The sequence below is a fragment of the Pezoporus occidentalis genome, unplaced genomic scaffold, assembly GCF_034315485.1.
Source record: "Pezoporus occidentalis ecotype Australia unplaced genomic scaffold, CSIRO_AGI_Poc_V1 ctg223, whole genome shotgun sequence".
NCBI classification, from domain to species: Eukaryota; Metazoa; Chordata; class Aves; order Psittaciformes; family Psittacidae; genus Pezoporus; species Pezoporus occidentalis.
In genome coordinates this window covers 776,270-891,311 of record NW_026914106.1, presented here as the reverse complement: position 1 = coordinate 891,311, position 115,042 = coordinate 776,270, and the positions used below count along the sequence as shown (strand labels likewise).

The following is a 115,042-nucleotide window of genomic DNA, read 5'->3' as shown; positions in this document are numbered from 1 at the left end:
TGTGTGCTGTTTGCCGTCGGATGTGGAGTTTCGGTCAGTCCCGGGTTTAACTTCACCTGCTTTATCCACAGCTGTGGGGAAGGCTCTGCCCGCTCAGGTCCTGCCCCAGGACCCATCGGGTGTGCGGCTGGTCCTGCCCTCGGCTACAGCCCGGGGGGAGATCCAGCTCGGGTCTCAGTCTGCAAACCGTAAACGAAGTCTGAAGCTGCTTCAGATCCAAAGCAGCCGCGCTGGTGGCTTTAGGTGGGGAAAGCGAGAAGGTTTCCTGTGTGTTTGCCTGTCAAAGGCAGCCGATAAATCCAGGTACAGCAGGGATCCTGCGCTCTGCGGCTCCTGCTCGCACTGAGGAGGCTTTTCCCTCTTGTGTAGGTTTTCAGTTGGAAGAAATTCCTGGAGGATTTCACTGGGGGCTTTTCAATAAACCAGAATTGCACGTGAGTTGGCTTCCTGCATCCACGAGTTGAAACCAACAGGCAAGAAGCCATCGACCTGGCTGATCTTCTCAACCTCACCGCGCCCAGGGGAGCTGTTACCACCTTCAGTTCTTTAAATCATCTTGTTTCTTGTCTTTTCTGTGTGAGTTTCTTCCCGTGTTCAGTTCACACAGTTCAGCACACAGTGCACTGCATCATCTCGCCGGGAAGAGGGATGGAGACAACGCGTTATTTCCGATGCTTCACCTCCTTCTCTGACGCTTTGGAGTCTCCGGCCGTGTGCCCGTTCCCTGTGCTGTTCATGAATATCTTATCCAGCCCCTTGAGGGACTCCACCAGGTAGTTCTGGAAGGCCGTGAGCGCTGCGCAGATGGCAGGGCCCCCGAAGCCGTGGGTTATCAAGCTGAAATGAGTCAAACAGCTCTGGACACCGGGCTCGAGGATGAGCGAGGGGCGGCTGTTCCCCAGCGGCGAGCGGTCCTGGGCTATCAAGTCTGCAAACTCCTTACAGATTTGCCTGGAAGAGAAAGGTTTGTGGTTACTGCGAGTGCTGCAGGGGCACGGTTGTGTCTGGGGCTTCTTTTCCTGCTCCTGGCTCAAGTGTCTGCTTCCCCCTTGGGAGTTTCCAGCTCCAGCCTGGGGAGAGCCCCTGGGTGCAGAGTTGGAGCTGGTGCGTGTGGCGGTGCTGGGGTGCTCCCTGGGGTTAGGTTAACCTCTCCCAGGAGGAGCGAGCAAATGGTTCAGCTTCCTGCACATCCTTCATGTCCGTGTGCAGCGGGACCGTCTCTTCCTTGTGGAAGAGGAAGCTCTCAGGGCTGACGCTGCCCACCCGCGCTGCCGATACCCAGCACGCCGGCGGCTCGTTGCCATCGGTACTCACTTGGTGGCCAGCAGCATGTTCTTCCTGGTGTGGAGCTCCGTGGGGTCGGAGTGCTGGCGGCACAGGTACTCTGCCGCTGCCTTGGCTGGGAACTCGGTTTCGCACACGTACCCGAAATCCCGAGCCAGGTGAACGGCTTCGCCTACGAGCAGGACAAGTCAAAGCTGCGTCAGTGCCTGTGTGCAAGGGGAGCGCTTTGTGCAGCAGCTTCGGCCGTGCCACTGGTGGGGCTTGTTTCTTCTGCTGCCACCCAAGAGCTTTCCGCGCCTTTGGCTCATGGTGCAGACACCTCTAGAGGTTCTTATACCCCCCTGTAAGCCAGTCTGCCCGGTCCAGGTGGACCCGTGCCAAGCAGAAACTGGTACCTTCCTCTGCTAACTTTTATGAAGGGTGGTGCTGGAGGTAGAGCAGGATGAGGTGCGATGCTGGGCTACTGCTCCCAAAGGAAGAACAGCAGAGGTGCTTCTCACTTCCCCTGCGGCATCTCCCTCTCCCTGCGTCTCCCAAAATTCCCTGCTTGGCCTCTCTAATTGAGCAGAGGTTTAAACAGGGGCTGGACTTTAGCCCCATGGCTGCCAGACAACACAGGGATGTGAGAAAGGGGCAGAAGGAAGGGGTTTACATCCTCCTGCAGTAAGCAGGAGCCCTCGGGCTGGACGTGCAGGCAGCGTATCCATCACCCCATGGAAATGCCCACCCATTGATGGAATTGATCCATCTCCAGGCATCCCCGTGGAAATAATCAGAGCTGATGGCAATTGATCATGCCCAACACCCGAAATCCCGGTCGGGCAGGCAGAGCTAATTTGACTTGCCCTCCTGCTGCTCATATGTATTAGACCATCCATCCTAATAGCATTAACCTAGATCCCATCACATTCCCCCCAGCTTCCAGAGCTCAGCTTGGGCTCCCTGTTATGGGGAAAGTGTCTGTGCTTCCCATATCGTGATAACACTTCCCACTTTGTCCCCTCCTCCAAAGAAGGGGCAAATAAGGAAAAGCTACAGAGAATCAGAGCTGCAGTTGTTTGGATGTTGAAAAACAACCAGAAAGTAATAGCTGCTGAAAACAGCAGTTATTGTGACTGTAAAAAAGGGCTGCGTGGCCTCACGGAGCATGGAGCCAGGTTTGTTTCCTCCCTGGTGCATGTGAGTGGCTGCACAGCAGAACTGTTAAAGGCCGTTGGGATGCTGGTGCAGTGGCGCTGCGGAGGGCACAAGGGGGTGGTTAAAGACAAACCAAGCCAGAGGCCAGGAGGGGAGGCTCGTGGGGCAGGAGGCTGCAGCAAGCAGAGGGGCTGCAGGAGCCAGCCCCAGTGCTCAGCTCTGCCTGAGAGCTGAAGGGTGTTTGTGAGGCTGAAATACAGCCCTGACGCTGCCCCGTGTGTGCTGCAGCTCCTCTCATGGAGCAGGTGCCCAAGAGAGGACAAGGGCTCCCAAAGGAAGCTGTGGTTCTACCTGCAGCCCTCACCGTGCTCCCCTGGTACCCATCCTCTTCCCCATGTGAATGGCTGGGGGTCAGTGTATTGTTAGCACTCGAAACCCCCCACAGTGAATTGTTTGAATGAGCAGTGGGAAAACAGAGGGGAGAAAACGAATCAAACCAACCCAGGCAGTGTCCAAGCAAGAGGGTGCCTGGGGCACAGGGGCACAAGCCAGTTTCTGCGTGCTGAGCAATGGCAGTGCAATAGCACCATCTCCCCGTACCACTACACTTCTGTGCAGGAGGAGATCCTATCCATCAGGCACACATGGCACTACTCTTTGAGTTACCATGAGCTGGGAAGCAGGAACCAAACCATCAGCAGCCACCTGAAATCCAAATGTACGTTTCTTCCTTCCTTTCTTTCTCTCCTTCCTTTCTTTTGATGGAAATCAGCCTTTCATTCAGCACGAACCAACTGCCCTCAGTAACAGCCCCCGCCTAATGAAGCGGGTCATTTAATTTGCTGGCAACAATGGGGATGATTTTCTATTCAGAAACTGCAGGCAGCTGCCTCCAACACGCTGGGCACAAACACAATGGATTCCAAAGCTCGAAGGGAGTCAGAGCTGTCACTGCATTTGTCTGCATCCCGTGTGCTTTGCTCCCAAGATGCGGAGGCAACATCATCATCTCCATCGTGCGGAAAGTAGGAGGGGAGCAAATGAACAAGTGGCTTTAAGCAGAGGCACCTCACACCGCGTGGAGCAGGGATGGAGCCTCGGCAGAGCAGGTTGCTGTCACCCAGCACTGGCTGCACCGAGCCCCTGTGTCCAACCTGCCCCTGAGCACTGCCAGGGATGGGGCAGCCACAGCTTCTCTGGGCACCCTGTGCCAGCGCCTCAGCACCCTCACAGGGAAGAGCTTCTGCCTAAGAGCTCATCTCAGTCTCCCCTCGGGCAGGTTAAAGCCATTCCCCTTGGCCTGTCCCTACAGGCCCTTGTCCCAAGCCCCTCTCCAGGTTTCCTGCAGCCCCTTCAGGCACTGGAGCTGCTCTCAGGTCTCCCCTTCAGGAGCCTTCTCTTGTCCAGGCTGCCCCAGTCCCGCTCTCTCAGCCTGGCTCTATTTGGTTTCTGTGAGCCTGAGGAAGCGTCACTGGAGCTGAGTGCTCCGATGCTCCGACAGAAGAGTCTGAGTTTCGGGAGCCAGCCCGGCTCGGCTCGGCTCAGCTCAGCACGGGGCTCACCCGGGGCTGTTTCCAGGCTCGGTCCCTGCTGCCCGCTGCATCATTTCAGTGGTCTCGGTTTTGGCAGGCCGCAAGCGAAGGGTAGGGAGGGCTCGGCAGTGCCAGGCTCCAGGGGAGGGGATGGCGACGCTTACCTTCCACGAGGGATGTCAGCAGGGTGACGTTGGCAGCCTTGCGCCTTCCTGCAGGCAGATTCAGTCCGATTTTCTCTAACCTTTCCCTTAAACACCGACCCCCGTTTTTTGACTTTGCTCTGAAAAGAGAGAACGGGGGGGGGGGGGGAATTAGAATCTAATTAATACTAATATTAATTAATATTAATATTAACATAAGGGTTTAGGTTTGAAAGGAAAGAGGAAAAGCACCAAAGCCGCTCCTCCCCAGCACACCACACACCGGAACCTCCATCAATCTGAGAGGTGAGGGCTGGTGCTGAGCACAGCGCGTGCTTGGGCTGCCCGTCGGAGCTTACCTGCGGAGGACTCCACCGAGGAGAGAGGCGTTGAGACACTCGGGGGGCGAGAGCCTCCTCTGCACCTCCCCGACCGTCACCTTGTACTTGGAGGTGGAGCTGAGGAGGGAGAGGCGGCCGGGCACGGAGCAGAAAACCTCGTTGGGATTGGTGACCCCTCCGATCAGGCCGTCCTTGTTCATTGACAGGGTGGAAATGGTGGTGCCGTTGGCCTTCGAGGGGATGGGCACTGGGGGAAAAGGAAGGGAGAGAGAAGAGACCGTGGCTGAGAGATTCCAGAGCCAGGGAAGCTGCTCGGTGACTCTGCCGGCAGCTTTCCGGTCCCCAGCACCATCCGCAGACACCAGCGTGGCTGGCTGGGATAGCCCCCTTAGTTCCTTGCTTTCCTCAGCGAAAGAAGAGAGGTGGGATGATGAGGCTAAATGAAATAAGGAAAACAGGAATAATGGAAGCAGCCTGGACCCCGCTTTCCCACTGCACTTAAAGCCAAGGCTTTGGGCTGCTCTCCTGGAACGCTAAGGATTGTCCGCAGCATCGCTGCTGGACCTGTCACCAGCTTCCCCTCCCTGCCTCCTCGGGGTGCTCCGTGCACATGGGATGGGATGGGGAAGCGCTGGGTGCTGCTGCTGTCCTGGCTTTGGGATGGGGTCACAGCTACAGCCCAGGCTGTGTCCCACTGGATGGGGTTGAGCCACCACCTTCACACCCTGCAGCAAAGCCAGGAGGTGCTGGGGTGGCTGAGGGCTGTGCCTGTCACTGCGCACGCACAGGAGCCAAGGGAAAGCGTTTCTTTGGCTTCAGCTTTGGGATCAGCCCCGCAAGCCACGGCCCTAAACTTTCATGGCACCTGGCTTCAAGGAAGCTTGGGAAGATCAAACCAAATTAACCCAGCACAGACTTCCTTATACTTAATGGGCAGAAGTCAGTTAACGCAAGGGGTTGCGCAGGCAAGGGGGGCTGCAGCAGCGCACTGGGCAGTTTTCCCCTACGTCATTCCAGTACGAAACATTCTTAGACACAATAAAGGTTTATGGGTGAAACTTGTGCCAAATCTCCTTGGCCTTTATGTTCTGAAATTAATAACTCAGTTAATGCTGGAAAGGAAAGCAGGTTCTGAAAGAATCCAGAGAGCATTTCAGCCCTGGCGTTCCTTGTGGCTCCTCGGTAATGACTGCTCCACAGTGCACATTCAGAGGGTTTGCAGCAATGCACACGAGGGCGAGATGCAGGGTTTAGAAGGGAAATCCACGTGCCCAAAATGAAACAGAAAACCCTGACGTGAACTGGCCCTATTAAGGGGTGCTTACAATCGGCATATTGTAAAACACAGCTCGAGAACTTGTTAGCGTGGCAATAAAAAGGCAGCACATGTTACATAAAAATGGGTCACGTTTGAAGAGTGAAAGATGAATGGGAAGGAGCATTAGGGTGCATTGGGTTTCCTTTCAGAGTGGGACTTGCACAAAGTCAGGGGGCTGAAGGACGAGATGCTGGCGTTTGCCATGACTGGAGCTGGTTGAGAGATGTTCAGGGAAGAGCAAACACAGCAACATCACCAGGAGACGCAGGAAACCTGAGCTGGATTTCCAGGAAGCAGCAACTTCAAAGCTTTCTTCCACAGTCCCAGAACAGGTTATGTTTGTCTCTAGAGGACACCCTTGAAATAAAGAGTCAGAGTGCATTTCACAAGCATCCATGCAGTGCTGCCAATGAGTGTGCTGCTTCAGGTGCAGGTACCCAGCGGATGCGGGTTCTGCTGCAGCAAGAGCCACCCCAAACCAGGCACCCCCGGAGAGCAGATGTTGCTTGTAGTATCACATACGTTGTCTGTTCACACAACGGCACATTTGTGCATGCCTGAAGTCATGCAGTGGCGCGCATGCAAGCCGCATGCGTGCTGGGGACCACGGACACACAAGGGATGGGCAGACGTGCAGGAGGGAGGGGAACCGTGGCTCAGCACACATGCCCATGAAACATGGCACTGGGGAAGAGGCAAACGCAGCTGGAGCCTATGGAAAACTGGGCTGGAGATGGGTCCGATGGAGCTCCGGTGTGACACCGGCAGCGTGCGGGGCAGGCCGGTGGGAAGGCACAGATGGATGCTGATGCATGGAGACACCGCAACGCTTCTGAGACACAAGCTGGCAATTTGAGGAATGGTGCTGCTGTCGGAAACAACCCCCCTTGAAAGCTGTAACCCGGAGCAGCCAGGTCAGCCCTGAGCAGCCAGGTCAGCCCCGCTCCGTGCCACAAGCAAACCGTGAGGCACCGGGCACCCGTAACAGAACATGGATTTTGGCATCGTTCTTCTGCCTCGAGGCCAGAGCCCCACTGGATTTGGCACATGGAGGGATGGGAGGGGACCCCCCGTGTCACGGAGAGCTGGCACCCTCAGCAGCGGGCACACCGAGTGAGAAGGCAGAAACAGAGCGGGGGGCTGGCCCGGCATCATGCAGCGCTGGAAACCGAGCCGGGCTCTTGAGTCCTGTAACAGCTTCATCCATTAGACAGCGTTGCCCCAATACAACAAGAACAAACACAGCCACATTCGCCATTAATTAGGAATTATTGTTATTTGGCCTCACCTGCTGCTGCTTGCCTGGTCTGATCTGCAGCTTGTTTGCCCATAAACATGCTGCAGGAGGGAGACAAGCTACCATTAAAGCCTGACAGCTTTGTTTCCTTGGCTTTGGGGGAACCAAAATTGTCTCTTGTCATCTGAGTAAACCAAAAGTCCCCCTCGATCTTCAGTTGCTGCTTTCCTGTTCCCGCAAGCAGCAGGTGATCGGAGCACCTGAGCCAGCCTGCAGACAAGAAGGAAGCATGAGAGCGGTTGCGGGTCGGCACCGCACGCAGCCGACAGCCCAGAGCCCCGGTGCCGACCCCCTTTGCAGCTGGCAATAGAAACGTCACATCAGTGTCACCGCACCGCTCGCCCCTCCTGAGGTTTGTAGGGTCGGCCATGGGCAATACCTGTCCTGGCATGGGGGCAGGACATTGCCTTTCCATCAATGAGCCCCTGCTCATCCCCATGGCAGGGGTTGGGCAGGCTCAGCTCCCGCTCAGGACCATGAGCAGAAACACGCCACAGAGATGCTCGTTCAGTGATGCACCAACGCATTGCACAGGCTGACAAGGAAAGGGAGAGATGCTGGTGCCCAAACCACCCAGTGCCCAAGTGCTTGACCTCGGCCTGATGAGCAGAACAGGGCTCAGGTGGGTCAGCCCACCCCAGGAAGGTATAAAGGGCAGGACAGAGGGTCTGTTTCCCTCTGCAATGCTTGGTTTGGGTTGATTCAGCTGAAGAAAGGGTAAGGAAGAGGCACCAGGCTTCACAAGCTGAAGCCCCAGCGAAGTGTTCTGCCCTGGTGAACCTTTGGTCCTGGGGATGCTGCGGTGGAGCTGGATGGAGGTAAGCACTGTGGGGCTGCACGGGTCACAAGGGGCTGATTTGAAAGGGAAAACTGATTTTGGAATGAGATTGCACTGACAGACCTCAAAGAGCTTCACACGCTGCTGATCCCTGCCCAGGGCTGGTACAGGACCAGCCACTTCAGTCATTAACTGGCTCCCAGTGCCTGTGCGAACTGGTTCATTATTGCAGCTGGGGAGAACTGAGGCACAGAACAAGTTAAATGATTTACCAAAGCTCAGGTAAATGGCCATGCTCTGAATGCATGCAGCCATGGTCTGTGGGAAGGCTTTTCTAAGCAATCCAGGCTTCAGCTATTGCCCAAGAGTTGGGAATTGCTATATAGAAAACTGATGGTGTATGGCCTCTGTTTTCATAACTCCAGACTTCTTTTAATGCTGTGCAATAGAGGTGTTTGTCAGTGCATCATCTTCTCTCATGGTGCTCCTGTATTTTGAAGTGAACCACTGAGAATGGCAGCATGTCAATAATAAGCATGTGACGTCTTGCTGGATGCAGGAAGGGAAATGATGCTCATTTCTTCCTTGTAACATCACAGGAAGCATTTCCACGAGGCTCAGCCTCTCGCTGCTGCATGGCAGGTACCACTGGCAATGCTTTACACCTTTCACGTGTGCATTGAGCAGCAGTGCAGACACAGAGTCCCACACCAGTCGCCTGTCCTGGTGCTATCAGCAGGGACACACAGCCTCATCTTCCCTTTGGACCCCCAAAGCTTGTGATCTCCTCCCAGAGATGCTTTTTTGTGCTGAGTCAGACCTAGGCTCTTTCAACCACCCCTTGGGTGTAACTGTCAGATGATGAAACTCGCCCAGCTCCATTTGCTGTGGCCTGAAAAACCCTGATTCAGAGAGAGTGATTTCAAAACAGGTCCGAAGGCTTCATCCCTTGACTTCCTTGGCTGCATCCCTGCATAGCCAGGAGCCTGCTTTATGGCTCTGGGCAGGTCACCTCACCTATGTGGGCTTGAGATAGTAACATCTGTGTGGGAGAGATGCTGTGATACCTAATTGAAACTTGCCAAGTGATCCCTGATGAGAGATTTCTCCAGGTGAGAAGTCCCTGGATGATAAACGTAGCCAGAAGGAGTTGGTCCAGGGCTGAAGTGCGGGACGCAATGATGCTCATTGGAGAGGCAGGTAGGCGTAGGAAGGCAACACTCATGAGCATGAGGTCCTGACGCCTCCAGTGATGCTGCAGGTGGGATAGGATGCCACTGCCTTGTCTCTGTGAGGAGGAGATACCAAAGAGCAGGGGGAAAGAGAAGAAACCACTAGACAGTCACCATTGTGAGCCTGGTGGATGGAGCAAGGAGACTTGTGCCTTCAGGATGAAGCATAAAGTTTCTGACACTCTTGTTCTGGTTCACAGAAATGGGTCTCTCAGCTTTTAAGTTCCATGGGCAAAGAAGGAGGAGCAAAAAGAACCCATTCTTCAAAGGCCTTTACCCAGGGAACTAGAAAGCCTTGGAGAATTTCCTGCTTTGCCCTGATGAGTTTCAGCACAAATTGATCCGCATTGTCCAGGGTGACAATGCTCCATGCCTGAGCTTCTGTACTCCTTCCTCCTCCTCTGCGTGCACAAGTCTTTGTGCCTGAAATCACCACTATGCTTCCTGAAACAGCCACTTTGATGTGCAAATAACCAGTGCAAAAGGGGCACCTGCAGTCCGGGCTCAGGCTCTGCATGTGGGTGCTGCCAGCGCCCGTGCTCGGGGGGTGGCTGCACACCATCAGCTTTGGGCTTTAAGGGAAAACCTGAGCTTTGCCTGTCAAAGTACACAGAAGTAGCACTGCCGCGTTTCCATGCGAGAAACGCGCTGCCTGCTTGCAAGACAATTTGTAAGCAGGAAGATTTGTGGTCCCTGGAAGCCGACTGCTCGGCGTGGTGTTACCAGTTCCATTTCCAGCTGGAGCTCAGGGTGCTGTGAGGGGGAAAATCAAGTCCAGAGGGAACACGCAAATCGCTGCCTGCCTTACAAGTCTGTTTTCTTCTCTCCTTAGATACATTGCAGGTAAATCCTCCTCTTTTGCAACGTGGAATCCCTGGGTATCGGGGCTTTTGTTGCAACACCTTTCAGGTGGGAGCGTGCCGCAGTTCAGATTGTGTTTCAAAGAGGTATCGCCCAATCGTTTTAGGAGACTACCTGGGACAAAGCAGTGTCCCATCTCCAGGCACAGCGCTGTCTCCAGCCACCCTAAAAGCATCTCGACCCCTGGTCCCTCTCTGGGGCCATGCCCTGGTCGGCTCAGCTGTGTTGGGCATCGCTGTGGGTTCAGGGCATCCCAAAACACGGCTGTGGGAGCCTCAAGGTGCAAACCCGCAATGGTGCAAACCTATTTATGCAGCTGCTGAGTATTGGAGGTGCAGTGGTGACAGCCCTGAGCCCCCTGGGTCCTGTTCTGCAGCTCGGCTCCAGGCAGGCAGCAATGGAAAGCTCAGTCCAATGGATGTTTGATGGGAGGCGCTCCAAAAGGCGAGGGGTTGCTGCTGTCTTTGAGGAAGAGCTGTCAGTGAGCTAATCTACCCTTCGTTTGAATGTCTCTGATGTAAATTATAAGATGGAGATACATATATAAAGGAGTATCTGCATGTGGGTGTGAGCCAGAGGCAACCGCTCCTACCACCCCTTTCAAAGCCCTTTTTCACGGAGGAGGTGCTGCGGAGTTCAGCTGCTCCAATTTCCTGGTGTTTCAGCAGAGAGGTATTTATTGATGGTCCAGGGAAGGAGGTCAGTGCCATCAGCTGTATTTCAAACCTGTGGTCTGTAATTATCCTTCCTTCCCCGAGGGGATTATACAGGTATTTTCTTTATCTTGAATGCACAGCCTGAACCAGGTCCCCATGTCAAAGAGCATCTCTAGGAAACGCCGTAATTGGCTCGAAGGCCTTTTCAAATGGAAGGATGGAAAGAATCTTGTTTTATCTCTGGGCTTTCCAGATTGCTGAGTCCTGATAGGGAAATGGATCTCGGACCCTCAGAGATGGAGCAGGGATATAACTCAAACTATTCCCATGAGAAAGCTAATCAGAGGAGGTCCCATGCCTATGCAAAGCTCTGTACTTAACATTCTCTTTCCCATGCAAATCAATACATTAGAGTGCCATGTGATATTAATTGCATTTTTCTTTCTGTGCCTCTGTTTTACCCAGCAAAGTACCTGCCTTGTGTCACTGCAGGTGTCTCCTGGGGAGCTCTGGGTTGGATTGATGGAGCAGGAAGGTTCAGCCCCCTGGAGACCAGAGGATGTGGTGTCTTGGTTCAGTGGGGTACCTGCTTAGTACCTTGTGTCTTGATAGGAATGGCCAATCAATACAGTGAGCAAATTTACTCAGACCTCTGTGAAAGCACCCTGTGCTCCTCCAGGACTGGCAAGGGGATTAGTGAGTGGTCTCTAATTAAGACTTGCAGCTAATGCGTTTCCCTGCTTTACCATTGAGGAACGGCTCAGCCCCAAACGCGCTGCTTGGTCAGGACAGTTTGTGGATTTTTGGAAACTGCTCCCAGACACTTTGTTGTGAGCTCCCACCCATTTCCCTGCTGTGTTCCAGTTCATGGGCTGGGCTGTGCTGTCATCCCTGACAGCGGTAAACTCGGAAATGCTCCCCTGAAACCCAGCGAGTATTGGTGATTACAGAGTCCCCAGACTCAAAATGCTCTCCCTTTCCTGAACCTTCATAGCTCCATTACAAAAATACCCATTCAAAATTCAGTTCTATTGCCAACTGCTTTGGATGGACTTGAGAGGCTCTGCCTCTGCTCCTGTTGATTTCAGGGGTTTCCCAGCACATTACAGGTGTGGGGAGGCAAGCAACTGAACCAGGAGGCTGGCGAGCCCAGGGATTTAAGCCAGGGCAACTGGAGACCGCAATGCTCTGCGCTGACACCAAGGAAAGCTCATCCCATGCCACCGCAGCCTGGTTGAGCCGTGCCACCCGGCAGCCAGCGCTCCCCGCCGCGCACTGCCCTGCTCTGCCCTGCAGCCTTTACCATCACAGGTTTATTCGTTTAGCAGCACTAACTCCCATTACGTTTTGGCAAGGGGTCTGCGGGATCTTTGTGTTTAAACAGCATAATCCGTTTTACAGTAACGTGCTTGAGAGGTTTCCCCTGTATTCCCCATAGGAACACCTGAATTTGTGTGGCTTGCATCCACATAATCTAAAAAGGGAGAAGAAAGAGGCAGCGCCTTCTGCAAGCGGCAGCGGAACCCATGTAAGCCACGGTGATGCTGCAATCAATTTGCTGAAATGTGTTTAGGTTATCGAAAGGCAAAAGACCCTTCAGCAAAGATTAGATGAGAGTAATAATAGGAAAACACTTCTCTTCAGATGGAACTTGCTGCCAACCCGCAGAGCATGCGGGAGGGTTTCGATCCGAGTCTCAGGCCGCAGCAATGTAAATCTGTGCTGGAGTCACCAGCCTGCCTGGGGATGGCTCTGAGGAGAGGCACCGCTTGCCCACTGCCACAGAGAAAATGCTTTTCCTTTTCCTTGCTCAGGAGGGGCTCTGGGTTTCTAATGCCTGTGTATTGCCGGGTTGTCCAACAGAGCAGATGTGCTGGCAGCCCCAGGATGCATGACATGGGACCCATCGTGCTGCCAGGAAGGAGCCACAGGGAAGGAGCAACGTTGCATTTTCCTATGGGGAAACCAACTGAGACCAGCCAGCTGTGCAGGATGGGGCACATCTGCACACAGGTAACTGTGGTGCAGCTCCTGCAGCATCTACAAACCTGATGGTGTTTCCCCGGTGCCTGCCCCCATCTCTTGCCAACTTGGCTCTTGTGCCTGAAGCCACCCTGAATACCCACACTCAGACCCTCTGCTCACACCGCACCAGCCCATGGGGCTGCCAGGGAGCCCTGGGGGGACACCATCCCCACTGAGCCACCTCACTGGGGACACCGCTTGCTCCCTGGGACCTGTCTGACCAGTCCAGAGGGAGCAGGGCCTGACCCGATCCCTCACTCCCTGGCGCCTCGGCACTCGGGTGACTGATGCCAGATAAATGCCTGAGATAGAGGGTGGGGAGGCTCAGTCGGGCTGGAATGCCAAGCACGCACCGCAGATGCTGCCATGGCTTCCTAGGCAGTGGAGTTGAACCTGCTCACAGCTGCCCTTATCCTGCTCCCGGGATGCAGGTACGCTCGATTCCAGGCTGTGTAATTGCATGGGTAGATCAGGCTTATTCCTAGCAATTCCTTCCCACTTCCTTGTGCTTCTCTGCTCTTTTCCACCACATCACAGCACTTAAACTCTCCCCAAACCAAAGGTGATACCCAGCGGTAGCAAGAGCTGGGTATGGGATGGAGCATGGAGATGAGACCTGAGCATGCAGCATCTCCAAGCATTGGATCCACGTTTGCAAATTAGCTCCTGCATTAAGAATTCAAATAAACAAATGGAAGGACAGCAAGAATGAGTAATTCCCTAGGATCACACAGGAAAGGGTGGGATGCCTTAGTGGTTAGGGTGCTAGTCTAGGACTTCAGAGAACCTTGTTTAGGTTCTTCAAATAATTAAGACAGATTGCAAACTCTTTTTTCCTGAGATCATGTATCTTGGAGTATTACTAACCAGGGAGGAATCTCTTCTATGGAGCCAGGCTGAGAGAGCTGGGCTGGCTCAGCCTGGAGAAGAGAAGGCTCCTTAAGGGGAGACCTTAGAGCAGCTCCAGTGCATAAAGAGCCGATACGGGGACAAATGCCGAAATATCCACAGCCCCTGAAGTGCAGGAAGGGAAGTTTCAGAGCTCCAGAGGCAGCCCAGCATGTCTGTGGTGCCCCACTCAGTGCTGCCCATGGAGAAGCCTAGCCTAGAGTCCACCTCCAGAGGAGCCCTGTTGCTTTGGCTCTCGAGCCACATGCCAGACAGCAACCTAAACCTACCCTTTAAGACCTGCTCTTTATTTCTAACAAAGAGAAAAAATACTCATTTAAAACCATCTAATTAAACAGTAAGTCATGACAACGTACATGAAACTTGGAGATAACACATGCCCGGGAGGCACCGGCGAGGTTGAGACAAAGCCCAGCGCCTTCACCGGTACCCGCGTGTGTTATCTCACATGAACACACACCTGGGTTTATCCTGGTGCAATTAGAGGACATTAAAAGTGTAATTTTAATGGAGGAATGGTGATCTGGATGCAGTTCAGAGTAAAAACTTTCTTTTAAGTGTGGCTGTTTGATTGTAGGTGTTCCTGCCGCGCACGCATGTGTGCCTGGATCGGGAGGTGTGACTGCGGGTTGATGAACGCTCTATCTCGTGGTGTGTGCAAGGGCTTGTCTCGACTTTAAAGCCTTTGTGAGCAGTGCTAAGGCAGCAAAGCCTCCAGTCAAGACCCAGCTTGTTCCAGGTGAGCCCCTTTTCCTACTCAGGCAAACTATGGCAGCGGATGAAGCTGCAGGAAGCCAGGAGGGCTCTGCCAGCTGGGCTCAGCACCCAGCATCTGACTGGAGTCCAAGCACCTCCACCCACATCCGTGGCCAGTCTTATAAAAGACGTGTCTTCGCAGCCCCAGGTGCTTTACAGGATGACTTCATTTATTACCTTGCTCATCACAGGAAATGATGTTTATCTAATCTACCACTCTTTCAGGGCTTTTTTTCTGCCACATGTGGCTTCATGCAGTGTTTGTTACAGCTCCCTTCCTCCCTGCACCAAAACAAAGGAGGAATGGCACTGCCGCCACCAGGCCAGCGCCCTGGCCCCACCAGCAGCCCTGTACCCAGAGCCCATGGGGAGGTTTTGCTTCGAAACCTGGAGCTCGCGTGCGGTGGCGAATGGATCTGAGGATCTTGGTCTTAATCTGCTTCCTCTGCTGCATTCTTTAGTAGTGACAGCTCCTCCTTGCAATATTTCTAAATGTGGGCTCGGAGCACTCTGAGGCACAGCTTTCCATCTGTCTGTCCAGCATCCAGCCAAACAGGTCCACATTCCTGAGCAGAAACGCTAGCGCTGCCACCCTGGAGCCTCGGATGGAAACTCAAAGCAAGTCACAAACACGAGGGAGAGAGCAGCGGCCAAATCCTGCTGCCTCAGCGCCAAGCCGAGAGAGTTCAGTCCCCACCAGCTACGCAGCGCCCATGGGCTGTGCGTGCCTGGGTGCCAAGCGTGAGCCCACGCTGGTTACACCCTACTCCAGCTGTACTCCAGGTTGTAAAATGCTCCAGCCAAAACCCTTGCCCGCAAGCAGGGCGCGCAGGCCCCTGCGGCTCTCCCCGCTGCTCACAGGGCCCTGACCCGTCGCTGGCAGCACCCAGGGCTGCTCCTGCACCCAGCGTGCCCCGAGGTGCCAGGGAAAGCAATTCATATTTTCCTCTGTCGTAAAAAGCCTCTATCAGGAGCCTTCCGCTGATCCCGAAAGGATGGCAAAAAAGGATTGGCAAAGCAATAAAACCCCTCCTTATTTTACGACCGAGCCGCAGGATTTTTTGCTACTGAGTGTGCGGGTTTAATGCTTGATTTCAGAAACAGAAACTCGCCCTCTCCTCACCCAGCTGAGGGAAGGACCCACACGAGGAGCAGCGGCTGCTCAGGACTCGCTGGGGCTCCAGCCGTTCGGGGGTTTCATGTCTGGATAAGCGTTAACACCAGGGCAGCAGGTGAGCAGAGTGGAAAATGCCCATAGGTGCGGTAGCCGAAAGCAGCCAGAGCTAGACTGAACTTTTGGAGTGTTCATTTTACTGCTTTCAAGTCAAACGTCTTCCTAATAGAAATGCTTGAGAAAAATCCCGAACAAATTAAAAACATAAAAATCGTTCTGAAATATTTTGGGAACGGAGGGAGAATGAACAAATGTGTTAGAAAATTCCTGAGAGCTCTGCTGCCCTATCCAAGGTTTTATCCATTTAATTCCCAAACGAAACCCATTCCCTCTCTGTGCCGCAGCGCGAGGGAAGCTCATCCTCCCTTTCCCAGCGCGCTTCCGAGCTCTCTGAAGGGGAACCCTGACTCTACCCGGCCACCCGCAGCACTGGGCCCCGCCAGCGCCTCCAGCCCCGGGGCTCTCCACGGGAATAACGAACCGGAGCCGGTGCCGGGAGCACCGACGGAAATCGCGCTCTGAACGGCCGGGTTCAGCCCTGCTCTATCCGGGACCGGCTCCCCCCAAGCCCTCGGTGGGGCGATGCCTCCTCTTCTCCCTCGCTAAATTCGAGTCTTACCGGCAGCAAAAGGGACCGGAGCGCTGCGGGCTCGGGCGGACACCGCGGGGTGCGCCAGGGCGCTGCACCCCCCCGCTCCCCAGCAACCCCCCTGTGATGACACTGACTGCTAAACCCGGAGGAGGTTGGTTAAGAAGGAAAAGAGAGAAGCAAACACCAGAAAGAAAACCAGGGCTGCTCGAGCATCGCGCTCCGGGGCTCCGCGCCCTCCCTAAGCCCCAGCGCCCGCTGCTGGGGCCCGTTTTGAGGGGGGATACACCAGTGAGAGACACCCCCCCCCGGATGGAAACCCGGCTGCGGGCTCGGTGCAGGCGCATCCCTCCCGTCGGGCGCTTTTCGGCCCGGGGGGGCCTGCGCTTGGTATTGAAATAAAAGAAAGAAAAGCGCCTCCGAGGCGGGCAGCTAAAAGGTGGCTTCGGGGTTCGGGGCAGGCGATTAATATTCGGTTGAACCGGCACAACAGTATCTCGGCAACTAATTGAGAGATTTATCTGTTTTCACATGCACAGATTTCTATCAGGTTTCTGTCCAAGGGCCATCCCGGCAGGAATTCGAGGATTAATCATCTCCTGTGAGGGATTTTGAGATCTCGGCGCGATTTATGACAAAACTGCTCTTTTTACCGTTTACCATCGCTCCCCACGGAAAGAAGCGCAACGAGAACCCCCTTCCCCCGGCCGCCTGCCCTCGCCTCCCCTCCTGCCTGGAAACCGCTCGGGATTTGTCTGTGATATTCCCGATTTTTTTTTCCCTGGGGTGCAATTCACCCCGGGCTCAGCTCTCGCTCCCGCTGTGGCTCCAGGAGTCAGCTCGGAGCAAGCAGATACGGTGAAGGACGACCCTGTACTGTAAATTATTAATAATAAAGCAGAGTAATTCATTTTCCCGGTTCGAGAGGGGGCGGCGGCGTTTGCCGCTACCCCCGGCAGCTCCGGGACAGGGGAACTGGCTGCCCCCGGTTCCGCGGGACACGAACGGCGGTTCCAATCCCGCTGTCACCGCCCGCCGGGTCTGCGGAGGGATCCGGCTGCAGCTTCCCGAATTCCTCATCTTTTCTTTGAGCCGAACTCGCCCATTTCGGGGCATCGCTCAGGCGGGAAGCCACCGAAATACGGAGCCAACGGAGACCGGAGGCGGCCGGAGCTTAGCCCGAGCCCCGGGCAGCGCTGTGGGATTCGGCCCCATCTGCCCCGGGCGGCCCCCTGTTCTGCCGCCGTTACAAGAACCCTTCGGGATCCTTTTAGGCGAACCCTAGAGAACCGGAGCGGGAGGAGCACACAGGCTCTGCACCCCCCGCTTGCCACTCAGGGCTCGTTTATTAGTTCTTCGAAACTGAAACTAGAGGATCCCCAGGCACAAATCTGGCACCGAACAACAACAAATCCTCCCCACGGGAGATGAGAATTTCTAAGGAATGGCGCGTTTTGGAAAAAGGAAGGGAAAAGAAACCGAATAAAACAGCGCAGTAAGGAGGGGAGAAAAAACACCCCAACACCGTAACTTCGGCCGCACTTCCCCGTACACCCCGCCGAGCCCGGGGTTTGATAAAGAGCCGGGCACTGCTCCGGCTCAAGGAGGGGGCAGCGCACCCCCAGCCTGCCGCAGCCTTTCTCAGGCACGGCTCGTTAATGGAACGCCGCTCGTGTGTTCTAATTCAAGCTCAAATAACGACGGTCGTTAATGCCCCACTGAAATGTTGCGTGGAAAGAAGCTGCGTTCGTACAATAACGATTTGCGTGGAAAGGGGCTGTCACGCACCGGGAACGCTGTTCCCTCGTGAACCGGAGGGGAAGAGCCGCACCGGAGGGGTATTTTTCCCGGGGTACCGGGACTGGGCACTTACCGGGGCTTCGGCAGGGCCATGGGGACGCTCGGGGCGGGCCTGGAACGGGGGCTCGCTGCAGCCTCAGGCACAGCAGCGACCTAAAAGCTCCCGGTTTCAACTGCATTTTGCCCGGGGCCGGCCCGGCCGGATCCAACCCTCCCCCGTCCCCGCGGCGCTCGGAGTTTCACCCCGCAACCTCTCACCGGGCTGGGCTGCGGGCACCGGGCCCGTCCCCGTTAACCCTGCACCGAGCCCACCCGGGCTGCGGCGGGTTCGTTTCCCCGCCTGTGCTGGAGCCCGAACCACGGAGCGCCCGTTAGCAGCATCCTTCCCATCTACGTGTTCTGGTAGAAACCCGCAAAGAGAAGCGGGACCCGCGCCGGGATCCCCCGCGGGAGCTGCCGCCCCGAGCAGCCGCGGCCCCGGTCGTGTCCCCCCGCTGCGCCGCGGCGGAGCTTTCATCAGCAGGATATTTAACGGAGCCGAGCTGATTGAACCCCGGGGCTTTGTTGGGAAGCGGCGGGGCTGTTCAGCGGGTGCGGGAGAATCGGTGGTAAATCAGGAGAGGCAGCGGGAGGCACCGGGGGGGCGTGCGGGGCCCCTTCCCGCAGTCCCGCACCGGTACCGGCAAGGAGCGGCTGCATCCCCACCGGTCCCCGGGGGAAAACCCCGTTTTGGAGCCGCAGATGGGCAGTCACCGCAGGCCCCGGTTGTTTCCGAGGCCGGGGCCGAGGGAACGGGCAGCACCGACCCCCACGGCCGCGCCACCGCCTCGCCCCCTTAACCGCGTCCTTCCCCCGATATGGGTCCCGCCGAACGGGAAGGAGCGGCGGCCTCAGTCTCCCGCCCGAGGGATCCCGGCGAGCCGGGGCAGACGGAGGCGCTGGCCCGTCGGGACCCGCCGCTTTCGTTTCAGTCTCGCTGGGGCGAGCAGCGAGCCCTTCCCGTCGGGAGGGGAGCTGCCCGGTGGGACGGCTGATGGAGGGGAAAACCGACGCTGGGGAGCCCGGCCCGGTGCCGCGTCCCGCGGTGCCGCCGCGCTCTTACCTTTCTTGATCACGGACTGATCGAGCAGGTTCATCCCGCCGTCGTCCACGGTCTGAAAGCACCGAAGCAAGAGCCGTCAGCCGGCAGCTCCCGGTGAGGATGGGCACCGGCCGCTCAGGGAGTGGGGCCGGAGCGACGGGACCCGGTCCACCCGCTGCCCCTGGCCAGGAGGGATCGCTCGGGAACGGACGAGCCTCAGTAACTGGGCTCCCTGCCCATCGATTCTCCCTGCCCGGGGGTACGGACGCCTCGGGGCCCGACCTGTCCTGGTCGGGTCCCCTCACATCCCTTTGGCCGCACAGGCGGCTGCGGGATCGGTCCCCACCCGCCTCCCCCGGGGACCCTTCCCGTCCTCCCTCTGTCCCTCGGTACCTGGATGTCCTCGAGGCCGTGGTGTCCGAGGCCGTGGAGGCCCAGCGGGCCGTCGGTGAGACCGTGTCCGCCCTCGGGCAGCCCGTGGAGCAGGCGGGGCACGGCGGGGTACTCGCGGCGGGGGTCGAGCCCCAGGGCGCGGTGGGTCCCCGAGAGCAGCCCCGCTTCGTCCTGCCGGCCACGCTGCGGGGGCCAGGCGGGCTGCTGGTGCTGGTGGAGCGGGCTGAGCGCCGCGTAGGGGTCCCCGAGGTGCGGGTAGCCGGGCTCCTGGCCCTGCGGGTAGGGCAGCGGCGGCTGCGGGTACGGCGGGGGGAAGTAGGGCGGCTGGAAGTCTGCGGCGGGCGTGTGGCAGAGCGGCGGCGCGGAGCCGTAGGGCGCTTGGTTGAGCGCGGGCAGCTGCGGCAGGCGGGCCCCGGCCGGCGCCCCGGGCAGCCCCTCGGCGCGGTCCTGCGGCGGCGGAGACAGCAGCGGTGAGACGGGCGCGGACCCCCGGCGGCCCCGACCCCCGGCCCGGCGCGGCGCTGCCCACCCGCCCGCTCCCCGGCCCGCACTCACCATGCCCGGGTAGCTGTGCACCAGCATCTGTGCGGGCCCGCGGCGAGCCCCGGGCGGGCCGGGCCCCGGGGGTGCCCCCGTCTCCGCCCCTCTATCCCGCCGGAGCGGCGTCTCCCATCGCCCTCCCGCTCCTCTGCGCCGGCCCCGACTCCATGCGCGCCAGTTATAGCGGCGGGGGCGCGCCTGCCGCGCCGGGAGCGCGCGTCAGAGCGCGGGGACGGGGACGCGCCGCCCGCTCCCGCGGGGCCCGACGGCTCCCAACGGCGGGGGCAGCGAGACGGCGGCGGGAGGCGGCTGGGGCGGGGGGCACCTGCCTGCCCCGGGAGCGCGGCCGGTGCCGCTCCCCGCTCCCTGGGGAAGCCCCCGGTGCCGCGCTCCACAACCGCCTTCCCCCTGGTGCCACCCCCGGTGCCACCCGCCCCGGGCCGCGCCGCCTGAGAGCCCCGTCAGGGAGCGCCCCGGGCCGCAGCGGGGACCGAGCCCCGAGGGCCGGTTGAGGCCGGGGGCGCGGGAGGGCTGCGGGGCCCCGGCGATGCCCTATGGTTTGACTTTATTAGCCCGAGGAGGGAGCGGGAGCCCCGCAGGGAACACAGCGGGAGCCCCGGCGGCAGATGCAACCTCCGGCCAACGGCGGCCGGAGCGCGGCCTGGGGCTGCTGCTGCTGCCGGGAGAGCCAGGGGCTCCCCTCGGGGTTCTTCTCGCTCCTCCACGATGGGAAGCAGGGACCCTCAGCCCAGACCTGGGGAGAGAGGGAAGGGTCTGGGTCTCCCGCCCGAGGGGACGGGCGGGAGCCGGGAGATAGAGCCAGAGGAATTTGGGAAGCAACGACGGAGAGCGTGCCTGCCTCCCGCCCTCCTCCATCCCTCCTCTTCTCCATCCCTCTCTCCTCCTCTTCCTCCCTCCCTCCTCCTCTCCATCCCTCCCTCGCCCTCTGCTTAGGCCCTCCCTCCGGGGCAGGGCGAGGCGGGCCCGCAGCACCGGGGCCCCGTACGCGGCACCGGGCACCGGCGGGGCTCGGGAGGGAGCAGCGGCCGGCCAGCGGCACGGAGTGACCCCCACTGACACCCCCGACCCGCCGCACGCCGGTGCAGGGCACCGAGGCCGGGTCCCGGGCAGGGTCATGTCCCGCGGGGCCCCACGGTCTCACCGCGCCACCCGGGTGCCCGTTGCTGGAGTTTCCATGGGTGGCAGCGTGTAATTGGTGTGCGAGCACAGAACAACCCCTTTACTGCGCTGCAACGCGCGGCGGGTGAGATCGGCACCAACACGCACCATCCCACATCGCTCTTAATTTAATTCCGCTCTTCCTGCCCCGAGCTACAGCTCCCTTCATTTTCATTTCTCCTCTGAATTCCCACAACGCAGACCTCTTTGATTTCCAGGTTTAATTAACAATGCTCATTAAATGAATTTTTATTCATTTCTTTTAATATTACCCTGCCACCTGTCTTTAGGAGGCAAAGGCTGATCATTTATTCTAATTTATTTCTATTAAAGATAGCATTTAGTTTTAAAGATGGCACTTCAGTTTTAAATTGAAAGAGGGTGAATTTAGATTAGACATTAGGCAGAAGTTCTTCCCTTTGTGGGTGCTGAGGTGCTGGCACAGGGTGCCCAAGGAAGCTGTGGCTGCCCCATCCCTGGCAGTGTTCAAGGCCAGGTTGGGCACAGGGGCTTGGAGCAAGCTGCTCCAGTGGAAGGGGTCCTTGCCCGTAGGAACCAGATCCATTTCATTTGCTGGGAAAAATTGGATTTGACATGCTGTATTTTGCAGTTATTTTCCAGTTCATTCTTCACGTCCCCTGCTCCTCTGGTCCATATAATGTTGGTCTTTATTTATCTGAAAGAGGTGAAACTGCAAAATCCATGCACCAGCCCGCATGTGGGATTCCGGGGCAAGCAGGAGGATGCTCACTCTGTACAGCTTCAAGTATTTTCACCCTCTTGGTGATGAGGACAAGTTAATCCTATGGGTCTCCCATGGGCAGGAGGCAGCGTTAAGCCACAGCAGTGAGGATGAACAATTACTTGCTTTAACCTGCTGTCCCAAGGTTCCAGGCAGGGCCAAGGACGGTCACACTGGGTGCTGCACACACACTGGTTCTGTTACTGGCTCATCATGGCCAGGGCAAGTGCTGGGTGTCATCACAACACAGGGTGCTCTGTTGCAGTTCCCCACTACCTGCTCTTAGCCTCCCAGGGTAAGGACCAGCTGTGCTTGTGTTCTGCTCTGCCAAAAAGCCTTTGTGTTTGCTAACAATGACATGATCATGTCGAGGTCCTCAACATGAGAGCTGTCCCCTCGCCCCACAGCTATGGGGAGCCCTCTTTGTCACTCTGGGCCAGGTCTCCACCCCAGGGACCACTTGTTGCATTTGCACCCAAGCCAGAAGTCTCTGGAAAATTGGTTTTGTACCAAAGTTCCCAAAGCTCCTTCCCAGTGATCAGTGACCAATGACCGGTGATCAGTGCCTCTGTTGGCTCTTCCTTGGGGCAGCAACCTCTGCTTTCAGGGCTCAGCAGTGAAAATACCTGCTGAAAATACCTGCAGTAGGGACACAGAAGCAAGAGCACGTGAGCACAGGTCTCTGCCCCAGCCAAAGGTGAACTGGTTTTACTCCAGAAGCCCAGCTCCCATCACCACCTGGGAGAAATGTGGGCTGCTCCTATCATTTCCCACATCTCCTTCCTGGGAATCCAGGTGGGGAAGGAAGGTCTTTGGTATGGGGCTGGAGAGCCAGGCAGGGCTTTGGGGAGAAGGATGGGGACCCTGTCAAGGGGGCAGCCCCTTGCTGCTCCTCACTACCCCTGACACATCTCACTGCATGAGGTTTGTGGGAAGGGGCTGCACTAGCAGCCACATAACAGCCCTATGAAATACTTTTATTGCCACTGCTTTTGGGGTGATGTGAATAAACAGTGTAGGATAATGCATGCTGTGGTGGGGATTGCAATGGTGTTAGGATATTTGAGCTGTCAAAGTGAAATGGAATGCGCATCTGCTCCTCTGGGGGCTTATCCACCTCATCCAAGCCACGATGAACGATCTCCTTGTTCCTGGAGGGCTTGTCCTGGTGTTGAAAAGGCACTGGGAGATAAAGCACAGTTTCCTCTGGGTGCTGCTGGCTGCAATTCCACTCTGTGCTGGGATCTCAAAGCGGGGCAGATGACAAGGGAGGTTAGGTGGTGCCTTTCTGGCACTGGAGCATCGGTGCCACAGTGGTAAATGCTGCCAGGGGAGAACTTGCAGTTGGGTTTACAAAGCTTGGGGTGGCCAAGGAGTCACCCCACAGCCTTTGAAGCCTTGGCACCGTTTCCCTAGCGCAGGGCTGAGCCATGCTGGGCACGCCAGGGCCTGCAGACTGGCACAAGCAGAGCCAAAGGAGGCACCCACATGGCAGGGGGCCTCCACCAGGGCCTGTGCTCTCCCTTCCTGGATGTGCTGAGCTCCTGCTGTGAGAGCCAGGGGCCTTGGGGGGGGACAATGGCCTTTTAGGGGTGCTCAGTCCTAGAATGTGCTTGGAAAGTGGTGTCCCAGGACAAGAGGGTGGTGATATGAGGGTATCACCACCCTTCACTATGAGGGTGCTGAGGCACTGGCACAGAGAGAAGCTGTGGCTGCCCCATCCCTGGCAGTGCTCAAGGCCAGGTTGGACACAGGGCTTGGAGCAAGCTGCTCCAGTGGAAGGGGTCCCTGCCCATGGCAGGGGTTGGAGCTGGATCAGCTTTAAGGTCCCTTCAACCCAATCTGGAATTCTATGATAGTGTTCAAGGAGCCCCCACATCTACACAACAGCATCTCTGGGATGCTTTCACCTGATGGCAATTTCCTTGGAGGAGCATGAGAATGAGGGTCAGGTGCTTCCCAGGCACCTGCTGGGGGCCAAACCCCAGCGCCCTAGGATGTGGGGAAGGATAAAATGGAGAATTTCACTGGGCTTTGGTTTGCTCCCAGTTAGCCTGCCTGGAATTGAAGACAAGCAGCTAAAGGCCTCTGGGTTGGGGGCTGTTCTGGTCTGGGATAGGGTCCTCAGGACCAGGCTGGATCTCTGGTCAGGTGTTGGGGAAGCTCCTACCATTGCCTGCGGGGATGAAGGATGGCCAAGCCAGCACGGAGAACCACAGTGAGCCCAGTGCAGTGCTGGGAGGGAGGAGAGCAGGGCACCCTCCTGCTGATAAAGGCGCCTCTCATTAGAACTAATGAGAGTCTTTCAACAGGAATTCCACACCCTTTGACCAGAGGCAGAAGAGCACACGGGCCCAGGAAGAATGGAAGGTAAAGCATTTGAGGGCTGGGATGGTTTTTATGGCAATCTGAAATGTTTCTGACTCTTCCAATGCATTGCTGTTTCCCTGGATGCAGGGCTGGGGTGCTCCTGGCAGGACAGGGATGCTCTCCCAGCCCACACTCAGGCAGTTGTGCTCTTTTCCAAGGCCAGGAGGCTCATTTGTGTGTTTGGCTTACATCGCTGCCTTCGGGGAGCACCCACCTTTGTCCCAGCTTGCAGGAACTCTTCCGAGCTCAGCTGGAAAGATCAGAAAGATCTGCCCTGAGCAGCAGCGGCTGCCTCCGCTCCAGCTGTGTTTGCCTTCACAGAGCTAAGGATCTGGTACAAAGCAGCTCAGCTCAGCTCTGCTTTGCTCGATTTCCTCTGTGCCAAACGATTCCGCAGCCCCCCTGCAGTTCTGGGGACAGCCGGGATCAGTGCCTGCGTCTGGCAGCAGATCCAGCTCCGGCGAGGCTGCTGCTCCCAACTTGCTCCTCGACTGACACCTGGTGGAAGAGCTGCAGCCCAGGTTGAAGCCATAGCCTGGCAATAGGGGAAAATCCCTTTACATCCCAAGCCTGCAGCCAGGGAGCCCGGGGAAATACAAATCCCTGCGGCTGTGCCATGTGTGGGTGCTTAACAGGGAACACCGGGCCATTTCAAGTGTGCTGTGGAGGGTTTCTAAACATACATTTGGAATTATGATGATGATCTGGTGTCAGTCATGAACAGGGAGTTGTTGTCCCATATGGCGCAAGCACGTTTCTACAGCTTCCCATTGGAAGGGGCCAGGTCTGTGCCAAGTCACAGGGCACTGCCATCAGTAAATATTAAAGCTGTCCCTGTTCCTGCTTTTTGCAGGTTTCTGTGTGTAGTGCCAAGTTGCTTTACATGTTAACACATGCAAGCCTCCGACTTAAAGTGACACCCTTGCTGTGACAAAACTGGGAGTGTGTTAATGGCAGAAGCAGGCAAGCTCTGAGGGCCCTGGGCAGAAATAAATCCCAACACTGCAGGAGTATGAAAAACAAAGCAACAGAAAAACGTCTTTAATAATACAGGCTGCTTTTGAAAAGAAATAGAGGGTCAAGTGGGGGTATGTTGAAACGTTCTGAGGCAGCAAGAGCTCTGTGCATCAGGTTGGGCAGCTCATCTCTGCCACATCACTCCAGGTTTAGGAAGTCTGGTAGAATGTGGTTTTATCCCCATCTGGCACCAAAGGGTGTGGGGCAGATGTTGACCAGATCTTGTGCTGACTGCTCCCCACACCAGGGTGCTGCTGGCTCTTCACTGCTCAGACAGACACTGTTCCAAAGCTGCCATACCATAGAGGTTGGCCCACTCCCTGCCGTGGTGTGACAGGATCACGTCCCTGCAGGGCTTGCTGGCTCTGGCCAGCTCCACCAGCACCCCCTGGAAAGCAGCGATGAGCTCAAAGTCCACCGAGGCTGCAGCAACACGGGTCAGGAGCTCGGAGAGCCCTTCCAGCCACTGCGCCTGGAGCACGCCTTGTGGCAGCCAGGGGAAAAGTGGGATGCAGCCGGCCAAGGCCTGCATTCCCAGGAACCAGAGCTCACTGATGTCAGCCCAGGCACTCGTGTAGGCAGGCGAAACAGCCAAGGTCAAGCTGTCACTGCCAGGCTCTGCTTGGGCAGTGTGGGCCTGGGATAGGAAGGAAATGGCAGCCCCAAAGAACTCCTTGGTACGCTGTGTCCCCTGGAGAGCTGGAAGAAAAAGGAATTATTTGATACAGAGCACCCTTCAGTGTTTCTGTCTGCAGCAGGGCTTTTGGAGAGAGCAGGATACCCCCCTCCTGCCTGAGAAATCTCTTAATCCCAGTGCATCAGCCTGCTGTATTTCCTGCCTATTCCTTACTCCACCAGGCTTTTGGTTTTGCCACTTTTCCAACTACAAACTGGACCTGCTTCCCTCATATTTGCCTTCTCCAGCCCAATCAGCCAGAGTGATTTGCCAATGGGAACTCCTCCTACCTGTGGAATCTGCAAGGATCCTGGCCATCATCAGGCCCAGAGTGGCAATGTTTGCTGCTAGAGCCAGGTGATCCTTCTGGGGCAGCAGAAGTGGAAGAGACTTCATCAACGTGTTCATCAAGGAGCGAAAGGTTTTGTCTTGCCTAGAGAGAAAGCAAAACCTGAGCTGTGCTTCCTGAGCAGAGCCAGAAGCACCTGGAAATGTCAAGGTTAAATGCAGCACCAAAAAAGTAATGTAACTGCTTTTGAAAAAGGGACATCCCTTTTTAGCTTTAACAGATCCTGTAAGCTCACTTCACAACGTCATTGGGAAGAAAGAGGGTGCAATTGGAGCAAGCTCTTGTGGCTCCATTACCTGATGAAGTCTGGTGCTGTCACAACCAGGTTAAGGAAGATCCCACACATGGTCTGCAGACTCATTTCAGTGCTTGTCAGTGGAGTCAGGGACCCAGGCTTGGAGGTCAGCACCTCCCACTGATGGAGGAAGTACTCACACAGCAGTGCTGGTGCCCCTTCTGAGATGAGGATGTCCCGGGGCCTGTCCTCTGCTGTTAAATGGCAAAAACCAGGTAGCAGAAGCCTGGAAGGGGAAAGAAATTAGGAGCACGAGGTAGAATGGGTCTAAGCCCTGCATTTAATCCAGCTGTGGGGGGTAAAAAAAGAGCCATGGAACTGGCACTGCAGGGAGAATGAAAAAGAGAAGATTTGAGCAGGCTTGTGCTGAAATGCATCAATTCTGTGCTAAAAATACACACCTCAGAGCATCCTGGGGTAAGCCAGAGCCCTCGGTGCTGACCACCTCTGGCTGGGGAGGACTCTGAGCTGAGCTGCCCTCTTTGAAAAGCCTTCTAGCATAAAGAACAAGGAAGGGCAAGAGCTCGCAGATTTCCTGCTTGAGGGAGGATGTCTCTTCTGCCATCCAGGCTCCAAGGATTCGAACAGAAGCAAATATGAAAGGATCTTGTAGCTCCTCCTGTTTAACCTGCATGAAGAAGCAAGCAAACAGAAAATGATGTTCGGGCCACTGTTCTATCGAGCTGCTGTAGGTATGAAAACTGCAGTGGGCCCAGATGCAGTTTGCCTCTACACAGCCATGAGCTGCTGAGCACCCAGTAAGCATCCTGGTTAGCAGCTGTAAAAGCCTCCCCAAGAAACACACAAAAACATGCTCTTTGCTTGCAAACCCTGCATTACCTGCCTCAGGTAGAATATTACAGCTCCAAATGCCTCCTCCATGATCCTCATGAGCTGCATTTTCTGCACCTCCTCGAGCAGTGGTTTCTCTTCTCTCAGGCACTCCTGGATCCCCATCTCAATAAGGACATAGCAGGCTGTTACCACTTCTTTCTTCCCCTCCACCTCCAAGGGATCTGGCTCCTCTAGGGTCAGGCGGACCTCCACACAAGCCAAGTTCACCAACAAGGCCAGGAATTTGCTTCCAGCACTGCCTGCTGGGATCCACTCTGACCCATAGGCCTGCAGGAGGCAGGCAGCAAGCTTGAGGGCAGGGTCCCGCTGCGACTGGCTGAGTTTACTGCCCAAGATGTTAGCCAGCCCTTTGTAAAGCCTATGGAGGCACTCAGAGCCCTGTGGGTCCTGTGTGAGTGGTGGTGACAAGGGGATGAAATGAGGCAGAACCTTGCACAGCTCGAATTTGGTCATGTCTTCAGTCTTGAGGAAATCCTCGGAGAGCTTGCTCAGCACGGCCAGGAGGTGTGGAGCATCTCTCTGCCAGCACTTCTCCTCTGCTATGGCCAACAGCCCCAGGAGCAGAGCCAACACACGGTCAGAGCCATAACTGCAATTCACATATGCCTGGCACAGGGCAGACACTGTCCCTTTGGTCACCAACTCTCTGGGCCCCCTGCTCGTGGCCATGACGGCACTGAGGCACTGGTATACATCATCAACCATGGGTGCGCTGTCCGGGTTGCAGGGGGAAACCAGGATGTCATTGAAGGTTGGGATTTTGTTCAGGATCTGGGAGTGCGCCGCTAACTCGGGATCGGTGCAGAAGCATGCCAGCAGAGTAAGGCCCAGCGCCCGGAAGGTGTGATCGGGGCAGCCGGGTGGGGGCTTCCCAGACGCGAGCAGGCGAGTGGGAAACGTGAATCCAATTGCATCAAAGATCTGGCGACGGGTCTTGGCGTCTACTTCTCCAGCTCTGACCGCTTTGGTCACCTGCAAGGCAAACCAGGGGTGAGCACTGCAAGCGGTTTGCAGAATGTACAGGGTTCAACAGGCAAGTAAGAAGCCTTAAACAGCTTTTATTAGCGCAGAGAAGCACCCGCTGAGCTGGGCGCTTGCTCTAAGCGCTAACGGGAGCTTTCCCAGGGGGGTTTGGGAGCGTGGCAGCACGCATGACCCCTCAGCGCGCCCGGACAAGGCCGGGCTCCTTCTGCCTTGCTGATGGGACCATGAGGGCTCTGAAGCGCCTCGCCCCGAGGCTCCCAACGCCGCTCAGCCCCGACCTCCGCACACGCCGCCCCCCTGCGCCCCGGTTCCTTACCAGGAGCAGGGCTGCGAACTGCTCGCTGTCGTTCCTCGCGTCCCTGAGCACATCCAGGCACCGCCTCAGCGCGGAGCTGCCCGCGGCCTCGGCCATGGCCCGGCGGCCGCAGCACGGACACGGAGCGCACCCGGTAGCACGTCGGGCCCTTTACCGATGCCCCGCCCCGTTCTGCCTTCCAGCCAATCCACGCGCGGCTTCCGCGTCACAGCCCAACCGCTTGCCGCCTTGTTGGGCGGTCCCTGAAGCCACCGCCCCCGCGCGGCCTGTGGGCAAATCCCCTGTGGCTGCGCGGCCTCTTGGCCCGCTGCTGAGGGAGCGCCGGGAGCACCGGATCCGCAGCTCCGGCACCGACCGACGGGCGCCGGCGGAGGCCGTCCCGGTTCCGGGAAGCGAAGGTTCAGCTTCCGGGTGAGGGGTGAGCGGGTGCCCGCTGCTGGCGCCATGGCCGCGGGGCAGGAGGCCGCGCTGCCCCCCGGCCCGCCGCGCTGGAGGCCCGGCCCGGTGCCGCCGCCCGCCTGAGGCTGCCGAGGAGCCGCTGGGCTCGCCTCGCCATGCGCCCCTGGTACGTACCCGCTGCGCTGCTTCCTCCCGCTCCCGGCCCTGGGGCTCTGACAGCCAGCTCCGGGCTGGGGCCTCCGCTCTCGGCGTGTCCCGCCGGCCGGGCAGGAGCGGGGTAGCCCGGCTGTTCCTGCGGCCTCCTGCACCGGGCCGTGCCCTGTGAGAGCGAGGGGACGGCGGAGCGGAGCCCGGGAGGGGAAGTTCCGGTACCGACCCGTTGGCAGAGCAGCCGCGGGGTTCCATCTCCCATCGCGAAGTTTTCCTCCCGTGTGCGTCCTTCCCGCAGCTCACGCTCGTTGCTGCCGGTTGGGAGTGAAATTCCCTTGGGGGTTAACAAACAGGAGTGTTTGAACAGCGGGCTGGTGGGTCTGGCTGTCAGTGAGAACATCCCCCGTGTTCCCTGTGACTATTCCCTTTCATTCTCTAGAAATGGCAGTTTTAACTGCTTGTGCCTAAAGGCGCTTCACTACTCTTTAAAATCAGACCCTATCAATTACTTGTGAAGTAATTTGTTTTCATTTCACATCATCCAAAGCTAATTTACATTTCAGTACTATATGAGGCTATAAAAGAGCCTTTGGCATTAGGAAGGCTGAGAAGGGTTATCATTGTTTTTGTGATCTCTGCCCTGTGAAGCAAAGCCCGAGACGAAGCACGTCTTCAGCGCCCTGTTTCTCAGTGTTGCTGTATTCTTATTTCTCTTTGTTTCTGGCTGGTACCAGCCTGCACCAATGTGCAGGCGATGACATCTCCAGCAGATGTGCCGGGTTCATCAGAGCCTGTGTTTTATGCTCGTGTTGCTCTTGGGTGTCTGTTCCCTGGGGTGTATTTGGAACTGGAATTTCTCACAGGTATCTTTGCAATCCAGCAGACTGCATAGTAGATATATCGGCTGTTTTGCCACTGAAAGTGTGGGGTTTGGAGGAGGAAATCCCAAGGATGAGGGGAAGGGCTCTCGTGGTAGTCTGCTGTGGCTCAGCACTGGGAAGTTTGCTACTCCAAATTTTGCTCCCGTATCAGATGTTGGTAGTTACTGAGCAGCAGCTGGACTAAGTCACAGCAGGTGAGATGTTCCTTTACCTCTGCAAATGCTCTGTGCTCTTTAGAGCGTCGCCAGGATCAGTGCAAGAACATACCAACTACCAGTGGATGTTTTGTGTTTCACCTTATGTGTTTCTAGAACCCTGCTGCTGCCCACAGAGGCCATGGAGAAGAGACTGGAAGCCAAGTTCAGCATTAGCGCCCGATTTCTGTCACGACACTGCCTGGGAAAAGCTGCAAGGGAGCAGGGAAGTCTGCAGCTGTTCTACCTGTGCGCTTGCCTGTGTGCCTTGTGCTCCTCAGCAGGTGAGAGTCTCCTGTTCTCTCTGGGATCTTGCCTGTAGTTTTTGTGATATTGTCCCTCTCACTTGTTTAAAATACTCTGAAAGTGAAATTATTGCAGTTACTAAATGAGCCATCAAAAGGGTGGGAAAGATGTGGGGTGTGGTGGGATTCCTTCTTCTAACCCTAACTTGCTCTGATAAGGACCTGTTACTTTGAGTACCCAGGTGGTCAGCCGCAAGGATCTGTCTGTCCCACAGCTACTGTAGTGGAAAATACCTGGAAAATTATTTCATCTGAGGATTACTCAAAGCAAGTTGGGAAGGCAGGAATGGTTTTTCAGCCCTCAAATGTTTAACACTCCCCAGATGCTGTGTGTCAATAGTCTGTATTTGCCTATGGGCAGTTGTGTTTGCTTTTTTATTTCCTGTTCAACCTTGAGTTACCAACCTCTTGCTCAAGTAAATAACTGAGTGAGTGGCTTGTATGGGGCTTTCATGTAATGGATTGTGTGGGGTTTTGCTTGTTTGTTGTCTGGCTTTCTTTTAAAGTTCAGATCCTGACCTGATTCTTAAGCAGCTAATTTAGAACCTGGGAAGATGTATTTGTATTCCTGGCCTAGCAAAGGGCACTCAGCACTGTGTGTTTGGATGGTGTGTCATGTGGACTGTGGGTTTCCTTGTAGACTGGACTTCCTGTGTGACATTTCCTGCCTTTAATAATATCGTAGAAGTATAGAACTGTGCATCCAGTGTCACTCCAGGAATGTCTTCTGGAGAGTGCCGCTCTATTTGAGGGCTGGTCTGTGTGGGAGAGTTAAAGCCATGAAGTGTATGGAAAGAAATCTAATTATATGTGACATAATTATCCCAATGTGGGGACATTTTCCATTCTAGAGTTCTTGTCCTTTTGGCCTTGTGTCACTTTAGGAGCAGAGTTTGATAAGCTGAGGAGGAGTTGTGGCTGTGGAGTTGACATAATTGGTTACATGTGATGGATTTAAAAAGTCTATAGAGTCAAGTCTTTAATCATTAATCTGATATCAGGAGGGATTAAGTGCCTGAGCAAGCCCATGAACCTGAGCATATTAATAGAAACTGTTCTTGTCCGTTCTGTTTCCCTGCTGTGAGCTGCTTTGCTGGCGCAGGAACTCCTGAGGTCCTGAGAAGAGCAGCAGTTTTTCTACTGATATATTAGGGAATAAAAAAAATGACAAAGCCAATGTTAAGAAGTGACTAAGCACACTCGCTGTGCAGGCATCCTGTGATGTGAGTTGTGCAAGGCTGGCTTGGCTGCTGGGGCTTAGGAGAGAACTCGTGCTCAGGGCTGTTTGTGCTGACACGTTTCTTGTGCTTTTCTCTGAAGCTGCTGGTGTTGATGCTATCAGTGACCAGGTTTACTGGCCTGACCCAGCCTCTGAGTTCCTGTATCTGCCTGCTGTGTGTGGTTTCAGCACAAGGAACTGGAAGGAATAGACCAGACCACTCTCAGGAGGAGTTAGTAACTCTGCTGCTACTTGGAGCTGCCTCTCTTGTTTGGTGCAGGTCCGTGTCCACCTAGTGCAGGTGCTGCACCAGATTCTGTGGGCATTAGCAGAGTTCTGGAAGTGAAATCTGGCCAAAAATATAATTCAGATCTCTGCATCTTGGTTTAGCACTGGGTTAAAAGAGCAGAATGCTCTCAGCATGGTAGCGTTGTGTCATCTGGGCAAAGTCATGGCTCTGGCATGCTTAGGAGAGATGCTTATGAGGATTCAGGGTTTACATTTTAGCTGAATTAATACTTGTGTTATGTGGTGATTTTTCGCAAGGGGTAGTTTTCCCTGGGAACTTTTGGCCCATTCTGTTTGTGCCCCAGTTCTAAGCCTGTTACTTGAGAGCTGCTGCTGAATTTCACTGGGTTCTGTATCAAGCTGATAATTTGAGTGGTGTGTATGAGCCAGGGCTGACATCTCGGCACTGGGCAAGGAGGAGGAGGCGTTTTGGGGATGTAGGAAGCAGTATATTATTCTTTTCACGGGATATGTTAGGGACAGTGCTTCACCTTTAATAGAAAGTTAATTTTTTTAGACTCAACTGAGCTTGAATGGATAAGACCCTTTTGAAATTCCCAGTGATAGTGTTATTCTTTCAATAGCTACTTGTTTCTTTAAGCCTGGAGTGTGTGTGTGTACATACATACAACTTTTGTGTGTGTGCACTCTCCAATCCCATGTCCTGTCCTAATTTCAGACCCATCAGGTTAGTGCCAGGTGCTTGTCCCTGTGTCAGGGTGACTGTCAGTCCAAGCACTCTGGAGTGTAATGAGGCCGGTTGTTGCCCCGGGCAGACAGGCTGCCTGTCTGCTTGCTCTCCAAGGAAGCGCTGTGTGTTGATGAAGTGTGACAAGGATGGTGATGACTTTAAAGGTGCTGATGTCCACCTTGCTCTCTGTGGAGCATAGGCAAAGTTTCATTGACACACTCAAGCAGCTGGATGTTGCTTGAGTGAAGAGCTTCCCCATCTTCTGCACAGTTGTGGGTTCAGACACCCACAGGGAGCTCTGGTCCCCCATCAGTTGGTCATAGATCCCAAGTGCATTCTGTTGCAGCTGATACTAGCTTTCTGGAACCTTGTCTTCAAACTGCCTTTACTCAGCTGGCTTCGCAATAAGCTATAAATGTCACTTTTGTTTCCTGCTTTCTGATGTTTCAAGCCCAGACTTCTCCTTGTGGTGGTGGTAGTTCCTTTTTTTGCTTGAAATTCTTGGTGTAGCAAGAGATTCCACACAAAAGGTAGGTGAATATGGCCATTTTCCTTCATTTCAAAAAAGTGGCTAATCCATTCTGGGTGAGAAACACCATTGTGTGTTCTTTAATGACCAGGAGCACAGAAGCTGTTACACCTGTTTTGGTGTTTGGGATAACTGAATTAACAACAAAAAAATAACAACAAAAAATCTTCTCCACTTGCTTTCTTCAATCATACGATGCTAATCGGGTCACAAAAGGTTATAAAAGTACTGTAACTTTCCATGTCCCCGGAGGTATGGTGCAAGATTAAGGTCAAAGTCATAGCACTTTGATACCACTTTGATTCAGAGGATTGGAGTTCCTTGCCATCTTAGTAGTGTGAGGTTGTGTCCTTGTGGCTGGAGTCCTCAAGTCAAATGGTTCAAGTAGTGCCAGGCAGTGGAGGCCTTGTATGATGTCTTCCAAGAATCATAAAACACACCACAGTGCCATCACTGAATCACTTCTGTTTGGTTTGTGAGGCAGGGAGATCTGTGCAGTCTTTCTCCTCTGCCCCAGCATATTTCATCTTTAATTTGATTGTAACTTGGAAGTGACAGGAGAAGTGGGGTGAGACTTCCCAGGGAGACAGATGAATCAGTAGTCTCTACATCCATGCCTGTTTATTTGTTTAGTTCCAAACATAATGAATGTGGGTATAATGCAACATGAAGTCTGTATTCAGAGTTACTGGATAGTAATGTTACTGAACTTTTTTTTTATATGCTGTCAAGAAACGGGAATCAGGGTATTATAACTGAAACTCAGACTATTTTAATGGAGAAAAAGATTCCCATTTGTGTTATATTCAAGAACTCCACTCTCGACATACAGGGAGCTGGAGCATCTGCATCTGCACTACTTAGAGTCCAGCGAGTTTGTAATCTTCCAGTGACCTGTTATCCCTTGGATGATGAACACAGCACAGCATAACAGCCTCATAGCTCATTAGTCTATTTTTAGGGAGTCCTTAATCTGCAGAGCTCTGAATTTTGGAAGCCTTTAATCCATTGATCCTTGCAAGCATTCTGAATTTTTTTCATGCTAAGAAAAATGTAGAAAAAATACGTAAAGCAGTTGCTGCTTTAGTGCTCATCTGTGCTCTTAAGTGACTTGACTTTTAAAAATGTTTGACATAATTTGTGTTACCATTTTGTGCCTCAACTTGCTGTGTAGCCTCAGCCTCACTGTCCAGGCTGTGCCTCGCAGTCGTCTCTGATACAGGAGCCTTTCTGTTCTCAATTCTTTTGCTGTGGATGGCTTTACTGTCTATTACTGTCAAAAAGGGGGTTGGTCCCTTTGGTAGGAGGTGCAGATTATTGCTTAAAACTTTGTGTAAGTCCCGAGGCCAGGTATAGGTTCTGAGAAGCCTTCATTTTGTTGTCCTGTCCTCTCTCTCCACATTACTCCTGTGCCCTAGATTAATCTTGACAACAGTGATGAATATCTACTGTTACTTTAAAGGGTTGAGAACTGTCTTTGTCTTCCCTCCCCTTTCTCAGATGCAAACTGGAACCGATCTAGATGTGAGCCAGGGAAGATCCTGTTTGGTGGCCGTTTGAGACGGTGGGAAGATCACCATTTACAGCTGCTGGAAGGGTTTCACACCGTGCGCTCCTGTCAGGCTGCTTGCTGCCAGAGCCCCACCTGTGATGCCTTTTGGTTCTTGGAAAATATGTGCATCCAGGTGAACTGCACTGTCCCTGGCATGTGTCAGGCAAACAGGACTGGCTTCTCTGACTCTGTTTTGGTGTTTTTAAAGAAATCAAAAAGCACAGAGCACTTCTTAACTTTTCAAAGGGAAGGTGATGTGAAGACCTGGTTTGACAAGTGGGGCATCCCTGTCAAGAGGACAAAAAGACTGCGGAGGTCATTCCAGAAGCAGAGTGTGGCAGGTAACAGGGTAGAACTCCTGAAAAGGGATATAGCAGTGAGCCCCAGCAAGGAGGCTGCAGCCAGAGCATCAGACAGCAAATCTAGAAGCAGCCAAAATGAAGCAGAGCTCTTGAAGGATCAAGTACTGAGGCGCTTAGTGGCAGACAGGCCTCTTCCTGAAGGCCATCCAAATGAAAAGAAAGACTTGCTGAAAAATGGACAGAATCCAGGAGAGCAGAAACCCAAAAGCCTGTTCCCTCCTAAAAGCAATAATGTGAACAGATCAAGTGATGTGGATGATGCTGGCTTGGCACAGGTAAGTGATTGCTGGGGCTGAAATGGGGCTGCTTTGGACAGCTGTCACCCTTCTGCTCAATTTGCTTTATGTAGACTTTCACTTAAAAGTCCTTAAGTGATAAGATACCTTTCTGGATGCCTTTTTTCAGCCTCTTGTCAACAAGGCAAGGCCAAGGGTGGGGTTTTTGTTTGCTTTATTGGGTGGTAGGGTTTTTTCTCTCCCCCTCTTCCTAGCCAGGATAAACTATCTTTGGAAAGGTGAGCTGAGATGGAGGTCATGGTAGTGCTAATGCTGATCTCTTGTATAATCACAAGGTATATTTGCCAGGTAGAAAGAAAAGCGAGACATGATGTCAGTGGGAAGTGCTTGGGAGCTGCAAACTGTTACCTGTTAAAGTACCTTTTTAGACCCACAAAACTAAAATAAACTGTTTTCCTTTGAGCGCTGAATAGAAGCAATTAAATATGGTATTTTGTGGACTCCTGCATGGAGTTTCCAGTGTACTTTTACATCAGCTGCTTGCTTGGCTTGGCATCTTAATGCCATGTTTTTTCTTCTGTTTTTGAAGACTGCTTCAGGTTCTCAAACCCACAGAAGCTTACGTTGGCATTGGTTGGATGAAACCACTTTAGTCTATTCCAAACATGTACAATGTTAAATTAGTAAATCTAGATGGTAAAGAGAAATTGGCACGTTTACATTGTTAAATGAAGTTTGTAGAAAGAATTCTGCTTTGTGAAATTGTTCCTTAAATACCTTTTGCCATGTTTCTAGGATTTGGCACTGTTGAAGCCCAATGCCTTTATTGTGTAGTTACGTTCTTGTTGTGGAAACTTAACTGAATTTGTTTCTCTCCCTTGCATTCAAATCCTTGTTCCAGGTAGGCCTGTGACTGGTCTGAGCCACCACCCTGCGGAGCAGGATGTGGAGAGCAGCCAAGTGACACTGCTGAGAGCTCCAGGGCAGCCCGGGTGGCATGTGAAATCATGCACTAAAGCTTCACAAATGTTTGGTTTTCTAGAACCCCACAGCTTTTAGGGCTGACTCAAGATCTTTTTCTTCTCCTTACTGGTTCTTGCTGTGAAGGAAGTCCATATCTCTTGACAAAATGCAGGTTCATCCAAATAAAAATGTCCGAGTGAAATACATTGGATGTGATGGAATTCCTGGCAGTCAGGCTTTTGAGATTTAGGATGGAGGTTTTGTGGAGGACAAGGAATTAAAAAATCCACCTTAACTGGAGTATTGAGCTAAAGCTGGTTCTATCCAGCCCTGGGCTAATTCCTTGCTTATTGAACCATCCAACTTTCACCTGCAAAATTATACAGCAAGTTATGCAGCTGTCCTTGCATTTCTGATCTGTGAGCAGTTTAATTCAGGCCAAGGAGATAACATTCAGGGCCGTGTACTTGGGATGAGGCCAGCCTCTGCAGGAGGTCAGTGCTAAAGCAGGGAGTTTTCCAAGTTGGGTTGCTTATGGACCAAAATAAGGCAAGTTACACACATGCTGACATCAGTACAACTTCACCCGGGCTACATTTGGTCTTACTGTACCCATGCTATGGAACCAGAGGTGGGTGAAGGAGAGTGTACCAAGATGAACCAGAGTGCACCCTGATCATCAGCCCTTAACTAAGGAAGAGAATTTGTGCTTTTGCATTAAAGTGACTGACATTTTCCAGGCACCAGGTTTTTTTTCTTCCTTGTTGTAGAAATACTTGTCAATTTTAAAATACAGCGCTTAATAGCCAAGCAGGAGAAGTATTTAAGTGCAGCACTGCTGATGTAAAGGGCTGCTGCAGCACTGCAGCAGCTCTGCAGGCAGACTGGGAAAGGCTGCAGCCTTTAAAGTGGAGTTGCTGCAGCAGAGCCAGAGAGCTCATTCCTGTACTCAGCTCTGACTACCGCTGGCCCTAGCAAGCCCAGTGTTTGACTCTTGGTGTCATGCTTCCTGCTAGTGCTGGGTGCTTTTACCCTATGAGGGAGGAGCCAGCCAGCCAGCCAGCCCAGGTTTCGTGACATTAACCACATGTTTGTGTCGGGGATCTTTACAAAGAGGTCATCTAGGACACAATCTAAGCTGAAGAGCCTATTTTGTAAATTCAGACCAGGCTTAGCAAAGTAAGGCCCATTGAAATTAAAAACACGAAAGAAAATTCTACAGATATTCTGCTTTCAACACAGGTTCAGTGTGGGTTCTGATGCGTGTAGCTGTTTGAGTTCTGCCTTACACATGTAGGAGTCTCAGACACCAGGTCACTTGTCCCAGGCCAAAGGCAGCAGCTGGAATCAAAAGTGTCTGATACTCCTATGTTCACTCAGGCCAGTATGCTACTTCTCTCTACTTTCTAAGCTGATGAGGTAGGACAGCTGGCAAACTTCTAGTCTCTTCCTCCTTCATCCCCAAGAATGAAATCTTCTGTTCTGTGCTTTGAAGAATTCAGGGTTATGGAGTAAAGATAAGAAATGTCTCAGCTTGCAAGCATGAGGCATTTTTGACTGTTACTTTGCCCCAGGCAAAGCTTATCTAATTCCAGCTCTTCTCAGACATTTGGCTGTCAATTCATCCCGAAGACTTCTGGAAGGAAGAGGATCTCTGTTAACTGTAAAGTGGGTTATTTTAGGCATTGAAAAAGTAAGTCAAGGAAGTATCCAACTCACTGAAAATGTTACCAAAGTGGAGCCTTGGCTGCTGTGCCCAGCAGGTAGATGCTGGTCTGCTAAGCAAAAAGTGGTGTCGCATACTGGTATGAAGTCAAGCAGACCTTCTGCTCCCATGCAAAGTCTGTCTTGAGTTCCTGCTCCTCTTTTCATGCCAGTATTTCTAACCTGGATAAAAGGGAGACAGTATCCCGAGTTGACCAGAGTTATGAATGGGTGCAAAATGATACTGCTTGGGGCAGCCACAGTCCTGAGCCTGCCAATGGGGAGCAGAACACAGCAGTGTGCCGGATTTTGCCTGTATCTTTGTTCCAGAGAATCCATACTTCTGTTAAAGATAAATCCATCAGCAAGTAAGCAAATAGAGAAAAACAGCTCGTGTTTGTTACATTAGCAAATAGCATTTGATTCTTTGGTCCATAAAGCTGAGATATTAATCAAACCTACTGATGGATTGAGATGTTTTATATTTGGTGACTGAAGGAAAGTTAGCTGAGAGATGGGAGAGAAAACAATTTGCCCAACTGCAAAAAGAACTTCTTGCAGAGAAGCCTTTGCTGCTTTTGTTGCTACTCTTGGCTGGCTGTTTAATACATGCAACATGGGCTGAGTTTTTCAGCGGGCATTTAGTGTTTTCTGAAGCCCAGCCCATTCACTGAGCAGCATTTGGCCCACTATGGTCTAAAGCATTTTCCAGTGCCTGTTTCCTGGCCTGAATGCCCAACAGCATGGTGTAAAAGCTTGAGAATATTTCCTCCAATATGAGCTTTTGATCAGCTCCTCTAGGGGTAGGTAATTCAGCTCCAAAACACTTCCCAAGTCTAAGATGGTAAATGGCTCCATTTGAAATATTTAGCAGATGTTCTCAAAATAGTTAGCTCAACAAAATCTGCTGCACACATGTTCTTCATGGTGGAAAGCAAATTGTCAAGAGTATTGCCTGGCAGGCTAACAGCTAGAATGGCGCTGGGTATTGTAAAAGGAATTTTGTGATGAAAGGAAGGAAATTGTTCCTGACACTTTGATTGTTTTCAATAAAGTGCCTCATCCTGTATGGATGTGAGCAAGCTTTCTGCCCTCCAGCTGAGCTCCCTGCCCCAGCAGCATCTCCTGTGGCATGCACGCAGGGAGCTGCTTGGGGCAGCTCACCTTGCTTTGAAGAGTGATTCTGAAATGAATTTCCTCTTGCTGCAGTGATTTATTATATAAAAATGCCAGTGCAATCCTCCTGCTCCCTGCTTGCCAACTGCACGGCTTTAGAATACATGGACAAAATAGCCCAAATGGTCCCTGTTTCATGCTTCTGTCTTACCCCACCTCTCTTTTAGCTCCACTCACTGCAATTATGAGCCTAGATCTTTCGTTGTGTTTGCCACATGAGCAGCCATGGTACTGAAGGTGCTGTAGTTAAATCTGTGGTCTTAAGTAGTGTTCAGCTGATCTAGAAATGGCCTGCTGTGGAGAAAGAACATGGAGAAGCAATGCAGAGGAGAAAAGAGGAAGCAATAAAATACCCTGCTTCTGGGAAAAACAAACCAGGGACTTTTCAGCCTCTAACTGGAGGAGGTGAAGTGAGCTTAAACACAGGAAATAAAACTGGCATTCGGTATTCAAGTCAAACTAAGACAGCTTTTTCCTTTAGATCCATGCAGGAACATCTGCACCAGAACCATCAGTGTTGGCTACGTTCTCCAGTCCTGTAGCACAGGGCTTGACAGCCACAGGGAAGACTGAGAAGCCTGGGCAGCCGGATGATTCTTTGGTCCATCCTCACTCCTCAGATGTGTTGCCCACAGTGAGCCCTGTGCCAGTGAAAAGCACAGCGAAGATGCAGACAGCTACTTCTGTGCCAAGTGGAGTTCCCACAAATGGCAGTGTTCCTACAACCCAGACCACCACTGCTGCGTCACCAAGTACTCCTGCCACCACTCCAGGTGAGAACGTCAGCACCCGAAGTGCAGTCAACTTTCTGGTTACCTTAATGCTACAAACAGGAAGGAAATTGCCACTGGCTGTAGTTTTCATAGTCTTTAACCACAAGCTGCCTATTTGAAATGAAATGGAAAGACAGGGATTGAAAAGAAAATACAAATGAAAGGACCAGGATTGAATGTTGAGGTCCCATGCTCGGTGACGTAGTTATGCAGTTTAAAAAAAAATCTCAGCCCCCAGGCAGTGTTTCAAAAGCGAAATACCATGGATTCCTCATCTATTTATGAGGGTCTGGAGCTGCAGGTTGGTAAATAGCAGTGTTTGTCTTGCTGTGTCATGGGGCTGCAGCTAGGTTCACTGCTGAAAACCTGTCAGGTAAAACCCTTTCCATCTTTCTGGGCCTGGGTGAATAGGTTCCCCTATACAGGGCCTGAGGTCATGTTTCAACCCTTTAGAAAGGGAGCAGGAGCTGCACAGAGCCTGCAAAGAGGGAGAGGTGACTGAGCCATTTTGGGCTTGTCTTAAAACTCTAAAACCCTATTAGTGCTTTTGCATTAACAATGACAGTGAAACTTGAAACAGGAACTATATTGAGTGATGGATTATTTACAAAATACAGCCATTTGTAGCTGGTTTGCATTCCACAGACTCTGAAACCAAGGTGGTTTTGATGTACCTATTTAATTATGTTCCCTGTTCCTCTCTCAATTCTGTTTCTCCCTCTCAGTTATGAAGGAGCTGGTGGTTTCTGCTGGAGACAGCGTCGAAGTGACCCTGCCAAAGAATGAAGTTCAGCTGAATGCGTTTGTGCTCCCTGAGCAACCACCTGGTAAGGCTTCCCTGGGAATTCTGCTAAGGGCTTGTGATGGTGAAATGGCAAATGGGCATTATATAGGGCATTAAATAAGGATGGTCTTGAAAATGTCTTTTGTCAGGGAACACTTCCCTGTGGATGCTTTTCATCCTGTGCTATTACCTTATGCTGCCTCTCACAGAAAATAGCCAGGCACGAAAAATATTGAAAGTGCTACAAAGTCAGATTTGGGAGATGGCATGTTCTCGAGTGCTATTGAGGAAGCAGTGGATCTTCAGCATCTATTCAGGATATTAGCTGATGGATGACAAGCTGTTTTAGCAAGTGATCTCTCATTTGGTGATTTGGAATCTGATTTGGGAGGGTTGGCACACTGAGGAACACATTTCTCTGCTCATCACACTCATCATTTCATCATGCAGATTGTTCACAGGTATCTGTAAAGTTCTTATCTATAACTCTGTCCACAGTGGCAGTGGGAAGCTGCAGAGGAAAGGTGAGCATGTTACGTATTGTACAGCAACAGGGATAGATGCATTCTTGTTCAAAAACTGACATTACATTGTGTCTGCAGGACTTGAGGATATGATACGACTTTTCTCTCTCATCATCCTGGAGCTGTGATTGTTCCAAAGCTCTTTAATGCCTTAGAGGCTGAAAGATGGGTTTTGGCTCCAGAGTACATGTGTTTAGAAGCACAGATTGTCTCTTTTCCTGGGTATATTCCCAGGCTGCAGCCCAAACTCCAAGCTGTCTTATTTCTCCATAGTGTGGCAGAATGTGCCTTGTAAATGTTTAATACCTTTGCTTTTTTTTTATCATGACAGAAAGAGAGTCTTTTAAAAACAGATGTCTGGATCTTTTTTTTTTTTTTTTTTAAGGAACCACTTATTCCTATGAGTGGGAATTGATCACTCATCCAAAAGACTACAGTGGAGAAATGGAAGGGAAACACTCCCAGACCCTCAAGTTGTCTAAGGTAAAGCTTTTGCTGCTTCGTATCCTGTTGTGTTAAATGCTAAGTGGAGAAGATGGGGACCCTGGCAGCCAGGAAAGACTTGTGTGTGATTTCAAGATGAATAGGAAATTGCATGATGGGCAGGCAGCCAACATTTGACTGCAAGCCCTCTTCTAAGTCTCTTATAAAAACGAGATTGATCTGGCATGAGGGAAGGAAGAAATTGATTTTGGGATCTAAAAGCTGCCTACAGCAGTGTGTCAAGCCATACAAATGGCACAATTTAGCATTAATAAAGGGTTGAGAATATTTCTGCTTCTGAAGCAGTGTGGTGGTTTGTTCAGGTCTGAAGCCTTGAAGTCCCACTGAAAAAGGGACTTGCTGACTCCATTAACGAGAGCTGTGAAGTTTCTCATAGCATGTCCCTGGCTGCTGCTTTTAGACAAGCTCTAACACTGAAAGGATTCTTAACAGGGAAATGGCTTTAAATATTGTGTGAATATACAGTTCTGTATTTGTGAGACATTCCTTTGAGCATCTTGGATTCTGCTGCACTCAGAAAGCATCTACAGGCTTTAGTAATGATATCATGCAGGTGAAAGTCTTTCAAAAGGAGCATGTCTGTCAGAGTTTCAGCTTTTTGGATATCACGATCATTGTCCAACACATAGTCCTCCTTCATGCTCTCATTTTTGTTCAATAGTTAATGATGAAGGGGTTATTGTCTGATCCATGTCACCTAAAAGGAAGAGAAGAAATACTTCCCTGTGTAAAAACACCAAAGAAGAGATTTTCTTCTCTTCCATTCAGCCTTTCTCATCTGAAATGCAGTCCACTCATACAGATTCCTGTGACCAGACAACCTGAACTAATCTTATATCTCTTCTGTTGGCCTCTTGTTGCTAGAAAATAAATCTTGACTGACAAGCCTGTGGCACCTGTGGTACAAAGAAATATTAGCCTGGTTTCTGCACAGCCCATTGTAAATTAAGATACGTAATACCTTTTGGCTTGGAAACCATCCTTTGCTGTGTGTGCGTAGGTTGAAGTATAATTGCCCATATTTTATGCTGCTAGTGTGCTAAAACATGGTAACTTGATCTTCTAATAGCTCTTGACCATCCTGAAGGTAAATAATCCTTTGTGCTTCCTTCCAGCTTACTGTTGGTCTGTATGAATTCAAAGTCGTCGTCGATGGGGAGAATGCACGTGGAGAGGGTTATGTGAACGTAACGGTGAATCCAAGTGAGTCACTGGCTTTGTATCTTTTAACTTCATCTGTCTCTAACAAACCAATACCTGCATGGTGGTGTTTGGCTTATTTGACTGGACTGTGGTTTAACGTAGTGAAAATTCGTTGTGCTGTAAACTCAAGATATATGTATGTGCATTAAGGCACTGTTTCCCCAAATTGGTGTCTAAAGCTGAAAGCATGAATCATTGTCACTGACTGTGCAGTTCTCTGCAGTCTGATCTTGGCTGTCTTGGAGCTGTGGCCACAGCACTTCCACACTTTGGACTCCTCTTCTGGATTCGCTGACTGCAGGACTGAGGGTATAGATAGGGCTGGAGAGATGAAAGAGGATATGTAGTACGTATTCTGTTTGCTACTCCTGGCACACAAAGGCCGAGTAGTTTTACTTGTAGAGTTCCTTGGCCAGGGCTTTTTATCATGATCTGCCTGTAGATGTCATTGTAACAGCTCGGATATCATTGCAGAGCCTCGGGTGAATCGGCCTCCTGTTGCCATCGTGTCCCCACAGTTCCAGGAGATTTCACTGCCAACCATTTCGACTGTTATTGATGGCAGCCGTGAGTACCTGCAGTTTTAAATCCAGCAGTCTGTCTAACAAGCCTGGCTTCTGTGTGTTGGATTCTGGGCTGGCCCTTTGGAAGAAGTCTAAGAGGAACTGTGACACTGTCAAACACACCTTGGTGAAAAGAACCAGCCTCTCCTGCCAGGAGAGGGGAGTTCCTTTAAATAATTTTAGGTTGTTTTACTCCCAGTTAGCTTTATTTTGTAAGTGCTTTGGTTTGGGTTTTTCCTTTTCCCCCAGCACACGTAGAAAGCTGGGATTAAGGGTGTTTGAGTATACTTGTCAAACAGGGTGGAGGAGAGCACACAGTTTGGGTTATCTGTGCATCAGAGATTCCTGAAGCCTTAGTCTGGTTTCATAAACAAGAATTGGGCTTGCACCAAAAATGCCTTTGCCCACTAAACCAGTACTGAATTTGGGGACTGAACATCTGGGGTTTGTGAAGCAGCATTTCCCAACTCCTTGTATGTGCATTTTCTTCCATAATTAGAAAGCACTGATGATGATAAAATTGTCAGCTATCACTGGGAAGAGCTGAAGGGTCCTTTGCGAGAGGAGAAGGTCTCTAGTGATACTGCCATATTGACACTGACCAACCTGGTACCTGGGAATTACACATTCAGGTAGGTTATTCCCTGGAAAAGTTGATCAGTTCTCATCCCTTGAGAGTAAAACCTACAAGATTCCTGAAAAAAACAAATCAGTGTGGAGAGAACTCTATTTTATGATGTCTTCTCTCTGCTCCTACACTTTCAGGTAGTTATAGCTTTTCACTTCAGAAGAGAGAAGCTATCCAGCTCCTTTTTATTCTTACGTTGTTTAAGATGATGGCAGAAGGGAACGAATGGTCTGCCAGCACTACAAAATGTCTCTTGAAATATCAAATCTAAACTGCTTGAGTAGAGGCTTAGGAAGAAATGCAAGGCCTTAAATCCAGTTTTTAAATGCAGTGTGTTTGTCCCAGATAAGTGAGTGAGGCCTAATGGTTTTATTCACATACCTGAGTAATAAAGAGTAGCTGATTTTACTTTCCTGTTTGTTCTATGTTTTCCCTTTGATCTGTGTTTTGGTGTGATGTCCATGGCCTGCATCACCAGATCTATTTAAAATAAAATAAACCTGAGTACCTATAGCTGGATGCTTATCTCCTCTTAAGCAGTTGGTATATGAACTAATCAGGTTGATTTCCACATCTAGATTTAGCAAAAAGCAGTTCTGTTTTGTAGTACTACCAGCATTTGATTTCAGTTCACTCCAGCCAGTGTTTTGTATTCAGCTCTGATGATTATGACTCTTCACTGCTCTCACTTTTTACTTTTCCCACTTCAGTCTAACAGTCGTGGACTCAGATGGTGCCAGCAACTCCACCACTGCAAACTTGACTGTGAACAAAGCAGTGGATTATCCTCCAGTGGCGAATGCAGGCCCAAACCAAGTGATTACCCTGCCTCAGAACTCCATCACCCTCTATGGAAATCAGAGCACCGATGATCACAGCATTGTCAGCTATGAGTGGCTGCTCAGCCCTAACAGCAAAGGGAAGGTGATGGAGATGCAGGTCAGTGCAGGTCTCCAGGACTCAATTTGGGTTACTGATTAACTGGCTTTTTCTCTATAATCAAACCATTTTTAATTGACTGTTAGCAAATGTCTTTGATAATCCTACAGAGCAAGCATGTGACGATTAAATATATAAAAACTAAATCAGCACGAAGCTGTTATTGGCTTAGTGGTTCAGCTGTACCAGTTTAGCTGCAGGTTTTCACTGCCATCCTGTTTTCTTTCTTGAGCAATGCCATGCAACAGGTCTCAGCATAACTTGATCACACCCGTTTCACTTGAACCTTTGTGGCTGCTAGGGAAGCATGTTTTCTCTGTTCATTTGCTGACTTCTCAGAACATCGGTGGTAGCTGAATCAGCGATGGTATAGCAGGGATTCTTAAGCAGATGTGGAAGCCAGATTGTGCGACCCTTTAAGTACCTGCTGGTCAGGATGGCATTTAGACACACAGGATAACCCGTTGTACCAGGCGAAGCATTTCCTAAGCTGGGCAAATGCAATGTACCAGATCTTTTGAGTTGAGCCTTGGAGCCTAAACTTTGCTGATACTGGCCAGACACTCCTCAGTCCTGAACAGCGTGAGATGGAACTTGTTTCCATGTCATCATTTTTCTTTTAAACGTTATTACTACTGTCAAATCTATAGAATAAGAAAATCCATGAATCAGCTTCACGACGTGCATGATTTGCAAAGGGCTCCCCACAGGGTTTGCTTGAGTTGCTAACTACTGAATCTCAGATGTGAGCACCTGTATGGCATTACTCTTGTTACGTTCCACAACAGTGTTCGTGTTGCTGTGTATAAATTTAGCTGTAAGTGCCTTGTATGCTCAAGCGGCACAGACTCCTGGCCCCATAGCAGGAGTTAGTAATAAGCCCCTAGAACCTGCTGATAATAGTTATTTTGGAAGCAGATTCTTCTCTGTTTTCCTCTGCATAAGGATTCTTTTTAATACACAAATATGTTTTCTCAAAGGGGGTGAGAACACCAGTGCTGCAGCTCTCTGCAATGCAAGAAGGGGATTACACGTACCAGCTAATAGTGACTGATTCTGCTGGGCACCAGTCCACAGCAGAGGTCACTGTGATAGTCCAGCCAGGTAAGCTGCCATTAGCTGCTTTTGCCACTTCCAGAGGCTCAAGGTGAGCATCAATCTGTTGACATACTCTAGAGTTTATGGTAGCTTTGGGCTGCCTTCAGAAAAGCTGCTCTAATTTAGGACTATTCTGGACTGGTATATTGCTGATATTCATATTTGTTGATTTATTGCCTTTCTAGGCTGTTCTCTTATTTTACACAATGTAGTCTAACTGATGTTATCCCAGTGTAATTGCAGGACTGTATTTCCAAGCAGCTGTCTCTGCCCACAGTGCTAGGTCCCAGGACAGGAGCAGGAAAAGTGGAGTAGTCTTTAGAGAATGAGAGGAAAAATCAGAGCTCCTATATCTTATTTTTGTTTTATTGCAGATGTGTGACTGAAACACTGATCTGCTTTTAACATCACTTTCTTTTGAGTGCAAGGTTGAGATAATGAGCAAGGAATATACTAGGAATCATGGAAAAAATTCTTATTGCTGGGGTTTGTGGTGTGTATGAAAAATACTCCATCCTTTTTCAGAGAACAATAAGCCCCCAAAGGCAGATGCTGGTCCAGATAAAGAATTAACTCTTCCTGTGGACAGCACCACTCTAGATGGCAGCAAGAGCTCGGATGACCAGAAGATAGTCTCCTTTCTTTGGGAAAAAACCCGGTGGGTGTCATCTTCCAACTTGTTCTTATGCATGTTGCTGGGGCTCTAATTTAAAACAAGACTCCTCCTGCTTGTGTTAAATCCTGGTCACTGGCCCTGACAAGCTTTGCCAGTGACTAGAAAGATGTTTATGTTATCTTTAATTAGAGAGAGGTGGAGTTGTGTTAGAGCATTAGAGGTAGCTTTGCCTTCATCTCTAGGCCTGACGAAGCGTGGTTGTGGTTTGTAAAGGAGACTCTTGTAATCCAACAACAGCAGGGCCTTCTAAGTTGATGCTTTTGCAGAATGTTTGAATGGGGCAGTGGTGTTCTCATTGTCACGCTTCCTTTCAGACTCTAAATACACTGAAGTGCTTTAGGGAATCCAGGAAAAAGTCTGTGAGCAACTTGCAGTAGCTTTTTCTATTTGCTAAAGCAAAGTGTGTGAAGCTCTTAGAAATGAACTGTTTCTGCTGTATACTTGTTCTGTAAAAAAAACGGCTTGTGCAATTCACAAGCCAATTCTGCTGAAAGTACTACTTTTTAAACCCTACTTGAATGCTGGTATCAGTGCTCCCCTGGTTTAAAAATAACCAAAACACGAAACCACCAGAAATTATGCTTTTATTCTGAATGCTGCACTTCCTCTTTTGATTATCTTGCTGTAACTGGAGGAAATAATTTTGCATTTTGTCATGGACACTGTATTTCTAGGCAACTGTCTGTTTGCATCCCCATAAACCCTGCTTGAGCTCAAGCCTCCTGTTTGGTGTGAGCTCTTGTGGTCTGTGCAAAGCTTGAACTGATCCTCTTGTGCTTTGGTTAGGGGCCCGGATGGTGTCAAGCTGGAGCATGCCAACAGCAGCATTGCCACTGTAACAGGCCTTCAGGTTGGGACATACGAGTTTACTCTGACAGTTAAAGATGAGCGGAACTTGCAGAGCCAAAGCTCTGTCAACGTCATCGTCAAAGAAGGTATGTCCAGCCATGAGCAGAGCTGCCCGAGACACAGGTTTCCTCTGAGCTGTTCAGAGGCACAATAAGAGTAAGGAATGGGTGCAAAATAATGTGGAGAGCACTGAAATGGCCTTCTCTTAAGTCAGGGGTTTACCCTTTTCTGGAGGGACAGTATCTTCAGCTGAATCCTGCAGTTTGTAATTTCCCTTCTCTTCTCCCAGGGTCAGCCAGGATTGCTGGGGTAGAGTGGAGATCTAAGGCAGTAGTTTTTGATTAGATGTTACCAGGTTCTTACTCCAGCTGCTTCCTTTTTGTTTGCTTAGAAATAAACAAGCCACCGGTTGCAAAGATTGCTGGTAATGTTGTCATCACCCTGCCCACCAGTACAGCTGAGTTAGATGGATCGAAGTCCTCTGACGATAAGGGAATTGTCAGCTACTTGTGGACACGGGACGAGGGGAGCCCTGCAGCTGGGGTGAGGTTTCTTTTTTAAATGGCAGTCTGGTGCAGCACAAACTCAGTGAAAGGAGCACTGACAGCTCCTGAGGAGCTATAAAGCTCATTGTTGTACATGTTACCTTGTAGTGATATCTCCAAGCATGATGAGATATCATGCTTAGTTTGTTTCCTGCTGCTTATTTTGCTCTGCCTTTCAGGAAGTCTTAAATAATTCAGACCATCACCCTGTCCTCCTCCTGTCCAATCTGGTAGAAGGGACCTACACATTCCACCTCAGAGTAACAGATGCCAAAGGAGAGAGTGATGTGGAAAGGACCACAGTGGAAGTCAAACCTGGTGAGTCTGGGGTTTGTGCTATAGCACAGTTGCCTACATTGAACTAGCAAGCCTTCTGTTTGTGATTCTGTAATCTTGTGTTCAAAGCAGAAATTCTGGAAACTAGAAACCTGACTTGTCCCCAGACTGTTAAATAGAAGTTCTAAGGATCTGTATTATGTACATTTGCACTAGATCCTAGGAAAAACAACCTTGTGGAGATAATTCTGGATGTTAATGTCAGCCAGCTGACCGAGAGGCAGAAGGGGATGTTCATCCGACAGATCGGCGTTCTGCTGGGGGTCCTCGACTCGGACATCACTGTGCAAAAGATCCAGCCATACACTGAGCAAAGGTAGGGTTCATCTGGGACTACCTGGAGGGGGATTGCTTGAGAGTTTAGTAAACCAAGGGCTGTTTTCTCTTGGAAAATAGACTGGACAAGTGGAATGTGTGGAAATGTTGCTTAACGTGTGATATTCCTGCTTGCTCGGGTCAGAGAAGGTGTGTTGCCAGGCAGGTCTCTGGTATCTTTCCCCTCTGGAGATGATGCATTGTCCTTAAAAACTGCTGTTGCTAATGTCTTTGTCCCCCAGATCTGTACTTCAAGAACTAATTACATTAAGAACTAATCTTACCTGGGTTTGAAAATTATGAAGACTATCTGAAGGATGTTTCTACCTCTGCACAAATGGCTGGTTAGGGTAATGCACTGTTCTGCAGAAAACTTCAGCTGCTGGTACTACAGCATTGTCACAACAGCAGCTGGACATATGGCCATACTGGCAGTGGTCCATCGTTGCTGTAGGGGTGTTTGAGGATGCCTGAACATGCATGTGAGTGGCATGGCAACAGTTTATCAAGGGCAGAGTGGTAATCTGTTGAAATAAGTGCAACACTGCACTTAACTTTTACTAAAGTTGAGTAGCTTTAAGGTAGATAAAGCACTGAAAAAGATTTAAGGGACATGCTTGAAATCATGCAGCAAGTCAGCAATAAATCTGCAGTTGTACTTTACACTTTCCTGAGTTCTGTAACGTATCAATTCCTTCATGTCCACGTTGCCTGCTGTAGCAGTAAAATCAGAATTCATTATCCGTGCAAACCTGAAGAGCTCAGAAGAGAAGAGCCAGCACTTTCTGTTGTAATATTACCTATTTTTGCCATGACCAGGCCACTGAGTAATGGAAGTAAGGGATCCTTGCAATTAACGCTTCATCTGCTCCTGTGCTTATTAAGTAAATAAAAGTGTGGGACGTGTTACAAAAGCACAGATTATTTTCTGACAGATGGCTTGAAGATCCCATTTTTGCCTCAGCTATCAAAGTAGCTTGTTCTGTTTAAAAAAGATCTTTTTCCCCCAGCTGCTGTTCACATACTCTGAGGGCTTTGCTAACATGCTGTTGACTCATAGGCTCACTGGTAATAGTAAATGTGAAGCATCCTTCAGTGAATCTGAAGGATATGCAGGGCTCTGCAAGGCGAGCAAGCCTAGGGGAGCAAGTTCTTCTGTCATAAAGTTAGTGCACTAAAAGATGCAGAATACAGTATCCTCTACACCTGTAGGTTTTTTTTTTCTGGCTAGAATGCTTTGTGCATTTAAGCAAAGCTTTGCAAAAGACTGTAAACCTTCACTGTCTTCTCAGATGCTGGAGCTCTGTGCTGAGCAGTTAAATGAGCCTCCAAGTTCTGTGTGTAGTAAAGTCTAAGGGAGGGAGTTTATGAAAATGGGATGACCTTAAAGTTTGGAGATTTGCATGCTTAGTATGACCATGCAAAGATGTGCTTGATAAGGAAACTCATGAACAGTCCAGCCCTACCTTTGAGAATATGGGTGGCTCAGATGTCCTGAAGGGTCTTGTGCTGTATGACCAGCTCTGCCATCATTGCTTTCAAGATGGAGCCACAAGTCTAATCCTCAAATAAATTTGGGGTGCTGAATAATGACAGACTGGGGAGAATGGCTCTCTACCTGATGTTTGGAGAAGCAGCAGGTAATGATTTTTGTCTGATTCCAGCACGAAGATGGTGTTTTTTGTGCAGAACCAGCCTCCCCATCAGATATTCAAAGGACGAGAGGTAGCCTGGACGCTGAAAAACGAACTAAGGAAACAACAGTCAGACTTCCTCATCTTCAGAGCGTTGGAAATTAACACAGTCAGTAAGTAAGAGTCTGTTAGACTACACATGAATCAGTTATTTACCCATTGGCTCTGTCTATTCACTATTTATGTAAATGGTTACTTGTGTTGCTAGGAAGATAAAAATTCACAAAATCAAAAGCAGATTGGTCCTTATAAAACTAAAATACTGTGTTAATGGAATAGAGCCAACAAAATGAGTGTCATACTGCAAACAATAGAACTGCAGATCTTGGTAGCTGTGAACATACTCATTTCCTCTGCAGCACATATATCAGTCTGAAGGAAATGTTTTCTTTCCATCATTTTCTTACAGCTTTGCGTTAGCAGTGTTTTTCTTTTATGAGTTCCATCCTGTGAGGATCATTTGCTGATCAGTTAGATATTTTAAACTAGAATTATGTAAAATAATTATTTTCATGACTTCCTGATCTTACGGTTTTGTGGCCTTCAAAAGCCTCTCTTCAGTTCCCTTTGGTCCTTTTAAAGGATCTATTTGTTTCTTGTTTTGCAGGCTGGGTTTGAATTTGGAAATCAAAACCTTATTTAAAAGCATTTCCATTACAAATATACAAATTCCATAACTTTCATATCAAATTCACAATTTATTAGGCAATGTTTTCTTAGCATATTATGTGTGTTATGTTGTTAGTGAAGTGTGACTTTTTAGTTTGGGATGAGCCTACATGCATATGTTTGCATTTGTTACTGCTTGTGATTATGGCTAAGCTATGAATCTCATCTATGAGTGACTAGATTGAAGTAGAGCCTATGGGAATTGTCCTTACTGAACTGTAATGTCCTGGTTTTGCCTCACGTGTGAGTCTTTTAGTTCACCTTGCTGGTTTTGGTCCCTAGCGTGTCAGCTGAACTGCTCTGAGCATGGTCGCTGTGACTCCTTCACCAAGCGTTGCATCTGTGACCCTTTCTGGATGGAGAACTTCATCAGGGTGCAGATGGGAGATGGTGAAAGCAACTGTGGTATGTGCAACCTCCCTGGGATTGTTCAGCTGTGGAAAGCAAACAGCGTTTGAAAGCCAGGGTGGGCAGAGTAGCAGGCACCTTTCTCACAGTATCTCTGACACGATTCTCACCAAGTCCCTGCCCCAGTTTCACAACACAACCTTCTAGGCAGGGGATAGGGAAGGAACTCCTCTTCAGACCCTCCCACTGAGCACTCACTATAAGATCTGAGTCCATTCTTAATGTGTAAATCACCCCTTGTTTCTGTCGTGCCCCTACAGAGGCTTTCCTGCCACGAGAAAGCAATTAATTAACACACATTGCCCTTGTGCAGTGAGTCTGGCTTCCATGGATGAGTTAGTGGTGCTGTCAGTGATGGGTGGTAGCCTCTAATTCTGCAAAGGGTCAGGCCTGCCTTTTTTCTCCCCACAAGAATAGTCATCTAAAGTGCACACCATCAAATGTGTGAGGTGCTAAACTGTCTGTCTCTGGGGTGTTCTGCTTTCAGAGTGGAGTGTCCTGTATGTGATCATTGCATCTTTTGTCATTGTGGTTGCCTTTGGAATCTTATCCTGGATGGTGATCTGCTGTTGCAAAAGGTAGGACTGAGGCCATAACCCCACACTCTGTCAGTGCTTTAGGAGCTGCATTAGATGAAAGATTCAAACCCAGCAGGTCATCTGCTTAGCCCTGGGACTCTGTCAGTGTTTCAAGTGAAACGTTGAAGTCCTAGAAGTCTGGGTTCAGTTAAGAAGCAAGATTTGGATTAACCTAAAAATGTGCAAGTAAGGAATGTTTTCAATGTTTTATTTTCTGATGTGAAGGTAATCTGAAATAAGCTTTTAAGATCAGAGTTGGTTTTTATTCAGCCTTTTTTAGAAATGGACTGCCTCTTAATTCCTTTTCTTCCCCTTCAGACGAAAAGGAAAAGCCAAGAGAAAAAGCAAATACAAGATTTTGGATGCAACGGATCAAGAAAGCCTGGAGCTAAAACCAAATCCCAAAGCAGGTAAAACATGAGAGGGAAGAGCTCAGCGTTTCCAGAGTGCTGACTAAGAGCACTCTTCCTCAGTGGACGTAAAATCACAGAGTGAAACAAACGTGATGCTAGGCACTGACGAGTCTCAGAAGATCTGAGAGCTTGTTTCAGATCTGTATACAGTCAAGTTATCCCTTTGGGTCAGAAACTGGAGCCAAAACTGTCCTGGTCCTAACGTCTCTGTATCACAGAAGTAGTAAGTGGATGTATGTAAGCTGTGCAGAGCAGCCTGACCCAGGCAGCCCAAACCTGGGTCTTGACTATAACTTCTCTTGCTCTAGTTTTGCACTGGGTTCTGGTAGTTTGAAATGTGTGGCTCTAATAAGGGCGTGCACCCTGGTTTTGTTTAGAGGAGGGGTTACCTGCATGGAAAACAGTCCCTGATCCTTGTTGGCTAGTGAAAAATAACTGCTCCTCCTAGTATTATCCCATTTAATGGTGTTCCAGCAAAGTGAGCAGACCCTAAGAGCAGCATTGGAGGGCATTGCAGCGACAGAGCTGATGACACAATTCCTCTGCGAGCCAGGCTGTCCCAGCTCATAAATACAGATACCCTTGAAGAAAACCTGGGTGTTTTCCTCCCTCAGCACCCAACTCTGCTTTAGTCTGAGTGTCTGTCACCTTGCACACAAGAGCTGCACTGTTAAATGAAGGGCTTATTGTTCTGCAGGCTGGAGCAAATGTGCCTCTACCGTTTGCTCTCTGGTAACTGAACTCATCTTGCTGCTTCTGAGACTGGCAGCTGACTAAAGGCTTTTTGCTTGCTAGGTATGTCCAGGGAGCATTCTGCAAACAGAGGAAATGTTGCATTTCTCCATTAAGGAAAAGCTCAATTTAAATATTTCCTCTGCTGACAGTAAATACCTCTCTCCTGTCCTTGCTTTAAATTCATCCTGCTAATTTATCTTTTTTGGGCAAGAGAGGCAGAGATGAGAGTAGGGAGGGTAGTAAGAACACTGTGGTCTTCTCACACACCTGCATATTCTCTTTACTACAGCCTTTAGCACTCAGAGAGCTCTCTAGGCAATGCCCCAAGCAAGGTCAGGGAGACAAGCTCCCACATATATTCTCAGCCCCTTCTGGTAATGTCAGTTGCTTTCCTACCTGTTTGTTGTGCTTTGCAATATCTTGGAGCGGCGGCATCCCCGTCATGCCAAAGTATCTGAAACAGGGTCACTGGCTTCAGCCACCCAGGAAAGTGTGATTAGGCTGCTCCTTTGACATGATAGGAAAAGGAATGGAGTAAGGTGAGGTTGTTGACCAGTAGTAAAAGTATTTCTGACCTGAGAATCTCTCTCCTTCAAAGGTGGCAGACAGAAATCCCAGGTCCTCAACACTAGCCTGATGCACTCGGAGTCTGAACTGGACAGCGATGAAGCCATCTTCACATGGCCTGACCATGAGAAAGGGAAACTGCTGCGGAGCCAGAACGGCTCCTTGCGCAATGGACAAGTGATGCTCAAACCCAAGAACCAGAGGGAGGAAATCCTATAGCTCCCCTCAGGCGGCCTTTTGCTGGAGCTCAGTGGGAAAGGCCACTCCCGTCCCTATCCTACAAGGGCCTTTGGAGGCCACTTTGATTAGGACAACGCTGCTAACTCGTTTCACAGAAAATACCTTTGGTTTTGTGGGTTTCTTTTCAGTTAAATCTGGTTGTACTTGAATTTGAACTTCAAGGGAGATCAAAGGGAGAAGGCAACTGTGAGCCCCAGGTGAGGCATCAGGAAAGGACAGAGCTGGTGTCTGGAGAGCGACAGGACAGAACCACTTGGAGCAACTGTGAATGTGCAGGACCTTCCTAGGTCACCTCAGACTGCAGTGGAGGAAACACCCATGGACTTCCAGCTCTCTTTCCTTGGGAGCTCAGAGGAGGAAGGTCAAGGCTGTGCTTTGAGCTGTGCTCTGAGCTCCCTTCATGCTCCAGTAGCTTTCCAGGGGCTACTTGTGCTGTCGAACATTTACTCCCACCTTCCCTAATGGTTTCAGCACTATTTTAATATAGACTTGTCCTTTCACATGCACTTGGCTGCTTTTGGAGTGTAGAGGAGGGGGAAACGCTATGGTCACACTCCTTTTCTTGCAGGTAGGAGAGGGGTTTGTAGCTTGTACTCACTGGGAGTGTTGATGACCTGGTGCCTGTTCAGGTGTGAAAAGCTGACCTGTCTGTGGTAATTGGCTGGGCTAGGAGACCCCCTCCTGCAGCACGCTCTCCTCCTGGGTACCAGAGCCTGGGTACCCACCTTTGGTACCTGTGGTTAATATCTGGCTTAATTCCAAAGCTGTGAGATGTTGTTCAGTGGCGCCAGCAGCTTCTGTTGGTCGCCAGGCCGTCCGTGAGTGTGGACATTAACCATATCTCAGTTCTGAAATGCTATATACCAGGGGGGTTGGGTTTGGGGGGTGGTTCTTAAGATTTGCACAACCCAGGCTAACAGAGGTTGATATCTTCAGTCCCCAGCAGCTGGCTGCTCCCTCTGGCTGGCAGTAGCAGCCTTATGAAGAGCCCTTTGTGCTCCTAACAACGTGCTGGTGTCCTTTAGTTGGTGGAAAAGGGAACTGTGCCCAAGGGCATCCCATGGTGAGTGCCAGCACCAAGGGACCATGTCTCTGCTGCCTGGGCTCTGGGAGGCAGGTGTGTGACCATCCTGGCTCCTTTATTTCACTGTGCTGCTGTGGACTGCAGAAATCAGCCTCTCGCTGGCATGAAGGATGCCACTACTCTGTGGATGGGTGGGCAGTTTATTGCCTTTGTGTTTAAAAACTGGAAACTTGTTTCATTGGCTTTGAGCTATGAAAGCCGAAAGGCTGTAAGTTCCTCAGTTGTATATTGCTGCACTACTGACGTGTTGAGCTAGATTAAACACTCTTGAATGAGGGGGAATGTTCCCTCGTTGAATGTAGTCATGGCTGCTGCTGTTTGTTTGCCTGGGCACTGGGCTGCCTTCCTCAGGCACCAGCACTGGAGCCTGCAGCTCTCCTGAGGACTGAGGCTGTGCAATTGTCTCTCTCTTGCCTGCGTCACAGCCAGGGCCACCCTCAGCCTTGTCTGTGTCACAGCAGCTGCTGCTCCAAGCCAGGCTTCCCCTTCCCAGGCGGCTCCTGCACCCGCTTTCCCTATGGCTCCTTCCCTCTGAGCCCACCTGGGCCCACGCAGGGGATGGCTGAGGCCAGGATGCTCCCCATGGAAAGGGGCACAGCCCAGGGCTGGCTCCGTACAGTGGCTGCTTAACTGTTGGGTGATGCCACCCTCTGATGCGTGTCCCTTCATTTGGGTGTCGGATGAACAAACTACAACAAAATGAGGGTTTGGAAGCTGCAGGGATTGGCCCTGGGCCTGGGAGCGGTTTGTGCTGTTGGAGCTGTTGGGCTCTCACTGATTCTGGTCCTTGGGGCTTGTACTCTTGAGCCTCTTGCTCCTTCCCATCCTGGGGATGTCTCTGTGCAGGCCAGGGCTGGCTGTGCTGGTGATCGCTGCAGGGAGCAGTGCCCTTGCCGGAGTGCAGGGCATGCTTCCCAGTTTCCTGTTACGGAGGAGGGAATTAAAACCTGTTACCACCACCACCACCACCTTTGTTCAGCTGAGCTTTTCTTCCTGCTTGCGCTTCCCTGTGGGTAATAGTTGTTGGGTTGTGGTGCTTTAGCTGGCAGCCCTGCGGGGGAAGGCTGGGGTTTGGGGAGCTGTGCCATTCCCTCTGCACGGAGCGGCTCGGTTAGGGTCAGTGAGGGTGATGGGATGACTTCCTCACTCGGTAGTCATCTGTCATCACCCAGCGCAGGTCTGTGACAGAGCACAGTGCAAGGCTTGGGGCTCCCATTGTGTTCCCTGGTGCTGCAGTGCTTTTCCTCGCTCCACATCTTAACCCTCAGGGCCGAGTACTGCTCGAGGGCTGCAGGAAACAGGGAATACTCCAGCGACTGCACCCTGGCCTGTGGGAGCGTGAGGACCTGGGAAGCTGCTGGAGGCAAGGAGATGTTCCAGGCTGACGTCACCAACTTCTGGTCCAATGTAGGAGCCCCTTGACCCTGAGACTGGAGCAGCCTGTTCAGTGCACCATTAACAGACCTCTCCCAAGGCAGGCCCACATAGGCCTTACCTTGGAAGGAATCCCTTGGCACCCTCTCCCTGTGGCATCGCTGACAGTGCTGCTGGCTCATTACGAGCGCCATGAGCGGGGCTGACCTTGCTGGGGAAGGTTTCTGCATTGCTATGCACGATGATTTCACAATTAGCGACGCTGGCTACAAGTTCCCCACGTGTGGAAGTTAAAAGCTGAGGCGTCAGATGAGCCCCCAGCTTCACTTGGGATTTTCTCTTATTCCAGCGCCGGTTGAGGACACTTGAGGCAAATCCAGTGTAGTTTAGAGTTTGCTCTTAAATCTTTTCCTTGTGCTGGGGGGGCTGCCCAGCCTGAGCTCGGGTTTAGCAGTGGTGTTGGTTGCAGCGTTGCTTGGCTCGAGGCTGAAAGTCATCCTTTATAACCAAGCGTTTCTCGCAGGTAACCGGGGCAGGCGCTGTGCTGCGCTGCGCCTGCAGCTGCGGGACGGCTCCTGGGAGCGCCGGGCTCCGTGTGTGAGAGCTGGGGGCTCCCCCTCGCCCTTGGGGACAAGGCTTTGCCTTTGCTCCGGCTCTGGAGCCCGGTGGCGCTCCGGGACCAGCGCAGCGAGCGGGGCTGCCAAGAGCTCCCCTGACACAGAGCCAAGCGTGCGGCAGCCCCGTGCTGGAGGCACTGCTCGGTGCCGAGGTGCGTGCTGCAGCCCCGGTGCTTGTGTCCTGAGCACCCACGAGGTGCGTGCTGCAGCCCCTCTGTTTGCCTGCCCCTGCTTTAGCACAACCGTAATTAGCTCCTGCTGCTCGAAGTCGCCTTTCAGCCCGAGGGCTCCTGCCCCTGGTGTCCTGCTGAGCGCGTACGGAGCCTCCTGACCCGCTGCGGGCCGTTTCCTGACACCAAGGCAGGGTCCGACCGTGGATTTCACTGGAAACGAAACCAGCAGCAGCAGCAGCAGGGCTCAAGCTGCCCGCACACCTGGGGTAACTGCACCTCATGCAGCAGAGGAGCATTTATTTGCTGTCCTTGAAGGAGACGGAGGTGGCCGCCCAGCTGTCCCTGTGCCTGGCTGCTGTAGCACCACGGCAGCCAGAAGGGACCTGATGGCACCGTGGGACATGGATATTTCAGAGGGAGGAGGAGACTCACCTTGAGAGCCGCCCTTCTGTCCACTGCGCATCTCACGTGGTCCTCGGGTTGTGCTGGAGCCCTTGGAGTTCACGCTGCTCAATGTCACCTGAGGATGTAAGAAGCCAAATCCGCCGGGCTCCCATCCTGCCCCCAGCAGCTGCCTTCAGATTAAGCCACCACAACCCTCCCGGGGCTTCAAACAGCTCCTGCTGGATTGGGGTGGGTGCCGCTTGCACCAGCCCCAGGGCAGCACAGGGAGAGAGGGTTTCTCACTGCCCCAAGGGCAAAGAACTGCTCCTGCCTTCAGCAGCGTCACCTCCCCGAGGTGGGCTCTGGCTCTGGCTCTGGTCTGGAGCCTCAGAGCACCCCCAGGCTGCTCCTCTGGGGCGTTTGGTGGCAGGAGCTTCACAGCTCGAGAAGCTGCGGCCATGGTGCCCGTGGCCGCGGCAGCAGCTCCAGGACGCTGCCCCGGTGTCTGGTGCTCAGCGGCCCAGGGAAGGGGGCACAAGGATGCGGTGGGTTCAGCGCTCTCCTCTCTCCACGCACGTTCTCCCCTTTCTGCTCCCGCTGTCCTTGCTCCTCGTGTGAATTTGGCACCGCTCCCCAGCACCTTCCTGTCATCAGGATCCCCTCAATTGCTGCTGCTTCACCTCCTCCCGCCGGGCTCCCCCCAGCCCCAGCGCTGACGGGAGCTCCCCCACCTCACCTGGGGTGACAACGACTGAGAGCCCTGTGCTGATGGATGTGGGCGCTGCAGGGATGCCGGTGGCTCCTGGGGGCACCGCTGGCACCCAGCACGGCCCCCATGACTGCGGGAGCTGCCCCAGGAGCGGCCGGGGTTTGGCTGGAGGAGTGCCCTGTGCCGCCTCATCCTGCCGAAGCAGGGCCCTGAGGGGTCTCAGGTTGCGATGTGGGCGCTGCGGAGCAGGCCCGCGGCCGCCATCGCCCTCCATCCATCCCTCCAAGGGTCCGTCCATCCGCACAGGGCCCCGTGAGTCCGTCTTTCCATTGTTCAATCTCTTTTCCACACTCGGTGCCAAAGCCTCCCCGCTTGCTCCCGCACGCGCCAGTATATTTAGCTGCCTCTAAGCCTCTACCTTCCCTTATATAGGAGAGGCCAAACGAATTTCGCACTCTCATTATTAATAGCCCGAGAGGAGCTCTGAGGCGGCCAAAAATAGCAGGCAAACAGAGCGCACCCGGCGTGGGGAGGGCGCCGCGGAGCCGCCGGGACCGCCGCGGGAGGGACGCCGCTGCTTGTCCTGGCTTTTCCCTTTGGGAACCACTCTAAGGTGTCTCCCAGCCTCCTGCCCCCGCTGCAGCCCCGAGCCGCTGACCCCCCTCGCCCCGCCGGCTCTCTGCAGGCAGAGGTAGGCTGGGTGGGAGCCTGGGGACAGCGGGGGTACCCCTGGAACCCCGGGCTTTGCTGCTCTGGATGCTAAACCCGCTGCCCCACGGGTGCTGGGGACGCCAGCCCGGGGATGCCCGTCCCTGTGCGGCGGCCCTCGGCTGGGGGAGCCCCTGAGGCTGCAGCAGTGACAGGTTTCACCCTCCCGAGTGCTGGGCCCAGCTCTGCCCATGGCACTGCTCCAGGACCCCCGCCGTGGCGCAGGGGACACGGGCAGGCAGCGGGGGCCGGGTTCTGCGCGCTGGTGACAGCCGGGTCCAGCAGGGAGATGGGTGCTCAGCAGGGAGATGGGTGCTCAGCAGGGAGATGGGTGCTCAGCAGGGCTCACCCGGGCAGCATCCCCGGAGCCGGGCACACCACGAGCCACGCGCTGGGGCACCGAGGCCGGGATGGGGCGTGCGAGGAGCGGTCTGCGGGGTGCCCAGCGAGCGGGGGGTCCTCACCTGCACCCGGAGGCATCCGCATCCCAGGCAGGGGCTGCCTTAAATCCCTCCCTCCTTCCCTCCCTCCCTGGCGAGGAACTTCTCCCGCTGAACTGAGGATGCTGCAAGCTCCTGCGGACGAGCCGGAGCAGTCCTGTGGCAAAGTCAAGGCGAGCGGGGGAGCAGCGCGCTGGAGCCGGGTGTCCCCGCAGCCGCAGCCGGGCGATGTCACCTCCAGCACCGTGAGTGACCGTGCGGGGCGTGCGGGGGGCAGCGGGGACCTCCCCGCCGGCAGCGTTTAACCTTCAGCGAGCCCCGAGCGGGCTGGGGCTGCCGCTGCCGCCCGGCTCCTGCCTGCAGCTCGGGGTGGGCAGGGAGGGGACCGGGGCCGCTGGGGTGAGCGCAGCTCCGGGCCAGCCCCGGAGGAGGAGTGAGGGCAGCAGCGAAGTCTGCGGGGCTGGGGGCACCCCCGGCAGGTCCTGGCAGCGAGTGCTGGGTGCTCGTGTCCGCGGGCAGCGGGGCAGAGCCTGGCCCATCTCCCGTGGGTCATCCCCTGCAGTGGGGCTCGGCCACACAAAGCAGGGGCAGCCCATGCCAGTGGGATGGGGCAGGAAGAGGAGCCCAACTCCCGGGCATCCCAGCATCGTGGGTTGGACACAGGCAAGGAGAAGCCTGAGCACCATGGCCGGGTGCACCAGGGCTCCACGGGCCATGTGCAGCACCGGGCAATGCCTGCAGGCAAAGGGGCACAGCACAGGCAGGGTCCAGGGTGCTCCCCAGGCACCCTCCATCAGTGCTCCCCTTGCACCCACCTCCCTACTCCTCGCTGGGCCTTGCGGTGCTGCTTTGAGCGGCTGCCGCAGTGGGTTCGCTGGGGATGGATGAGCCGGGGGGAGCCGCTCGGGGGGGCAGCGCTGAACAGGGAAACTTGGAAAGGCCCCTGCGAGGCAGCGACCGCAGAGCACGGCGCTGGGGGGAGCAGGGGGAGAAGCTGCTTCCTTTTATAGACAGGTTGGGGCTGTTGGGTGCTGTGCAGGCTCCCGGGTGCCACCACAGCCAGCCCCAGGCAGCACCCCCGGCTCCTCTGCCTGCCCCCTGCAAGAGCAAGGGCCCCTGGTGCCCACCAGCGCCCTGCCCGGAGCCCCTGGGGGTGCAGGAGGGAGCAGGGGCACAGAGGAGCTGCGGGAGAGCCTCTGCTTGGGGCTGTGTCTGCAGCCGATAAGGGCAGCGCTGGGGCTGGGGGCTGCAGAGGGGCTTGTGCTGGTGACAGGGAATGGCTGGGCACGGGGGAGGTGGTGGGGGGCTGTGGGGCAGGGCAGGGGCGGCCCGGGCTGGGGGCGATGGGCACCCTGGATGCAGCAAATGTCCCGTTTGCTGGGTGCAGCCCAAGGTCACCAGGGGAGCCCGGCCGAGGGGTGCTCGGGGCCGTGCGCTGTGGGGACCCCCGTGAGCACTGGTACCTGCAGCTCTGCCATCCTGGGAGGCTGCCCAAGGTCAGCCGGGGCCCATGGAGCTGCTCCCCTCGGACAGGCTCTGCCCCTGCGCCAGGGACTTGGGTCCTGGGAGCTGCATCTCCAGGGGGGGCCCAGTGCCAGGTCCCTGTGTGGGAGGCCCTGGGGTGCTGCAGGAGCATCCCTGCGTCTGGGGCTGTGCTGGCAGCAGCCCTGTGCCCCATGGGGATGTCTGGGGGCTCCGGGGCCCACGGAGCAGCGTCTCTGCTGCCTGTGGGTGCTGTGAGCGTGCACTTGGCACCCACAGGCTTCTTGCAGGGAGCTCCAGCACGTGTGGCCGCAGCTCCCGGCGCTGAGTCACGGCCACGGTGTGTCCCTGCCGGGGTCCTGCTCCCCAGGCTGCGAGGGGACAGGCCTGGGAACCGCCATGGCACCGCTCCAGCCAGGGGCATAGGGGTGGGAAGGGCGCTCGGGACAGGGAGGCCGCAGTGGGATCAGGACTGATGGGGGGCAGAGCATGGCTGGGCTGTGGTGATGCTCGTGCCCTCCATTGCCCTGCCCTGGGCACTGTGCTGGGGCTGGGGAGCCCTCCCGCAGCCCCAATAGGGTCTGAAGCCCCTGAGGTCTCAGCTGAGCCTCCCATGGGCGATGGCACTTCCAGCCTCCCCTGCGCAGAGCTGCAGCATGGGAAGAGGGTGCCGGGTGCCCCCAGTGCTGGCCTCAGAGGCACTGAGATGCACCCACTGCTCTGGTGCATGGGCTGGAGGACAGGGTGGTGTGGGGGGTCCTGGGGGTGCTGCAGGGCACGGGGGGTGCAGCTGGAGCATCCTGACCCAGCACCGCAGCCGCAGTGGGGACCCTGCCAAGATCCAGGGCCGATGGGGTCCCACGTCTGCGGGCTCACAGGACACAGCCCCATCTCAGTAGTGCCCCAGTGCCTGAGACCTGAGCCTCGGACACATCCTGGAGCACCCCAGCACCCGTGAAGGGCAGCCACCGCCCTGCAGTGGGTGCATCGCCAGCCTGAGCATCCTCCGGCCGGTGCGGAAGCCGCATCCCAGGCACGTGCGTTGGCCGCGGCCTTGTCCTGCTCCCCAGACGCGCAGCTCCCCCTGCTCCAGGGGGCAGTGCCACCACCAAGGGGGGATGCCCCCGGGGGCCGGAGATGCTTCACCACAGCCGCCGGCTCCTTCCAGTGTCCCGTCACCCGGAGCCGATGGTGCCCATCAGCCCCATGCTGCCCACCTCTCCCTCCCAACCCTACATACTTCTTCATATGCCCATATGGAGTCGGCCGGCGTTATGGAATGTTAAGAAGTATGTATCTTTGGGCTGGGACCCCCGCACCGGGTCCTTCCCCACCAGCACCGCCAGCACCGGCCTCCGGAGAGACGATGCATCCCTGGGGCTGGTCAAAAGGAACCAGATCAACTTGCAACTGGATTTGGTCCCCTTCAACCAGCTGCAGCGGCGCATGAGCCACGGCACCGCTGCCCCCTTGCTGAACCCGGCCCGCGGGGGGGGGTGACTGCAAGCCCCGCGGCCCCGTCCCATGGTGGGGTCCAGGGGGTGGAGGGGTCCCTGTGGGGGCAGCGCTGGGGTCCGGCCGCTGCGGACGGGGCAAACGCAGCTCCGCTGGCTCCGGTCCCGTCCCCGCCCCGCTCCAGGGCCGGGACCCGGGAGCGGGGCTGGGAACTGGGGAAACCGAAACCCGGTCCCTGGGAATTCGCTGTGTGACGTCAGGCGCGGCCCCATCCCCGGCCCCATCCCCTGCCCCATCCCCTGCCCCATCCCCTGCCCCATCCCCTGCCCCATCCCCAGCCCCATCCCCTGCCCCAACCCCTGCCCCATCCCCGGCCCCATCCCCTGCCCCATCCCCTGCCCCATCCCCTGCCCCATCCCCGGCCCCATCCCCTGCCCCATCCCCTGCCCCATCCCCTGCCCCATCCCCTGCCCCATCCCCATCCCCATCCCCTGCGGGATCCCTCGCCTGCCCCAACGCCGGATCCCCTGCCCCATCCCCTGCCCCATCCCCTGCCCCATCCCCAGCCCCATCCCCGGCCCCATCCCCTGCCCCATCCCCGGCCCCCCTGCCCCATCCCCTGCCCCATCCCCAGCCCCATCCCCAGCCCCATCCCCGGCCCCATCCCCGGCCCCATCCCCGGCCTCGGCGGCGCAGGGGCAGGGCCGTGGCGCTGGGACCCCGCGATGGGAACGAAACCCCCTTGTGGGGAGGGGGGGATGAACAAAAGCTGTGGCTGCTCCCCCCACTGGGCTGGGCCCCAGCGGCTGGGGGGAGGCTCCTGCGGGGCGGGGCGGGGGGCGGGGGCCCCGTTTGCTGCCTTAGGAAGGAGCTCTTTGTTCTCGCTCCCCGCAGCACCGAGCTCGGCCCCGCTCTCGCTCCAGCCATGGGTGAGCTGCGCGCGGGGGCAGCGCAGGGGGGCTCAGGGGTGGGCGAGTGGGGTCTCGTGGGGCCGGGGGGGGACAGGGATGCTCCGGTGGGCAGGGTTGCGGGGTCCCAGGGGTGCGGGAGCCCCTGGTATTGCTGCCAGCCCGGCGGATTGACCGCCCTCAATATCTCTGTTCCAGACCTTGTTGGCCCTGCCGTCGGGGCGGCCGTGGGGATGGGTAAGGCACCGGAGGCGCGGGGATGGGCGCTGCTGCGTGGAAATGCGTCACTTCCCTGCTGCTCTGCACACACAGACCCCTCTTGGGGGGGGGGGGGGGGTGCTGCCCCTTCCCCTTGGCCTGTCCCAGGGAGCCCGTGGATGCCCCAGGAAGGGAGGTTTGGCCACGGGACCCTGCACCGCTTTGGGCTGCCCCGGCGGAGCGGGAGCTCTGCCTCCAGCACCCCTCGCTTCAGGGCTGGGGGACACAGGAGTGAATCGGGGCTGGGGACAAGCGGGTGCCTGTGGGAGGTCATCACTGCTGCTCTCCCACGCAGGGCTCTCCGTGGCTGTGTCCGTGGCCCTGTGGGCTCTGGGCTTCACCCCAGCCGGAATCGCAGCCAGATCCCTGGCCGCCAGGCTGATGTCTGTCACTGCCATAGCCAGCGGCGGCGGTGTGTCTGCCAGGAGCCTGGTGGCCGTATTGCAGTCGCTTGGTGAGTGCTCCTGGTGCGGTGCTGGAGGGCAGCCAGGGCTGGTTTGGCTTCCCCGGGTGGTACCAGCTGCGTGGGGAGGGCTTGGGGCTGCCACAGGAGTGGGGGGACCTGGGGTCCCATCAGCTCGGGGTGCCCGTCGCTGCCCCACTGGTTGTGCTGGCCATGGGGACGCTGGATGGGGAGGTCTGGGGGCCTCCTCCAAGCGATGGGGCACAGTGGAGACCCCACGCCGTGGCTTGGGGGGGGCTCAGGCTGACTTCTCCTCCTCTTTCTCAGGGGCAGGAGGACTCCCCATGTCCGTGAAGACTGCGCTGTCAGCCCTGGGAGCTGTCATCGGGGCTATCGCATTCTGAGCCCCCGCATGCCCACCGGGACCCTGACGATGCCTGCCGGGAGCCGCCCCCACCCGTCCCCACGCTGCGACCCCCTGCATCTCTCCCGTTCCGCTGTACCGGCTGGGTCTGACCCCCGAATAAAGGCCCCCAGCGCACAGCTCCGCCGCCTCCACCTGGGCGTGACTCTGAGCGGGGACGGCCCCGGGGCGGGACGGGAAGGACCCGGCTCCAGCCCCGGCCCCATTTTGGGACTGGCGGGCAGGGAGGCATCATGGCGGGAGGTACGGCTGAGGGACACCCCGCGGTGCTTCCCTTCTCCCTTCTCCCTTCTCCCATCTCCCTTCTCGCTTCTCCCATCTCCCTTCTCGCATCTCCCATCTCCCTTCTCGCGTCTCCCATCTCCCCCTTCCCAGTCCTGCCACTGGCCTCACCGCTGGTATCAGCCCGTTCTGAGGGCAGCTGAAGGGGGGAAGAGGCGGGCTGGGGGCAGCTGCAGCTGCCTGCCCTCCCCTGCCCTCCCCATGCCTTCCCCTTTAGCCGCGGTGAGTAAACTGACGGGAGCAGTCATTGGAGCTGCAGCTGGAGCAGGTGAGGGGCAGGCGTCAGAGGACCCACGCTCGGGGTCGCTGCCCAGCCCCATCCCCGGGCTGGCAGCAGGGGATGGGGTCAGGCTGGGGTGGGGGCTGCTGCGAGGGATGGGGCAGCACCGGCCTGTGCCTGGAAACCAGCCTGCACTCGCTGCCGCAGCGCTGCCGGGCCTCGCCTCACCGCCCTTTGCCTCCCTCTGCCCCCCTTTGCTCTCCTCTCTCCTCTCATAGAATCAGCTACGTTGGAAAAGATCTTTCAGCTCATCCAGTCCAACCCAGCACTGCCAAGGCCACCACTAACCCGTGGCACTGAGGGCCTCGTCCACATGGGTTTTGACCACTTCCAGGGGGGGTGACTCCACCACTGCCCTGGGCAGCCTGAGCACGCTCTCCCTCCCCAGTCCCTCTCCTCTGTCCTCCCTGAGGGTTGGGTGTCCCTGCACCTCGTGCCCCTACTCCCCACCCTGACACCTCTGTGCTTTCTGGGGGGCCGGATCCGTGGTGCTGGTGGCAGGAGGAGATGCGCTCACCGAGGCCACGCTAAGCCTGCCGTGTCCTGCCTGCAGGAGTGGTGCTCATTGGCATCCCGGTGGCCGTCGGTGCGCTGGGCTTTACGTCAGCCGGCATCGCCGCCGGCTCCATTGCTGCCAAAATGATGTCAGCAGCTGCCATAGCCAACGGCGGGGGGGTGGCTGCCGGCAGCACCGTGGCCGTGCTGCAGTCCATCGGTGAGTGGGGAGGGCAGGGGACCTGCGCTGGGCTCACGGCAGGGGTACGCGCTCGGGTTGTTGTAGAGCCGCAGCCGACCTTCAGCCCGTCGCCGGTGTGAAATCACCCAGAACCGTGGGGAAGGGATGAGCCCAGGAGGTGGTGGGAAGAGTCGGGACATGCTGGGTAGGGCACCAAGGCTGAGCACTCGGGGCTGTGCTGTAGGCATCTGCTCTTCTGGCAAGAGTAGTTCATCAACGGCGCTGGCCAGAGCCAGAGAGGGGCAGCAGAAAGGGGCTGGTTGCCCTCATGGAGCTGTGTGCGCTCCATAGTCCAGAGGGGTCCTTGGTTATCTCTGCCCTGTGCTGGGTCCCTCAGTGGGCAGCATCAATGCTCTTGGAGCATCACACCTCGTTGTGTGTTTGCAGGAGCTGCAGGTTTGCCTCTTGCTGCCAAAATTGGGCTGACAACTATCCTGGGGCCATCAGGGGCAGCAATTGGTGCCACCTTGTCCAGGGGGAAGGAGAAGCCTCCAGGTGATGAAAACGAAGACAGCCAAAACAGCGATGACGAGGATTCTGATGGCATGGCAGGCACTGGGTAGCCCCCAGAGGCCCCAGAGACTTGCCCACCCTCATACGAGCTGTGGCTAAGCTTGAGCAGTGAAACCAATAAAGGTGATGTGCAGGCAGGGGTGTTGTGGTGGTTGGTGTGTGGTTGGTATCCCGGTACCCATCAAGTGCCTCAGGATGTGCAGGGGTCCAGGCACAGATTCCAGCTGCACTTCCTCCCCCAGACGGCTGTAGGTAGGTGTGTTATAAACTGTTTAATACACACAGTGGGGGTGATGGACGGCAGACTGGGCTGACACGTGCTGTGTCCTGTGCTGTGCCCCACGCGCGCGTGAGCGAGGTTCTCGATGGCAACCAGCTGGTTTCAGTGGCTCTTCTCTGGAGTTAATTACCTGAGACAAGCACCAGTCAGGAGGTGGCCACAGCATTGCCCCACTGCTTCTGCCCTTCACACACCATCGTCCTTCATTGTACTTCCAATTTTGCCTTATTTTTTTTTCCCTAAAAACCACACCCCCCCCTCAAATCTCTGCTTTTAAGCTCGGATTCCATCATGATGCAGGAAATGAGGATGTACTCTTTTATTAAGGTTAAAGGTTTTTAATCACTTTTCCAGAATACAGATACGATTCAAACAAAAACTATTTTTGGGGTCTCCATAATTCACTTATTAATACCATACATTGAACTCTATAAACTCTCATATAAGAAAAAGTCTTTTTCTTTTTTTTAATATAGGTTATGATGCACTGGTGACCTATTTAAATCTTTTGAAGTAACACTTTGCAGTTATATAGCACCTTTCATCACGGGGCTGCAAAGCATCCGACAGAATTTAGCCTCATAATGCCCAAACGAGGTAGGAAAGTCTGGCCAATTTACAGAGGGGTACAACCGAGGTACAGACTGGCAAGGGACGGAACATGAGGCTTCACTGGTACAACGGGAGTGAAGTGCCCGCTGGCCCCTGGGCTGTAGGATGAGTTGGTGGCTTAACTGGGGAGAAAGAAGTCATCACCCACACCCTCCTCTCAAAGGCAGCAGCCGGGCTCCCAGCAGGTCAAGGCAGCCTCTCCAAAGGTCTGGCTTTTTGTGTTTCAGGTGTAGAAGAGTCAACAGAGAGTCCAAGGCTCATAGGGCTAAGTCCCCTAGGTGTGCTGCTTGTTGGCGTGCCTGATAGCTGGCTATGAACCACAGAATTAACCTTGCTGTGGCTAAAGTGGTTGTTGCAGCCTCCCCATCCCTAAGTCTGAACAGCAGGAAGCTGGGCTGGATTTGTGTTAATGTGCACTCAGGATGCATTCTGAGATCTGGTGTTTGATGCTTTGTTTAGCTGGACTGTTTAACTGAGACAAACTCCCTTCTCCCTGTAAGCAGGCGATAATCTCAGCTATTTCAGGGTTTATTTCTTTAACAAAAAACATACCTCTGCTGAAAAACCATCAGCTTAGTGAATGTGATGTCCAATGGACATGAAGTTCTGCAGCTAGAGGAGTCCAAGATACCCAAGTTCCTTTGAGCCTTTCTGACTTTACAAACCATCCCAAACTCTACAACTCTCCCTTGGCCAGAGCTAGCACTCAGCTCTGTTAGGAATGTTCAAAACAGATGACATGTGGAAGCAAAAAGGGGAGAACCCGTTGTGCTGATGGAAGCAAAACTCCAACCTAGACAGTGAGCACGGTGCTGGTGGGTTGAGAAGAGCATTGTATGGATTTTAAAGACGAGCATTTGTTCTGCTTGCTTGTTTTTAAGGCAACAGTGAAACTTGCTCAAGGGACTGAGAAGAGTTACTGAGACTGTTACCAAAACCTGAAGACTTTATTGCACATTCAGAGTCCCTTCTGTGCCCCTGGCACTAAACCAGCACCGGTGGAGTCTCGCCGCTGCGGGAGCACACCCTGGGGAAACACGAAATGAGCCTTTGCTGCTGTTTCATTTCAAGTCTCTGAGGAGGTGACTGCCAGAGAAATCCAGGGGTTTCTTTTAGACAGTGGTTGGCAGAGTAATTTGTAAGGTAATTCAATCTGCACTTAATTCTGTGGTGTTCAGCATGCGCCGTTTCCTCTTCTAGTCAACCGAAGGCAGGAGAGAGCAGCAGGTTTGCAGCGAGCACCTCTCGCAGGGAGAACTGCCAGGTCATAGAACCATAGAATAGAATCATAGTAGTTAGGGATGGAAAGGAAACAGCCACATTCCAGAAGCACTTTAAACAAAGATCTCTGCAAAAATCCAAAGAGCCAGCACTGAGAACACGCGTGGTGAGGAGTAACGTGGCATACCCGCTGCCAGGCTCCCAAACCGGGCTGCAGAGCTGTGCCATGAAGGGGTTAAACATGTGTCTTGCAGTGGGACAGCACAGAGGTAGAAACCCTGTTAGCAGGAAGCATCCTCTTCAATTCTTCTTTCTTGTTTCTCTGTCCACCCTGAGATTACAGCCTGATTTGCTCCTTAAAAGAGTATTTCAAATAATAAATGCTGTTGCATGGTCAGGAAATGATTGGGATCTATTGATTATGAACAACTTAAGTGCTCAGAACTTTGATCCTATGTGCAAAAATCTATTAATAATGTTAATCCTTCAAGGTAATCCGGCCTGTAAATCAGTGTGAACTCCAGCCAGGCTGACCAGCAATTCCTCAAGAGGCAAAAATAGCCCAAGCACACCCTGGGCAACAAACACCGTGGCCAAAGGGCCTCCGAGCAGAAGGTATCTGACCAGGGAAATGAAACTGAAACTATTCCTTCTGCTAATCGTATCACTGAACTGAACTGAACCCCTTCTCAGCTCAGAGCCATGACATAAAAGCAGTTAGCACAATGCTTTGCTTTCAACCAGTCAAGCTTAAAAGTTATTTATCTTTTCTTGCTGAGAGAGCATGAAAGGCAAATGTCTTTCATTCCAAGTACCTGGAAAAAATTGATGTACGTGAAAGTGCTCATAGAGAAGAAAGAGTGAGGGACTTCAGAGGAAGAAAATGAGTAAGTTTCTCATAAGATACAAATATGCTACTTCATGGGAATATTTCTGTTAATGTCTAGTAAGTGAAAACTCAGATGTGGTATTGCTTTTTAGGCAATCTCAACACAACCAACGCCTGCCCCCCCCCCCCCCCCCAACAGCTTATCCTAACTGCTCCCTTGCTTATTCCCTGGAAGGGAGGAATGTCAGGGAAGGAGGGAGTGAGAAATCAGCCAAAGGGATGCCCAAGAAGTACGGAATTCCCAGATCCCTTCCCTCTCCTACTGCCAAGGTTCGTGTGCAACAAACACAGCTCAGACTTCTTCAGTGCCCTACAGACATGCCAACTAATCCTTCCACAATGATTTGGTTTTCCCTGAAACGTTCTATCAGCCATTCCAATCCAAAACACTGTGCCTGCTATTTCGCTATTTAACTCTGGGGAGGGACAGGTTAGTGTTCATGGAACAAGACACGAGCCTGCAGGAGCATCCCTGAGCTCCAAGAGCTTGGGTAGTTCACTGGCAGGGTATGTATTATGGACTGCTAGGCCAGGACGTGGAGAAAGCAGCATCTTTGATCAGAAATGACAGACACAGATGGGCTTTGATCAGACAGAATCAGGGGCAGGTTTACTTTTCACATAGTTTTCTGTATTAAAAAATACATCAGTGAAATCTGTTACAGGCAGGGACAGGACTACCGAGTACACGACGTCAATAGACTACTTTCTGATTTTATTTTTTGTTAAATTACTTCTGTTACTGCTAAAAAAATAATTAAAAAACCAAACAAAACCAAACAAAAAAAAAAAAAGGAAACAGAATTCAAGGCTGTTGATTTTCATCTCTTGAAATTTTAGTGACAAGATCAAATATCAGACCCCTGTTACAGAAGATGACCGGAGCTACATCAAAACCATACAATTCTCTTCTTTAAAAATAGTTTGGGTTTCCAGTGAATTTGTGACCACTGGTCACCAGAAACACACATCTATAGCTTGAGAAAAGGGGAGCTACAGACAGTATCTGATAATGTCCTGTCCTTCAAACACAACGTGGGAGCTTTTCTCTTCCAAAAGACGCAGTAACAGCCAAGCCTTAAAAAAATCTCTTTTGATTTCCAACACTATGACTAAATCTCTTTGGGTGGGGTGGGAAAAAAACACACATGGTAATTTTCTACCACAGTTCAGTTGTCAAAAGTAATACTGCATCCTTTGCACAACACTGCACGCGTTGCAAAGGCGGAAAGAGTGAGCGTATCTTCCATTTGAAATGACAAGGCCCTCCAGATTTGCCTTATAAAATAACCAAAACCATTGGAGTAGGGAGAGAGGAGAAAGGAAAGCTGCCTTAAGGGAAAAACAATTTCCGCGCACCACAGTATTTGCTAGATTATATCAACAGACTGCAGAGCTACTGGGCTAGGGAAGGGATTTCTGCACATACCCCAGGACAGTCACTCTCCTGTACATACCCCAGAAATGTTCATCCCGTAACATGATCCCTCTGAAGTTGGACCTACAGCACCTCTTCCGCATCGAAGACCAAACAGAGCTAAGAGTTGGAATTGGCCTGGACCGAGAGCTAGATTCTGGCATCGTGTGACCCATTTAACAGCAGCCAGACAGTTGTCCCTTTAGACAGCCAGTGGCTTCTGCCTTCCTACCGCTTGATCCCAGTTTCCAAAGGAAAACAACTATAAAAGCATGTGTAGGTGTATTTATAATGGGAGGTGTCTGCCTGAGCACCACCACTTCCTCTCCTGGCCTCGTGAAGAGCTCTAGGAGCTCCACGCGTTCTTTGGCAGCAAGGACTGCCAGCCACCAGGCTGAGAAGTCACGTGAGCCACAGTCTAGCTCTCCATGCCCAACATTGTTATGGTAGGTTTCACACAACCCTTTTCCTTTAAAATATCTCACAACTGTTTTAAATCCTGAACAGATAAAGGATTTATGCACCACTCAAAATAGGTTAGTTCATCTGGAATTTGTTCAGAGGATTTAGCGGTGCCACAGGATGTTGGGTTTTGCAGCTTACACAGCTTGCTTCCTTCCAGTTCCAGTTTGTACATCCACTGTGATTCAAAATATGCCTGTAGGTGACATTATCTTGGCTTTTTTTGATACACATTTTCCAAAGGCTGGACGTATTCACAGTTTGGTGCTTCTGGTGTGTAGTCAAAGGAAAATACCCCACCTCAGTTAGTCTGATAACTCAATATCAGAGTCCTCTGATTTGACTTTGGCAAGTTCTTCGTGTACCTCCCTCACCATAAGAATACGTGTTAACATGATGTCCAAGGTTCCTGGGTCTATTGGCAATGTGGAATACCACATGGGGCTATTGGGTACACAGGAGCGCTCAGGTTGAAGGTAAAATACATCGCTTCTCTGCTTCACACTTTCAGAACTGTCAACATAAAGAAAGCAGGAGCACGTTATCGAAAGGCAGCATCAACAGTCCTGCTCACAAAAACGTGCAGGGGAGACAGCAAAGAAAATGAAAGTTACACTGAGATGATGACACTAATCTGAACAGCCTAATTAAAATCTCCTTGTTAGTGACTTGGCTTCCCCCTTCTATGCAGGGAACAGTTAAGTGTTTCCAGGTCACTTAGCATTAGAAACAAAGAAAATTATAGAGACTCCTTGACAGATGTGGTTCTTCAATGACAGTATCATACAATTAATGGTACTAGCATCTTGATATGATTGATAGATGCATTTGACAGTCAATCTCTGAACAAAAGGGGTTCTAGTTTTCCAGAACTGCTGTGCAATTCCACACAGGGAATTTTCAAGAGCTAGTAAAACTAAATCCTAGCTGGCCTGCTCATGGTGAGGAATGGTAAGCCCATCTGCTTGAAAGACTGGCTCTGAGGCAGCTTTCAGGCTCTGGTAGGAAGACACAAAACCCTCTAGAACAAGGATCCCTCCTGCCTGGTTTTGGAATATTCATGTTAAAACAGCAAAGTGAATTTTTACTGCTGCTTGCACCACTGCAGGGGCTCAGCTGTAATATATGAGGAGCATGATAATGCCCAAGGACAGCCCAAGGACAGCTAAGAGTTTCTAATGATATGCAAGTGAAGCCAAGGGAGATAAGAAGAGGGAGACAAAGAGTCGGGACAGCTGCTATGCACATCTTTCCTAAGTAATGGAACTATCTGTAGTAAGCTCAGTAGGTGCATTTTTGATGGTGATTTATTTAAATTTTAGTTGACACTAATGAGATGCTGTTTCATTTTTCATGTGTATTTTCTTTGAAAAGAGAAGAACATCATATTCCACCTGCTCAATGATCTATTGGAAGTTTATACAGAAGGAGGCGACTCCTATCTATGTCCTTGCTATACAGTCTTCTTTCTAACTTCTAAATACAAGTTAATCTCACATTTCAGCAGGTAAAAGCTATCAATCAGCAGTTTTACCTAATTCACACTTTTCCTACCCTCTTTCACATGATGGCAGGATATTAGTTAGAATCATCTCAAAAGAAGGATCCTGTATGGGAATTAAAGGATGTAAGAATGCCACGGTCACTGTAGTAATGCCCTCCATTTACATTTATACCCAGTGGATGGGTAAAGAGGCATTTAAAGAACACATCCCTCTCTAACTCTACTCTTGACTCAATACCAGTAACAAATACTCCTGAGTCTAACAGCAGTGCTGATGCTGGAAGTGCTATCACCATGATTCCATTCACACTGAGAGACCAGGAACTGCAGAGAGGAACCCACAGCACAGGCACAAAAGTTCTGAGTGGGACCTTTGCCCAAATGCCTGTTCTAATCTATACACAGATCAAAAATCAGGTTGTGTCACTTACCATTTTGATAAGTAAAATTCATAAAGTCGGACTGGACATCGCAGGGGATTATCCGAATTTTCAGCCATTTCCACTGCTGCTGGAATCTCCTCATCTTCACTGCGTTTCCTTTTGCCTACAGATAATTTATCTGGATACACAAAAAGGGCATCACAGAAGTTCAGTGAAAAACAGCACCTTAAAAAAAAAAAGGAACAGACAATGCAAATATAATTGCCAAAACAGAGGCACCCACCTGATTCTACCTCTTGTTTTTGAAAGGGTGGGAAAAAACGTAAATATGTCATCTTAGTATTATACTTCAGAGTTCGGGTGCGCCTCATAACATGGGCAAAGGACAGTTTCAGGTGCTCACTGACATTCTTTAACTGGAAGTATTTGGTGTTGAAGAACAGAAGCGTGTTCAATAAGACAATAGGGGAATATGCACCCAGCTGTTTACATTCCCACAAGTGTTCCTCTTCAATTCTTGAGAACATATAACCTAGAAACAGTGGGCAAAGAAAAAAGAAGAGTGTTATTTATGCAGTTTTAGGCTGTCCCTACATTCAGTTATAAATGAACAGCTTTTACAGGCTGTGTCTAATCTAGAAGATTTTCAGGCTTTTTCCCAAAGCAATGGAAACATCATATATGAGCAGGGTGGGAAGGCAGAAATGAGTACAATTGAGGAGGCAGATTTTGCCAGAGATGCATGTAAGTCCTCTTTCAGCTAATCTTCTACCTTAATGAACTGCAAATTCAGAGCTATCATAAACAATTGTTAATACCAATAAACCCAAGAACACTGCATGCACAAACATAAGAGGGAGCATGGAGAACCGCATGAACTTCCAATACCTGAAGAATGGAGATAAGGCTATAAAGGAAGATTGCAGACACCAGCAGAATCTCACTAAGTTCTGCTTTCACTGTATTAAATCACAGTCAGCCAACTGCAAAAATGTATAATTCCTAAGATGTGGAGCATGACTTTAAATTGTACCATCTTTATATACAAATAGACCATTGTGATTATCGTAAGTCAGTTAGGAAAAGGACATATGGGGGGTTAGAAGACATTTGTACTGAAAAAATCCCAAGTCCCAGCACTGTATGCAGCACTCTGTGAGTAACTGGATTATTTCTGTACTAAAGAAAAAGTTCATTTTCTAAATGGATACACGTATGGAATTGCCAACATCACTCAAGTTTCACTGGTACTCTGAAAAAAGATCTTACATACTAATAGAGCTGGTGTCCAACTTGATAAACTGCATGGACCATAAAACTTGAGGGAAGAGAAGAACTAGCATGTTGACTACCAGAATGGAAAGCTTTTCTTTCAATGGAGTTGAGAGATTGATCAAAGGCAGAGATACAGTTAAGTGTGGTCCATGACTGGTAGAGACAGACATGAAATCCATGATGCTAGTCTACCACAAACAAGTACATGGTGGACGAAGAGGAGACTATGGTGAATGCTGCTTCATGGCACTGAGAAAATATTAGTTTATCATAAGGCTTTGTCATGCAGCTACACAAAACAAAATAATTGTCCTACCATTTGGAAGAATTGTAGGTTCCCAGATTTTCAAAAGTTTTGTAAGTTCAATCATAAACCTGGAATAGGGCTCGGTAAAAATGTTATCTATTCTACCATTCTCAAACAGGTACTACAAGAGAAAAAAAGGAAGACATACAGTTTGCGATTATATATAACATTGCAGAGAAGATACAGGACATCAGAGTCTTTTCCTTTCTTATGTCCCAATGTCTCATGGTCCAAAAACCTTTACTGAAGTCTTCAGTGAGATATCAACTCAAACTTTCTACAGGGACAGGGACCTCCCCAGTATGAAATGAGAGATCTGAGCAAGAATTATTGCTAATATTCCAAGCTCTAGAGCTCTATTCTGAAAAATCATCACCCTCTGTTAAATACTCTTGAAAAAAGTCTGTCTAGAAAACCCAGAAGAGTTACTGAGTATTTATGTGTTGAAAAGAGCTTCACATGCTACCACCTCCTGACAACAGACACAGGCAGAGCGCTAGGCTGCTGAAACAGCTCAACTTACAGCATCAAGACAAAGCCCCTTAAACTCTTGTCAGGCAGCATTTAAAAGAAGTTTTCTACAAGTCAGGAGTTTGTATCAATAAATACATCAAAACTGGAACACAAAAACACTGCTGATCCTCCCAGACCTTATTAATGCCTAGTCAAACGATAGGTTTTACAGCAGAAGTAGCTTTTGAGTTCTCATTTCCAAATAAGTGTTCAAGGAAAGGAACAGGCAGACTATTTTAAAAACAAAGCCACTAACAGAAAACTACTGAATACTGAGTTTTTAACAGAAGTTAATATTATACTAGGTTTGTCCTGCAACTGTTTCAAGGCAGGCAGTAAGGACTTAGCAGATGACCTTCAGCATTCATTAATTTCAGTGCACTTATTCCCATTGTACTTTTTCTTTATTTTGTCAACACAGCAGGTACCTGTCTGGCCACTGAAGGAGCTCAGTCTTTGCTGAGTAACCTCTTCCTTGCATGTTAGAGAGCAACTCTTTGAGATCTAACATTCCATCATAAAGCAAGTATTTCTGAGGAGCAAATCTTTCCTATACATGAAAAACGATCAAAAAGATACCAAGTCTAAAGATTTGTGCCTAGGTAGAAACACCTTGCCCTCCATGCCACATTCCTCCCAAGTATAGAAGAAGCCTGTTCATTTTGAACATAAAAAGGTCCAGAAAAATTAGTCCAACGTGGGATTAAGACAAGAATAAAGCACAAAAACGATACATTCTTGCCTCCTCTACAAAAAACAAGCAGCTACATGGGACTATGAATATAAAGCATAAATAACCAGGGCAAGTTCTGCATGTTCCCAGCAATACCCTAATTGAGTTACCTGCTGAATTCCAAGGCACAAGTATAAGATGCTGTCAGGATCATATTTTTCTCCATTTGGTCTCCGCACCTCTTGAATAAACTGGCACAAGCCAAAACTCAGCTCAGCAAAAGTGCATGAGAGAATGTCCTCCTTGAGCTTCACAGGGCGAACTGTGGCCAAGAAAGTGGTTAGAAAAATTAACTTAATTCAAAGGTTAAATCTTCACACATTTCTTATTATTTGTTGTAGGAACTATTAAATCTTCTATAGTATAGAACTATTAAATCTCCTATCTTGTACCTTGTATGAGTAAACTTGTGAACTATTTCCTATCTGCGGGTTAACAACTTAATGAGGATTTGGCCAATAAAAGCCAAACCACCTGCATGTGCAACCAGCACAAACACTACAAGTGACTTACAAGGCTGCAGGTATTTAAAGCTGAAGTCAGGCAGTGTGCTAAACCCAAAGACGCAGCGTGGCAATGACTGCATGCACATGAGGCTGGCAGCGGAGGGTTAATAAGTAGGTTTCACCTCCGCAGCTGGACTCAGGGGAATCCTGAGTGAGAGCAAGATCTTGAGTATTTCCTAATAGTTCTGGACATGAGTTAAGTGCAGGGAGATGGAACGAAGAATTTAATGGGACATGCGTGGGATTTGGCAAGAGAAGCAGAGCAACCAGGGAACTGACCAAAGGATCTGCAAGGAAATTACCAGGTTTGGGCACTCCACAACTTACAGAAGTGCCGGCTTGGGACTAACAAGGGAACCTTGCTGGGAGGGGATGTGATGGACAGAGTTTCCTGGAACTGACTGTTACTATTTGCTTCCTTAGCCACAAGAAGAAAACACAGTAACTCATGTGATTACTCTTCTTCTGGGAAACAAAACCCAGCTGTTCTCATGTAATGACAACACAAATTCCATGTAAGAGCAAAAAGCAGATCTCGTTCTAACTCGAATTTTTCCCTCTGGGATCTTTCTTATATAAGCCCTGCCACAGTCAGTCCTTCACATTGCAGAGGTATTTAATATGGTTTGCTCTATTCCCCACCACCCTCAAGAAGCTCCATTATATTCCTCACTGAAATTCTCTGCTAGACTCTGAAAAATGTGCCCACAAAACTCACAGGGCAAACACGTAAGACAGATCTGAGACTGGGGAATAGAGGACTTGGACACTGCCAAGCCCCAGGACTGCTGGCTTGTGTAAGGAAAAAAGTAATTCGTAAGCAGAAAGAAAAAACAAAGTGACATTTATATTGCCATTATCATCTATCACCCTCCTGAGACGCAAGAACAAGTTGTGCCTTTTAAAGTTAGTTTCAGCCAGGTTGCAGCACAGACTAGGTGGACTTTGGAAAGTTTCTTTCCAGTTGTAAAGCCCAGAAACAAGCTGTTTTTCATGTTGCAGCACACAATTTTCTTACAGCAAACTGTTCTGCTGACAAACAAATACTTTGTGCATGTGTTAGCTACAGAGGAAAAGATGGAGCCAAGTTGGTGTTGTCAACTTAGAACTATGGCCTGGTAATAACTGACTAGAGCTCTGCAGCTGCCTAGAGCAGCCCTTCTACAACTGAAGAATTACTACATTCAAATGAACATGAAGTGGAGGTTAAAAGAGTAACATTTCTAATACTGAAAAGGAATCTGGTATTTTAGAGCCTGTTACAATAGATAACAGATCAATTAAGAATGTAATAGCCATGTTTTTTAAATGCATGAGAAGACATAAGACAGTATTCCATAAAATCTTTCCTCCACCCATGGATACTTTAAAGCTCAGTAATACCTAACCCCAACTGCTATTTGAGCAACGTTCCATGCCAAGTGCTCTTCAGCTAAGTATTTGTTTCCATGGAGAGAGAATTTACCTGAAAACTTCAGGTCCCCTTGTTCCTCCTGTGCATTTTTCCATTGGACCCAGTTTTTCCAGGCATTTACCCCATACATATACTTTAAGGTCATCCCAGAAACCGAGCATCCTGCATAGGAGCCCTGCATCAGATTCCGGGGCTCTACAGAAACAACAGACTTCTTCCGACCCTACAGGCAAAGGCCAGAACAAATCAACATTTAGTAAGCACTTTGTCTATGGATGCTTAACTTGATCTCATATCAAAAGGCTGTTATACTGACAGGATAACAAAATCCTACTCTCATGACAGAATCTGAACTGATATGTGTGCATTTTTACTATGTGGACAAATATTACCCACGTTTGACAGAGAAGGTGCAATAAAATATAATTCTCACTGTGATAAATATGCACAGAAATCTGTTCTGCTCTAGCTACACAAGCAAAAATTGAGTCTTTCCTGTAGGTTATGACTGCACTTAAAAGACATCACTTTTGGAATTTTTTGAAAGATATAAAAAATGTTCTGCACTAAAAAGAGCACTTATTCTACCTAGCTGTGGGGAGGGAGAAAATCTTATATAGCAGAACAAGAAAAAATATACAGCATAGTTAAATCAAATTCTCATTTTCACCCTGGAGCAGTATTTATTTACTTTTGAGAATAGGCATACACATGATGATATTACTTCAAATGGAAGGAACCTGTGTTCCAGAAGTACTTTCTTACCCGTCTTTTTGGCTGTGGGAAGCCATCTCTGTGTCTCCGTCTTGCTCGTGAACGTGAATGCAAACCCAGTCCTTTACTGAGAGGGTCAAATGAGTCTGAAGTCAAATCAACACCATTAAGAGTTTAATTGTACGATTTAACAGCCCAGGTAGAAGTATCATGTAAATACTATGGAGTACTTTACAGCTGACAATCACACCTGTATGTTCAAATAGTGATTTACCTCTGAACAGCTACACAACCCATGTACCTTCAGTATATAGTAAATTCACAGAAAAGGGAAAAGGCCTCCTCAGCAGGTGTACTCGTTCAGGCAAACATTCTTATGCAGCTCTCAGATTACATTTAACCTGCCAGAGGGGAGACTGAGATGAGCTCTGAGGCAGAAGCTCTTCCCTGGGAGGGTGCTGAGGCGCTGGCACAGGGTGCCCAGAGAAGCTGTGGCTGCCCCATCCCTGGCGGTGTTCAAGGTCAGGTTGGACACAGGGGCTTGGAGCAAGCTGCTCTAGTGGAAGGGGTCCCTGCCCATGGCAGAGGCTGGAACTGGGTGAGCTTTAAGGTCCCTTCCAACCAAACCATTCTACGATTATATCTAGGGACACAGAAGGGATAAATTCAAAGAAGTCAAGCAAGGCTACCTGCTACTCCTGTCAGAGGTTCTGTAGAACACTATCTTTAAAGACAACAGTAGTATTTTAAATCCAGTAATTTTTAGCAGGGCTGATATATTACTGCAGCTTTAAATATCCAGTTTTACTACATGAAAACTCAAATCCTTCACAAGCAGGCTGCTGGTACAATGCTTACTCAGAAAATCTGTGTACTTTTATACAACAATGCATTTTTATTCACATTATACTGACCTGATGGAAAATCAGCCTCCAGGTCCTGTTCCACATCACCTTTGGAGAACTGCTTCAGTTCTGGATCTGGTTCTGGCAGGGCATTTGATCGTAAGGCATAGTGATTCAACTCATCCTCCCAGCTGTGTGGAGTGGACACCGCTTCTGATTCTAGATCTCCACTGTAAGTGCTACCTTGGTCTGTAATGACAACAATCAGATATTTCATGGGTAAGGGCAGACAAAAAGAGGAGTTTGTAAGAAAAGAGACTGCAGGATCAAAATCCATTTACAAAAAAAATCCTACTGACCTTTCTCAAATATCTTGGGGTCGAGGAAGAGCTCATGCTCAGACGTCTGAGATCCTTTGGAAAAAGAAGAAAACCTGTATCTACAAATGACTGACAGCTTACACAACTAATACAAAATACTTTGAACACCAAAAATCTATGTATTAGGTCATAACACTAACACACGTGATGTGTCCCCTTCTCCACTACAGTTCTCTTAACAGCTTTCTACCTTGGTCATGCTGTTATGGGAGAAACAGGAATGCAGAACTAACCTATACTTGCTTTTCCAAACATTTCTATCCCTCCATGTTTGTTATTTGAGCCATTTTAGACAAGATATTTCGTTTATTTTTCAGCTTGTTCCACATTTATTAAATGGGATAACCACTGTTCAACACAGTCTAACCTGCAACACCCTCCAAGAATCAACCATAAGAAGCCTGATACGAAAATATTCTCTTAATGCAGATGCTTTGTCTTCTTGATTTTGACTCCTCCTAATGCACGATGGTAATACCTCTAGCAACCTGTTACTGTCAACAGAAGTATCACTACTGAATGTTGGCTGATAAACCTTTGTGAAATTACAAAAGCTTCAGGAAGGTGCAACTATAGCCAGCACCTTTTAAAAACATCACATACCACCATGAGAGTGTGTTTTTTCTTTCTCCTCATCTTCTGCAATCATTTCTGCCATCTGAAGGAGGTCAGCTTCAAATGGGTTTGTGGGAATCTTTTCCTTTATATCCTGAATAGTTTCAATGATCTTATCAGCATTATCCAGGGTAGTTGGGAAGAGCATGGGAACTGGTACCTATGGAACACGTGGAAAACATTAGATTGATAGATTAGACTGATTAGACAGCTTGTTTGGGGGTGAAGGGAAACAGCAAATACACAAGGAAGGTTCGTCTCATTTAATCTTATACATATTTTAAGACTACTGGATTTAACTTTAAAATCATTCCAGACTGGACAACTTGTTTCATTTCTGCAATAACCCTACAAACTGGTAGTTCTGTATAATGATGATCAATCAAATGCGATGTGATAAAGAAAGAAAATGGTTTCAAGGACTTCAAATACCACTTGCATGACTAGCCTCAAAACCCAATGACACTGCTCTGTCCTGTTCAGGAACAAGACTGTAACAACTTCTCTAGTGAACTGAAGTATAACTTACAGGTACTGGCATCCCAAGTGGAACTGGTGTGTACTGAGTGTAGAGGTGAAGGGGCACTGGCACAAACACTGGCACAGGGACAGGTACCACAATGATCTGGGGTTGAACAACTTCTTCTTCTGTTATACCAAAAATAGAACAAAACAAAAATTGCTTAAAGATATGACCACTAGGTACACTCCAGAGTGTGCAGAAGACTCATCACACATGAACCTTCATGGATTTCAATGAATAGGAAATGTCTTGTAACTGCTACTTGGAAAATACCATACAACAAACTGAAAACAGTTTAAGGTTTTAAAATACAGTTTTAAATACTCTCTCTCTGTTACGTAAATCACACATTGCTCTCTCAACTGCAATACAGACTTCTATAAAACAGGTAGATTAGATACATACCTGTCTGGCATTCTTTGTTCTGTGTGTGGGGTTTGCATGAGGTGGCCTTAGTCTGTGTGATTGGCTTGCACAACAATGCTTTGTTTTTGAGAAGCCGAGGTGGTTGTGATGATGGCAGCTTTAGGGCATCTGTCTGAGTACTGGCCTGTTTGGAAAAATACATGAGGACAGAGTCAATATTGGTTTGATGGATATCGTAAGATTTGTATTTGCTCTCTACTATGGGAGATTGAGCAATCTAAAACTCCCCTTGGTGATAAAAATGATCATTTAAAAACCATTGCAAACCCAGCTTGCTAATGATGTATTTCAAGCCCCAGCAGCCTATGCTGGTCCCCTTCCTCCTGCCCTATTCCTCTTGACATCACATCCCATTTCTGGGCACTGAAGGTGGCCACGAGTACAGAAGCCACACATGAATTGCTTGAGAACTACAGGCATCTCAAGAGCTACAGTTTGACAAGCTTTGTCTTAAAACTTCTAACCAGGCTGTCAGGAGACACAGAAAGACTTTTATACTGTACAAGTTCTATCCATTAGTTCAAAAGCACACCTGCAAGCTCAATGCCTTTTAAATTCCAGTCATAACCAGGAAAAGCAGTTACAAAATGTCAGTGTGAAATTCTTGGATACTTTACTTGTTATTGATACAATCTGGGCGAAAGTGAGAAAAAGAGGCTCTCCTAAAACTTACATCTCCTATTATTTTTGCTGTCACAGTAGGGACTGCACCTGTGAAGGAAAAAAAACATACAATAGCCTGTGAACATCGAGGACCATAACCCATACTCTGCCAAGGTCAAGAAAAAGAACTCCCACTAAACCTCATTCCCTGGTGTATGTACATAAACGTAAGTCATTATTTAGGTAAGGAAAGACAAAACTTCAACCGTCTGCAGTGATGTGAAGCACAATGAAGAAGTGGCTCTTGTCCTCAGCTAGAAAAGGTCCTTGAGCAAATATCAATGTTCAAGAGTAGAGATTTAAAAATGCAGGTATGTGCAGCAGTCTTACCCTGTAAAACATTGTTGGAGTTAACTGTAGGCTGGGCAGCAGGGGTGCTTGCAAGGGACACCACATGTGCTATGACAGGAGTTGAGTCCTTTCTCAAAGGAGGGCCTGATGAGGAAGCTGGTGCCATAGAAAGGTTTGCTGGACAGAATGAACATAAGAAAACTAAAATAAGCAGTAATTCATAAAAGAGCATTTCTGAAACAACATCTACCCTCCAGATTTATCTCCAAATGAAAAAGCCTGCTGCATGAGAAGGGAATGCAGGTGCCAAACTGCTGCGTTTCAGTGTAAATAGGAGCTGGCTCCACAAGCAAACTTTAGCTGTGTCCAGTCACTGGAACATTTCAGAAGTTCACCATAGGATGAAAGTGGCTTTCTCTTTCTAATACTATGTGTACTAGAGAAGCACTCAGGAGATAAAAGGACCGGATGCCTCACTGTGCTTGGTACAGAACGTAAGTAGTACAGGAGACAGCTGAGATCCTGACAAATAATGAATGAGGTGAATTTTATGAGCCTCTCACAGGAATTCTTAGGTTCTTTCCATTTGAAAGCACCATTCATTAACACATCACCACACTTCATCCAACAATACTGTTCTGAGGCACTCCATCACCCTGGAAGTCCCCAGGACAGAGAGATGCCTGGAGACCAGTTTTGCACTTGCCTCAGCTGAGGCTGCAGGCCCCCTTCTGCAGAAGCAAGCATCTTGCTCTCCTTAGTAAAGCCAAGTGTACTGACAAGATCAGGAATGTCACATTGTACAGTTATGGCTTGGAAGCATAAAGCTACTTATAAATTCTACTCTTATTGACGGAAAACAGCTCCCACTAATGTAAGCAGCAGATATGCACAAAGCCGAGGAGTTGAATATGGCCTGGTACACACTATAAACTTTCAGTTAATATTCTTTATTGCTTGTTGGGTACCTTACTGTTGCAGTCACCATCACTCAGTGGGAGATTATGCCCCTCTTTAGGATCAGTGCTATTTCTGCCCCTTGTTTCGCTTCCTCTTCCTGTCCTTATGGGCCTTTCTTCCTTTCTTCCCTTTGCATTTCATTCCCTACAGAAACTCATAGTTCCTATTCCTGTGGGTTTCATTCCCACCCTCCTTCCCATTCTATCTGTGAAAATAACGAGCGAGGAAACAGCTATTGCACACATTAATCTTGGCATTGGTACTTCAAGAATCAACACTTACTGACACAGAAGTGGTAACTCCTCATATGCCTACAGGCTACACAGAACCAGCTATTTAAAGTGCAGAGATGGAAATCTGTATTTACAACTATTAAGTCTACTAATTTCACCACTTGATTGTTTTTTTTTGTTGAATGAACATTAACATCCTACCATATCTGGCTATGCGGTGTCAAGTACAGGAGACAAGTAGGTATTGACTATGTCTTCAACAAGTTTCAGTACATTTTACCCATAAACTGTGTTTTATGAAAGTGTCTGAAAAGAAAGTGCTTTCGTTTCTTCTCAACCCCCCAGTAAAAGATACATCTTTAAAAGTTCACTGAATCCAGTTTCCAAATACATTTCCATATCACTATCATGCACACCAAAAGACAATAGTATCCCTAGCCTGTTTTACCTGTGTTGTTTGGGGGTGGAGGGTCAGAAGCAATTTGCTGCTTACAGAACAACAGAATACAAAGCAGATTACAAAAATGCTTGATTTCCCCATGCCATTTCATGGACTCACTGAGTTTACCTTGTCTCTTACAACCATCGCACTTTGCCATCTAGGGAAAAAAGTGAGGGAGAAATTAAACACACTTGTGAAGAGCAACAAAGTGTATAAAAACCCCTTTGCACCCTGCTCAGCAAATACAGCATGAAGAAATCTGTCAGGGTGCATCATTTTTGCAGGGTAACATATAGCAACACAGCATTCAGTATCTATCTTCCCACAACCTGTATGACATTTTCTCTACATAGAAAACTGGTCCTCAAAAGTTTAGAAGGATTTACTCATCTCTCACATACATACAACATACTCCCATGGACACAGAACTCAACTACAGATAGTTCACATAGTTCCTGATGTACAAATGTTCTTTTACTAACATATTTCTTTCCAGAGGTTGCTATGTGAGAATATTGCTTACCTGGTAAAACAAAACTGTGAATTTAGACATGCACTCCTCAGAGCAAAATTCCTCCATTTTCCCCCCAAAGAGATTCTGGACCAGTTTAGGGGAAGCCTGTAAACAGTAACTGCACATTTTACAGTGGTTTCCCCAGCGCTTAGCCAAGTCATGTTTATAGAGCAGTTTACAACCTAAAGGAAGAGAAAATAGCAAAAAAAAAACCAAAAAACATCCTTTAGTATCAAAATGACATTTGCTCAGCAGCTCTAGTTCTTGTGTTTAGTTATGTCTGTAATAATGTTGAAAGATTAAAACATATAGTGTGGACAAAGTTGGGTGTTTCTAAAGGTAAAACATTCCCAGTTTTCTAACCTAAAAAGATTAGGTTTCTCTTATCACCAGTAATTTTAAGACAAAACACTTCTGACTTGATTTGTGTGAGACACAGTGCTGCCCTTCCTTACCTTCACTACAGAACGCTTTGTCTACGCCTGAGAATCGCACCGTCTCCTTGATAATCTTCTCAATTTTGCAGTATTCACACATTGCCATTACACTGCTCTTCTTCTTATATTCATCACAGCAGGTCTTCCCACAGAACTGGAACATTTTACCCTGCACCACAGCCAGAATGTTTTGGGTTTAATGTTTCTATGTTTCACATTCCAAATCATACAGTTTAATTGTTAATAAAAGCTCAGAAGCATAATCATGCCCTTGGAAATCAACAACGGACAGCAAATAAGCCCCCTCATTTAGCTTTATCACAAATACAGCACAATTTTCTGCAGAAAGCCTTCAACAACATGCTCTGTCCTTGCATTAGAAGGATCATCTCTGGGACCAAGAATCAGGAATGTGCTTGCCTAGGTAGGCTATCATAGGGTTTGGGTTTTTCAGAGGTTTTCTTGTTTTTAAGACCAAAGAGCTAGTATCAGTATTAATTTTAATAATCATTAAATGATACCAAGATCAGTTCCAAATTCCTTCATAGCAGGTCACAGTAAGAGACAGAGCAGTACTGACAGGCCATTGCATATACAATTTCTTGGGTTTCTTTTAAGAAATACGAGCTTGAAAAGCCCTGATTTTCATTACCTTGTAGTCAAGCAGTTCTGGTTTGGTTGTAAACAATCTGTTACACTGCTGACACCTGAGTTTTACAACAGGGCGGGCAAAAGTGGCTTGCTGAGACTGAGCAGCCAGCCTCTGTAGACCAGCTGCAGCTGAACTGCTCATGGAGCTGGGGGACACAGTTGAGGTGGTTCCACCTGCAGATACCATCGCCCCTGAGGGAATGCTTACAATGACTTGACCTTGTGACAGAGGTACCACTGAGGAGTTCGTTCCTGCAGGCTTGTTGAACAGATTCTGCAGGAAAGCACATTGAGGAACAGAGCTCATTTTACAATATTAAAGACTTCACCCAACATTCCACGTGTTTCCACCATCAATTCATTAGTCTGTTAATTCAGCTAAGAAGAAATCCTAAATGTCATACCTGAAAAGCTGCTACACAACTGTAGCTGCAAAAATTGCGTATGCTCCCATCAGACATAGCCAAATGATACTGAGGGTGTGATGAGGTTTTACAGCTGTTGCACTGAACTTGAACACCTGAGGGTGAAACAGAGAAGAAAAAGTGATTGATGCAACATCAGGTTGTATTGCAGATACTTTTGTGCTGCGCATACAAGAACAGAATCTGAATGACAAGCCAAGTACATACAGAAGCTCAAGATGAAGTTTCTACACTGCAGCTGCAGTGCCTGTTGCTTGCCAGATCCTTTAATTAATCTCCCAGTATCCCTAGGATGTCAGTAAGCATTTTTCCATTTTACAAGAAAAACAGCTGAGAACATGTTTGCCCAGCTCAGTGCAACATTAGGCAGAGGTAGCTAAGCTGATCACCCTGGAGAACAAGAAGCTGAACAGTCACAGCAGGGGTATGGCATACGTTCACAGGAGTGGATTTGTCTAGCTGGGAAACATACCAGCTGCACTTGCAAGAGAAGAAAATAGATTAAGGCTTACTGTCATGTTTAAACTCTCTAAACACAAAGCTGAAATGGCTGTACCATCACTGTTACGTTTATCTATAGTCAAAAGTCCTTAAGATCCCATCTCAGCACCGCCCTTTAAAAATCAAAGCCACTTCCCACCCTCCTAGAAAAGACTGTCAGCCTTAACTTCCAACACAAATTAGCTTAGGCGTGAACTACGTGAAATTATGCTTCTAAAGAAGTGAAAGGATAAACTTACCTGCAGAAGTAACCATCTTTACTCTATACGCTGACAAGCAGTTAACAGAGCAAAACAGTTCAGTTTTTCCCAAGTTATTTGCACTCTCGATCATCTCGACTGATGATCTCAAAGCCTTACACAGCGTGCAAGGTGTAATTTTGGCTGACTTCTGTGGAAACATGAAAATTGGTCATTCTTTTGGAACTTAAGTGCCTTTATTAACCTGGAAATAAATCACTGACATGAATATAATAATTATCAACTATTACTTTTCCTCTCCACTTAATTCAAATGCTACAATTTAGTAGAGAATATTCAACCAGGGAGCACCTCAAAGGCTGAGAGAAGTCACAGTGGACTGCTGCTGAGTGGGCTCAGTGTGTCTTCTCACACTGGAATACTCTGGTAGTCGGTTCAGTGGTAAGGGAAACAGTGCAACATGTCTGGGCAAAGATTAAGCAGTGAATGGTAAAAGGAGTTATCTTAGACCTAGACAGTAACCAAAATGATCAACTAATAAATCGGGTGCTTCCTGGAACACTCAAAATCTAATCAAAGACATACTTTTAGCGTTCTATCAACATATACCTGCTTGTACGCTGTCACACATGTTGAACTGCAGAACTTCTTTGACTGTCCCTCTATCTGAAGTACGTGACATTGGCCAGAGCCACTGTAGCAGTATCCTCCACAATTCTCACAGCAGTTCATAGTCAAGTTGTTAGCTGAGCGGAACTTGGAGAAGCAGGCATCACTGCAGAGCTTGTGTACAACGTTCTGGTAATTCACTTCGTGTCTAATCTGGAAGAAAAGAAAGAATATATAACAAAGATAAAGAAAATACGTATGCTCACCTCTGAGGTAACCAGTTGTCCTGCTCTAAAGGAAATTAAAATGAAAAAGAAGTTTGCAATTACCACTGCATTCTTCTGGCACATGCTGCACTTGCTTGAAATGCTGTTAGTGTGAATAGTAACAACAGGCTTCCTTTTCAGTTCGTATGTAGAAAGACAAGACTGGCTGCAGAAATCCTTACTGAAGTTTGTATTGTCAAACTGGGCAGTGATTACATCCTTTGGATTTAGAATGTCTCTATGGATAAAAAGAAAAACAAACAGATAAAGAACTAATGTTGGCTTCATGTCAACTTGCTGTCCTTTTCTGCAGACTAAACATTCTCTAGAAGAGGGTGGATTCATTTAATTTAAAGCTTTTCTTTTTGCTGAGCTAATACCTGACCTCATTTTATTTTGCCTATTAGGAAAATGGATAAGAAATACAATTCTCAAGTAGGTATTCTGTGAAACACTTTGCACCTGGACTTAGGAGTGGCCTATAAATACATCAGGCGGTGTCACTAAATCTTTTCAAAAGAAATTGGAGAAAAGGGAACTAGTTTTACAGTCTCTACTAAAAAAAATAAAATTAGAATGCAGGATGGGTGGAATAACCCCCTTTACCAATGAAAATACCAATCATAATGGGGTAGGGACCAAAAAAAGTCACAATTTCTAATCACCAGGGAGTTGAGTCATAGAATCATAGAATCGTTAGGGTTGGAAAGACCCTAAGATCATCTAGTTCCAACCCCCCTGTGTGGCCAGGGACATCTTACACTAAATCACATCACCCAAGGCCTCGTCCAACCTGGTCTTGAACACTGCCAGGGTTGGAGCATTCACAACCTCCCTGGGCAACCCAGTCCAGTGCCTCACCACCACAACAGGAAAGAATTTCCTTCTTACATCCAACCTAAACTTCCCCTGTTCAAGTTTTAACCCGTTACCCCTTGTCCTGTCACTACAGTCTCTAATGAAGAGTCCCTCTCCAGCATCCCTATAGGCCCCCTTCAGATACTGGAAGGCTGCTATGAGGTCTCCACGCAGCCTTCTCCAGGCTGAACAGCCCCAAAACGGGCAACTTTCCATCTCTTATCTCCCATCTACAGTTTTGTTTGTTGCCAGATTTAACAAACTGAACTTTCTCCTTATGTTTCTCTCATTTGAAACAGTCACTGGCAGAGAAGTTTCAAATTACTACTACAACAAATTAAAGCCCCCTCCTACTTTGAGCAGCTTGAGCAGGTTTTCTTGGTAGAAGCTGGTGGGCGAGAAGCTGGAACAGTGTATCCAGTGAGGCACAGTGTGGAGCAGAAGAGCTGGGTAGAGCCTTTCCTCTGGTATGCGGTTTGCCCCTTCTGCAGGATTTTTTTACAGCCAGAACAGGAAACCCGAACAGCTGTGCTTGGAACTGAAGGAAGCATTTTACTCATGCCAGAGGATGCCACAGCAGGCTGGAAACCTGATGACAGCTGTGGAGCTAAAAGGAAAAAAAACACACAGAGAAAACATAGAGTAACTGTTAGAGATGGATTAAAACACAACTCACTTGTGTGCAGGGGGCAAGCACAAAGCTTATGACTTCACGTGGGTTGTCAGGGTCTAAAGGAGAATTAAATAGCAGATGAACTCTCCATAATTACATGCTCTGTGCTCGTTTTCTGTGTAGATTGTTTCAATTATTCTTAAGACTGAGAACACACTTTTAACATCCCTAAAACCCAGTCAATTTTCCTATGCCTCAAATACAACTGTTTTATAATTTGTGAATTTTATTGTTTCTAAAACAAACTAGTTCTTGTTTCCTACTGGGGTCAGACGTAGCAAATGAAGTCCAGAATAACCTGCATGGCTATTTGCAAAGGTGACATATTTTACAGATTTAAATAAAGTTAAGTCTTGGCTATTCCTTACCAAGCGGACTGCCACTGACTGAAAATACGGCACTGATTTTCAGCTCCCCTTCCTGAGATTTTGGCTGTTGGCCGTACTCCTAAAACAAAAGGAAAGGGAGAACAAATACACACATGTAAAAACAGGCTACATGATTTCCATTCTTTCATAATGTTGCATTCACTCTTACGGACAAGAGAGTCCCCTATGCCTCCTCCAAACAGCGGGTTTACAGATGTTGCTGTATGACAGCCACACACAGATCCTGCCCAGAGGCTCACAGCAAGCTACAACCCAGGCTCTGGTGTGGAAACAGAAAAGCACGGCTGCTGGCGCAGTCCCCCTGCCAGCTGTACTCCAAGACACCTTAGAATTCACCCAGACAAAGCTTAAGGGAATCCTCTGCTTTCCATCACAAAACTTCCCATCTAGAAGCGTTCTGCTGTCCCTGCTCCTATCCTGTGAAACAAACTTTGTCTTCCACATTAATAGATGATAATAATGAAATAGAGACTGGGACCTAGATGGTGAGAAGCATGTGGTACTCAATCATGAGTTAAGTACCTCAGAGTAGCCTAAGGTGAAGCTTCTCATCAGACCAAAGCTGGCACCACTACAGCCAGACCATCACAGTCCCTGCTCTGACTGGCTTCAGCGAGAGGGGAATAACCTTACACTTCCTGCAAGATGAGAAAATCCCTGCAGGCAGCCGCTTGTGGAGTAGCTGACATGCTATAAATTACTAGCTTACTCCACAGCAGCTATTCATACTTTGACACCATGCTTCATGCTCTCCATAGAAATGTGAACCATAAAGCAGCTTGTAACACTCTACATGTAAATCTTAATAGGCTGAAAAGCATAATCTCTTGGAACTCCAGAGATGGTAAGATTTAACCTACTTACAGTCATCTGAGAGTAGTGAGGCATGATGTCATGTTATGACTGAGCTCAATTCACAGTTGCTGTCTGGCTGCAAGGTAAGCCAATTCAAAATCACTGAGCAAAGTTAAGCTCTCACTTCTCAGTGGCACCAAGCTGCTCCCTCAGCTTAAGCCATCTCCTAAAATCACACACCAGCATCCATGTAATACATGCTTAAACTTAACGCTTCTCTTATTCCTGTGGGAAAATGGCAAGTTTCTATACTAAGGCTACCAAACGATTTCTCAACAGGTTTCCCAGGAGTACAGGCAACGGTATTCATTCATCATCAGACTGAAACGTTCAAAGCTCAAGTGAGAGAAGCTTTTAAGCTGTGCATGCACATGCTGTGATGATGGGGTTTAAAGCACCATTTCTTTAATAGAACAATTTAAAAACTAGTTCTTTGCAGACAGACAGGATTTTAAGCATTTTAACTGCAGTTTTATCCTTAGTCAGTAAGAGGCAAATCCTGACATCAACTGTGCATGATCAAGCATAGTTTCACAGCAGTGAAACTGTGTTGAAAACCAAGAAGTTCAGCTCCAACTATTGGTCACAGCCAGAAATGCTCTTCTCTTTCAGAATGAACAAAAAAACCAACAAACCCCCACATTCATTCCAATCTAAAGCAAAACAAAATGAACCTTCATCAGTTCTCATACTTCTCCCATATCAGGCAGAGTTGATGATTCCAGGATTTTACTCCAGGAATTAGTATTTTGGACAATACAGTATTTGATAATGTCCATCTAAACCACAACAGATATTTAAATCCTTCAGTCTTCACTTTTACTTATTAATATGATCTTTGATAACCACAGACATCTTGCATTGCATTCCCCACAAATCCACACAACAGATGCCATCCTAGGAGTTCAGAGAATAGAGATTTAACCAACCTATACGTGGTTTGACGTTATATACACTTAAGGAAAAATAAACCCAATCTCATGACACTAAACAAAACAGGAGAGCAGTGAAATCTCAATAGTTTCAAACACTTTGTTTTCATCTTTATTTTATTAAACCAAGAGTATCAGGGGAAAAGGAGAAAACACATTGGGAAGATAGGCCCAGGGAGTAGAGGAGGTTTAGCAGAAGTACAGAGCGATGGTAGAAAAACTAACACCTGCATAAGAACACCATCACTCTCGTGCCGATGCAAGTGGGATGTTCTTGGAAGAGCTGCACACCTTTAATTCCAGGTAAATTTTGGCATGTAACCTAAACATTAGCAGTGAGGAGACAGGAACTGCAACACAGATCATTTCCCTGGTGTCCTGCAGCAAACCAGTGGCAAAGAGACCAGCTAGAGCTCAGCAGTCCTCACTCCAGAACCACTCAATCCATAGGTCAGACTTTCTCCATTTTGCAATTAGTGGACTTGTCCCTATATCACCATAAAAAATGTCAGCCTCAAGTGAAAAAGTCTCCTGAACACATGCTTAAATTGACTTCACTGACCTACACATATTTAAATGCTTTGCTAAGGTAAGACCTGTAAGTGTTAATTTAGAACAAGAAAAGCAATGAACCACTGTGCTTGCAAAGAGAACCTTTAAGAGGGAAGTAGCAGCAATGTGTCATTTCAACTACACATCTCTCTGACTACTCACAAGGTGTTCAGTGAAACATGATCTGCATTTTATTTCCTAGGGAGACCAAGTTGAGATAAAGTGTCTACACTGACACAGATTAAATCATCAAAGTTTTATGGCACTTTGCTTTGTCTCTAACTGAAAAGCAAAACATTTTCAGTGACATGGTAACATGACATCAAAAAGTTGGGAGTCTGGGTTTCATGGTGGCTTAAGAGGGAAAAATCCTTCTACTAAACTAGTTAAATTTCGGTCAACAAACCAAATAAATCGCTGGATTTTCATCCAGCTTATGCGGTCAGTTGTCAGACCAAAATGAGAAATGCAATGGGAAACTTACCTTGGAATTATCAGGTTCATCTTTAATTCTGTCTAACAGTCCCTGCTGTGGGGCCATAGCTTTATCATATTCGTCATCCAAAGGCTCCTCCTTAATTCTAATATTTGGTGCAAAGGAATTCCCCAGCTCTTGTCCAATAGATTCCTTACTAGAAAATAGGTAGCTAGACTCCTGAAACAATAATATGAAAAAGAATTCACCCTCCTGCAACTGCCATTAGGAGTTGGGCTGCTACCAAGGGGAGTTTCTGTTGCAGACCAAGAGAAATGGGTCCTGCCACTGGAAGGTGGGAGAGACACGATGGGCAGCAAGCTGCTGCCCCTACCTCCCTGCAGCACCCTCTGTCATCCCACCCCCAATCCTTTTCACTCCTCTGGACAAAGCAGAAGCCACCCAGCTCTTTAAGTTGGTTGTCAGTAGGGGCATTCAGTTGTTTGGGCAGCGTCTCCTGTTGATAAAGCTGTTCCCTGTCTTATCTGGAAAAAAGGCAGCAGGCCAGATGGATGCATCCAGGTCTAGATTCGGCTCACCAGTCAGTCAGACCATGCTGAACATCACAGTGGCTACCAAAAGAATCCTCAATCCAAAGAGAGGGTCAGCAAACTTTTACAAAATAATATGCACTGCTTAAGTAGGAAAGATGGCTAAGAGTCAGAAGATCAGTTTTCCTGATACTCAAAATTTACACTCAAATACAAAATACGTATTTTGAATTATTCCAGTATATTGCTGCACTTGCAAAAGTGGTTGAAAGATCTATAGCTTACCCTGAAGTTAGTTTCTGGAGTTTGTGGAGCTAACTGCGTCCGTAATGTTTCTTCTACTTGATTATGAACTGAGGAAAACATATACATTAAATATAAATGAATACAGAGTCCAATGCATTTCCTTTAAAGCTATCTAGAGTCTCATGCTGATCCCCAACCCCATAGTCTGGCAGCACCTCAGAAGCGTTAAACTACTTCCTTTTCTCCTCCCTGCAAATAAGATGGTATTCCTTAAGGAGAACTGACATTTTATTATTATTCTATTGGGTCATTATTTTTCTATTCCAGAAAAATGGCTGTGATACTCTGAGGCAAACCGTTCCTTCAGAATTTTCTACACCCCTGTGGGTTCTGAACTCTCCCGGGTTTCAACATCTAAATCACAGAATATCTTTCAGAGCAACAACTTTCATCCTTTTCTTTCCTGTTCTACTCTTTTTTGCCTTTGCTCTCTTTCCCAGGAAACAGTAGCTTTTCCAGCACATACCTTGTAAAAATTCTGGATCCTGGATGCTGCCTATCGAGCATTTACTATTTCTATTTCAATTACTGAGTGCTCTACCTGAGGCTGCACAGCTTTCAGCCACAACCTTGTAACTGCAACTATTTACAATTGTCTGAAGCACATCTTTTGCACAGAAATATTCCTCACTTGATTTCCACCTGAAGGTAAAAGTAATGAGACATCTTTAACTCTTCTTTATTTTAAAAACATCTGTATTGCTTCTCTATCACTTGTGCCACCTGGAAGCACTGATTTTAAGATGCTGTTACTAGACGTACAAAGTTTAAATACCAGAATTGTAAGCTGTGAATCTGAACAAGCAGCCAGGAGGCTCTCACTTGCTGACCAACCCTCTCTCCACACAGTCTTCGGAATACAATTAAATCACACATTCCAGCCTGGTTATTCCTAACTCCTTCATTCACCCTTCTACTGTAACTTTTGGAGCTTGGGAAGTCAAAACCAAGTGTGTGGGCAGAAAGATTACTGGTGACTGTCAGGCTCCCTCAAATGAGAAACAGATCACAGGCATCTCTGCTTCTCTCCATGTTGGCTGGACAAAGTCCAAGACACAAGTATCTGAGGCAGAAGGAGAGCACTCTCCCAGGAAAAGCAGATCTCAAGCTACTCTCTGGCTGACTTCCTGCAGACACTAACACATTTCTAGCAGGCCTTTCTGTGCTGATACTACCAAATGCATGCTGCTTTAAATATGTGCACATTCATGAAGAATCGGTACTTTGCTCCAAAAAAATCTTTCCCAGCTATCAACTTCAACTAAACTTCTTCAACTTTTCCTTTAAGGAGTTCCAAGGTCTGTAAAATACACTGAAGACAAAACAAAAGGAAGCTTGAATTGTCACCCAGCTTGGTTTAGAAAACCACAGCAACAAAGGATATGTTGAGGCTTTGAAACAAGCTGTGGAAGATGAGACCCCCCCTAATGCTGTCAGGCCCTTCTGCAACTCATGGTTTTACTCCAGAGTTCACCATGGTTTAGGGTTCTTTATGAAATGCTTTCCTGAGTACAGCTCTACATATTCTCTTCAACAAGATGGTGTTTTTAATAACTAGCCCTATTGCTGATTTCTGTCTAGTTCTTTCTTCCTCTTTGCCGGGTAGCCAGGTCTACGATGCCAACAGTTACCTGCTTTGTCAAGAAAACTGCTTTTCAATCTAGAATCCGTATCTTTTGGGATTTTTTCCAACCGTTTTTCACGTTCTTGAAACTGTCCTTCTCTATTCTTGTCCTTTGCTGAGAAAGTCTCTTTGCCATTATCTCTTGTTATGCTAAAATCTTTCCGAGTTGATTTAAATACAGGGCTCTGCTCAAATGGTGAAGAGAGATCCTTTTGGATTGCATTCTGAACCTGAATTTCTTTTTCACTGTCCAAGTCATGATCTGTAACTCTCTTGCCCTCTTCCAAATGGTCTTCATCAGAAATCGCTGAAGAAAGAGTGTCTTTTGGAGTGAAATTCTGTTCATCTTCATTGTCACTCCCCACAACAGGTATGCCAGCAAGATCCCCAGAGTTCAGAAAGAAATCATCCTCATCCTCATCATCATCGTCCAGCAGTGAGTTTTCAGATCCTGTTCGATTCTGTATTCCATAAGATATGCTGTCGAGGGCAGGCGTTAGGTTGTTGTCAGTGTCCTCTGACATTTCTGCATCCAGAATTTCACCACCTAGGGAGAAAAAAAAAACAACAGTCAGAAAATTCACCAACTTTACATGTAACAAAGGACAAGGGCAAGCGTCCTTTGCTAATCTGTTTGATGCTGCAATTCCTCAGATACTCTAAACCTTCTCGGGCCAACATTACTGGTAAAACATTGCTGACATAAGGAACAGTTCCGTCCCACTCACCACACAGTGAAGCAGAAGCTGAACTGAGTAAAACTAACGAAAAAAACATTAAATGCACCTCATCTGTAACACTTGTGGGGAAGGCAATGCATGAAGGGAATGAGCAGCAAGGGCGTGGAGAAGGGCAAACAGTCTTTTTCAGCAGCAATGATACTTCTGAGGAACGTTTGGGAAACTGTGGCCTTATATAAATAAATAAAGATACTTACATTTTTCTGCAATATCAAATACCGCATCAGATTTATCTTCAAACTGTAAAAAGGAAAGCACTGTATCATTATCTTGGTCAGCTGCCATGGACTTTGCTAAAAAGTACCCGATGAAAACCAAAACCAACAAGAAGGGTCACAACTCCACCTCCTTCGTTTCTCATCCCAAGCAAAGTTCTATGGATTAAGACTCTCACATCACTGAGAAGTCACATTTACCCTAACAGGTTCACAAGTACATAAAAAAAGGACACAATGACAATTCAGAGTTAGCTTGCTTCCCAGAGAAGGCGGAGGAGAGAAGGGAGGGAAGCACATGTCAAGATTTGCACTTTTATGTGACATACTTGTACCAGGTCAGGATCATAGATTCTTCCCCCTTTGATGCTCTGTGATCCTTCACTTCCTCTGAACATTCTAAATGGCAAAACAGCAGCATATCCAGCTGCCACTGACATGGGCTGCACAGACCTGAAGGTTTCCTCTCCCTACCAGGGAACGTCCCCTTTCCAGGAACAGCAAAATGTAATGGTTAACTTCCTGACAGTAACAAGACAATGGGTGTCAGTGGGAGTGTAACTGAAGGACAACCAGCTGACAACGCTGAATGCGGTGCAAAACATCCATTTACATTAAATATTCTCTGCCAGACATTAAAATTGGTGGCATGCTGCACTGCTGTCTGAAGAACTATGAGCACCCGGCATAATAAAAGTTTCCTTTAGAACGTCCAACTCATTAGCATCCTTCCCTTCTGCCTAAAATATAACAGCAATTCACTGAAGTCATCCCTCCTTTACGTCTCTAACTCAACACTTTCTTTTCTGGTAGATCCTGCTCACACTTCAATTCTTAAGCCATCTTAAGTAAAGTAATGGGATTTGGTAGCAAAGGGATGATCTCTAATTTCATTTAACTCAAGTCATTTAGTTGATAAATCCAATATTCTACAAGACTGTGATGGGAACTATCAGTTTGATAGCAGCCAGCTCCGGGAAAGGATGACAACATATTTTCCCAAGGTCCATCTGACAGCAAAAAGCCCATCAGTCTCTTTCTACTATCGCTTCCAGGTCTACAAGAAGAGTTGACTGCTTCAGCTTAATATGACACACATGAAATAGCAAGAATCTGTCCAGCACTGTGAAGATCAAGACACTTTGATACTTCACCAAAACTTTCCAGCTTCTCTGAACAGACACTTGAGGCTGAAAAAGTGAAATACAGAACCCAAGGGAAAAAAGAAAGTTACACATTTCTACAAGGCTGATGCAAGTCAATTTGTGGTAATTATCTAGAGGGAAAAACTAAGGAAACACCTTCCAGGAAGGCCTGAGTCCTGCTACAACTGTAACGATCCTCGGATGTCTCCAGAGATGCAAGTTTAATGTTGACCTGGAAGTCCACTTGTAGTCAACCAAGTTTACACCAGTGTAAAATGAATCCCCATAAATAGTGGATATACTTAGCGCTAACACCAGGTGCTGAGGACACACACAGTGGTGCTGTACAGGTTTTGTAGAAGAACAGAAAGAGGAACTTGTTGCCATTTGATAATAATATCAGAAAATGAAGCCCTGGGAGGCAAAACCAAGATAGCCTGGGTCCTTTTCTCTACACTGACCTCCCCTGATGCTTTTCTTGCTTCCTGTCAGTAATGCTCTTTCTTCTCCAAAAAAGTCTCACACAATTTGTAGGTCAAGCAAGAGAAGTTTTCAGCTGAGACGAAGCATTTGCTCATCCTTTTCTTGAAGTAGGTTTGTATCAAAGTAGTTCTTTAACTCTTTTGAGATCCAGAGTACCTGTGGAAAAGTATTCCAGGTTCTACTACAGTCCCGGTTACCTTATAGATCCAAGCCCTGGGTATTCCTCCTCCTCTGGAGATAACAGATCTTTTACTAATAGGTGACAAGACCAGAAACGCCGTTATTAGGGAAAGAATACATTTTGCAGTCTGGACCTCTCTGTTTCATTTGAAGTCAGCACAAGGGGCCACCTGCAAGAGCACATTAGAGACTACCAGAAATATTTTGGACAAGTTGGAAAACATTTACAATCTACCTGGAAGGAATCCAAAACACTTCCCAACCACAAGGTCATCCTAAGAAAAAAACCCCACCCTATTTTGTTTCTTTTCTCTTTCTTTTGTGAGGCTACCAGAATAAAGAGATCTTGAATATTTTCTTCCTTTCAGAGGTTTTAGGTGCAGAGGAAGATCTATGTCTGTGGTCAAAAGCTTCCACTAGAAGTATTTATATAACAGGAACTTCAGCATCTGATAATATGAGCAGTCTTATCTAACCACCATCTAGTTTCTGATGGTGAACAGCATCAGAACTCCCACACGGTATAAAACCAAAGAGAGGAAACTAGGGGAAGTGTTTGTATGCTTCTATGTGGATACATACGTATTTGCATACACATAAATATATACATATATATATATCTCCCCCATAAATTACTCATTCCATAGCAGTCTATAACTGGCATAAGCCCTTGATGAGGGCTCATATATTTTTTTCTGAATGAGTGTGGGATAGTCCCTCAATTACATACATTTCTGTTCCCTTCCTGAATCCTATTACAATCTTGTTTAATGCCATCTCAGAAGGAAATTTTGTATAGCAATAGTTACATGAAATCACCTTAATCAGTCACATAAATTGGCTGTCACTGGTCTTGCATTACACAGAAATGTAAACAATAATGCCCACCTTCCTATTTCTACATTATTCTATTTCATTTCTGCAAGGCAATTTCCTCTCTCACCAGTCCTGGTCAGTTGCCATCACTCTCAATTCCCTTTATTTCTTCTGCTCAGATTTTTAAAGATTTGGTCATTAGTGGAATAAAAGTACCCTCGAGGCAAACACAAACCTGATGCATTGGATGGCATTCCCTATGGGTCCTTTTGACAGAATTAAGACAAGGCACTCAAATATCCCAGATTAAGTCCTAAATAACTACAGAGTGGAAAGGCTCAAGAACAGTAAGATTTCTGTTAAAATACTCTAAGCTTTAACTCCTCAACACAGTTCTCAAAAAGCACTTGAAGTTGTACAACAAAACTCCAGGACATCGTATTTTAAAACACCTCCATTCAAGCACTTTGGCTAGTATTTTGCCAGAGAATAGTTTAATAATACTTAGTGCTTTTAGGTAGTGAACATTCCCTAAGAGCTTAAGACAGAACAACTGAAGCTTGATATTAGCAAAATGAAATGGTTTAGAATACATTTTCCTTAGTGACTCTGCCTCACTAGCACTCAGATAGCACTAAATAAAGGAAACAAGAATACAGAAATGGTGACAAAACAGTCAGGTATTCCTGGAACCAATGTGTTTTGCTTTAGTTCACTATTTATATAAAGACAGTATTGCTTTTATATAAAAAATAATAATCCAGTAGGTATGCTGCTATTGTTTAACAACTGTAAATAGGACTCCAGAGGAACAGTGCTACATCCTCAGCACTAAGCTGGCTTTGCTTGGAGCAGGTGACAGAAGCACACTGTTTACACTTGAATCTAATGTGCTAATTGGAAATAACTAAAAACCTGTTCAATACTCGAATGGTGCCACAGCATCCATAAATCAAGCAACTAATGCATTATTTTGGTGCAATATAAAGAGAGAAGGTGCCTATGGCTACAACCTTGTTTTGACTGCAAACCAGAGGATTTCTTTAAATGAACAAAACAGCACCACAACTTTACATACACAGGCACATATCTTTCTAGCAGGCCTTTTGAAGTTTGATCCTAGGTTTTACTGCATCCGTAAGCAAACTGTGGAAAGGAAGCAGATGTTAAGAAAACTGCAATTAAAATTAGTCAGAGATGGTTCTCAGTTTCTGGTCTGTACAATTGCCTTGTCCCTGTACACACAGCACAACCCTCCCCCCACCCCCAAACTCCAGAAATCATTAAACTGATAAGGAAGACACAACTTGGAAGAAAAAAGTAATCAAAATTGTAATCGCTACTCCTGAAGCGGGAGGGCTGAGCTCAGGAAGCACCCCCTGACCTTTTACACATGACACCCCTGGAAGGGATGCCAGCCGCGCTGCACCCCTGCTATGGGAAAGCTCCGCGGTACGAGCACAGTCAAGCAGCGGGTCTCTCCCGGAGCTGCTTCCTACCGAAACACAGCCAGCCCTATCGATTCCTACCTCCGGAGCACCTGGGGAGGGACGAGCAGAGGGTAACAAAGAGCCAGCCTGCTGCAGATAACCTGCTACAGGAAAAGAACGGCTGCGGCAGGAAGAGAACCCGGCGGGGTCAGGCTAGCCATAGAGCTCGGCGTGCGGCGCGGGGCCTGCAGAGCCCCCTAGCAGCCCCGGCTGCGGCCCTGCGCTGCGGGGCACCACGCGTGGCTCTTCACAGGGGAGAACGGGTTCGGAGCCGCCGGCGGGGAGGCTCCGAGAGGGAGCCTGGAGGATTCTGAGTCCTTGAGGCTTCCCTGGGCGGCTGAGCCACGCTCAAGACTTCAAAAGATCATTTTTAATCGAGGCTAAGAGGAATGAAATTGATACCGGGACGGGCAAATCCTAAACACCCATCTCTACACATAAACAAAGGCAGGCATTTTTCAGTTTCTTGTGGCTCCCTATCTTTCTGTTCAAGAAACACATTCACACCTTGCATCTCACTAACTTCACCGTCAATTTGCATCTTCAGTCTTTAAGTCTCAGGAAAGAAGATTCAGACACATGTTGGTGCCCTTCACTTGTGCGGTTTTAGAATACCGACTGATTCACCAGACAGCACAGGGTTCAGCACATCGGTGTATTGCCTGTCTATCCCCAGCTATTCCAGACATCCCTGAGCTGCCCGAATATTCACAGGCTAATTCCAAACAAAGCCCCTGTTGACTTCATGGTTTCAGATCCACCCAACATGCACACACAGGCTGCAGCCTGTTACCAACCTGTACAGGAGCAAGTAGATGAGCCTGTCAACACACAGAAAGTTACAGCGTGCCCTGCTTACTCCGAATGATCAGTGGTTTTAACCTACCTACAAAAAGTAGAGCCCTTCTCCCATCTGCCCACAAAACATGGATTTGAGAAGGAAGCAGCTCCACAAAGAAGGCTTCACCTTGCAATGGGTTTCTGAAAGACATTAGTTTGATGTGCTGATTTGAAGCCTGCTAGACGTGTGGGCTTTGGCAATTAGCAAACACACCCAGACACAAAACACACATCAAGCAAGCAAACAGACCAAGACATCCACAAGAAAGGCTTTCCTTTAAAAACAAAGAACTTCTCTCCTCAAAACCTCACTATGGCTATGCGCTGAACTTTCCTGCTCCTGTTGAAGGCACTACAAACCACCACTGACACTGGGATTTCGGTTACACTAAATCCGTAAGTGAGCTGAAATAAAGGGAATTCCCATTTCTCACAGCATAAGTCAGAAAAACTAAACTGGATGTAAAAATCACCAAAATCAGAGCAGGCTCCATATCATAACAATGGATGTTTCTGCTGTGATACTCAGTGCGTAATTACTCCAAACCAAGTATTTCATTTTAGTTCCATATTTTAGCATCCCACAAGGAAGACAGCACTGCCCAGATTACAAATGTATACTTCTGGCCAAGCTTTCAGAAGTATAGCTCTTTAGAAGATCATGTTCTACAAAGCAAGCAATCCCTTTAATTCCACTGAATTCAGAAGCTGAGCAGCTCTTAAAGAGAGAGACGTCACCACATCTTTTAAGGGAAAACCAGTCCATATAAAACAACTAAGAAGCAGCGAGGGTAAGAATCTGGGGTGCAGGACCGGCACTATAACCTCCCAAAGATCCTTCTACTCAATGTCTCCCCCAAGAGGATAATGAACCATCTCAGTAACCACTTCTTAATAATTACCTTAATAAAAGGGAAACCCCCCAACCTTCTGTCAATTGATCTTTAAAGAAAGTGAAAGGTGTAAGCTGAAGTCTGCTTTTCATTATAATCTGTCCCCAAAAAGGAAGCCTACAAGATGGTTTTCATGCAAACTGGGCAAACTGACAAACATAGCACCTTCTGCTTGTTGATAAACGCAGCGGGGATCATCAGCCCTCCTTCACAGAATGGTTTAGATGTTAATAGCCCACACTGGTGAATCAGCTTATCTACCATTCGGTTCTACAAGTCTTTCCCTTATTGTAAGAGTTTGCTGCCAGCTCTCATCAAACCTACAACTCCAGCCCCATTTGTAGTTTTTGCCCTGGTTGGATTTACTATTTCTTTTCCTGTGAAGAAGTGGTTCTACAACAGGCAGTTCAGTTGGATGTTTCACCTTCTTTGCAGATACTATTACAAGTAACCAAGGCCCTTGAGAATGAACTGCCTGAACACCAGTAAAACCCCACAGAAACGCCACTGGTACTATGTGACTGGTGGCTTCATGCAGCCCCAAGAATTGCCCTGTTCTATGAACAAACAAGACTGCACAAAATGCCTGCAAGTACTTGAACAGCATCAGAGTGAGAGGTCCAACCACTGAGCCACCTCTGCTTCGCTCTTCTGCCTGCAGGTAAGTGACAGAGCTAACGCTTGCCTTGTACTGGAATCCTCACCCCAATGTGTCTTAAAACATATTTAACCAATCTAGTCAATTTTGAGATAGCAGATATTTTGCCAAAAAACACAGAAAGTTTAATTTTTTTGCAGAGCACTGTAACAACTCTTGCCAGGAAATATTAAGCTTAATAGTCTGCATTAGCTAAACTGTATTCCATAAAGGCTTTCTTGGGCAAATAAAGCCATTTAATAAAGATGAAATGCTTTTTAGACTGTTATAACAAATATCAAGATTCAAAAAAACACACAAGTTATTAAAAAAAATAATAAAAGAAAGCAAGTACTCCAAAATCTCTCCTGTAGGAATAACTCTGTACAGTTGTGCTAATTCTGTCTCAGGCTCTTCTTACCTAAATTTAGACAACTAAACATTAGTTTATTAGGCCAGTGATTCAGGTTCCCTCTTTTTACAAAGGAAATGAAGAGATTCCTGCAGCAGCAATGCATCCTGCCCCACGACAGGGCAGAGGATCTTTCAGGGATTCCCATCTGATGGCAGAAAGAGTACAGAGTACCCAGGTGAGAATACCCAGGTAACTGTTACCTGGGTACAGAAAGCACAAAAAGATTGCAAATGGAAAGCAATTATTCCTACACCCTCCCCAGCCCTGATCTCAGACCAAGCACTTGGTGAACTCAGGACCAAGACTCAGATTTTGATACTGAACTTCTCCAACCTCTTAGAAGACTTCTAACACTTCTCTGAATCTGGACCAGCTATCAAAAGGGAAAAGGACCAAATGTAAAAGTTAAGTTTTGGTTTTGTTACCAAAAAACTGCAATAAACTGAGGGAAAAGACAACGTTAATTGGAATGTCTGGAAGGAATGGTGGGATACAACAGTCATTACATAAGACAAAAGTGGAGATAACGTCAGAATTAATTTCCACTATCCTCATCATGCAAAGGGCCTCAAGGTGGGCATAAAGAGCTGACTTGATTTTCTGTATCTCATAAAGTGGGAGAAGTCCTCACGGGAAAAACTGAGATCTGTTACACTTGGTTTTTAGAAGGTGAATTCAAAACTTCTGCCATCAAAGCATCCTCTAAGAGATGCACAAGCCTTTGCAGAGAAATGTTCTCATCACTGTCTTTGTACCATTCGAGAGCAGTTCTGTCACAAACCTTTCTAAATGAGGCGATCCTTCAATTTTTAATTAAAGCCATGCAAAATTAAAGCTGTTTTATTGAGGCAGCCACCGGGTGTTCACCTATTCACACCAAATTCATTTCCAAGAGCTAGAGTGTCACATTACAGGAGTTAGCACTGCTACAGGCTTAAATAAATGATCATTCTATTCAAAGTATCAACCGTTCAAGACAAGGATATTATTGTATATTATTCAATATGCAAATTAAAGTTGAATTGCCACAAATATTTGTATAAACTAATTAAAAACCCCATACAAACACCGTCCAAGTAAATCTTGATATTATTTTGCAACTATGAAAAGTTAAATATGTTGGTGTCTTTTCCTTAGAAAAATGCACCAGTTTTGATTAGGGGCAGAAACAAACCTCTAAAATACAAATTTAGCCATAAAAACTTTGTAGATACTATTAAATCAAAATTAGACAAAACCTCCACATCAGTCTTTCACTGGCAAAAACTTTGTTTTACTTTGTGGCTCATTATGGTGGATTGAGCTAAAACACAGCAACTGCTCACAACGGGCCTGGCAAAGAGCCAGTTCCAGCCTAAACGCTTCTGGAATAACAATATTTGCCAAAGATCTTAATACTGAAAAGAACAATCCTGAACACACCAGCACCTGCTCAGATCCTCTCTGGATAAGTTATTAAATTAGTCTTTGTTTATTCCCTATGAAAGAAAACAGGTTTTTTTTTATGAGAAATGCTCATTATTCCTCACGTACAGGATTTGGGAGAGTCCATCACTGTGACCTCCTGTAGAATGGGAACTGGACAGCTATGGAGAAATGAAATACACGGGTCTTCCAAGACCTCATTAATTATGGCTTTAATGGAAGATGCACAAGTGTCCTGTATTTACAGTATGTTAATCTCATTCTTCATAGCCTCTATCAGTAAATCAATTAACTGGGAAGGATTCGCTTCTCCCCATCGTCCTCAAGAACTTATTGGTGCATAAACTGGTTTTGGAACGGAGAGAAGAGGAAATTCACCTCTCAGACTCTGAAGGTTACAGACTGACAGAACACAGTGCACTGGTGCTACTACTCTCTGTTAAAATCTCACAGGAACCTTTCTGGCACAATTAAGATTAACCTCACTGTCAGGCTTGGGACCAGGAAGGGATTTTCCTTCAAGCTAGACTGGCAAATTGTGCTTTCTCTTTCCTCACTCATGTGGGGCAACTCCACTTTCCTGGATCCTTCCTCTGCTCCTGCAGGAGTGGAGAATGTTGTCAATGCCACCAGCACAAGGCTTTCCATCATGTACTGGGACAGATGGAGCAGTAACTGATGGAGACTTCTGGACTTTCCAACTCACGGATAATTAGCCAACAGAGAAATTATTTGTTCTGAGGCCAATAAAGAGGACATGAACTTGATAATACTGTTTTGTTACTCCTTAGCAGATAACTGGCCAGCTTGAGAAGAAAAAAGGCAATCTTTTTTTTCCACTGACAATACCAGGTAACGACAGATAAATTGAGCACATCATGGCAAGAAGCATGAAGAGACCACCGGACATTAATAGAGCATAACCTTTCTGAGCAACCTCTTCCAATGCTTGACTGTCCTCATTATGTATTTCCTTACATCACTAACATTTCAACTCCTGTGAATGAAATTTAAGATTTCCTAAGTTATTGTCCTATATGCAGCCTCTTCCCTTTAAACTTCTTGAGGTAGCCAAGATCCTGATCTCCCAAAGACTTACACATTTATGCAGGATCTGTAAGAAACTGCACAAAATTCTTTGGGTTTGCTTATAAATAAGTGCAAGTGTCCAAAAAACACAGGTCTGAGACAACTCTGTGACCATGTTCATTTCAGAACTGCAGAGCAAACATCTGTGCAGCTCCTTCAGTCAGAACCTGGAAGGTCAACTGTTCCGTTTAGCAACTAGTTTTACTGCAATCGCAAGTTTCACGTTGCTTGAAATAAATCCAGCAAATTAAACTTTTCTCATATATAGAAATGGAAAACTTGAGTGTTCTTGTCTTTCTCAAGGCTGGGAAATGGGAAAACACCTTCGTCTTTGGGAAAAGGGAAGTGGACAGCTCAGAATCTTGTAGCAGCCTATGGGCTTTTCCACACAAATGTAACTTAACCTCATTCCTGCAGGGAAGCTTTCAGTCCAAAGTTACATGACACAGGAAGTGGGACTTCACTTGTTGCAAGATTATATCGAGCCCTGTTAAAAAGTTATTCTTCCATAGTTACTTCAAGGTGTGGACCACGAAGATCCTTCCACCACTTCTTAAAAGACAAAGTATTTCTTCCAGCAGAGGAGGGTGCCCAGTGCCATGCTGATGGAGGACCCCATGACAGGGTCAGCAGCTGATGGTGCTCACACCAGCTACAGCGCGAGGACCTGCATCTGGATCAAACTGCCATCTTGACTGTGGTTTGACATGGACAACCACAGTGAATTTATAAAGAACAGTGGGTTTTAGACCAGGAGACCGGTGGTGCTGATGGATCCCAGCTACCTCTAAGTTTATCATCCAGGTGAAGCAAAGATGCTCATGGAGATGATGCCCGGACACTCGTCCCTGCGCACCAAAGGACGCTAACCAAGCCTCAGGGGGCAGCGCGCCCCGCAGCGCGGAGGGGGCAGCCCCGCTCACGGCTGCAGCGACCGGACAGCCGCGGCCGGGGGCTGCCCGTGTCCCCCCCCACGGGGCCCGGCCGCTCAGCACCGAGGGGAGGCCGCGGCCCCCGCCCCGGCGGGACCGGCCCCCAGGGCCCCCACCCGCCCGGTGACCCCTCCCCTTTGACCTCCCCTCGCGCCCCCCACTCACCCTGGCACGGGGGGCGGGCCCCTCCTCCTTGGCCTCCGCCATGTTGCGGCCCCCCCTCAGTTGTCCCCAGCCCGGGGCGAGGGGCCGGGGCTCGCTCCCGCTCAGCTTCACCTCCTGCCGGGGGGCGCCGTGGGGGGGGGGTCCGCGGGGCGCCGGGGTTGCGGCAGGACGGGGCTGGCGCGGGGCGGGGGGGCCGCGGCTCCCTCAGGGCGGCGGAGGGGACGGGGGGCCCAGACCCGCCAGGCCGCGAGCCCTCTTAAAGCTGCAACGACAAGCCCAGCGCGGGGCCTCAGCGCGCATGCGCGCCGCGCCTGCGCCGACCGCGCGGCCCCGCCTCTTGGAGCCCCCCGCGCAGGCGCAGTGCGGGCGGTGCAGGGTGAGGCCTGGAGCTCCCTCAGAGCCCCACAGGCCCGGCGGGGGCGGGGGTGCCTGGGTGGACCCCGGCGGGGCCGGGCAGGAGGTGCCAGGCTGGTCCCGGGGTGCGCCAGGGCCTGGCGGGCCTCGACCGGCCCCATGCTGGCCACAGGGCTGTGACCTCGTGGCGTGGCCGCCAGGCAGAGGCTGTGGTGGCAATAGTGGTGGGGAGCCTCTGCGGCACCATGGGCTGCACCTCAGCACCACTCAACACACCTCAACGCACCTTAACGCACCTCAACACACCTCAATGCACCTCAACGCACCTCAACACACCTCAACGCACCTCAACGCACCTCAACACACCTCAACACACCTCAACACCACTCAACGCACCTCAGCACCACTCAACACACCGCAACACACCTCAACACTCCTCAACACACCTCAACATCACTCAACGCACCTCAACACACCTCAACACCACTCAACGCACCTCAGCACCACTCAACACACCGCAACACACCTCAACACTCCTCAACGCACCTCAACATCACTCAGTGCACCTCAACACACCTCAACGCACCTCAACACACCTCAACACCACTCAACGCACCTCAACGCACCTCAATGCACCTCAACACACCTCAACGCACCTCAACACACCTCAGCACCACTCAACGCACCTCAGCACACCTCAACGCACCTCAACACACCTCAACGCACCTCAGCACCACTCAACGCACCTCAATGCACCTCAGCACACCTCAACACACCTCAACACACCTCAACACGCCTCAGCACCACTCAACGCACCTCAACACACCTCAACACACCTCAACGCACCTCAACACACCTCAGCACCACTCAACGCACCTCAACGCACCTCAACGCACCTCAGCACACCTCAACGCACCTCAACACACCTCAATGCACCTCAGCACCACTCAACGCACCTCAACACACCTCAGCACACCTCAACACACCTCAACACACCTCAGCACTCCTCAGCACTCCTCAACACAGCTCACCTCACCTCAGCACATCTTACCTCACCTCAACACAGCTCACCTCAATACATCTCAAAACACCTCAATGTAGCTCACCTCACCACAACTGAACACACCTCACCTCACACAGCTCAACACAGCTCACCTCAGCACATCTCAGCTCAGCTCAGCACATCTCACCTCACCTCACACAGCTCACCTCAGCACGTCTCAGCTCACCTCAGCACATCTCACCTCACCTCACACAGCTCACCTCACCACCTCTCGCTATCCCTCGCCTCACCTCACCGTACCTCCCGCTCCACCAAGCCAAGACTCTCCAGCGCATCAGGCCACAACATGGTGCTCCGTGCTGCATCTCCACACCACGACGCACCTCACGGCACGACACCTCCATGGCGCGAGGCTCACGCGGTGCTCCCTGTTCCCCCGCGGTGAGGCTGCCCCGAGGGATGGATCCGGGGGTGTGGAGAAGAGCAGGACCGTCGCAGCTTCCCTTCAGGAGCGCTCTGGAAGCTGACATGGAGGACTCGCGGCTTTCCCCTTGCAGCAGGTATGTATTCGTTTGTTTGACCTCAACACAAGTACTAACCATAATTTGTCAAAGAAACCGAGCTCCACACATAAAGCAGTGAAAGGTTTTAATGTACCTTTCCAACCCACGTCTATTCCCTTTTAATTGTGTGCCGCTGTGGAGCCTAGGGGCCCTCCCTGCCTGTGCTGAATCTGTTGCATGGTGGTTTTGGAGACGCCATGGAGTGTCTGCAGCACATTTGGGTTGTTCCTTTATTGGAATCAGCCCGAGAGCACAGACCAGTCTGGTTCGTGTTTGTTGTGCCTCTGCTGTAGCCCTCATGAATGAAGAGCCATGTGATTTTGTCGTTAATTTAACATCTGCTGGTACAACTGTAAGCCAGCCATGGTTTGAATGTTGGAATGGATGGTTTATATTTGGCCACATTCTTCCTCATCTGGTGTTGATCAAAAGGTCATACAAGGGTTGTTTCTACAGACTCTGAGGACTTAATTCCATGAAGGTTTGCATACCTCTGTAAGCTGAAATACCTGGCAGGTCACATTTAGGCTGCAAAAATCAGTGTAATCTTTCAAGGTTAAAACCTAAATATTTAAAGCTTTGTAAGATTGCCTTTCATTTTCATGCTTTCCAATAATTAAGACATTCAAATCATTAGCAAGGCATAGGCCTATTAAGAAAATATGTGAAACTATGTGTAAGATACAGACTATTGCCTTTTTTATTGTGAACAGTGTCGAACATGACCAGCACCCACAAGAGTTGATGAGAACAATGTGTTCCTTTCTCCCTTCTACTTAAATAATCTAACTGCTAATTAAAACTTTGTCTTAGAGAGAAATCTCTGCTTCCAGCTTTATCTGATTTGCACAATTAAAGGGCGGTATTAAGCGGCAGCTGCATTTCAATGGCAAATGAAGCCAGCATATAGAAACACTGTCCTTCATCTGGCCTCGATTGCTGGATGCATAATATTGGGATTCATTTAGGAAATCCTGTCAAGCCTCCCTGCAGAAGTGACTGCATGCCAAGGACAGTGAAGTAATTAATGTAATAATTTAATAAGTTATGAATAATGCTTTTCACTTACACAATAATCCTTGTCCTCAAGCATAAAATAATTCTCATTGATGAGTCATTTTGTGAAATTTCTTTAAAGAATTTGTTTGGGTTTTTTTTTATGGCAGAAGATGTTATATGTAAACTGTGAGTTTGATGGGAAACTGTAATTATTCAGATTCCTTTTATCCTTAGATAGCCACAGATGAAAAGAATTAACATTTGAGTGTTTTAAATGGGCACAAAATTTAGTAACAATAAAAGATTTTAATATGACTTTATATCGGTATTGGTTTTGAATATCTAGAAATAATCTAGATTTAGGCTGCCACATGTCAAGGTTCCCTTGGACACATCCATAGTGCCCTGTGTAGTTGGCAGGACGTGGGAATGTTGTGCAGAAAAGGCCACTGCGCAGGCACAGATGCGCTAAAAGCCTGCATGTAACAGCACTGATGTGTTGTGCATGAGCAGTGCATTGAACACGGACAATGCACATGTTTCTGAATCAGATTTTCTGGGAAGTTGGAAAATCCAGAGGGAGAGAGAAAAAAAGAGGCAATAGTCCTCTTAGAATATAAATATTTATGAATTACTTAAACTATTAGCAACAATGCTGAGAAACTCAAGTATCCAGAAGTCAGGAGGAAGACCTTAAACGATGAGGCTGGTTTATGAATTAAGATCTTCAGGACAAACTTGCTTTTTCTTGTTGACCTTTGGTTTCTGAGCCAGCAAGTACACTGCCTGCACATTATGAGGCTGAAGTTTAGAAAGTGTGTGTGGGGAGTTGTTTGTTTGTTTTAATTAAACCTCTGTTTTCATGTAATCCAACTCCACATGCTCAGGCATTCAGAAGAACCTCAATTACCATGAGAATTCCAGTAGCGTTGCAAGACTTGACAAAACTGTTAGGACTTTGTGAGGGTACATGTTCAATTTCCATAGTATTTTATAAAATGAAAAACTTATGGAACTTGTTCAAGCGTGCTAACAGGAACGAACAGTTTTATTTCACTGCACAGTTCTTCTAAGTACATTAGGGAGTCGATGGAAATATTGGAACTTCCAACATGGAACTGAAAATGCTTTCAGACCACTAACCTAAATATTTTGTTAGAAATAGATCCTGTCATTAAAATAGATCATAGTACTACCATATGTTGTTGGACTCTATCCCTGATGGAAGGTTTGCTTAAGCTGATGCTATGGATAGATGAGGGGGTGACAGTGAGTGTGGACTATTTAAAACTGGATCAGCCCCAGTACGTTTTGTGGACATCTCTCAGCCCACTCTCTGAATAGGGCATTTGAATTAGAGCAGGATGTTTTCCAGCTTGTTCAGACCTGACTTACTTTTGACTCCACATGAACTGCATATGTACTAGTGTAGCTAAAAAAGACACTGTAGAATATGTAGATAATGTGGTGATAACTAGTGCAGAACAGACCTAGATAAATGCCTGGATAAGGCAGGGAAAAGATAAGATTGTTCCACAGTGTTGTTTTTGAATTGCTTTTTTAATTTACCCCTGGAGCCCCCATATTCTAATCTGCTGCACAATTCTGCGTGAGACTATTCGTCTTTAAAACAGTGACATTTAAAAAAGAACCCATGAAACTCCTTTCACATGCACGCTGCAGCTCAATGAACTGGATGAATGATCTTTCCACATACCCAGGGGCACGCACAGCTGAATATAGTTCACCCAGAAAACCTGCCAGCCCTTCATAGTGAGATCTCAACACTCCTTCCTCCGCTCCAGCTCAGGTTCTCTGCAGAGAACTGCAGTTGCAGGTGCTGACAGCACTGCTGTGTCTTTCTTGTGTGTAATTTCTTTGAACCAATTAATACAATGAATAATCTCTTTTATTTTCCAGTGTAGCTCAGTGAGTGCCCGAATAGGACAGGGAGACTGAGAAACACAGATGTGGCCTGTGTTGTACCCACATCCGGGGCCCAAGGAGGGAACAACGTAGGGTGTATGTGTAAAAACATGGGACTGGGCAGTTAGCAAAGTGTTCTTTCTCCTCACTTCCAAGACACTGCATTAGGAAACCAGCATAGGTCAGACCAGGGTTGCTATACTGGCAAGTCATTCCTATGCAAACGTGCTTTGTGCTGCTAACCATGTGCCAGTGGAGTTTCCTGGGCAAAAGCCAGAGCTTTTTCAGCCTTTTCTGTCCCAGAGGTGGGCAGAACTGCCGAAACCTCCTAGTTTTGCATGGCCCCATACTGCAGACACACTATGGCCAACACGCGGCTGTAAAGACATAAGCAAAACCAGTGAGTATTGCAGTGGAAAAGCACTTGTTAGTGGAGTCTCCTCTGGAGCCTGAGCAGATGGGGGGAACACAGGCTGTTGCAGGAGCAGCAGCGAGGTGGGCTTGTCTCCCCGCTCTGGAGCTGCTTTGGCTTTGTCCCCCTCAGCACACAGAGCTGGCGCACAGGCAGGATTTGCATTTCCCTGGCACTGGTGATGCAAGGGGCCTGCCTCTGCGAGGTCCCCTGGGGCTGCGAGGACAAAGGGGAGCAGGAGGCTTGGAAACAACGAAGCTCAAGGAAAGAGAAAAGCCAAGTTTTAGAAAGCGACGCATTCAGCGTGCTTAGTCATAGACACACAAACGCAGGAGGGCTGGCAGAGGCCTATTTTCGTCCTCAAACTCCCCCTCACGTCCCAGACTTGTTCGGCTGTGTTTGCTGTTGAGATTAACATCCCCTTCCCCCACCACCCACCCACAGGTTACTGAAGGAACAGCCTTGCAGAAGGGGAAAAAAAAAAAAAAAAGCAGTTGCCTTGCTCTGCCTGCAGGAGAAATGTCAGGAAGTGTCTGGTGGTGGGTGGGATGAAAGGAGGAAGCTGAACTCCCAAAGAGAATATTCCATCTCTGGTCGTGCGAACAAATGCCTCTCTGTACTTTGCTTGATAAGAACATCCAGGAGCAGGTCTGCTGCGTGCAGGACCAGTCATTTCCACGTCTCTGAGGGGTTTATTTGTACACGCTGCGTTACCCTCAGCACTCCATGAACTGGAGGGTGAAAAGATGTAAACAGCTAGGAAGAACTCCAAGCATCATTAATAATTAATAGTGTCTTTTTGTAACGGGAATAATCCAGTATTAATTATGAAGTTTTACTTCTATTTGGGTGGGTAGAAATGAAATTTGGACCAGGATTTAAGTTCAGTGCAATCACGCTTTTATTCTAATCACAGTAATTACAAATTTATTCTGCTTCTGCTTTTAAAGTCTAAGTAACACAGGCTTTTGTTTCCAAACATGCCAGACATCAGTTGTTGCACACCAAATATGGCAGTTCAGAAACTCAGAGCCCCAAAGTGAACCTGGATATAAGTACAACGGAAATTGTTTTCATCCATTGTCACTGTGCAACCCTGTGGGAATGGGAAAATAACCCCAGAACACAGCTAATGAGAAGTATGCTGGTTACTAAAATCACAGAGTCAAGAGGGAGGAAGGAGCTTCACTGCATACATCATGAAATATTTAAACAGATAGTGACCATCGTGTGCAAACATGGTTTCTACACTTCTGTACCTGATTCTGTATTTCAAACAGCTGATACTGCCTCAGTGACTCTCAGTCTTTTTTATTCTGAAGCCTTCAAAACTGTCAGTACTCATCCACAAGTTACTGTTTCTTGCATTACTTTTGAAGCGTATTTTTTGTACTGGATGGTCTTTTGTGGAAAAGTTTATGGCAGAAGCACAAAACCCAGAGGGAGAAGAGAACTGTGTTTAATCAGCTGCATACATCCTCCAGACATTGATGCATTTAGTCCATAACAGAGTGCAGGTGGAGGCTGGCATAGGGAGCAAGCAGAAAGCTCATCTTTGTTGCAGTAAACAGTTATTAATTATTTTCTAGGTATATTCACACCTTTCTTGTGGTACCAGCAGAGATTTATTGGCAAGGCTCATAGCAGGGTCTTGTGTCACGGTTTTTCATCTGCTTTTCTCTCCTTACTGAAAATCTAAACTCTCATCCCCTTAAATGTCCTTACTGTGACACAGCCCTTGTGCACCTTTGATCAGCAGTGGAAGAGTTGGTGTTGGCAAGAAGCTGCCCCCTCTGAGCACCCACTGCAAGGCAGGGTGAGATTAGTAAAACCTCAGCGAGACATTGTTTCGGACCAGTTCCAGGCTCTGCCACATGTGATACTATGATGTTTAGAGGGTATTATGTGTAATACAGGGATGTTTCCAGGGTATTATTTGCTATAATAAGGTTCAGAAAACAATTAAAAAGGAAAAAAGTGATTAAGACTTTTGCAAAATCTGGGCTATTCGGGGTCACAGATGTTGCCTGTTGATTCTTTATTGTAGGTTACATGGGAGTGCCCATTTACAAATGGTTGCCGCTTTTTAACACCAGCCTGGTGTTAAACCCTGAGACTACCTCACTTTTGCCAAATGTTTCTTTGAATACACCTACTCTTTTTATATAATGCAAAAAGAGTTTTTCTAATTTTCTCATGATTGTCTCCTGTATGTTTCCAATGATCCCCCTTTGTGTGAGTTTATGCGTTGGAAATACCAGTGGATTCCAAAAAGTGCACAGAGAAGACATTGCCAGTTTTGAAGCTGTTAAGAAAGCCCATGCAGTCTGATGAAATCCAGCATTGTGAGGCTACTTGCTTTTCCTGCTCCACTCACATTCTTTGCATAGCCAAACATTAACTAGAAGTGCAGTTCAGAACTGCTGGTGCTCTTGCAGAGCTCATGTATCCGTTTCCTGTTGAGCTCTTGCCTTGTCAGTAAGAACGAAGAATAGGATTGATTCTCATTATCATTTACCTCCCATTCTCGTTGTATACTTATTCTCAGTGACATTTTAAATTCTCTTAATAGAAGCAATGGAAGCTGTTAACTGCAGCAGGAGACATTTTAGTTGTTACAGAATCACAGAATCAACTGGATTAGAAAAGACCTTTAAGATCATCAAGTCCAAGCATTACTCCAGGACTGCCAAGGCCACCATTGAGCCATGTCACAAAGAGGCTCATCTACATGGTTTTTGAACACTTCCAGGGACAGTGATGCATATCTTGTTTCTCTCCACAGCTTGAGGAAACGTGTAGCTTGATGGCTTTGTCATACAACTGTGCTTAGTGCTTCTGCAAGCCCGTAAGCACCCTTAACTCTAATTGCCTTCATTGGAAACAGAGGGCTCTTGGAGCCTCTTGGAAGACAGACTTGATATGCTCAAGTGTGCCTTCAGCAGGCATGCACACTGTGTGCAAGCATCACTGCCCACTGCAGAACACAGCTACTGCCCAGAGAGGAAAACACAGGCAGCCAGGGGAGGGAAAAAGCAGTTGTTCCAGTGACTTTGATGCTAGTTTGGATTTTGACAGAGAACTCAAAACTCCTGCTACTTAAGGCATTTAGTAACTTAATTTAGTTCAGAGACATCAGAAATGGAAAACCCTGAACTCTAACCCTTCCAGTTTGAGAGAGCACAGCCTCCAGCACAACTGTGAATTTGTGCTCCAGACAGCAGACTTCCTGCAGATCCAATACTGCCTTTTTTTGCAGACTCTTAAGCCTGATTCTGATCTCTTTTGTTCCATTAGGAATCAAGATTACATCCACTGAAATCAATGATGTTACTGTGCAAAGACAATCAGCCCCTCATCCCTTCTTTCAGCCTCTCAATTCGCTTGCCTTTCACTCTGATCTGA

The 115,042-nt window shown here is 49.1% G+C and overlaps 5 protein-coding genes and 3 long non-coding RNA genes across 21 annotated transcripts; 5 read left to right on the top strand and 3 right to left on the bottom strand.

The window, feature by feature from the left end:
• Positions 1-422: 422 nt before the first annotated feature.
• TFAP2E (transcription factor AP-2 epsilon) lies at positions 423-20,018 on the bottom strand. 2 transcript variants are annotated; one of them, XM_062620726.1, is made up of 8 exons: positions 19,862-20,018; positions 19,307-19,753; positions 18,935-18,986; positions 7,044-7,262; positions 4,456-4,684; positions 4,118-4,236; positions 1,315-1,456; positions 423-951 (listed from the first exon to the last, which is right to left on the bottom strand). In XM_062620726.1, exons 1-8 carry the CDS (start codon positions 19,886-19,888, stop codon positions 663-665), a joined length of 1,524 nt encoding a protein of 507 aa, XP_062476710.1. In that variant the 5' UTR covers positions 19,889-20,018; the 3' UTR covers positions 423-662. The 2 variants fall into 2 exon arrangements, with proteins under 2 accessions (XP_062476710.1, XP_062476712.1); XM_062620728.1 differs by lacking the exon at positions 7,044-7,262.
• Positions 20,019-23,820: 3,802 nt separating this feature from the next.
• Positions 23,821-24,482, top strand: LOC134164671 (uncharacterized). The gene is made up of 2 exons (XR_009965211.1): positions 23,821-24,137; positions 24,225-24,482. It is a non-coding gene; the product is annotated as an uncharacterized LOC134164671 (long non-coding RNA).
• Positions 24,483-25,150: 668 nt separating this feature from the next.
• On the bottom strand, positions 25,151-29,447 carry NCDN (neurochondrin). 2 transcript variants are annotated; one of them, XM_062620724.1, is made up of 6 exons: positions 29,203-29,447; positions 27,315-28,301; positions 26,876-27,102; positions 26,476-26,700; positions 26,121-26,263; positions 25,151-25,853 (listed from the first exon to the last, which is right to left on the bottom strand). In XM_062620724.1, the coding sequence occupies exons 1-6, from the start codon at positions 29,431-29,433 to the stop codon at positions 25,417-25,419; spliced, it is 2,250 nt and encodes a 749-aa protein (XP_062476708.1). In that variant the 5' UTR covers positions 29,434-29,447; the 3' UTR covers positions 25,151-25,416. The 2 variants fall into 2 exon arrangements, with proteins under 2 accessions (XP_062476708.1, XP_062476709.1); XM_062620725.1 differs by lacking the exon at positions 29,203-29,447 and adding an exon at positions 28,630-28,773.
• KIAA0319L (KIAA0319 like) lies at positions 28,820-54,825 on the top strand. 2 transcript variants are annotated; one of them, XM_062620722.1, is made up of 21 exons: positions 28,820-29,194; positions 30,371-30,537; positions 34,786-35,474; positions 39,760-40,051; positions 40,777-40,878; positions 41,745-41,842; positions 42,979-43,066; positions 43,541-43,633; positions 44,129-44,261; positions 44,968-45,196; positions 46,177-46,300; positions 46,820-46,952; positions 47,757-47,905; positions 48,211-48,362; positions 48,544-48,682; positions 48,857-49,016; positions 50,680-50,822; positions 51,661-51,783; positions 52,274-52,364; positions 52,683-52,774; positions 54,111-54,825. In XM_062620722.1, exons 2-21 carry the CDS (start codon positions 30,396-30,398, stop codon positions 54,296-54,298), a joined length of 3,360 nt encoding a protein of 1,119 aa, XP_062476706.1. In that variant the 5' UTR covers positions 28,820-29,194; positions 30,371-30,395; the 3' UTR covers positions 54,299-54,825. The 2 variants fall into 2 exon arrangements, with proteins under 2 accessions (XP_062476706.1, XP_062476707.1); XM_062620723.1 differs by lacking the exons at positions 28,820-29,194; positions 34,786-35,474 and having other exon boundaries at positions 30,418-30,537.
• Positions 54,826-59,016: 4,191 nt separating this feature from the next.
• LOC134164668 (uncharacterized) lies at positions 59,017-63,953 on the top strand. Its single transcript, XR_009965210.1, has 3 exons — positions 59,017-59,351; positions 63,610-63,674; positions 63,852-63,953. It is a non-coding gene; the product is annotated as an uncharacterized LOC134164668 (long non-coding RNA).
• Positions 63,954-65,669: 1,716 nt separating this feature from the next.
• On the top strand, positions 65,670-66,686 carry LOC134164667 (interferon alpha-inducible protein 27-like protein 2). Its single transcript, XM_062620721.1, has 2 exons — positions 65,670-66,015; positions 66,424-66,686. The coding sequence occupies exons 1-2, from the start codon at positions 65,940-65,942 to the stop codon at positions 66,597-66,599; spliced, it is 252 nt and encodes an 83-aa protein (XP_062476705.1). The 5' UTR covers positions 65,670-65,939; the 3' UTR covers positions 66,600-66,686.
• Positions 66,687-67,101: 415 nt separating this feature from the next.
• LOC134164666 (uncharacterized) lies at positions 67,102-71,390 on the top strand. The gene is made up of 2 exons (XR_009965209.1): positions 67,102-68,705; positions 68,751-71,390. It is a non-coding gene; the product is annotated as an uncharacterized LOC134164666 (long non-coding RNA).
• On the bottom strand, positions 70,135-106,580 carry ZMYM4 (zinc finger MYM-type containing 4). Of its 11 annotated transcripts, none has more exons than XM_062620709.1 (29): positions 106,381-106,544; positions 95,853-95,895; positions 94,923-95,462; positions 93,271-93,338; positions 92,504-92,674; positions 89,660-89,738; positions 88,973-89,225; positions 87,824-87,998; positions 87,495-87,707; positions 86,925-87,075; positions 86,164-86,279; positions 85,761-86,033; positions 85,127-85,277; positions 84,681-84,853; positions 84,164-84,314; positions 82,562-82,699; positions 82,242-82,279; positions 81,548-81,692; positions 81,149-81,267; positions 80,608-80,779; positions 79,984-80,037; positions 79,694-79,873; positions 78,831-78,925; positions 78,117-78,288; positions 76,256-76,407; positions 74,909-75,020; positions 73,601-73,849; positions 73,366-73,495; positions 70,135-71,943 (listed from the first exon to the last, which is right to left on the bottom strand). In XM_062620709.1, the coding sequence occupies exons 1-29, from the start codon at positions 106,420-106,422 to the stop codon at positions 71,736-71,738; spliced, it is 4,563 nt and encodes a 1,520-aa protein (XP_062476693.1). In that variant the 5' UTR covers positions 106,423-106,544; the 3' UTR covers positions 70,135-71,735. The 11 variants fall into 11 exon arrangements, with proteins under 11 accessions (XP_062476693.1, XP_062476695.1, XP_062476696.1 ...); XM_062620711.1 differs by having other exon boundaries at positions 86,164-86,285; positions 86,931-87,075; positions 106,381-106,542; XM_062620712.1 differs by having other exon boundaries at positions 86,925-87,072; positions 106,381-106,541.
• Between the last annotated feature and the right edge of the window lie 8,462 nt (positions 106,581-115,042).

Coding starts and splice junctions, on each gene's coding strand:
- TFAP2E (XM_062620726.1), bottom strand. CDS start 19,888: ATGCTGGTGCACAGCTACCCGGGCATG. Junction 18,987..19,306: donor ACGGCCTCGAGGACATCCAG/GTACCGAGGGAC, acceptor CGGTGCTTTCAG/ACCGTGGACGACGGCGGGAT. Junction 7,263..18,934: donor TCAGTCCGTGATCAAGAAAG/GTAAGAGCGCGG, acceptor TCTTGTCTGCAG/GCTGGCTCAGGTGCTCCGAT.
- KIAA0319L (XM_062620722.1), top strand. CDS start 30,396: ATGGAGAAGAGACTGGAAGCCAAGTTCAGCATTAGCGCCCGATTTCTG. Junction 43,634..44,128: donor GACTGTTATTGATGGCAGCC/GTGAGTACCTGC, acceptor TTCCATAATTAG/AAAGCACTGATGATGATAAA. Junction 52,365..52,682: donor GTGATCTGCTGTTGCAAAAG/GTAGGACTGAGG, acceptor CTTCCCCTTCAG/ACGAAAAGGAAAAGCCAAGA.
- NCDN (XM_062620724.1), bottom strand. CDS start 29,433: ATGGAACCCCGCGGCTGCTCTGCCAACGGGTCGGTACCGGAACTTCCC. Junction 26,701..26,875: donor TTACCCCAGGATGCTCTGAG/GTGTGTATTTTT, acceptor TTCCCCTTCCAG/GCTTCTGCTACCTGGTTTTT. Junction 26,264..26,475: donor ACAGCACCAGACTTCATCAG/GTAATGGAGCCA, acceptor CTTTCTCTCTAG/GCAAGACAAAACCTTTCGCT.
- LOC134164667 (XM_062620721.1), top strand. CDS start 65,940: ATGATGTCAGCAGCTGCCATAGCCAACGGCGGGGGGGTGGCTGCCGGC. Junction 66,016..66,423: donor GGCCGTGCTGCAGTCCATCG/GTGAGTGGGGAG, acceptor GTGTGTTTGCAG/GAGCTGCAGGTTTGCCTCTT.
- ZMYM4 (XM_062620708.1), bottom strand. CDS start 95,940: ATGGCAGCTGACCAAGATAATGATACAGTGCTTTCCTTTTTACAGTTT. Junction 78,926..79,693: donor GGAGGCTGATTTTCCATCAG/GTCAGTATAATG, acceptor ATTTGACTTCAG/ACTCATTTGACCCTCTCAGT. Junction 73,850..74,908: donor ACCTACAATTCTTCCAAATG/GTAGGACAATTA, acceptor CACTGTTTCTAG/GTTATATGTTCTCAAGAATT.